General features: G+C 46.4%; 1 protein-coding gene across 2 annotated transcripts; it reads left to right on the top strand.

Annotated features, from left to right (window-relative positions):
• The first annotated feature begins 67,592 nt into the window (after positions 1-67,592).
• PLOD1 (procollagen-lysine,2-oxoglutarate 5-dioxygenase 1) lies at positions 67,593-134,464 on the top strand. Of its 2 annotated transcripts, XR_015295867.1 has the most exons (20): positions 67,593-67,881; positions 70,611-70,702; positions 74,630-74,766; positions 75,212-75,375; positions 78,855-78,967; positions 83,993-84,056; positions 85,963-86,060; positions 86,511-86,612; positions 86,947-87,078; positions 90,850-90,971; positions 91,872-91,976; positions 95,172-95,297; positions 95,996-96,137; positions 97,387-97,500; positions 111,974-112,039; positions 113,417-113,521; positions 124,228-124,374; positions 131,620-131,745; positions 132,973-133,547; positions 133,606-134,464. XR_015295867.1 is itself a non-coding variant. In XM_086921287.1 (19 exons), exons 1-19 carry the CDS (start codon positions 67,809-67,811, stop codon positions 133,126-133,128), a joined length of 2,184 nt encoding a protein of 727 aa, XP_086777413.1. In that variant the 5' UTR covers positions 67,593-67,808; the 3' UTR covers positions 133,129-134,464. The 2 variants fall into 2 exon arrangements, 1 of the variants encoding a protein (XP_086777413.1); XM_086921287.1 differs by having other exon boundaries at positions 132,973-134,464.
• The last annotated feature ends 9,715 nt before the right edge of the window (positions 134,465-144,179 follow it).

Raw genomic sequence — 144,179 nt, 5'->3', positions numbered from 1 at the left:
AAATGACACATATTTTATTTATGTGTTGGTTTTGAAAATAGCAAAAATAATAGCTTTGTCATTTACAATGCCAATAGATATAACTTGTGACACCTATAGCATTTGTAATGCAATATGTGTTGTATTCACGTGACTTAGATGTATTGATATTACAAATAACAATGACTTTTAATTTTTTAATAAGTAATACTTAAATAAAAGTTATTGCAATTTATAATGGCAATAGCTTAAACTTTTGTCAATAACTTTTGTGAAGAATATGTTCAGTGTATTTTATTGTGACGAACATCCAAGAACAGAAGTGAAATACTAACCTCTTTTTGTGACATTTGTAATAAAGCTTGAAACATTGAGCGAACATATTTGACCCAGTTCTTGTTGAATGGTTGCACAGATTGATGCTGTGGTGGCGCTGAGTGATGTTGTGGTGGCGACTAGTGATGCTGTGGCATTCAATGATCCTGTGGTAGCACAGATTGATGCTGTGGTGGCGCTGAGTGATGTTGTGGTGGCGACTAATGATGCTGTGGCATTCAATGATCCTGTGGTAGCACATAGTGATGTTGTTGTGCCCCTTAGTGATGCTTTGGTGGTGCTGAGTGATGCTGTGGTGATGTGATAGATAGAGGGAGTGGGATAGATAGATAGAGTGAGGGCGATAGATAGAGTGAGGGCGATAGATAGAGTGAGGGCGATAGAGAGATTGAGTGAGCGAGATAGATAGATAGATAGAGTGAGGGCGATAGATAGCTAGACAGATAGATAGAGTGATGGCGATAGATAGATAGAGTGAGGGGGAAAGATAGAGTGAGGGCGATAGATAGATTGATAGATAGAGTGAGGCCGATAGATAGATAGATACATTGATAGATAGAGTGAGGGCGATAGATAGAGTGAGGGCGATAGATAGAGTGAGGGCGATAGATAGAGTGAAGGCTAAGCATGGGCAAATTTTGCAAATCTGGCGTTCGCGAACTTGCGTATTTGCAAACTCGCAATCCGAAAAATCCGCGAATTCTCGCGAATTTGCGGATTTTTTTTGTGTGTTCGCAAGTGTTTCTGCCAGTTCGCGAGGGTTTTGTACCAATTCGCAATTGCGAACTTACTTGTCGGCACGCAACGGTTGCGACTATGTTGTTTCTACGTCTGGTTCATCATCACAGGTTCACAGCACCCTCTGTTTCAACACTGCCACCCTCTGTTTCACCCATGCCACCCTCTGGTACATCAATGCCACACTCTGGTTCATCACTGTAGATTATGGGGGGGGGGGGGGGAGGCAAGCAAACCTGCCCTGCTTCAACTGACATGAATTAATTTGGGGTTGATTTATTAATGTGTCACTGTTTTAAAATTCCAGTCTGGCACCTGCTTCCTTATCTGTAATTTGCTTTCTGTTGCAGTGCAATTTTTTTTTCCAGGACCTTTGTGGCCTACTTGTAGCTATTCTAGGAGCCTGCTGTGAGGGTCAGAGCAGGGTCATACAATTGTTGCAACTAGCAACTGTTCTCTGGAGGGGCCCCAGTCAGGAAGCACTACAGGGAATGGTTACTAATGATGAGTTTGAACTTTTGCACCTGCTGAGTGCTTTCAGTTTTGCAAAACTCGTTTTTCTGCAATTTCGCGGGATTTGCGGGGCGAGAACTTGCGCGAGATCGAATTCGTAAGCCGCGAATTTGTGCGAATATGCGATTTGTTTTTTTGCAGCATGTTAGTTCGCAAGGTTTTGTGCGTTTTAGCGAGCCGCTTGTAGCGCAACGGCGCGAAGTTACCCTCACGGTCGTTCACGGGCGCAGCCATCTTGTTTGCATGACCTATTTCCGTTTCCGGGCGCGATGTATAATCTCGCAAAGTGTGCGGCTCGCTAGTACAATTTTGCGTGTGTTCGCGAGGAAAATCTTGCGCGAACTTACCCACGTGGTCGTGAACGGGCGCGGCCATCTTGTTTCTCATTCATTGCTATGGTTCTGGGCATGCTTTTTCTATCCTCTCTGAATCTCTGCCATCCTTTGCTTGTTTGAAGTTTTTTTTAATCTATTTTACTTATTATCTATCACTCTATTTTTCTAGCTCTATATTTTTGTGTTTTCTGCTACTTTTGGTTAATTTTAAACTACTTTTTTAAACTCTTTTCTTTTCTTCTTCCCTATTCTATTTTCTTTATTATTTAGCTTCCTTTCTGCCATGACCATGGTAAAGGGAGCCAGGAAGCCTCCCGAGAAGGGGAAGGGTCCCGCGCCCCGTGCCCGGCTCGCGTGCAGTCGTTTGAGGGGGGAGCAGGTCGCACCCCGGGAGATCTTCAGCCCGGAGGAGGTGGCTGCACTAATTTTTTATGTTCAGCGCCGCCTCCCCAGGACCATCATGGCAGGCGGCAAGATCGCTCACGGGTACGGGATCCAGGAGCGCCGGAAGCGGTGGGAGAAGGTGTGCCGGGCCATGTACCAACACTCTCGGGTCCGGCGCACCTACAACCAGGCCACCCACCGTTGGAGGGATCTCCTGGACCGGGAACGCGATCTGCTCGACCTGCTCGGCCTTGAGATCCCCAGGCTTGGTGAGTAGTAGTAGCTATTTCTTTACTACTCTGTTTTCTCCTGCTCTGTGTGTTATTATATTGCAAATTTTTGTTTTCTACCAAGAGCATTAATGCTGCTGATTACATTGTAGGTAAATTATATTTCAAAATGTTCTATGCATTTCAGGTGCACTGCTCTCCTTCTCAGTAGCGTTGCTACTATGCTTATTTGTTTTCGATTTTGTGTTCATTTCATTGGCCTGTGAAATTATGTATGAGTGTAGTTTAAAGAACTGCGTAATGCTAGACACTAAGGGTCAGATTTTTAATTACCGGCGCATCCCTGCAAAGTAGCAGGGATGCGCCAGTAATTGTGCGCCACGCCACCACCACCCATGGTGCGTCGTATTTACAATGCGGCGCACCATGGGCCCAAAACGTCACCAAAGCGTTACGCATCTGTGCCGTAAAGGCGGCGCATTGCTGGAGTTGCATCGCAATGATGGAGCAGCTCCAGCAATGCTCTGGGGTGCCCTATCTCCCCAATGCTGCGTCAAGCCGTACGTCTGCTTCAAGCAGGCGCAGGGTTTGAGTCACGCATCATTGTCCTCAAAGTGACTGATTGAAATCTTGTAGATTTCCCTCAGCCAGTTTTAGGATGCGTTCCTGCGCAGGAACGCCCTCCCTTGCGCCGGAACGCCCCCTGATGGCGCAGGGCTTTACAACGTGATGCATCTCCCATATGCGTCTCGTTATTAATATACGCCGCACCATGGCGCCTCTTTTGTTCTGCCGCTGCGTCACAAAAGTCACGCAACAATGGAGCAAAAGAGCCGCAAGGGGCTTCTAAATCAGCCCCTACAGACTCAAGTCCAGTCCTTCCTTTGTACACATGGCGATAAGAAGAAATAGTGGTGGTGGATTGATAGTTTGAGTATTTTAATGACTGGTTAATGTAGTAGGAAACTTTTTAGTGTTGTCGCTGATCTGCAATCACGATGGACTTTGTCTGTCACTTCGCGTGCTGCGGACTGCTGCCTGCCAGTCCTAGGCGAACCTTTTTAGTAGGTTGTTTAGTGAGTTACATAAGAACTTTCCAAGTCGACGGTCCGCAAATCAAGCAATACTAATAACGTAGTAGACCACATGAGATCGGTCAATATATCCTGTGGAATAGTTGTCTATTTGCTATTTCGCCAAAATATTTTGTTATTGTTCTTTTGAAATGTTTGATTTGGTTGACAAATATCATCCATGTTTTCTGGTCTTTCTTTCTTTCATGTTGTACATCAGCTCCCCCCAGGGGCAAGAGGACACAGGAGGAGGAGGCTGCTGTTCAACAGGATGCAGGCCAGGATCGGGCAGGCGAGGGCTCCTTTGCTGGCCCCGGTAAGTTTTAATTTTAATATAGAGTACCTATTTTTTCCTAGCGTTCCTCATTCGATTTTTTCTAAATCGTCTTTGATCTTCTTGTAGACTGTATCTAAATTCTTATCCTGCCTCGACTATGACTCCCTGTGGTATTATTAGATTATTCTTATTAGTCTGTCTGTGTAGCTAACTAAGATTGCACATTTGGCAATACTATTGGACTCCCATTCTAGTCAGCAATAGCTCTATGCACTGAGTGCAGTCCTCTGGGATTGTCCATAATGTCTTTTCAAGTCTTCTAAATGTTTATGCTTTGACAATTGCCAACAATAAAAAGGTGAATGACCACCAAGAAAGAATAGGATACTACTTTACTTTTGGTTTGGATAGGAGGACAATCCATTCTACTACTGTTGCAGGGACAAATCTGCACAAACAGAACTATGGACACTAAATAATGCATTGCTTAGCTTATCAATTATAATAGGCGCTGTTAGACTTTCCACATACCTCAGTGATAACAGACTTTGTAGTTGAACCCCCAATCTCCTTACTGACTAGATAGTGTGGCAGAGTCATTTAGCTACCAAAGTCACCGATGATTGATCCCCAATGATGATTATCCAACGCAGGACAAGAGTACGGAGTCAGAGTCAAGAAGTGTCAGAGGCACGGACTCATGCTTGCAAAAATTGCAAAACCTTTAGCTCAGCCACTCTAGTCTGGAGGAACAAAAACCACAGAGTCTATTTAAGTTTAAAAGCTTTATTAAAAGTAAACACATTTATGAAAATCAAGTTTGTCATAAAACTAAACGTTTAACTGAAAATGGAAAAGTGCTTAATACTGACGATTAATTGAACACATTTCTTGTGGTCGAGCCGAGCTCTCACCTGGTTTGAACTTGATCTTGCGCGTGTTCTTAGAAGTCAAGCTTCTGTCTGTTAGGAGAAAAAGTGGTGCGTGTTAAAAATAAAAAGCAAGCATTCATCAGTTGTGCCAAAAAGTGCAGCAAGACAACAGCCTTCCCTGGAAAAAGGGACATTTTTACTTTAGAGTAGACAGTCACAAATTATTACATTGTTTTCTGGTTTTTTCACATTTCTTTATTCCTAGACAAAATATTATATAGTAGTGAGTGGTGTATTCTAACATTCTTAAATGTACTTTGTAGGTGGAACATCTGGTGGCGGGGCCAGCGCGGAGGTGGTGGTGCTGGATGAGGAGAACACTTCTGGGGAGGAGGTGGCGATGCAAGTGCCGGACGACACCAATGTGCCTGTGAGGGTTCACACGGTGGTGGCGGGCAGAGGTAAGCTATATATTCCTTACTTATTGAGATTGAAGACTGCAGAGTGTGCTTTCTGCACGGGTGTATTATAAATCAACCAGGTAGTAGCCTCCTCTAAATGCACTTCGACTTAGCTGTGAAGTTTTTGGCGAGAAGAATCCCAATCAGATCTGGGATGAACGAAAAGCGAAAGAAGGGTGTAAGTAAGTGTGGAAGGACGAGAAATTTAATGATGACTGGCAAAGAAAAAGGATATGTGTTTGCTTGGTCCCCGAGGTGGCTGGTAAGGAAAGAATATGGTATGGTGCATGGCTGGGTGAATGATGAAGCAAGGATGGGTGGAAGGAGAACAGCCTGGGTGGGTGAAACAGAAACTGTATGTGTGCATATACTTTGAATGGATGGATGCCTGGATCATGGTACTATCTGACTCTTAGATATCATATGTGTATCTAGAGAGAGTAGACGGTCACTGGATGAACTAAGTGTTACTTTGAAGAGCATGTAACACCGCACCCGCACGTCCGTTCCAGTGTAGGAAAGGCAAGGAAAAGAAGTTGTAATTTTGTCCAAATACTACCATGAATAGTAGCAGTAGTTCGTATTGCAACTGCAAGCACAGCATATATCCGGTTATTATGGTGGACACTCCCTACCTCTCTTAATAAGTTTAGTTTAGTAGTAGTATGTCATTCATGTGTGGGTGTATCACTGTTCACTCAATAAAAAGCAAAGCACCTAAAGTCATCCCATATGTAATCAAATACATCCCATGTGAAGTGATAGATAATCAGATTATTTAGCTTCTTCATTTTCCTTTTCTAGTACTCATTTGCACTGTAGGGTGAAAGTTAAATTAATTAAGCAGTAGCCCTTTTAACAGAGTATTCTCAGTGCCACCCGTAATAGAAAAGTAAGAGCTTCACCACCTGCATGTACTGGACCAGTACAGTAACGCAAGTCTGTCTCACTCATCATGGTGTGCGTCTGTTTTTCTCGGGTGCAAGTTCACTGCGCTGGCATTATGACGGCTTGCATAAGATAACGTACCAATTTTCCTAAACAAGAGAGAAGAAGAAGAAGAAGACTGGTGTACTGTCATAGTCGACTGTAATGGAAGTCCATAGTGCTCGTAGAATTTGTTCCTTAAACTCCCACTAATGTTAGAGCAAGGATGAAGAAGTGGGAGGTTAGATAGATACTGGCCTCAATAGTTATGTACTGTGCTTTCAAGTTGCTAGTTGTACTGTGACAAAACTTTCTGCTCAATCATTTTGTGTTAATCTTAAGGAGCATTGGTTACAGACTATGTCTTTCTTTCTTCATATAGTTGCTCCTTCCAAATCAACAAAACCAACAAGGAAGGAGCTGGCTCGTATGGCCCGGCAACGGAGGCTGGATGCCACTGTCGCCGAATATCGGCGGCAGGTGGCCCTGGAGGAGGAGGACACGCAGTCTACTGGTACATCCACTGGGACAGCTGCATCTTCCTCTGTGCCCCCACGGGCTGCCAGCCAGCGCAGTGCTCCAGCGGTATGGAGCCGGGCTACCAAAGCCAACCGCCGAGCAGCAAAGACAGCAGCTGCCCCCCACAGGAGTTGCAAGGCACGCCAGCACCGCTTATGCCTCAGAGTGTCCTACCTGGAGCAGGAGGTCCTAACATATAAGACCTTGGTGGAGGGCCTCCGCTCCGACCTTGCCACCCTCCGCAAGGAGTATGATGCCCTGGCCGCTAAAGTGAACAGCATCTTGCCGTAGTGTCCCTTGCCCCTTTTTTAGAGACTTTTGGGGGTGGGAATTGGGAGTTGGGTTGTTTTTGGGACTTTTGAAGGACAATCGTTGGGGTTAGGGAGGGTCTTACGGGAGACTATTTTGTTAGGGCTACACAAATATACTTTTTGAAACTTTATCTGAGCATACCTGTTTTTTACTGCTTTTGAGTCTGGTGGGTGGGGGTTTAACAGAAAGTTTGTTTTCCTGAAACTTAAGTCTGTGTCATTTTCTTCCTTTAAGTGTAAATGGCTAAATGTTTTCAACACTAAGTGCCTCTCACAGAGTAAGTGAATTCAAGAGTCCGAGGACTTTAGTAGTACTACCGTCAATCTCTCGTCTCTCCTAATACTCCATTATACTACCTCCCACCAAATGCTTATCTTACCTGTAATTTGTGTATGAAAATAGGGATAGGCCCAGGGCTGGCTCCACGGGAAATGGCGATTAAGGTTGGCAATCCTGGGCGGATGAAAGGTCCTCATTGCCGTGGTACTAGTGGTGTGACACAGTGGCAGTTGCATGCCTATGGAAAAAAAGAAAATGAAACCTGCTTTGTCCTTACTGGAGCATTACAACACTAGAACAGTGCCACAAAGTAGCCTAACAAATGGTAAAGTATTGAAAGTATAACTAGTACTTGCGTTGAATTTCTTTGACATTGGCTACTACTACAAGAAATAGTACTGAAGCTGAGTAAGTCTAGAATATATCCTCGGCTTCATTCACCAGCCTGTTGCTATGACCTTCTCCTCCCCAGCAAGTGTGTGGAATTATTCCTGTCATTTAGTCACACATCAATCAAAACCACACAGCCCGTGGGAAGAGGGTTAGGGTTTGGAAAATGGATGGGAATGGGGGTTTCTTTTTGGGTAAGTTTTGTTGAGAGAAGAAAAAAAAAGCACAGCATGGACAAACAATAATTGAAGATAAAGAAATCTTTGGGTACAAAGCTAACCATAAATCTTTTAAGTGACATAAAGGAAGTGCATGCACTACTGCATGCATTGTTACTGAAAAGTAAGTAGTACTTTCGACAACCGTGAATGACAGAATGCGACAGTACAGGGCTGCAGCGTTTTTACTTGCCTATCTCTGCACTCAGAGAAACACTTCTTTAATTAAATTAGGTTTAAAAATAGCCGAAGTAAAACCTATAGAATGGCTGTAGGGATCAATTTAGAAGCAGAGAGAGATCCAAAAAATACAGAGTCACACTCATAGAAGTTCACAGCAATAACATTATTTAAAAAAACATTAGAAAAGAATGGATACTGTATCTGTATGTTGTTGTAGTTGTCCTGTTGAATTTGGTAAGTAAGTTGCACACATCAAACCATTCCTCTTATTAGCGGCACTCCTACTTTCCAGCTGACGCTCCGTCCATCAATGTTGGTGACCAGAAGACACCCTGTCCACTGCCTGCCTGGCTGATGCTGAATTGCGGCTCGCTAATGTGAAGCCTGACTTCATCCTTTTTTTCCCATTGCACAGACTGAAACCCGGCCTGTAATTATTGATGGAAAAACAGGAAGTGATATTAGAACACCACTGACAAATAAATATAAGGTATGTACGCTATGTAGTGCAAAAAGTCACACTTTGAGTTTCCTAATAGACAGTACAATATTTTTGAAAGTGCGTACTCTGTCTGAGTCTCCTTTTGAAGGATAAATAAGTATGGGCAAATTAATTTAGCGGATCTTTCCCCTCAAGCTAGGTGTACTGTAAACTGTGTTTTAGAACATAATTAGACCTTCCCAGCAGTGCTCCCATCCAGACCCTTACTAAAGCCAGTCACAAAAATGTAGAAGACCCCCAATCAGATCTCAATAAACGTGGCCTAGTAGAAAACTGGTGACAAAACGTACTTTGAAAGTAAAAGTAGGCCCAAATACCCCCTTACCCACCGTGGATTGTATTCAAACCACTTGCAAGCAAGCAAAAGTATCCATACCCAGCATCGCTCCAAGACTCGCAAACCCCCCCACAAACAGCCCCCCACCCAAACACATGCAATACAAATACTGCTAACCCTAACGAGCCCTAAGTTAAGAATAGTGGCAAACGCTTTCTTTAACTATGCCAAATCCCCCCTTTCCCACCATGGATTTTCTTCAAATCACTTGCAACCAAAATTACACATTCCCACGAGTGCTCTAAGACCCCAGAACTCAGTTGCAAAAATCTAGAACACCCCGAAACACATGCAATCCTGCTGCTAGGGCTAACCCTAACGAACCCTAAGTTACAAAAAGTGCCAAAAGGCTTTTCCGCATGGATTTTCTCCAAACCAGTTCTATCCGGTATTAGACCTTTCCAGCAATGCCCCAAGACCCGCAAAAAAGCACAACACCCCCAAACAGCCGAAAAGGAAAATCTCATACTTACAATATTTATCGGCCGTCGGGCCAAACGTGCTGTGCAGCTAGGTCATAACTCCCGTTTTCCACCACGGATTTCCTGAAAAGGCAATGCAATAAAAATTAGACTGTCTCAGCAGTGCTCCCAGACCCCAAAACCCACCCACAACCACCCAGACCCCCCCAAAGAGCACCTCAAAGGCAAGCAAGTCAGCAAAAACGCAAAAAAAAATTTGCCTCCGATTTGGTCCAAACCACTTTTATCCGGTATTAGAGATTCCCAGCAATGGCCCCAGAGCCGTCAACCCAGGAGAAAACTAGTAGAAGACCCCCAAACAGCCAAAAAGCAAAAGTACAAAAATGGGGACTTAGTCATTTTCATGGCAATTTCCAAAATCACTCCGCGTGCGCTCTGCAGCTAGGCCCTAACTCCCCTCTGCCACCATGGATTTGCTTCAAACCTCTTGCAATCAAAAGTATCAATAGCCAGCAGTGCTCCCAGACCCCGAAACCCACCCACAAACACCAGGAAGCCCCCCAAACAGGCCCCCGAAAACGCTACATTGAGCGAAATGTCAGAAATAGCAAAAGAAAATGTCATCATGGATTTTATCCAAACCAGTTCTATCCGGTATTAGACCTTCCCAGCAATGCCCCAAGACCCGCCAACCCACCCGCAAAAAAGCACAACACCCCCAAACAGCCAAAAAGGAAAATCTCATACTTACAATATTTATCGGCCTTCGGTCCAAACACGCTGTGCAGCTAGGTCATAACTCCCGTTTTCCACCACGGATTTCCTGAAAAGGCAATGCAATCAAACTTAGAGTGTCCCATCAGTGCTCCCAGACCCCAAAACCCACCCACAAACACCCAGAACCCCCCCCAAAGAGCACCTCAAAGGCAAGCAAGTCAGCAAAAACGCAAAAAAGAAATTCGCCTCCGATTTGGTCCAAACCACTTTTATCCGGTATTAGAGCTTCCCAGCAATGCCCCAAGACCCGCCAACTCACCTGCAAAGAAGTAGAACACCCCCACAAGTGCAGAGTCTTTCTTCATTGGGCGTAATCCAGCCCTCTGCTTTGAGGGAAATATGAGTCTGGAGGAAGAGGATAGAGGAGCATGTTCTTGTGAACTTGTGAACCTGAGGAATGCAGACTGCGGCACCTTCAAATCAATAAGCAAACAAGTGAAGACAGTTCTGCTGATGGGCTTTATTTTTGTGATTAGGTGATTAAAGTTTTAATTATATTAACTGTGCAAAACAAAGAAAGACAGACATACAGGAATAAAAGTGAATAAGGTCGAAAAAGAAATTTATTGATTCATTGTCTCATTTTCAGGGCTCGGTGTCAGGGAATAAGAATAAGAGTTCGTCCTCATACTCTGCGAATTCAGGCAGGAGTAGGTCAGTGTCACCTAACAGAGAAGAAATTCCCTCATCTACGTTGCTGTCCTCCTCGTCTTCATCCGGCGTGGGTTCTCGTACTTTGTAATCTGGTGGTATGAGGTGCTGATTCATCTTGATCATTGTTAACCTCTCCACATTTTTGGGCGAGAGGCGGCTCCGTTTGGAAGTTACAATGCCACCAGCAGCACTGAAAACACGTTCAGAAGACACGCTTGCGAGTGGGCAAGACAAGTAGTTTATAGCCAGGTTGCAGAGCTGTGCCCACAATTCTTTTTTCCCATGCCAATATGCCAATGGGTCAGCATTAACATAGACCTCTGTTGAGTCATTCAGATACTCCTGCACCATCGACTCAAGGTTCTCCAAGGTTCCTCCACTTTGCTTACTTTTTGCTGGGACCTTTTGAGAACCAAACCCAAGCCAAGTTAGCCAATCCTCTTCTTCACCCAATGTTACTGTTGTGTCTGGTGCAGATGATCCGGTTGCTGGTGTCTTTAACGGCTGAGAGGTCACTTGTGCCACAGCCACAGGTGCAGAAGTGGATTCTTTTGACTGGGGATGGCCTGCTGATGCTGATGTACTGCCTTTCCCTTCAATTTGCTGCCGTTCTCTTTCAAACCTCATGGCTGACAAGGCTAGCCAACGTTTGTACTTTGTAACATCTTCATCATCAAAAGGAAAGAATGCTCGGCCTGCCAGCGCCTTTTTGTAGCGTGGATCCAGAATAGTAGCACAAATGTAATGCTGTTCTGAGTGAATCATTTTAAGACGTTCATCGCCAAGTAGGCGCTCTAATAATTTCTCCGCCAAAACAAATACGTCTTGCTTTTCTTCATCTTTTTGAAACATAGAAGACACCGCCTTCAGTTGGTGCTCCAGCATGCGCAATAATGGGATAGCTTTTCCCAAATTACAGTCCTCCCTGCTGACTGCACGCGTGAAGACCTCAAAAGGACGAAGCATGTCTGTCAGGCTTTTAACTAGCTTCCATTGCGCCGCATCTAGCCTCAGGTCCTTCTGAGCTGTACCCAGTGTTAAGAAATAATGATCGAGTACCGTATACTGCTCATACAGACGCTCAAGCATGTAGAAGGTTGAGTTCCAACGTGTTGGCACCTCCTGGATGAGTGCTTTCACTGGCATTCGACGTTCATGTAGCAGGCTCCTCAGATGCTTCCGGGCCTTAAAAGAATGGCTGAAATGGTTGCACATTCTTCGGCAGGTGGCCACTAACTCGCACGCTGGACTGTCTTCACTCAAGAGATTTTTAACAACCAGGTTTATACAGTGCGCCAAACACGGCACTCTGAAATAGTGACCCAGATCCATGGCCTTAACTACATTGGCGCCATTATCCGTGGAAACATAACCAATCTGGTGTTTTTTTTGGGACAGCCAGTGAAAGACCTTTGTGTTAAACTCATTCAAAATGTTTTCTGCTGTATGACGTTTCTCCAAGCCAAACATGGCAGTGTTGCATGTTTCCGAGCAGCTTTAAAAACTTGGTCCGGGTCAACACCTGCGTTTAGCTTTGCTTTAACCCCTTAAAAAGAGACCCAGTGTGCAGTGATGCACATGTAATCAGCACCTGCGCCACTGGTCCACATGTCTGTTGTCAGATGTATAGTGTGAACAGCACTCTTCTGCAAAGCTGCCCCAATCACCTCCAGCACATCTTCATGTAGTGCTGGAACCGCAACTCTGGCAAAATAGAACCGGCTAGGAACCTTCCATTTAGGGCAGAGCGCTGCCACTAATTCTAGAAAACCAACCCCTTCTACAAAAGAAAAAGGGAGAAGGTCCAGAGCTAGCATTTTAGCCAGCTTAGTGTTATACAGACGCGTCAGTGGGTGGTTGCGATCATATGGCGCCTCTGAAAACAACATGGTTCTAATGTTGGCCTGGACCATGCTTTTACGGGATGATGATGATGCTGACTTCTTCGACCCAGTTACGCTCGCTGATGAACTTTTTCGCATTGGTGTCTCACTCTCTCCCACACTCTTAGTGTGGCTCACAGGGGGTGTGCTGCTAACAGGGGTACTGGCTGTAAGTGAAGTGTTTGACACTTCTTCCTCCTCGTCATCATCAGATGAAACATCAACGTTTTCTTGACTTGCAATTCGGGCTTCCTTGATCTCCTTTAGGTGCGCAAACCATTGGACAGCGTCCTGTCTCTTAAGGTGACCTCTCTGGCCTCCGGTACCATAGTTGGTACCAAACTTACCACGACTAACTGCATGCTTACAAATGCTACAAATGGCGAAGTTTTCCTTTTTTGGGCAAACACTAAAGAAGTCTCAAACTGCGGACTTGAAATGTCTGTGGGGGCCGGAGGAGGCGGCGATACTGGTGGTGGTGGTCATGCTGCTAATGCCAGATGAAGTGGAGGATGTGGATTGCCGAACTTTACTACGTTGTGCACTTTCACCACCTCTAATTGAGGTCGAAGTGGATGGAGGTCCCTTCTGGCGAGGAAGAAATATGGAAGCGGTACGTGTTGGTGTACTAGTTAACTCCAATGATTGTGGTGTTTCCATTGCCTCCTCGTCGACAACATCATCATCATGCTCAGCAGCTTCTCGGGCTAGGGTCAAAATGTCTGTTTGCCGCATGCCCGCTGGGGCTGCAGTGACCTTTATGATGACTGCGTCGTCGTCGTGAGAGTCTTCATCAGCAGGAGAATCCGCCACTTCTTGTTGAGCCTCATCACACTCCATAACTATGAGACTTTTGACGACCTTCCTTTTACTCTTAACTACCTTTGTCAGATCATGGTGTGCCTCACTCTCAGACGGCAGTGTTGGTTCCCAAGTTTGATCCATATCATCAGAAGGAGGTGGGCTTGAAGAAGATGTAGACACCACCCTTGATCTTTTCCTTGCTGTGGATCTGGAAGACAATGAATCATCAGGAGGAGTGGCTTCCTCAAATGATACCTCGGCTTGATTGTCGATTTCCTGATGTGCCCCTACTTCGGGAGGAACAACAATTGTGGGCACTTGTGACCCTCCATGCACCTCTGCTTGCGCATCTCCTTGCGCTGCCTCTCCTTCCACAAGTACTTGGGCTTGTACTTGCACATGTGGTTGTTGTTGCGGCTGTGGTTGTTCAACACTCGTCAGATGAGTTACAACAACCTGTGTTGATTGAGGGACATTGCTGCTACTTTCTTGCGATGAGCCAACATCACTGGTCGATGGTGATTGAACAACTAGACTAAGTGCCTCTGGAGCACTCAAGGGCTTGGACTTAAGTTGGCGTGGTGGTGGTGGCACTGAGCCCAATGGCGCGGGGGTGCTGCTCCCAGCTTGGTCCCCAGCAGATCCGGCTGCTGCTGCAGGTGTACTTTATTTTTTTACTCCCAAAAAATGTGGCGGGCGGCACACCAGTCTCCTTGGTAACTTGCTTCTTCTGCTCCTTACTGGCAACTTTCTTGCTAGAGGAGCTACGGGGAACTTTTTTTGGAGCCATCTTCTTCAGAGGTCAGAACAGCAGGCCGCAGTTGCACGAGTTGCAGAGTTGTCTGTGGCCAGACGTGACGTCGCGTGACGTTATGCTGCACACACACACCGCTGCAGGACTTCTTCCTGGCACTGGTGGTTCTCTTGAGTCTTGTGCACATAAAAGCAATGGAAGACAGAGGAACATCAGTTCAGTTATACACCCCAAAAACTCAAAAACCACATAACAATCAGCACAATCCCATGCCATCCATGCCCTCCATGATGTTTAAATTCAACACAACCCACAGAAAGACTAGGCCCATGCACCACTCACTACCCCTGGTCAAAAGGCCCCAACAACAGCCCAAAAATCGAAAAACACAGAAAAATCAGCACAATCCCATGCCATCCATGCCCTCCATGATGTTTAAATTCAAGACACCCAGCAGAAAGACTAGGCCCATGCACCACTCACTACCCCTGGTCAAAAGGCCACAACAACAGCCCAAAAAATCGAAAAACACAGAAAAATCAGCACAATCCCATGCCATCCATGCCCTCCATGATGTTTAAATTCAAGACACCCCACAGAAAGACTAGGCCCATGCACCACTCACTACCCCTGGTCAAAAGGCCACAACAACAGCCCAAAAAAATCGAAAAACACAGAAAAATCAGCACAATCCCATGCCATCCATGCCCTCCATGATGTTTAAATTCAAGACACCCCACAGAAAGACTAGGCCCATGCACCACTCACTACCCCTGGGCATAATGGTTGAAAGCTAGGCAAAATGGTTGCAGGCCTAAGAACACTGCCTGCATTCAAAATGGCCCCCTGCCTCCCAGCACATGGCCAGGGCCTGCCTGTACCAGCACTCAAAATGGCCCCCACCCACATGGCCTGTCCCCATGAACACCCCCAAAAAATCGAAAAACACAGAAAAATCAGCACAATCCCATGCCATCCATGCCCTCCATGATGTTTAAATTCAAGACACCCCACAGAAAGACTAGGCCCATGCATCACTCACTACCCCTGGACATAATGGTTGAAAGCTAGGCAAAATGGTTGCAGACCTAAGAACACTGCCTGCATTGAAAATGGCCCCCTGCCTCCCAGCACATGACCAGGGCCTGCCTGTACCAGCACTCAAAATGGCCCCCACCCACATGGCCTATCCCCATGAACACCCCAAAAAATCGAAAAACACAGAAAAATCAGCACAATCCCATGCCATCCATGCCCTCCATGATGTTTAAATTCAAGACACCCCACAAAAAGACTAGGCCCATGCACCACTCACTACCCCTGGTCAAAAGGCCCCAACAACAGCCCAAAAAATCGAAAAACACAGAAAAATCAGCACAATCCCATGCCATCCATGCCCTCCATGATGTTTAAATTCAAGACACCCCACAGAAAGACTAGGCCCATGCACCACTCACTACCCCTGGTCAAAAGGCCCCAACAACAGCCCACAAATCGAAAAACACAGAAAAATCAGCACAATCCCATGCCATCCATGCCCTCCATGATGTTTAAATTCAAGACTCCCCACAGAAAGACTAGGCCCATGCACCACTCACTACCCCTGGTCAAAAGGCCACAACAACAGCCCAAAAAATCGAAAAACACAGAAAAATCAGCACAATCCCATGCCATCCATGCCCTCCATGATGTTTAAATTCAAGACACCCCACAGAAAGACTAGGCCCATGCACCACTCACTACCCCTGGGCATAATGGTTGAAAGCTAGGCAAAATGGTTGCAGACCTAAGAACACTGCCTACATTCAAAATGGCCCCCTGCCTCCCAGCACATGGCCAGGGCCTGCCTGTACCAGCACTCAAAATGGCCCCCACCCACATGGCCTGTCCCCATGAACACCCCCAAAAATCGAAAAACACAGAAAAATCAGCACAATCCCATGCCATCCATGCCCTCCATGATGTTTAAATTCAAGACACCCAGCAGAAAGACTAGGCCCATGCACCACTCACTACCCCTGGTCAAAAGGCCCCAACAACAGCCCAAAAATCGAAAAACACAGAAAAATCAGCACAATCCCATGCCGTCCATGCCCTCCATGATGTTTAAATTCAAGACTCCCCACAGAAAGACTAGGCCCATGCACCACTCACTACCCCTGGTCAAAAGGCCACAACAACAGCCCAAAAAATCGAAAAACACAGAAAAATCAGCACAATCCCATGCCATCCATGCCCTCCATGATGTTTAAATTCAAGACAACCCCACAGAAAGACTAGGCCCATGCACCACTCACTACCCCTGGGGATAATGGTTGAAAGCTAGGCAAAATGGTTGCAAACCTAGGAACACTGCCTACATTCAAAATGGCCCCCTGCCTCCCAGCACATGGCCAGGGCCTGCCTGTACCAGCACTCAAAATGGACCCCACCCACATGGCCTGTCCCCATGAACACCCCCAAAAATCGAAAAACACAGAAAAATCAGCACAATCCCATGCCATCCATGCCCTCCATGATGTTTAAATTCAAGACACCCCACAGAAAGACTAGGCCCATGCACCCCTCACTACCCCTGGTCAAAAGGCCTCAACAACAGCCCAAAAATCGAAAATTCCAAAATTGTAGTTGCAGCAACTGTAATGCCCCAAACAAACTTACTTGTGAAATTTCTAATCCAAAAGTGATCCAAAGAAAGTCAAAAAGGTCTCAAATCCAAATATCCAGCAGCATCCACAAAAAGTAATCCTTCCAGGTCAAGAATCCGAATTAAAGTGACCAGCACATGAAGAAAGCACTGGGAGGAGCCTGCTGGACAGGAACAGGAAGTTGGAGACTGTGGGGCACTTCCTTCCCCCTCCCCCCCCCCCCAAAATGGGCCAAAATCATCATTTTCAGAAGGTTTATGCTGCTTGCTGGTGGATTTCTTGTGCAGAATTTCAAATTTTGTAATTTCGCGCGTGCGGGATTGTTGCTTGCTCTCGCGATGCGTGCTGTGCAAGGTGGCAAGACGCGATTACGTAATCGCGGTCACCAAACTCCCGCGGGATCCCGCAGCAAGATCCAAAATGGCGCAACACTCGCAAAATATCGAGAAAAACAACTCGGCAAACGCTGAATGACAGTAAGTGAACGCCGCACGCTGCAATATTGTATCACCAAGAAAAAAAATCCGCTGTGTGCGAATTTGCGGATTTTCTGTAAATTCACGAGAGTTCGCGGATTGCGAATTTACCAAAAATCCGCAAAATCCGCGAGCGGAACGGATTTTACGCCCATGCTCAGTGAAGGCGATAGATAGATAGATAGATAGATAGATAGATAGATAGAGGATAGATAGATAGATAGATAGATAGATAGATAGATAGATAGATAGATAGATAGATAGATAGATAGCGGGCGATTAGATAGATAGAGTGAGGGCAATAGATAGATAGATAGAGTTAGAGCAATAGATAGAGTGAGGGCGATAGAGTGAAGGCGGTAGATAGATAGATAGATAGATAGATAGATAGATAGATAGATAGATAGATAGATAGATAGATAGATAGATAGATAGATAGATAGATAGATAGAGGGCGATTAGATAGATAGATAGAGTGAGGCCGATAGATAGATAGATAGAGTGAGGGCGATAGATAGACAGATAGAGTGAGGGCGATAGATAGATAGCTTGAGGGCAATAGATAGATAGATAGATAGATAGATAGATAGATAGATAGATAGATAGATAGATAGATAGATAGATAGATAGACCATTTGCGTTAGGATAGCCTCGCTATTCTGCTGCTGGCTGCTGCAGTAAATCATTTTTAAAACGTCCCGTTTTTGTCTTTTATTTTAATCTTGGTTACTCGTTTTTCCCCTGTTTTTAAATTTGAGCCACTCGCATACCTGCATTGCTGCCACCTTACTCTCACCTAAATTTGGTCAAAGCACCGCGTTTTAGCGGGTCCCTGCCCACTGTCTCGTGTTGGTGGCCACCTTGGGAGGGGGGACATTGCAGGAGGCGCAGGTAGCGCTCTAGTGTCTCTAGTGTCCCGCGCTCGGCGAGCATAAAGGCAGGCAAACCTCAGGTGAGCACCCTTAACATCTTGACCATTTGCGTTAGGATAGCCTCGCTATTCTGCTGCTGGCTGCTGCAGTAATTCATTTTTAAAACGTCCCGTTTTTGTCTTTTATTTTAATCTTGGTTACTCGTTTTTCCCCTGTTTTTAAATTTGAGCCACTCGCATACCTGCATTGCTGCCACCTTACTCTCACCTAAATTTGGTCAAAGCACCGCGTTTTAGCGGGTCCCTGCCCACTGTCTCGTGTTGGTGGCCACCTTGGGAGGGGGGACATTGCAGGAGGCGCAGGTAGCGCTCTAGTGTCTCTAGTGTCCCGCGCTCGGCGAGCATAAAGGCAGGCAAACCTCAGGTGAGCACCCTTAACATCTTGACCATTTGCGTTAGGATAGCCTCGCTATTCTGCTGCTGGCTGCTGCAGTAATTCATTTTTAAAACGTCCCGTTTTTGTCTTTTATTTTAATCTTGGTTACTCGTTTTTCCCCTGTTTTTAAATTTGAGCCACTCGCATACCTGCATTGCTGCCACCTTACTCTCACCTAAATTTGGTCAAAGCACCGCGTTTTAGCGGGTCCCTGCCCACTGTCTCGTGTTGGTGGCCACCTTGGGAGGGGGGACATTGCAGGAGGCGCAGGTAGCGCTCTAGTGTCTCTAGTGTCCCGCGCTCGGCGAACATAAAGCCAGCCATGCTGACGCGCAGCGTCATCACGCAGCGTCATCGCCGGACTATCGCCGGAGTTTCGCCAGAGTCAAGCCCGTCTGTGCCCGTCCGGGCCCAGACGGGCCCAGGGCACACCACTCTGTTAAACACCTCTTGCCCTCAGATCCCCTGTTACAGGTACTCACGGGACACACTGCTTGCTTTACGCGCGCCCAGACACCCCAGCTGCTGCTATTATTGGGCTGAGGGCTCCGTTTTTAATCACTGTCTTGACTGTCGCCCGTACAATACTTGCAAGCACCCTAACTCTCTTACTATGGCATTGCTCAACTGTAGATCATTGCCTTGTCATACTACCGAGGTTCATTCCCTCCTTCTGGACCATAGTCTGGATGTTCTATTTCTGATGGAAACGTGGCTGACCACAGGTTCCGACCCCGACATCGTCAACGCTCTCCCCTCGGGGTATCTCATGTTCCATCTTGATAGGCCGGATGGGAGAGGGGGTGGAGTGGCCATTGTTTACAGAGACACATTTGTATGCAAAGCAGTCGACTGTGGCATCAACAACGCTGAAAGTTGTCAGTTTACCCTTTGCATTTCCTCAACTGTCTCTATCTCTGGCCTCCTTGTGTATCGGCCTCCCGCTACTCTAGGGAATTTTGTGGATTCCTTCATGGAGGCTGTCATCCCACTGGCTGCTGCCTCGTCCTACTTTGTCACCCTTGGGGACTTCAATTTTCATTTTGACGACCCCAATGACGTAGTGGCAAGGGAGCTTGTAAGCTCGCTTGGTGCACTGGACCTTCATCTTGTCAATATGGGAGTTACCCATAACAGAGGCCATCAGCTTGATGCAGTTTTTGCTAACTCTGTGAACCTGCAGGCTCTCCAGATGCTGGCTCTCCCCTGGACTGATCACCATCTTGTTCCGTTTAGCTGGCTGCTGGGGAACCGCAGAGACCCCGCTCCTAGACAACATACTGTGGAACGACTTTGGTCGAAGCTCCCGGTGGACAGTTGGGCGGAAGAGCTAGCTAGAACCTGTCCTCACCTCACAGATGACCCCAACACTGCTGACCAGCTCTTGGGCAAATGGCTTACTAACTCTCTGGACTTACTGATCCCAAATAAAAGAAGGCTTGTCAGGGAGAGAAGAATTGGTTCTGCCCCCTGGTATACCCCCGAACTCGGGTGCATCAGAACCTCTTGTAAAAGGCTTGAACGTGCCTGGAGGAGAGGGCGGACGGAAGAAAGCCGGGCCAATTATAAAAGGGAACTAAGGAAATATAAAAGCGCACTGAAGGACGCTAAAAAGACTTTCTTTAGCGACCGGATTGAGAGAGCAAGCAATTCTTCAGGAGAATCGTTCAAAATCTTCAAGGAACTTCTGAAAGCCCCGGTCCCTCCAGTGTTGCACGATAATCCCAAAGAAAAATGTGAGGAATTGGCCAGCTTCTTCCACTCTAAAATAGAGAAAATATTATCCTCCTTACCTACTATCCCTCAAAGCGATGAATCGGTTGCTAGTCCCACAAGTTGCCTGATTGAGCTAGCATCTTTTGGCCCCTTTTCGGAAGAGGAGGTCATAAAAGTCCTGTTAGAGATGAAGAGTGGCTCCCCGAGTGACCCAGTCCCCATAAAACATCTTAAACTCGTGGCTAACATCTTGTCAACTCCTCTGACTGACCTCTTGAACCTGTCACTTACACAGGGCATAGTGCCCCAGAGATGGAAAAAGGCCGTGGTGAAGGCCTTATTGAAAAAGCCAGGAATGGACTCATCCAACTTGACCAACTTTAGGCCAATTTCACTTCTGCCTGGGTTCTCAAAAATTGCAGAGAAGTTGGTTAACCGTCAGCTCTCTCACCATCTTGAGTCTAACCACCTGCTAGGAGACTCCCAGACTGGTTTCCGTCCCGGCCATGGAACAGACACTGCCTTGCTGGCAGTAGTGGAGGAGGCAAGGAGCACTCTAGATACAGGAGGGTCAGTGGCAGTGATCCTCCTGGACTTGAGTGCTGCCTTTGACACTGTGAGTCATCTAGTGCTCCTCCAACGTCTGTCAGAGGTAGGTGTCTCAGGGACGGCCCTGAAATGGTTGGGATCTTTTCTATCTGACCGTTTCTACCAAGTCTGGGAGGGGTCAGAGCAATCTGCCCTAATCCCTCTTCAATGTGGAGTCCCGCAGGGCTCATCGCTGAGCCCTACTCTATTTAATATATATATGACTCCACTTGAAAGAGTGGTCGCCCCCTCGGGGGTGAAGATCATCAGCTATGCTGATGATACTCAGCTGGTGGTCGGCCTCACTCAGCTGGCGGAACAACCTGAGGTTTTACATGACTGCCTCGCCAATGTTTATCGTTGGATGTCTATCTCTGCCCTAAAGCTCAATGGAGGTAAAACCGAGCTGATGCTCCTGGGCAATCCCAGTCCCTCCATTATTGCGACCTGTTGGCCCCGGTCTCTTGGTGACCCACCATCCCCCAAGAAGGAGATCAAGTCCTTGGGAGTATGGTTGGAAGAAGATCTGTCCTTCAGGACTCATGCCAGGAAGACCGCAGGGGTTTGCTTTGGCTTACTGAAATCAGCCCGAAAGGTGCTACCTTTGCTTCCTGATCCAGCAAGGAAGCTGTTGATACGTGGCCTCATTCTATCGAGGCTCGATTATGGGAATGCGCTGTTTCTCGGTGCCCCCGAAGCGACCTTCAAAACTCTCCAACAGGTGCAAAATGCAGCTGCGAGAATCCTTATGGATGTTCCCAGAAGGCAGTCTGCTGCTCCTGCCCTCAGAGCGCTTCACTGGCTCCCCGTGAAGGAGCGGGTGAAATTTAAGGCGCTATGTACTGCCCATAAAATTCTACATGGCAAAGGCCCTCCTATTCTTGCTAATATGGCCCGTCCCTATAAACCCCCACGTCTGCTGCGCTCGGACCAAAAACACCTTCTGCAGTCAGCCAGAGTAAGAAAAGCTCGTTCTGGGGGTAGGCGTTTCTCGGTGCAGGTGGCGTCTCTTTGGAACTCTCTGCCCCTCAGGATTCGCTCAGAGCCCAAGATCCTACCATTTAGGAAACTTCTTAAGACCTACTTGTTTCCACAATAGTGATTAGCTGAGTCTCCCCTTCTGGTCTGTTGCGCCGGGACGCCCCTGGGTAAGCTGAGCGCATTATAAATTTCATATTATTATTATTATTATTATAGATAGATAGATAGAGTGAGGGAGATAGAGTGAGGTGCGACAGATAGATAGATAGAGTGAGGGCGATCGATAGAATGAGGGCGATAGATAGAATGAGGGCGATAGATAGATAGATAGATAGATAGATAGATAGATAGATAGATAGATAGATAGATAGATAGATAGAGTGAGGGAGATAGATAGATAGATAGATAGATTAGATAGATAGATAGATAGATCGATAGAGAGATAGATAGATAGATAGATAGATAGATAGATAGATAGATAGATAGATAGATAGATAGATAGATAGATAGATAGATAGATAGATAGATAGATAGATAGATAGATAGATAGATTAGATAGATGGTGATAGATAGTGAGGGCAATAGATAGATAGATAGAGTGAGGGCGATAGATAGAGTGAAGGCAAAAGATAGATAGATTGATAGATAGAGGGAGGCCGATAGATAGATAGATAGAGTGAGGGCGATAGATAGATAGATAGAGTGAGGGCGATAGATAGAGTGAAGGTGATAGATAGATAGATAGATAGATAGATAGATAGATAGATAGATAGATAGATAGATAGATAGATAGATAGATAGATAGATAGATAGATAGATAGATAGAGCGAGGGACATAGATAGATAGATAGAGTGAGGGCGATAAATAGATAGTGAGGGCAATAGATAGATGGAAAGAGTGAGTGCAATAGCAAGATAGAGTGAGGGCGATAGATAGATAGAGTGAGGGCGATAGATAGAATGAGGGCGATAAATAGATAAATTGATAGATAGAGTGAGGCAGATATATAGATAGATAGATAGATAGATAGATAGATAGATAGATAGATAGATAGATAGATAGATAGATAGATAGATAGATAGATAGATAGATAGATAGATAGATAGAGTAAGGGCGATTAGATAGATAGAGTGAGGCCGATATATAGATAGAGTGAGGGCGAAATATAGACAGATAGAGTGAGGGCGATAGATCGATAGACAGATAAAGTGAGGGAGATAGATAGATAGACAGATAGAGTGAGGGAGATAGATAGATAGATAGATAGATAGATAGATAGATAGATAGATAGATAGATAGATAGATAGATAGATAGATAGATAGATAGATAGATAGATAGATAGATAGATAGATAGATAGATAGAGTGAGGGCGATAGATAGATAGATAGATAGATAGATAGATAGATAGATAGATAGATAGATAGATAGATAGATAGATAGATAGAAAGATAGATAGATAGTTTTGTTTGTGTGTGGTTGTGGTTGTGTGTGCGTGGTTGTGTGTGTGTGGTTGTGTGTGTTATGCTTTGTTTTGCTATGCTATGTTTTGTTATGCTATGCTTTGTTGTGTTTGGTATGCTATGCTATGTTTTGCTAGGCTATGATATGTTTTGTTTTGTTATGCTATGTTTTGTTGTGTTTTGTTAAGCTATGCTATGTTTTGTTGTGTTTTGCTATGTTTTGTTATGCTATGTGATGTGTTTTGTTATGCTATGCTATGTTTTGTTATGTTATGCTATGTTGTGTTATGCTATGCAATGTTTTGTTTTGCTATTCTATGCTTTGTTTTGTTATGCTATGCTATGTTTTTTTGCTATCCTATGCTTTGTTTTGTTATGCTATGCAATGCTTTGTTGTGTTTTGTTAAGCTATGCTATGTTTTGTTGTGTTTTGCTATGTTTTGTTATGTTATGTGTTGTTGTGTTTTGTTTTGCTATGCTATGTTTTGTTATGTTATGCTATGTTTTGTTATGCTATTCAATGTTTTGTTATGCTTTGTTTTATTATGCTATGCTATGTTTTGCTATCATATGCTTTGTTTTGTTATGCTTTGCTATGTTTTGTTGTAATTGGTTATGCTATGCTATGCTTGCTATGCTTTGTTATGCTATGCTGTTTTGTTATGCTATGCTATATGTTGTGTTTTATTATGCTATGCTTTGTTTTGCTATGCTATGTTTTGTTATGCTATGCTATGCTATGTTTTGTTGTGTTTGCTATGCTATGTTTTGCTGTGCTATTGTATGTTTTGTTTTGCTATGCTATGTTTTGTTGTGTTTTGTTAAACTATGCTATGTTTTGTTGTGTTTTGCTATGTTTTGTTATGCTATGTGTTGTTGTGTTTTGTTATGCTATGTTTTGTCATGTTATGCAATGTTTTGTTATGCTATGCTATGTTTTGTTTTGCTATCCTATGCTTTGTTTTGTTATGCTATGCTCTGTTTAGTTTTGCTATGCTATGCTATGTTTTGTTGTGTTTTATTATGCTATGCTTTGTTTTGCTATGCTTTGTTTTGCTATGCTTTGTTTTGCTATGCTATGTTTTGTTATGCTATGCTTTGTTATGCTATGCTATGTTTTGTTGTGTTTTATTATGCTATGCTTTTTTGCTATGCTTTGTTTTGCTATGCTTTGTTTTGCTATGCTATGTTTTGTTATGCTATGCTTTGTTATGCTATGCTTTGTTATGCTATGTTTGTTATGCTATGCCAAGCGTTGTTTTGTTAGGCTATGCTATGTTGTGTTTTGTTATGCTATACTATGTTGTATTTTGTTATGCTATGCTATGTTTTGTTGTGTTTTGTAATGCTATGCTAGGTTTTGCTATGCTTTGCAATACTATGTTTGTTATGTATGCTATGTTTTGTTGTGTGTTGTTATGCTATGCTATGTTTTGTTGTGTTTTGCTGTTTTGTTATGCTATGCTTTGTTTTAAGTTATGTTATGCTATGCTTTGTTATGTTATGCTATGCTTTGTTATGTTATGCTATGTTTTGTTCTGCTATGTGTTGTTGTGTTTTGTTATGCTATGTTTTGTTATGTTATGCTATGTTTTGTTATGCTATGCTATGTTTTGTTTTGCTATCCTATGCTTTGTTTTGTTATGTTATGCTATGCTATGTTTAGTTTTGCTATCCTTTGCTTTGTTTTGTTATGCTATGCTATGTTTTGTTGTGTTTTGCTATGATTTGTTATGCTATGCTATGTTTTGTTGTGTTTTATTATGCTATGCTTTGTTTTGCTATGCTATGTTTCGTTATGCTATGTTTTGTTATGCCATGCTATGCTTTGTTATACTATGTTTTTGTTATGCTAAGCTTTGTATTGTTATGCTATGCTATGTTGTGTTTTGTTATGCTATGCTATGTTTTGTTGTGTTTTCTTATGCTATGCTATGTTTTGCTATGCTTTGCAATGCTGTGTTTTGTTATGTATGCTATGTTTTGTTGTGTTTAGTTATGCTATGCTATATTTTGTTGTGATTTGCTCTGTTTTGGTATGCTATGTTTTGTTATGCTATGCTTTGTTTTATGTTATGTTATGCTATGTTTTGTTATGTTCTGATGTTTTGTGGGGTTATGTTATGCTATGCTATGTTTTATTTTACTATGCTATGTTTTGTTTTGCTATTCTTTGTTATGTTATGCTAAAGTTTGTTTTGTTATGCTATGCTATGTTTTGCTGTGTTTTGCTATGTTTTGTTATGCTATGTTTTGTTATGCTATGCTTTGTTTTATGTTATGCTATGCTATGTTTTGTTCTGCTATGTTTTGTTGTGTTGTTATGCTATGCTATGTTTTGTTTTACTATGATATGTTTTATTTTGCTATGCTTTGTTATGTTATGCTTTGTTTTGTTATGCTATGTTTTGTTATGCTATGCTATGTATTGTTGTGTTTTGTTACGCTATGCTATGCTTTGTTGTGTTTTGCTATGCTATGTTTTGTTTTGTTATGCTATGTTTTGTTTTGCTATCCTATGCTTTGTTTTGTTATGCTGTGCTTTTGCTATCCTATGCTTTTGTTTGTTATGCTATGCTATGCTGTGTTTCGTTATGCTATGCTATGTTTTGTTATGCTATGCTGGTGAGGGTATGTGAGGGTGTGTGAGGGTGAGTGAGGGTGAGTGAGGGTGAGTGGGGGTGAGGGTGTGTTAGGGTTTTTGAGGGTGCTGGTGTGTGAGGGTGAGAGGGTGAGGGGGGGTGAGGGTGAGGGGGTGTGAGGGGGTGTGAAGGTGAGGGTGTGAGAGTGAGTGAGGGTGTGTGAGGGTGAGAGGGGGTGAGGGGTGTGAGGGTGAGGGGGGTGAGGGTGTATGAGAGTGAGGGGGTGTGGGGGTGTGAGGGTGAGTGAGGGTGAGGGGGTGTGAGGGTGAGTGAGGGTGTGTGAGGGTGAGTGAGGGTGTGTGAGGGTATGTGAGGGGTGTGAGGGTGAGAGTGTGTGAGGGTGAGGGGTTGTGAGGGGTGTCAGGGTGAGGGTGTGTGAGGGTGAGGGGGTGTGAGGGTGAGGGTGAGGGGGTGTGAGGGTGGTTGAGGGGTAGTGAGGGTGAGGGTGAGGGGTGTGAGGGTGAGGGTGTGAGGGGGTGTGAGGGTGAGGCGGTGTGAGAGTGAGGGGGTGTGAGGGTGAGGGGGTGTGAAGGTGAGGGGGTGTGAGGGTGAGAGGGTGTGTGAGGGTGAGAGGGTGAGTGAGGGTGAGGGTGTGTGAGGGTGTGTGAGAGTGAGGGGGTGTGAGGGTGAGGAGGTGTGTGAGAGGTCAGGGGGTGTGAGGGGGTGAGGGTGAGTGAGGGGAGTGAGGGCGTGAGGGTGAGTGAGGGTGAGTGTCTCCAATGAATGTCCCTGCTTCGCCTTCTTTGAAAATGTTCAGTGCTGCAAATAGAGCATGCAGCCCTAATTATCACAGCATGAGGCCCCAAAGTGATAATTATCACAGCATGCCAAAAGTGAGGCGCGTTCACAGACCTGAATCGGCTCGTGTCCATACTACAATCGGTTCGGGCACAGGTCTGTCTCCAGGTCTGTCTCCCTTGGAGGCAAACACGGCGACTATAAGTCAAGTTGGCGGCAGCGCTTTGCGCTGCAACCCCAGCGAGACCTAAAAATGTGTTTCATCTATAAAGTCTCATAAAAATCAGCATCTGAGAATCGACCACCAAAGACTCGATCTCTTGAACTAGGATTGAAGTTTTTAAAGATAAGGGTTGTCACGAAGGCATCATCTATTTACATGAAGTGGGCATCAAGCAACGGGTCTTCAGGAGTCAGGGCACAATGGTTAAAATGCGGCAGCTGGAGGGAGAGTATTCAAAGTCGTATACTCGCCAAAAACACCCGATTCAAGAGGGAGACTCTGGGCTCTTTTAGTTCTATGCCAGAATCTCTCCGAAAGTAACACCTGACAGCCATAAAGTACAAAACAGGAAGAATACAACCAATTGGTATTCTTTAAATAAATTCCAACAGCTCCCAGGTGTGCTGCGTTTTCTTGCGTAGCAATCACAACTGTAAATTGTAAATGTATTTTTAGCGAACGCACAGAAGAATCCTGCTAGCCGATTTATTTACAGTGGTTTTATGTGTCACTTGTGCGTGATCTCACAGTCACTTCAAAGCCCTCTGCGCTCAGATGTTGGCTAGAGAGGAGCAAAGAAACCTGGTCGATGTGCCGGTGTCAGCCAGACAAATCCTGCTCTCCAGATGTGGAACCCCCCAGCTGCAGACAACAATCATGACTCATCTAGGGAGATGATGTGATGTAATGGCCAGAGCTGCCGGACTGGGAACTGAGGAACCAACCAGGTTCGAGTCTTGGTGGTGGCCCAACATCGTGTGATTCTGCAAATCACTTGATGTGGCAGATGTACAACCGTTTTTTTGCGGTCGCAAACAGGAATTCGGCACGTTCGCGACCTCAAAATTGGTCTGCCCCATGCACAAACCAAATTTTGCAAGTGGGTAACATATTACCGACTCGCAAAATATGGTTTGCGACTCACTATTAGGAAGGGGCATGCCAAGTGCGTCCCTTCCTAATAGTGAGTCTAACAGCAATGTATGATTGTTTTGCAATCGCACTTGCAAAACACTCGCAGTGTACCACCTACTTCAAGTAGGTGGTAAACTACTCGCAGAAGGGAAGGAGTACCCAAGGGACCCTTCGTCTTTGTGAATGGGTGTGAAAATATTTTTGGGGAGCAGGCAGTTGTCTCAGGGACCACTGCCTGCCCTTAAAAAATTCTACTGAAAAGTTTAATTTTTAGTTTTGTAAATGCAGCCCGTTTTCCTATAAGGAAAACAGGCTGCATTTAAAAAAAAATGCTTTATTAAAAAAGCAGTCACAGACATGGTGGTCTGCTGACCCCAGCAGGCAACCATCCCTGGGCGTGCTAGCAATTCCAAATAGGGTTGCATTTTGCATCTGCCTCGTGAATTTTAATGAGGCATGCAATTTGCGACCCCATTAGGAATCGCAAACTGTCTGAGACACTGTTGTACATTCCATTTTGCGAGTCGCAAATTGTGAGTCGCAATTCAACGCAATTTGCGAATTGCAAAATGGAATGGTCGTACATCTGACCCTCTATCTTCTCGTACCTCAAAGAATAAATAAATGAATGTGATCTTGTGCAATGTAGCTGGTGCTCATTGAAAGCATTCTAATACCTTCAAGTCAAGTTCTCACTATCTGACAAAATAAAAATAAACAAATAACCACGTCAGGGGCCTAGCCTAGTCAGTGATATTGGTAGGTGTAAATCACAAATTTCCCAACTAAAAAACATCTTTCGGAAGGGTGGAGGGATGACCAAGGTTTAGGATACACTGACCGGTCCCATGAGGAACACGTTCAATACTTATGTGCTATAGGTGGGCCTCTGGCTAAGATCCTTTGAAAAAACATAAAAGCAGGTTAAAACCCTAGTCAAAAGAAGACGAGGAGAAATAACAAAGGCATAGAAGAGCTGACTCAGGGCCCCCAGACCCAACTCTCAAGCCAAGAATGCATTTATTTGGGTGGGGGTGGGGGGTCACACCCCAAACAGCCACTCATCCCCGAAGATACGCACCTTAACCATGTACATATATGTCCACTTACCTTCTCCCGACTTCGTTCAACAGACTTTCACGATAACTGAAACTGGTTTATAGATTTACAATGCACCACTGTTCTCTAAATGATATTTTAGAACGTTTTCAATTATTTCTTTGAGCTTTCCAATTTTACCTTTAAAATTGTGTTTTTTCGGATGCCATAGGAGTAAATGGAGACCCTAGTCTTGTACTAGAGCCCGCACTAGGTTACCAAAGGATGGTTAGCAGCTATTTACATAAGCAAAATAAATAAAATGGTGTCACATGCACTGGCTACTGCAATCGGCCTGCTATTGGGAATATAAGAAGTGATGCTGTAATTGGTGGTGTGTGTGTGCCTGTACGTTTCTTCATGCTTGAGAAGGTTTCCTTGTTGGTGACTGTGCAGTACCTGTTGTGTACACTGTATTTTAATAAAGGCTCATTTTATAATGAACTACATATTGGATTTCAACATTTGACTAAACTTTGACACTCTTGCCAAGTAAAATATTTCCTCCATAAAAATGTGCACCAAATCACTCTCCAATATTGAAGAAAAGTGGTCCTCTGGCATAGTACAAGAATTGATAGGAGCGCCTCTTATGCGCCGGTGCAGTACCACAAGCAGCCCCTTAATGTTAAATATTCCACAGGGCCCAGCAGTAATCTCTGTGAGCTTCTTGTGATGAGTTTGGCGCAGTGCTGAATTTGAGATGGTGGTTTCCGGTGCTAGACACAAGCGCTTAATTGTCAACACCAGCGCTTGTGACAGTCTCCCACATGGTGGCGCTGTCTGTCTAATTTGTAGATGAGCACAAAAACGCCTGTTTATAAATTCATCATACATTAAAAACTAACGAAAACATGCCACTTAAGCCATTCTTATAGCTTTAGGGTTGTGGAATAGTCTGATTGTCACACTTGTAGCAGTGTGATGGTAGGTAGTTGTGCTGGTACTGTCAGTGGCAAATGCAAAAACCACAGTTGATGGACATAATGCAGAACAATGTCATATATTCACCCCAGTACAGAGATCTGGCCCTAAATCCATCGTTTTTTTGCACTCCACACCACCCCAGTTCAGACATGGCCATGTGCAAATCAGTCTGACCCTGTGCCTCATGGGAACAGTCCAGCCCGAACTGCCAAGTCATGCCTTCCCTGGACCGGAAACAAGCTTCCGAGGACCGGTTTCTGGCATTCCAGCCGTCTTCAGCCCGGCTTGCTTGAACACAGTGCCCACACCCTCCTCCCTGGGACAGATAGGACCTCCTGTCCTCTGCAATTCCTACAAATTACTCAGAATACGAATTGAGTCACACACAAATTAAGGTTGCAAGAACATTCTCACTTACTGTTCAGGAACCCTGCAAAGCACTGTCCTCACCGTTTGAAAATACTTTTACAGTTCAACCCTGACTGTTCGACATTGGAAGGAAAATATATATATTCCGGCTCGCACATTAGGACCACAGTGTCTGGGAAGGCGCCCCTTGGACCCCCGTTTCTTTAACACTCGCTTAAAAAGCGACGTATCAAAACTTTAAAAGCCCTGAAGAAGTCCCAGCTTGGGACGAAACGCGTCGGCTGTTTGTTTTACTGAAAACTGAAAATAAAGAATATCTGAAGATTAACAACATCTCTTTGAGAAATAATTCATCCTTGTGCTTAATACCATTTGCACTTATTGTCTTGTCCTTTGTGGTGCACCTTTGCAGTTGTTTTGTTTGATTTCTTATGCATGTTTACAATTTGTTCAAAAACAGTAAATGTATATTTGTAATTTTATTAAGAGATGTTGAGATCGCATTAATTCTGAAATTGTTTTTTTATATACTGTTATAGGATAGATTTGAAGTTGTGGGAGACATCAAGTGTTTTCCTGAAGAAGGCGGTTGGATCACTTAAACCCACCGGAACGCGTCGATGCTGGTTTAATAAAGCACCAAATCGACACAATCTTGGCTAAACAAGAGACTGTTCTCAATAGTGGTTTGGCCAATTAATTTTTGTTGTACAGAAATTACAAAAAATGAGTGTCTATGATATTCTCCTATTGTAACAATATGTATTTTTACTGTGATTTTTAAAAATAATTTGCATGATCTTGTGAGTAATCCTGGTGTGGTTTTCTGTATCTGTATAGAGAGCAATTTGCTTTGCACGTATCTATTGTTAGATTCAATGTATTTTATATCTGACATTTTAAACCATTTTTTATAGAATAAATTATATACTGGATTTTGCAACTAATCAGTATTCTTTGGTGATATTGGTTGTGTTTGGGATGAATGGTGTATGACTTGACATCTGGCTTTTTTAACATATTCAAAGGGAATTGTTTATTCTGACTAGCTGTTCATTTGCTTTAGGCCGTCCAACATGTGTTCGTTCTTCCCGTGGAGCATAGCCTGGTCCCCATCACTGCTTGTATTCTTTCACGAGCGCTCGCTTTCTGTTAACAGGCTTTTAAATTGTGTTCTCATCTCGTCACACTTGCTGTAAGGTCAAACACAGAGGGTAAATGTCAGCCTCTGTCTTTCAAGGGAGCTTTGTGTTTACCTTTCTTTCTCTGACTTCAAAGTTAGAGGATTTATGTGATAATCCTGCTGGGTGTTGGAAAAGAAAGCATTTTTTTTGTTTTACACAACAAAATTTAAATGTTTGTAAATGAACTGTGCAAATATTTAAAAATTTATCAGACTTAGGAAAGCACAAAGGAAGCACTTTTTTGTAATTCGGAAGTGTGGTGGAAACAATTACTTTCAAATGATCAAAACAAATCAGTGCACAAGGTGATTCTATTTCCACTTAATATCGTTTGTGAGCTGTATAGTCTTATCAGTAAAACTATATGTTCAAATGTAATGGTCTTTTAAATTGAAAATGTGTTGTCTGTAATAGCATTGCACTAACACACCATGCACGATCCACTCTATGCCAATCCACTGTAAGCCACTCCACTCTAAGCCACTCCACTCTACTATATGCCGCTCCACTCTACTTTATGACACAACACTTCACCACTCTGGACTCCACTCTATGCCAGTTCACTCTATGCCACTCTAGAACACTCCACAACACTCCACTCTACGACACTCAATGGCACTCCATGCCACTCGACTCTACTCTATGATATTGCATGCCACCTTACTCCAGTCTACACCACTCCACACGCTGCCACTTCACTCTATGACACGTTACTCCACTCTATGCTAAGCTACTCAACTCTACACCTGTCCACCTCACTCTACGGCACTCCATGCTATGCTACTCCACTCTGCAACACTTTACTCCACTCTTTGCCCCTCCACTATGCACCCCTCCACTCTACTTTACCCAACTCTACTCCACTCTGTGCCACCCCACTCTATGACACTGTACACCACTCTACTCTATGACAATCTGCTTCACTCCAAAACAATCTACTCCACTCTACTACATTCCACTCTACAACACTGTACTGCAGTCTATGCCACTCTACGAACCTTCACTCTATACCACTTCACTGTAGGCCACTCTACTCCACTATATGCCACTCCATTCTATGCCACTCTACAACTCTACTCTACTCCACTCAACACCACTCCTCTCTCTGACTATACTCCCCTCTACGCAACTCCACAACACTCTACTCCACACCACTCTACAAAACTACACACTCTGCCATGCACTCTATTTTTCTACACTCTATGCCCCTCTACTCCAAGCAGTTCCACTTTATGCCCCTCCACTCTACACTGCTCCACTTTATGCCCATCCACTCTACTCCCCTCCACAACATTCCACTCCACGACACTCCACATTCGCATTTTGCCACCTACTTCAAGTAGATGGTAACCAATTTGTAAATGGGAAGAGGTCCCTGAGAGACCCCTTCTCCTCTGTGAATGTTTGTAAAAACATTTTTAAGAGAAGGCATTGGCCCCACAGACCACTGCCTACTCTTAGAAAATGAAAAGAAAACTTTTCATTTTTCTTTTTGAAACACATTCTGTTTTCCTTTAAGAAAAACGGTCTGCTTCTCAAAAAAACTTTCCTTTATTGGAAAGTAATCACAGACAAGGTGGTCTGCTGACCCCTGCAGGCCCCCATCGCTATGATTTTTGCAATTCCTAATGGGTCGCAAACCGAAACCTACCTCATGAATATCACATTGGTTCATCACCTCCAACCTGCGGCCTTCACCGGATACGTGGTCCAGAAGATTCCTCGCATGAGCCGTTCAATGAAAACACCTCTGGAAACCACGTCGGCTAATTGCTGATTCTTTCGGCGGCTCTCCTCTCAGCGAAATCTCGTCACCAGTGAAAAGAGTGGTCAGAGACTGATCATGTGGGTAAGAGATTTATTTCAGCATGATTGAAGCGGGAGTGAGACTTCCAGCAACCCAACTGTCACTCTCTCGGCAGGCGTCTTTTCCTAGTAACATTCTTGCGCATGAGAGCACCACTCATGGCATTCTAATGCACTAGAATACCACAGGAGCCAATAGTAAACTATGTGAGATGATGTGTAGAACGAGTAGGCATATAGATAATTGATTAATGATTACACCCATGTCATCTGGCTACCCTCAGAATGACATGTTGTATATGAGGCATATGAGGGAGCACCTGCCATTGTTACTACAGGAACTGGAAAAGATTAGTGAAGCATCAGGCTTGGTCAACAGGGCCAGGTTGTGCCTATTCCCACTAAATGAAATGGGTGCTTGTAATATAGATCTGACTGCTACAAGACTGGAAAGACAACTGTTCACGTTCTTGGGGGTGAGAATAGAATTTACATGGATCTGAATGATGTAACACTCGGGAATCTGGCCCATGCACTGCCTGCAGCCAGGTCATCAGTATTGTTTTGGTGTAAGTTACCGGTCTCAGTGAAATGAAGGTGCACTCTTACCAAAATGGCGCAATTGCAGAGTGCTGTATTTTTTGCAAACATCCCGCAAAAACTCAAGAGGCCTCTTTTTAGGAGTTATTCAAGCTGTGGATAGAGCTGATATGGAGAGTGGGAATGAAACAGGTGGTGCAGCAAAAGCTGTACTTATCTGTGGATGAGGGATGATTGGGAGTTTGACCCCTGATTTGGATGATACTGTCTGGCAGTGCTGCTGCAGTGCTTAATTTGAACCACTGGTTTCCAGTGTTCAGCACCAGCACTTAATTGCTAACACCCGGACCTATGACATCCCAACACATGGTGTCGCTGTTCCTCTAATTTTGTGAAGCAGAACAATAGTTGTTTAATAATTCAATACGTATTAAAAATGACAAATACCTGCCACCCAAAGCTAAAAGAATGGTTTGGGCGACAGACATTAGTAATTGTAAATATATATCAAAAGCCTGAATTGTCACACTTGTAACTAGTAGTGTGTTGGCACTGTCATTGGCATCACTGGCAGTGGCAATGGAGGCAATGAGTGGTGCAATCTGCAGTGGTCTCCTGACAAGTGGCCATTTTTAGGTCTCGGCTAGCGTAGGCTGCACACATGCGCAGTCTCGCTGGCGCGATTTAATGACTCTGAGTAGCGAGGGTAAACCCTGCCCCTCTTCTCCATTGGCTGACCTCCTAAACGGCAGCCAGCCACTGGAGAAGAGGTCTCAGTGATGTCATTCTTTCCATCTAAGCCCCCTCCTTTTCGGATCGGGGGCGTGTTTTTTCATTTTGTTCTACTCTCTTCCCCATTGGCTGGAATGTAAAAACAACAGTCAAAAACACACCCCTTGTTTACATTCCAGCCAATGGAGAAGAGGGGACAAAGAAAAACACGCCCTCCAGTCAGCAAAGGACGGGCAAGAGTGGTGCTGTGGTGGTGCTGAGTGATAATGTGGTGGTGGTGAGTGGTGCTGTGGTGGTGCTGAGTGATACTGGGGTGGTGCTGAGTGGTGCTGTGGTGGTGCTGAGTGATTCTGTGGTGGTGCTGAGTGACTTATACTGTTGTAGCTTCAAGGCAAGCATAGAAGCATCTTCTTTAATGGGGGCGGGGCATCAAGTCAGAGGAGTTTGAGTGTTTGAAAAGATCATTAAATAAAAATAGAGGAGACGCCACATCATAGAGTAACCAAAATCCTAAATGCTCAGGACGTTCCTAATCAACTCTACTAATGAATTCGAAATTTGTGGCTTGAAGGGGAGGGGTACATAGACCGAGAACTAGATGGGAGGCATTGTAAGGTGAAGGAAGCTCACCACTGCAAAGCAGAGGCCCATCCGTGTTTACAGAGAGCTAAGCTTAGGAAAAACTTTGAAGCGGGTAATGTACACCTCATGAGAGATCATCAGATTTTACTTAAGGAGTGGTGACTGTTTGAATGGGAGGCCAAAAAAAACTAGGGTTAAATAATTTTAACAAGCGCAAAAGACGCGCAGAATACTTAAAAGCGGCCCCGAAATGAAATGAAAAGCGCCTGAGAAATGAAATTAGAAGCGGCTGGGAAATGCTCTCCGCATTGCGGGGGGGGCGCATTCTTTTGAAGTGTGAAGCAGGGGGCGGGGGAGCGGATCCCTTTGAAGTGAAGCTCTCAGCATTGCTGTGGTAGGTCTGATGCAATCAATGATGCGAGAGCAAATGGAAAGCGCGTGCACAGACACATGCACTCAGCGCAATCCGCCTGGTTTAGCTTTCGTGGATCCAACTCTATAAGTCTCGACATCTGCAATGCGCATTGGCAGAGGTCGAGATCTAAAAAAGCCTGATAGCCGCCTGCACGTTGCTGTTGGGAATGGAAAGCAGACTAAACGTGCAGGTACCACTGAACGTGTCCCGGTGTCTCAAAATTACACGGGACAAGTTAAGCAGCATATTTTTGTTTTCTCAAACTTCTTGGCAGGGGGGACGGTGTCCACCCTGTGAAAATAGTGGGTGGTCGCCATGAACCCGCGTGTACCCCCGACTCGTCCCCTGCCTGGCACTTATCCTTGTGAAGAGGTCTCGGCTGGAGATAGCATCACGCATGCGCTACTCTCTGCATCAGAGAGCTTCTTGGAATCAATACAGATTCCACAGCTCTTGAAGGCGGAGTTAAAGCCCCACCCATTTTTTTAATTGGCTAGCGTCAGCTTCCATGCAAAACGCTAGCTTTTGATTGTAAAGGAGGCTTCTTAGTCCCTCCTTGTTGCCGCCTTGTCTCCTTTTGGCCCCGCCCACTGAGATTGGATATTTTACTGGCGGAATTATACGGGATGCTTTAATTACTGTGTGAGCACTATTTTCTTTACTGGGAGAATGGCGGCGCCTGTGTGCTTGTTCTCTTCAAGGGGTGATTTCGCTTTCCTGCACAGGGCGGGGTGGGGAGGCGGAGAGCGTCCAGGATCCTGGTTGTAGCTGGCATGCTTGACTGGTTGTACACTGACCCTGCCCCAGCCCTGCTGGCCTCCCATGCCAGCTGTAAAATCCCTATAGCCCAGACTGCCAGTGCTCACGCCCCTTTCATGCTCCAGATTGTCCGGGGCCTCGTATGGTGAGATGAACTCCTCTCCCGCCGGAGCGCGAGGCATCGGGGACAGAGCATACATGCCAACATTTCAGAAGAGCAAAGAGGGGATTTTAAAAAGAAATTCGGGAGAATGGGGCCTTGAATCGGGCTACTGGTATGTATGGGCTTTGGAAGTGTGCTGCTTCAGGATTTGACATTTGAAACACAAATGCACATTTTTTCATACCTTTCAGAAGCATGGAGCGCAATGGCAGGCAGAGAGAGGGTGATGCAAGTGTTGTGCACTGGCCTGGCAGGTTGCTGGCAGTGCATGCTCCCGCTCCCCCACCCCCGTGTGACAGCCTCGGCTAAAACAGCTTCCTGTGCACACACACAGCCCGCCTCCCCCCTCAATACTTCACAGGTCTTTAAAAGACCATTCCCTTGTTAATGATGCTTTGTTGGTTTTTCACCCCTTCTAGAGCCCCTGCACGGCCACTCTGACTATTGCTGGAACAATTGGCACTTTACACAATACCAAGCCCTGTCAGCTGAAACCCAGAGGAATCGGGTTTTTGCTTGCAGGAATCGGGAGGCGGGAGACCTGACTTGAAATCGGTAGTCTCACGCCTGAATCGGGAGGGTTGGCATGTCTGCCCGGATGTAGCGACAGAAGTCTCATTAAATGCAGCGTATGCTTGGAAATGGAGAGGGCTTCATCCCACAGATGATGCGGAGGGGGCGGAGGGGTAGGAATAATTGCTCTCTACTGCCGGTTTGTTTGCTGGTAATTTGCTGGACAGTGGTGAGTCAGTGGGGGTCTCACTGCTAGCTCTGGCACAGGGACACCGCCCCTCTCCCTGCCCAGTGCAGGCATGGCTGCTCGTGAGGAAGTGCTGCGCGAGAATCTTCGCCGCCAGCCTGTCCTGTAATCGGTGTGAATGTAATAAAGATGCGATTGGAGCAGTGGCGCGGCCTAACCAAATTTTGCCTGGAGACCGATTTCATGCTTTTCTCACCTCCCTTCCTCCGTCTCAGGCGGAAGAATCCCCAACGTGGTTGCCCTGTAAGTTTTTGTCCCATTGTCCATCGTTGTTCCCTGCTCCACCCCGCTCCCTGCCGCTGCTCCCCCGGGGCCCCACCCCCGCTCCCTCCAGCATCTCCGCATGCTCCCCCCCACTCGCCACCCCGCTCCCGCCTCCCAGCTGCTCCTCCCTTGCCCCACCCCCCCACTCTCCATTCATGGCAGAGGACATGCTTACGCGCAGCGTTGACGCGCAGCGGGCGCGCCGATTGTGCGCCGAAGGCGTGCCAAAGGCAAGCCTGTCTGCGCCCGTCCGCGCCAGGACCGCGCCCAGCACCAGAACCCCTGGCCCCCGCAGATGCCAGCCCACCCGCCGGACCTACGACGCTGCCACCCTCAACGCACTCGACACCGGCCAGACCCCGGGCTACCACCGAGCCACCCCAGGACGCACCCACGGACCCTTCACCTGCCAATCCTGCAAGTTCTCCTGCATCCGGACCTGCACCACACCCGCCAAGCCGAGCACCAGCCGCAACCACCTGAAGTGCATCCTGCTCAACACCCGCTCCGTCCACGGACACGCCGTAGAACTCTGGAACCTCCTCGACTCCACATCCCCAGACGTCGCCTTCCTCACGGAAACCTAGATGAACGCCTCCTCAGCGCCCGACATCGCCATCGCCATCCCGGACGGATACAAGATCACACGGAGGGACCGCATCAACCAGACAGGAGGAGGTATTGCCATCGTCCACAAGAACACCAGCTCCGACGACACCTTCGCCGCCGCCGAACACCTGCACTTCCAGAAACACACCGACCCCAATACCACCCTCAGAGGCACCCTCATCTACAGACCCCCGGGACCATGCACACAATTCAGCAAAGACATCGCCGACTTCATCAGCCCGCACGCCCTCCCCTCCGCTGACTACATCCTCCTAGGGGACCTCAACTTCCACCTGGAGAACAACAACGACCGCAACACCGCCACCTTGCTGGACAACCTCGCCAACCTCGGACTCAAGCAACTGGTGGCCACCCCCACCCACTACGCCGGCCACACGCTTGACCCCGTCTTCTCCTCCAGCAAGGACATCTCCTTCAGCCACACCACCGGACTCCACTGGACACACCACAGCTGCGTCCACTTCAGCTTCAGAAGGATCACGCTCCACCACCACCCACAACAGGTTCCCCGCAGAAGCTGGAACAAGATCGCAGCCGATTAAAAAGCACAAAATTATTTATTTATAAGTGTACATACTCATGATAAAAGCATTTTAATTCAAAAACATAAACACCAATTATTTAAATGGACAATCAATGAAGTACAAATGAAAATATTTATAACACAATTATGTAAAAATTCATAAAACAGTGGCGGACAAATATAGCCATCGACGCGCGTTTCGGCGTTTTAACAAGAACGCCTTCTTCAGGAGCCACGTAAAAATCTGGAAAATATATAAAATAAATTAAAATCATACAAAGGAGTATTCCACTCACCTATTATAAATGTCTTAGTACATATGCATATGACTATGCTTATAACTGTGCTTACATATCAAAACCTCCCTACTTATGTAGCTAAACAATATAGCTACTGTAGTATCGAAGACATCGTTAAGGGACGCGAGCAGATATCCTGAATGCGGTTCCCCGTTACTATAGTATCAACCATCTGTCCATTTATAGTTGGTAAGCCTTGCCGCTCCTATCTGCGAAATTGTATTGGCAACTCATACTACCTTCGCATCCGCAATCAGGCAGCCCCCACGCGCCCCCGCCCCAACTCCCCTCCTCTTGAACTTACCTTGTAACAGTGCATTTACTATCAAATAATCCTGATAAGTGTAAGTAACTGCAGGTTTGTTCAATTCTCGCCTGCTGTATTGAAGACATTGTCAAGGGACGCGAGCGGATATTCTGAATGCGGCTCCCCCGTTTCTGTATTGACAATTATCCTGTTGCATATATTTGGTAAGTGTCGCTGCTTTCAACCGGCGACATTGCATTGACAATTTAAATCACATCCGCATCAACTAATGATTATCGCCTGGCTTTTTATTCTTAGTACCGAAGACTGATGGAGGCTTCTTCGTGTACTCAGTTATACTTTCCTATTTTACTCTACACTAGGTAAGATTCTTATATCTGTAGCCCTTTACAGTTCTGCGACATTGTAGCACTTGCACTTAGAAGGGCCTTGAATGTTCCAATTAAATTTTTCCGTTTAGCATTTCGGCTTGATGGTTGTCTACAATGATAAGCACCTGAGTCATTTTACCATTCCTAAGACTGAGAACGGGTCTTTTTTCGTGGTCCCTTTATCGGTTGGAATCACGTTTGCATCTATTTTCTTGGTAAGAAAACTATGCTCAACATTCATTAAGAGCCTGACATGTATAGATATGAAGTAATCCCAGTTTCTAGGGTAAAAGATAGCCATCTAATTTTTCCAATTCTTGTACCTAGAACGTATAATCTGACACACATACAAACTTTGGATAAAACATATCAAGAATCACATGTATGAAGGAACCCTCTAGATGTGGAGGCATTAGGGTAAATCAAATGTAGATAGAAACTTTTGATAATTTGTAGGACCCCCTTCTTTCCATTGCATACGTGTTGTATATTTCCAATATTAGTTTTATTACAACAATTGATATAAAAAGTAATACCATACCTGCATACCTGCATTGTAAATCTTTAGTACCAATTCATAGATACAATATCTGGAAGTGCTATGTATCTCTAATAGCTATGTTCTTACCACCCTAGATCACAAGTTTCGTCTAGTGAGATGTGACTCCACCTAGACGATAGGAAATTAAAGAGACTATACTTCCATTCGGTCTTGAGATATATATTTAAGGAATACAGAGTGAACGCTCATCCCGTGTTCTCCTTGGTCAGGTACGAATATAACAGAATAAACATGCTCATGGTTTTTCAATCTCTTATTGTGAGCTATATGAGTCCATTGTATCAGGTTCACTCAATGGGGGGGGTAATAATTCATATGTTGAACTATCCTATCTGGACCTTCCCATTAAAGACTATACCACTGCTCAAATATAAAATTAATAGTTTGTACCTTGTGTAGCTATATTGTTTAGCTACATAAGTAGGGAGGTTTTGATATGTAAGCACAGTTATAAGCATAGTCATATGCATATGTACTAAGACATTTATAATAGGTGAGTGGAATACTCCTTTGTATGATTTTAATTTATTTTATATGTTTTCCAGATTTTTACGTGGCTCCTGAAGAAGGCGTTCTTGTTAAAACGCCGAAACGCGCGTCGATGACTATATTTGTCCGCCACTGTTTTATGAATTTTTACATAATTGTGTTATAAATATTTTCATTTGTACTTCATTGATTGTCCATTTAAATAATTGGTGTTTATGTTTTTGAATTAAAATGCTTTTATCATGAGTATGTACACTTATAAATAAATAATTTTGTGCTTTTTAATTGGTTGTTGTGCTTTCCATATGTTTTTCTCTCCCTGGTTATATTACATTTCGTGTTTTTCCTACATTGTCTATTTTCCCTGTATAACAAATTCAGTTGTCTAAACAGGGGGTCCTTGTTATTTACGCCACAAGATCGCAGCCGACCAGCTCGCCACATCCCTGAGCCTGAACCCTCCCGCCAGCTCAGCGAACCCCAACCAAGTCGCCAACAACCTCACAAGGTGGATCAGCAACTGCGCAGACGACCTCGCTCCACTGAAGACCCCCCGTCAGACCCGGCAACAAGAAAGCATCCTGGTTCACCGACGAACTCAAGAGCTCTAAGAAGAACTGCTGAGCCCTCGAGAAGGCCTGGCGCAGAGACCCGACACCAGACAACATGACCACCCTCAAGCTCGCCACTCGAAAACACCACCAGCTGATCCACACCACCAAGAAAACCGCATTCAAGGAACGACTAGACAACAACGCCCACAACAGCAAGGAACTCTTCAACATCGTCAAAGAGCTCTCGAACCCTAGCGCCGTCACCCCATCGCAAGACCTCTGCAACTCGCTTGCCTCGTTCTTCCACAGCAAGATCGCAGATATACACAACAGTTTCAGCACACAGCCGACGCACCACCACTCTCCGCGCCTGGACCCCGATCAACACCGAAGACACCATCCGCACAATGAACTCCATCCACGCCAACTGACCGCTGCCCTCACCACGTCTTCAACAAGGCCGACTCCATCATCGCACCCCATCTCCGGGACATCATCAACGCCTCCTTCGACACCGCCACCTTCCCAGAGAGCTGGAAGCACGCCGAACTCAGTGCCCTACTGAAGAAACCATCAGCGGACCCCACCGACCTCAAAAACTACTGCCCCATCTTGCTCCTTCCTTTTCCTGCCAAAGTCATCGAGAAGACCGTCAACAGACAGCTGGCCGCCTTCCTCGAGACAAATGGATCCCTCGACCACTCGCAGTCCGGTTTCAGAGCCAACCACAGCACCAAGACGGCCCTCATTGCAGCCACAGACGACATCTGAGCCCTGCTCAACAACGGGGAAACAGCGGCACTCATCCTCCTGGACCTCTCTGCGGCGTTCCACACGGTCTGCCACCGCACCCTAGTGCAGCGCCTCAGCAACATCGGAATCCAGGAGAAGGCACTGGAGTGGATCATCTCCTTCCTCGCCAGAAGAACCCAGAGAGTCCGCCTTCCCCCGTTTAGATCAGAGGCCACCGAAGTCATCTGGGGCATACCACAAGGATCATCGCTCAGCCCCACACTGTTCAACATCTACATGAGCCCCCTCACGGCCATCGCACGCCAACACAACCTCAACATCATCTCCTACGCCGACGACACCCAGCCGATCCTCTCCCTCACCAACGACCCAGCAGCCGCCAGAACCAACCTACACGAAGGGATGAAAGACGTAGCCGAGTGGATGATGAACAGCCACCTGAAACTGAACTCAGTTAAGACGGAAGTCCTCATCCTGGGATCATCACCCTCCGCCTGGGACGACTCCTGGTGGCCCCCTGCCCTGGGCGGCGCACCAAAACCAACGGACCACGCACGCAACCTGGGCTTCATCCTGGATCCTCCCTCTCTATGACCAGACACGTCAACACTGTCTCCTCGTCTTGCTTCAACATCCTATGCATGCTACGGAAGATCTTCCGGTGGATCCCCACCGAAACCAGGAAGACGGTCACCCAGGCGCTCGTCACCAGCCGACTGGACTACGGGAACTTCCTCTACGCCGGAACCACAGCCAAACTTCAGAAAAGACTCCAGCGCATTCAGAACGCCTCAGCACGACTCATCCTGGACATCCCCCGACACAGCCACATCTCCGGACACCTGAGAGACCTGCACTGGTTCCCTGTCGGCAAGAGAATCAAGTTCCGACTCCTCACCCATGCACACAAATCTCTCCAGAACCAAGGCCCCAGATACTTCAACGACCGCCTGACCTTCTACACTCCAACCCGCCAGCTACGATCGACCAGCCACGCCCTCGCCGCCGTTCCCCGCATCCGAAGAGCCACAACGGGAGGGAGATCCTTCTCCTACCTGGCGGCCAAGACGTGGAACTCCCTCCCCATCCACCTCCTCCTGACCCAAGACCACCTCTCCTTCAGGAAGCAACTCAAGACCTGGCTGTTCGAGCAGTAGCGGACCCCCCCTCCCAAGCGCCTTGAGACCCTCCGGGTGAGTAGTGCGCTATACAAATGCCTTGATTGATTGATTGATTGAATGCTCTCTCTCCCACCCGTGTTCGCTTCTCCTATTAATATGAACAGGTCTGCTTTCTCCTTAGCCATGCTCTCCCCTTACTCTTCAAGCATTCACACCTTCTGCCTTGGCTTTTCAGGTACTATTTTCGCTATAGCTCTTCCTTCCACTTTCTTCTTTTCCTTCCCCATTTCTGCAGTCTGATCTTTTGTTTCCTATATTTCCCGAGCTGTCACCCACTTTTTCTTCCTCGGTATTCTCATTATTTCTATACTGATGCCCTCTGCTTCTCCTGGTGTTCTACTTCCCTGCCTTGCCCTTTCTGTTATATTCTTCTCTCTCACGCCTCTGGCCTTTTCCCTCTTTCGTTCCTCACTATTCTCTTCCTTCCTATTACTTTCCTATTTTCTTCCTCCTTCATTCTCTTGTGGCATGATTTCATTTCTTCCATTTCCTTCAAGGCCAATCCCACTGTATTGTCCTTTTATTTTGACTATACGCACTCTCTTTTCCTAATCTTGAATGCAACTCTTTTTTCTACTCTCCATCCTTTTTCTGTATACTGATTTCTGTGTTTCCCCTACTGCTCCTCCTTCCAGGTAGTAAGCATGGGCGGAAAATCCGTTCCGCTCGCGGATTTTGCGGATTTTCGGGAAATTCGCAATCCGCGAGATTCGCGAATCTCCCGCAAAATCCGCAAATCCGCGAGCAGCGGATTTTGCTCGCACTGCTCGCACTGTTCGCGTGAGTTCGCGCCCCGCGAATAAGTGCAAAATTGCAGAAATACGCTCTTAGCAAAACTGAAAGTAACTACTTACCAGGTTCAAAAGTTCAGGCTCATCATTAGTAGCCATTTCCTGTAGTGCTTCCTGAGGGGCCCCTCCAGAGTTCAGTTGCCAGTTGAAACTATTATGTGACCCTGCTCTGAACCTCAGAATAGTTACACATATGCCACAAAGGTCCTGAATTACAGCTAAGGGAGACAAGCAGGAGCCAGGCTGGAAGTTAAAATCCATTAATCAGCCCCTAATTCATTATTGTCAGTTGGGGCAGGGCAGGTGTTGTAACTAATTTTGCAACAATGAAAGCACTTAGCAAGTGCAAAAGATCACTAATCAGGGCGCACTAAGGAAGCAGGTGCCAGCTAAAAAAATATTCTGTGACACATTAATCAGCCCCAAATTAATTCAGGTCACTTGAGGCAGGGAAGGTGTGCTTTGCTTTGCCGAAAATAATGTACACTGGACAACCAGAGGGTGTGGTGATGAAACAGAGGGTGGCATGGGTGGGCCAGAGGGTGGCATGAGTAGTCAGAGAGTGGCAGTGGTGACAGAGAGTGGCAGTGATGAAGAAGAGTGTCCCAAACAGGCTGGACACGTAGAAACAACAAGTTCGCAAAACTTGCGACCCGACAGGTAAGTTCGCAAATTGCGAAATTGTAAAAACCCTCGCGAACTGGCAGAAACACAGGCGAACACAAAAAAAAAAATCCGCAAATTCGCGGGAATTCGCGGATTTTGCGGATTGCGAATCCGCAAATCCGCAAAATTCGCGAACGCGAGATCCGCAAAATTCGCCCATGCTTACCAGGTAGGTCTTTTCAGTCTTCTCCACATCTGACCTTGCTCTACAGCAAAAAGATATACCCAGGGAGAAGGCGCCTTGAACCATCCCTGGGTTCAGATGCCTTTGATTGGTGCCAGATGCTGTCTGCTGAGCTTGTCCACCCGGGCATTTATGGAGCCCACCAAATGATTGTCTGTCATGGAGATCTCGTAGAAATCGAGCCACTGTCGGTACCTCAGCACTTCTGGCATAATACCCACAACCCAACAGCATCTTGCTTGCTGCATTGTCACCAATTGATTGTCTATCAGGACCAGGTATTAATTGTCTTTCATAGATGGGCAAAAGGTTTTCATTGCCACAGCCTAGAGACAATGTAACCATCACTACTGTTAACTTTTGATAAGGTAGGGGTTTACAGAGCAGCCTGGGTAAGGAAACACACACACACACACTCACTCACTCACTCTGATGATTAGGTCGTGTTCACAAGAAAGAATGGACATTTTAAGATTTTAATTGATTCATAAAATTGAAAGCACTAAAAAAGCGAGAAACCCGCAAAATGTGTTTGCTTGGCTGTGGGACTCATGTATTTAAATGGAAAACATTTAATAATGTTTGAAATGAAGCACATATAATATATTTATATATATATTATTTTTACAACTACTTGTTCCTGAAAGCTTATCAAAGAAACTCTTTAATTGATGCAATTTTTCAGAGGGAAAAAACACTTACTTTCTTGCACATCACTTTCTTCCGATTGCCTCAACAGCTAATGGACTAGGAGGCCACAGCATGTGCCAAAGTGCTGTCCACAGTTTCTGATCACGTGGGCTTGATACTTATGACATTTCCTCTGAATATTACTGTTGTGTGCACAGATGTCCTGTTCCATTATAGTTTAATATGAACAACAAGTGATCACAGAGGTATTTAGAAAAACACAAAGGAAAATGATTTTTAGAATATGAGGTACTTTTCTGGTCAAATATTCAGCATCTTGTAAATAATGCATAACAAAAACATTCATCAATACGCACCAAGAGCAGAAAACAAAAACACCCACTGTTTTTTAGTAGAAATCTTCGTTTTTTAAATATATTTTCAAAAAATGCACAGGGAAGGTGAAGACATTACCATATGCATTCGAAATGGAAGGTTGCTCAGGGAAAAGGGGTGCAGAGAACGTGCTTGTGTGTGAAGTAAAATGAACAAACATTAAAGATGCAATAGGTCTCGCCTTTCATGAAGTTAAAGCCATTTGCTTTGCTAGACAATACCATTAGCACAGCAAATGGCTATAAATTAATATAATGTGTAAGGAAAACAATGGTCTAGGAGGCCTATCCAGTCCTCTGACAGCCTTGGCTGAGGAGATTTAAGGGAGGAATTAAAGCAATGTCCACATATTACTCTTTAGGGGTCCAGAGAGGACTCAGTCACTTAAAATGCACGGACACAGGGAAAATTTAAGTATACCAGCAAATGTATTATCTCCATAAATTTGCTATGTCATATATTGGCTTTGTGACATATTGTGCTCACAGAAGTGATAAAAAGTGCGTGTGGTGAAGGTGTGTAGGTGACATATTAAAAATAGCATCACATTGTACAACAATATAATTTGTCAAAACTCCACAAATGAATGAACTAGGTGATGGAGTTTTTTGTTGGGACAGTCGACGGCGTTTCGATCTCAGGTTAGCGAGATCATCTTCAGGGCAAGAGCCTGTGAGCACTTACGATACCGTAAGTGGAGGCAGATCTCAATCCTGATGTGATTCGTAGATGAGAGGCGGAGAGCACTCGTCGGGGAAGTAACTTAGCCGCAGGATAAGAGGCTGATTGGGAGAGACCTCTGTTGGTGGCGGCGGGGTCGGGTGTGGCACGCGACGGCGGTGGCCGCAGAGTTATTTGGGGATAGTGGTGTGGAGGCAGCGGGGCAGGACCGGCATGTTCTGTGTCCTGCTGGGAGATTGAGTCCTAACTGCACGGCATAGTCGGCGGCGGGGTTGGTTTGTGTAACACGACGGCGATGGCCGAGGAGTTACTTAGGAGTAGATGGGTTGAGGCGGCAGGGGAGGAACGGCGTTATCCGTGTCCTACTGGGAATGAATCCTCAAACTTAATATAAGGCAAGACCTATTGCATTTTCAATGCTTGTTGATGTATTGGAGACACCCACTGCCGCCAAACCATAGCAGATGGAGACATGACTTGTGCAAATTTGCACACACCTAAATTAGCACCACAATCATAAGACAAGAGTACACACTTTACCAGTTAAGAGAATAGACACCGCTAGATGGCTTGTAATCCTCAAATGGATGTTAGGTCATGCTACGTATTATTAGTAATGACAAACTACATGAGACAATGTGACTGAGTTTGAAAAGCATATGACAAATAACAAAATTTACCAGCATGTATTACTGATGTATGAATACAATATGTTATTTCTGTTTATCATAGAAGTAGAACTAAGATTATATCACTTGAAACTTGATTAGACATTGGAATGTTGAGAGCTCCATTGAAGACAATGGAGTAGCTCCGGGCATATAATGGCTGGTATAAGCCCGGGGCTCCAACATTCCAACATTTGTCTTTATGTTTCAACCTTTTTAATTTAGAAAATCTACACTTAATGGATGGAATGTTCTAATAGTCTTATAATCCTTCTGCATCAGTCGATACCGGTTGTTAAAGGTCCTCTTTCATGTCATAGAACCTCGTCTGTGACTCGGGCCAATAACTTAGGTTCAGGGCCTTTAACAACAGGTGAAGCCCTATGAAGCGGTCTAAAAAGCTATAATAATAATATATCTAAAAATGAATAAACTAGATGGACCCTGCACTTTGAATTTGCTCTAAACTCAGCTGGTACACTCATCCTGAATCTGGCTAATCCCTATATTGTGGTTATAGTCACATGGACGTGAGCCATGCAGCTAGCATAATTGTTATGTGTTCACATCCATCAGGTTAGGACTGATAGGGTCACCTACCTCTAGGCTTGTGCCAGCATCGCACCTAGGTAGACTGTCATTGTGTTTTTATGCTGATTTATTCATACATATCCCATCGAGGGATGGCGTCTCATTGTTGAAGTTGGTCTACTGCTGCTCTCAACACACCTTGTTGACCCCAAGGCAGTGCTGTTGTTGTGGTGAACATCCTTTTCACTTCCTTGATTTACTCCTGCAGTCTGCAGTCTGCAGTCTACCCTGGCAGTCCCAGTTCTTCTCTCTTCTGTTCCCTTGATATGGGATTCTGGGTAAGTTCCTTTGAACCACCTGTTACCCTTCCCCTCAACGTACCTCATTGTATCTCTGACCCATGTGAACATCAAGGAACCACAGTGAAAGTTCCTTGTCACAGCTGCCTTTCCTCACATGAAAGTACTGGTAACGTCCCATCTTATTTTTTCATTGGTTAATATTCACTAAAACACAATTTAGTGCTCTACTCACCCAGTACTAGAAGGTATGCATTGTTTACATGGCATGGTTCTCACAAAACAGCCCAACATTTAACTCAATGTGTTAGACAGGACATCTCTCAATCATCCAACACCGCACAGATGTTCATCAAAGTCCCCTCTCGGAAGGTTCCTAGCAACACCCTCCTGCAGAGGTCAAACTGTGCGGCACACGCCAGAGCAGAGCACATATTAGTGAAAGAGAAGAGACCCCTCCTCTTCCACCCTTTAAATGGAGCCCAGTAAGTGCCCTGGGTGGGTGTCAGGAGTCGAAGACAGCACAGCTGGCCCCCCTATCCTGGAAGCAAGACTCGCCAGGTCAACAGGGGAACCAGAAACACTCTGCCTGGTCACTTCAGAAACTGGTCCAGAGGTCAGAGGTCAGAAGGGAGCGTCAAAAGCTGGCCAAGGGAGAAGTATTCTCCTCTTAAGGTCCAATAATCAGAAACCGGAATACAGAAAAGGTGAAAACGAGTGTATAATGATATGAAGAGAAAAAGCCATACGAAAGACGCCCTGTTGCATTCCGTCTTTGCTATATATGCAGAAATAATATGTGCTGTCAATAATGCCATGTGTTATCTATTGTACTGTATTGTAATTCTATTTATATAGTGCTTAATAACCATGACAAGGAGTTGAAGTGCTTTGTGGTGGGTTATATACTACCCTGTGGTTAGTCCAGTGCTTATTATAATTGTTGTTGTTGATTTGGTGCATATGGGGTTACTCTTGTGCTCTGAGGAAACTAAAGATGTTCCTCCATTTTTTAGAGGTGAGGTATTACATGAATAGGAGTTATATGTAACTATTAGAATGAGGTATTGTAAGTGGAGATTAAATATTGTGAAGTAGCAAAGAGTGGTTATACAGAATGAGACAAGGCCGTTTATGGAAGTGGAAAGTGTAAGGAGGTTAGATGGGTTTTGGTGTTGCAGGAAAGGTTACTCCCAAGGAAAGTGTATGCTTTGCAAGGAGGAGTAGGGTTATTTTACTGAGATTTAGTAGACAGTAGGCGGCAGGCATGTGCAAGGACATGGTAAACTCAAAGGCACTAAGGCATGCAGAGGATGGAGTGCAACAAGAGTATCATTCAAATACAAAGGCAAAAGAGAGAATAATCCCTAGCTAGAAATGATGTAATTTTCAAGCCCTTTGTTGACATTTTGATGTAGGATGCCACCTGAGGAAGTAGAAAGTGTAGAAAGAAAGGATCAATGTTGATCCCCTGTAGGCAAGTGATTTACATTTTTTCATCTTAGGCACTAACGCTGTTTGTGCTCTTCAATATAGATAGTTGACATCACTGAATCTGTCAGAGTTTGTATTTGTTTTTATTTCATATGGTATGTGTTTGGATAGTGGGTTCTTAGGTATGTCTGAGATTTTGAGGAGTGGACAATCAATGGGGTTCGCATTGATCATACTGTTATGTGTTTGTTTGAGAAAGATGTATGGGCGTTGAGTTCCTAGGAGTCTGTGCTTCTCTATGATATTAGTGTTTGTTTGTTAAGGGATTCTGTTGACTAAGCACTTCCTCGATCTTGGAGGGTCCTGGGGGTATCTATCTGTGGTCAGGAAATGAACACATTTAGATTCTTTGTTGGATGACATTGGAAATAAACATGTCTTATTAACTCTCTTTCTGAACTCCAAGTGATTCTCAGTGGCGCTGGATCTTTGCTTGTAGCGAATTACAACATGTGCCTCTTGCACAAAGAAAGTAGTGCCACCAATGGTGTTCTTACTATAAGTAGACATTATTAAGTGTGCTGCTAGTCTGGAAAGTAATTTTGTGGGTTGAGAACATTTTGTGATTTTTGCTTGAATTTATTTTGGTCCTTTGCTATTAATAGCTCTATGAGTGAATACTGCCAGTGGGCGCATTGTAGAACATTCAGGACCAACGAAAAGTGGGGTTGCATGTCTACAGTTATAAGTTGTGCTGCTGCGAAGTTTTGGATTCTTTGTGACCTTCTGGTCATTGAGAGTGGAGTGTTGTGATACAGTCCATTAGCACAGTCACGTCTTGAGAGGATGAGTGAAGTTGTTGCTTATCCCTTTTTTAAAGAAATCCATGATCTGGAAAGATGAGGTTAAGTGATGTCATTGTGCAGAAGGTATAGTGGTGCAGGCTGTCCACCAGTATATTCATGGAAAGTGTGGAGGCAAAGAAAATTCTGAGATTTTTTATATTTGCGTCTATTTTTGGTGAGGGTCCCAATTCATCTGGCCCGAAAGATTTAGAATCATTGTTTTACTAATTACCGCAGGTCAGTTCTTCAGTTTTTGAGGCATTCAGCTTGAGGTGGCTCCACATCATCCAATTTTCTATGGATATGTGGCAAGTGTTAGGTTATGATGTTCCTAAGTCCTTAGGGTTTTCCTGTTTCAGAACATCTATATAATTGTATCAGATGAGTATGCAATTGTATCTATATATTTCATGTTACTAATGACCACTTAGATAGTACACAATGCAATCTAAATTGTTCTTAGGAGATTCATAATATCATTACCCAACTCATTCATTAGTTCAATATCTTAGGAGTTATTGTTTACTTAGCCCTGCAAGGGTTCAGACTTATTCCAATGTAGTTACATGCGTATATTTGCAGAAGGCAAATAATCCAATTTACTGTTTCCCAGGGTCAGAACTTGTGGTCGATAGGTCATTCAAAGACATCTGCAGCACCTATGAGAAGTAGGCCTGTGCAGAGTTTGCAGAGTTCCGCAAAGTGACCAAAAAACTCTGCCTTGCTATGCAAAGTTCCGCAAGTGGCGGAGTGCATTAGGTTGCGCCGTCGTCACTGATTTTTAGTGCTGGATGTTTGTCCTGCGCTAGAAAATCAGTGCGAACTGCACCATATGTAGCGCAAGAGGGCGCTGCATCTTTCTGCTGCTCTATTAGATTTTCTACTCGAGCGGCAGCTTCCTCAACGCAAACAGGTGGTTTCTTAATGAGAGCGGTCATGACCATCCGCGACTCCCTGCGTTGAGAAATCTAGCTGGGAAAAGGTCTAGCGTTGGATTTTCTTCGCCCACCAACTTAATGTTGCTGAGCACAAGCAAGAAAAAAACTCTGCTCCGCAAAACTCTGCCTGCTCCATGGAGTGTGGAAAACTCAGCAAACCCAGCGAACGGAGGGGAGTTCACTGCCCAGGCCTAATAAGAAGCCACCAAGCTATCTTGCTAGGATTTGAAACCATGACCTACAGATTACGTGCCATGCAGCGCAAAAGGCTGCTGAACTGTGAGACTGTTGTAACAACTGGGTCTGAGTGTCAAATTAGGGATGACTTGGGGCCAGTGGAGTATCTGAATGTTGCCTGAGAGTTTTTGGTGATATATTATTGGCCCTTGATGACTGACTACCTGAGAGCTGATGGTGCAACATGATGTTTGAGGGTGGCTAATGTCTAACTTAGCGTTTACTGAGGAATAGCTCACAGGGTGGCCAAAGGTATTTGAGGGATAACTGGATCTCTGAGGGCCAGATAAGAGTGTGTGAGGGCTGGCTGAGGGCTTCCATAGAAATTGTAGAGGGTTTGTGAGTGACTGGTGACCACCTCGGGTTTGACTTTTCCTAGGGTTAGCTGAAGGTTGTTAAGGGCTAAATAGGGGTGTCTATGAGGACCAGTTGAGTTTGTGTGAAGGCAGATTGAGGGAATGTGTGACTCAGCAGTCTGTGTGATGGAAACCTGGTGCTCACCGTTACAGACTGATGGTGTCTGTGCATATAGAGGGACACCCAATGGCTACCTCAGTGATCAATAGACGTCTAAGGGATTGTATGGATTATAGAGGGACTTTAGAGAAGACTGGGGACTTTTGTATGGGGTGGATAGTAGGCACGCAAACGAAGATTTCTGCAAAAAAACTCCAAGCTGACGACTGCCCTAACCTTCTATGGTGCATACACTGTTCGGAACAGGAGGACCTAGGAGTATGCCCCTGCTCCCACCATCTGTCTGGTACACACGGTCTGGGGCAAAAGAGTCCCAGAGCAGCAGGCACCTGTTCTCCTCCTCGGGGTCACAATACATCAGGCCTTACACAACTATTCAGCAGTGCAACAATCTCACTCACAACTGACAAGGCATCTGCAAAAACTGAATCCGACTTCAGTCTGCGATGATAGCGTCTGAGTCATTTAAGAAAAGTCAGGCCCGGGCTTTTGAAACGTAGGGTGTGCATATGGCAGACTGTGCACTATGCAAATCTTAAATATCAGTGACAACCCTCTGTACATACTGAGGGAATCAGGAAGACCCTCACAGATGACTCCTACCCCCCCCCACCCATTGACTTTCTGCTGTCTGTGTCACACCAATTCTACTAGGGACACTTGGTTGCTGCTGCCTGTACCATACCTGTTCTGTGCATGAAGGGAGCTTGGCTGCTGGTGCTGCCATATCTGTTCTGTGTGGGAGGGAAGCTTGAATGCTACTGTATGCGCCATATCTGTTCTGTGTATGTGGGAAGTTTCGTTGCTGCAACTTATGCCATACCTGTTCTGTGTATGTGGGAAGTTTGCCTGACAGCATAGCGAGACACAGGTAAACCCCCCCCCCTTTTTTCATTCTTAACCGTTATCCCTCTAGAGCAACTGGGCAAGCACTGTGCAGAATTCCTACAGCCAGCAAACGTTGTCTTAAGCAACAGATTAGCGCTATAGGATAGAAACTCATGATTTCCTTATTTCCCTTTTTTTATATATAGCGCTATACTTTTCTTGCAAGATTACCAATGGGATACGATAACTCTATTCCTATACTACCACCGATCGCTTTATCAACCAGCCTCGTCTGTTCATGAACACACAGAATACCCATTGGTAAGCAATAGTTTATTTTGCTGCCCGAGACTCGAGTTAAGTCTTACAAGCGTTTCTTCCTTTAGAAGCCTCCTTATGAGTCCCCTTTTCTTTTTCTTTTCCTTACCTTATATAGCTTGAAACTGAGCTTATAAAGACCCAGACTTACTCCAACCACACAGTGGATTGGGAGTGGAAGGTAATACCTATCATCCATAGACTATCAGACTTTGCATGAATTTGTGCTCTCTGGATCTTTACCCTTTATAGGCACCTTGTTACTACCACGTTATGAGGTCACACAAACACCTCCTCACTTATGTATTAGAAGTAAAGATGTATTACATCTCACGTTTTATTCACCATCACTACGGACACCCTCTAAGTTTTAGGACCACTGTGTACGAGTGATTCATGACCACACAAAGGTCTTTAATTCCATCTCACTCACTACGTGCACATTAGCACCATAGACCGATCACTTGCCTGAGTATGCAAGTACCTTCACCAATTTTCACCTATCATGTGCGACACAAACGCACGTCATACTGCATGTCGGTTGCACTATTGTCACCATATGCAGTATCAAGTTTTACATGTCTAGATTACAATTTGCCTACATTTTTGTATTACCAGCCCTGAAGAGTCGTGTTGACTCAACCGCACACGACGAAACACGTGTCGGCGATTGATATCATTCTTAAGTCTGGAGAAAAGTAAACATCTTGCTGTAACAAGAAGTATTACACCAAAGAACCTGCGTCTGCGTTTCCTTTTTACTGTTGGTCATTGTACCTTGTTTGGATGAACACACATGTAGTTGCGAGAGCTTATTTTTTTTTGTTAAATTGTCTTGTCTTTTGACTTGTTTAGACGGTTAAGGGTGTTTTGCCGTCTGCTCTTTACGCACTACACAACGACACTCTTGCTCCTCACACACCTTGTAACGTTTTAACCCAGGCAGTGCGCCCCCTTAGTCCTATTCTCTAAAAAAACCCTTGCTTAGTATATATGTGGGAAGTTTCGTTGCTTTAACTTGTGCCATAACTGTTCTTTGTATGAGGGAAGTGTGGCTACTACTGCCTGTGCCATAACTTGTGTACGTATGGGGGAAGCTTGGCTGCTGCTGCCTGTGCCATACCTGGTGTGTGTATGGGGGAAGCTTGGCTGCTGCTGCCTGTGCCATACCTGATTATTGTATGAGGGAAGCTTGGCTGCTGCAGCCTGTGCCATACCTGTTGTGTGTCTGAGGGAAGCTTGGCTGCTGCTGCCTGTGCCACACCTGTTGTGTGTATGAGGGAAGCTTGGCTGCTGCTGCCTGTGCCATACAGTGGCGTAACGAAACATGAGGGGGCCCCCCTGCAAACTACATGGAGGGGGCCCCCCTCCCATCCTCCATGCCTGTCTAGAGCTCTCAGGCCAGCGACCCGCCATACTGCAGGGGATGCGGGGCTATTGTTACGCCACTGTCACCAATGCAGCCGTTATAAGTATCACTGGATAGTGGAGTTAAAGGTTGGGCTTAGTCAGCCAGCAGGTTATCATAAGTGGTGGTCCATTCATTACAGGGTCCCTGCCATCAGTAGGCCGGGGAAGTTTGCCCAATTTTAGGTGGGTTTCCTGATGCAGACTCCTGTCATGATATACAACATCGGGCCCACTCATCGTTTAGTTTTGACAAAAGTGCATCCACTGCTCCTTCCTGTTTCCGTTTTAAAACATTGGACAAAGCGACAATGCAGTATTTCAAAAGCAGATATAACTACAAAGAGCACATTTTGATAATACATTTTTATTTTTATTAGACAATAGCAATCTTAAGAGGCATTGCATAGCTTCATACACACTTTGACCCCAATTCCATCACAGTCTCTCTCTCTCTCTGTCAGTCAGTATCTCTCTTTCAGTCAGTCAGTCTATCTCTCTCTGTCATTCAGTCTCTCTTAGTCAGTCACTCTCAGTCAGTCAGTCTCTCTCTCTCTCTCTCTCTCTCTCTCTCTCTGTCTCTCTCTGTCAGTCTGTCAGTCAGTCCCTCTCTGTCAGTCAGTCTCTCTCTCTGTCAGTCAATCTATCACTCTCTGTCATTCAGTCTCTCTCAGTCAGTCTTTCGCTCTCCATCTGTCTGTCAGTCAGTCTCTCTCTGTCAGTCTCTCTCTGTCAGTCTCTCTCAGTCAGTCTCTCTCAGTCAGTCTCGCTCAGTCAGTCTCTCTTAGTCAGTCTCTCTCTCTGTCAGTCAGTCTCTCTCTCTCTGTCAGTCTCAGTCTCTCTCTCTGTCAGTCAGTCTCTCTCTCTCAGTCAGTCTCTCTCAATCAGTCTCTCTCAGTCTGTCAGTTTCTCTCTCTTAGTCAGTCTCTCTCTCTGTCAGTCAGTCTCTCTCTCTGTCAGTCAGTCTCTCTCTCTCTCTCTCTGTTAGTCAGTCTCTCTTTCTCTGTCAGTCTCTCAGTCTCTTTCTCTCTGTCAGTCTCCCTCTCTGTCAGTCAATCTCTCTCTCAGTCAGCCAGTCTCTCTCTCTCCCAGTCAGTCTCTCTCTCTCCCAGTCAGTCAGTCTCTCTCACTCAGTCATTCTCTCTTTACCCCAGTCAGTCAGTCTCTCTCTCGCTCTGTCAGTCAGTCTCTGTCAGTCAGACTCTCTCACTCAGTCAGTCTCTCTCTCAGTCAGTCTCTCTCTCAGTCAGTCTCTCTCCAAGTCAGTCTCTCTCTGTCAGTCTCTCTGACAGTCAATCAGTCTATCTCTCTGTCAGTCAGTCTCTGCCTCTCTCTCTCAGTCAGTTTCTCTCTACCTTAGTCAGTCTCTGTCAGTCAGTCAGTCTCACTCTCAATCAGTCTCTCTCTCTCTGTCAGTCAGTCACTCTCTCTCTCAGTCAGTTTCTCAGTCAGTCAGTCTCTACTCTCTCTCCATTCTCTCTCTCAACTCTGTCCACTCTATCTCTACTGTCTCTCTCTCCACGGTCTCTCCTCTGTCTCTCTCTCCACTTTCTCTCTCCACTCTCTCACTATCTCTCTCTCCACTGTCTCCCTCCACTGTCTCCCTCCACTGTCTCCTTCCACTGTCTCCCTCTACTCCCTCTCTCTCCACCCTCTCCCCCTTCTCTCTCTCTACTTTCTCTCCACTCTCTCTCCACTCTCTCTCTCCACTCTCTCTCTCCACTCACTCTCTCCACTCACTCTCTCCACTCACTCTCTCTCCACTCACTCTCTCTCCACCCACTCTCTCTCTGCTGCCTCCCTCCACTGTCTCTCTCTCCACTGTCTCTCTCTCTCCACTGTCTCTCTCTACTCTCCACTCTCTCTCCACTCTCTCTCCACTCTCTGTCTCTCTCTCCACTCTCTCTCTCTCTCTCCACTCTCTCTCTCTCTCCACTCTCTCTCTCTCTCTACTCTCTCTCTCTCTCTCTCTCTCTCTCTCTCTCCACACTCTCTCTCTCTCTCCACACTCTCTCTCTCCACTCTCTCTCTCCTCTCTCTCTCTCTCTCTCTCTCCACTCTCTCTCTCCACTCTCTCTCTCCTCTCTCTCTCTCTCTCTCTCCACTCTCTCTCTCCACTCTATCTCCACTCTCTCTCTCCACTCTCCACTCTATCTCTCTCCACTCTCTCTCTCTCTCTCCACTCTCTCTCTCTCTCCACTCTCTCTCTCTCTACTCTCTCTCTCTCTCTCTCTCTCTCTCTCTCCACACTCTCTCTCTCTCCACACTCTCTCTCTCCACTCTCTCTCTCCTCTCTCTCTCTCTCTCTCTCCACTCTCTCTCTCCACTCTCTCTCTCCTCTCTCTCTCTCTCTCTCTCCACTCTCTCTCTCCACTCTATCTCCACTCTCTCTCTCCACTCTCCACTCTATCTCTCTCCACTCTCTCTCTCCCCTCTCTCTCTCTCTCTCCACTCGCTCTCTCCACTCGCTCTCTCCACTCTCTCTCTCCACTCGCTCTCTCCACTCGCTCTCACCACTCGCTCCCTCCACTCGCTCTCTCCACTCGCTCTCTCCACTGTCTCTCTCCACAGTCTCTCTCTCCACTCTCTCTCTCCACTCTCTCTCTCTCTCCACTCTATCTTTCTCTCCACTCTTTCTTTCTCTCCACTCTTTCTTTCTCTCCACTCTCTCTCTCTCCACTCTCTCTCTCTCTCTCCACTCTATCTCTCTCTCCACTCTCTCTCTCTCTCCACTCTCTCTTTCTCCACTCTCTCCAGTGTCTCTCCATGCTCTCTCCATTCTCTCTCCACTCTCTTTCTCTCCACTGTCTATCTCCACTCTCTCTCCACTGTCTACTCTCTCTCCACTGTCTCTCTCCACTCTCTCTCTCTCTCTCTAGCCACTCTCTCTCTCCACTGTTTCTCTCCATTGTTTCTCTCCTCTCTCTCTCTCTCCACTCTCTCCCACTCTCCCTCACAAAGTAGTGTGCGTTCCATGGGTGTCCGCAGAAATGTTTCCAGGGGTGGCACATTTTTAACTTCAACACCATCCCCCTTGCACCCTTCTCTCCTCTGCCTTGCACCCTTCTTGCCCTCCCTCTTGCACCTTTTCCCCCTCCCCCTTGTATCCTTCTCCCCCTCCCCTTGTACCCTAGTCCACCTCCACCTTGAACCCTTTTCTACCTTGCACCATTCTCCCTCTGCCTTGCACCCTTCTCCCCTCTGCCTTGCACCCTTCTCCCCCTCCACCTTGCACCCTTCTCCCCCTCTGCCTTGCACCCTTCTCTACCTTGCATCCTTTTCCTCTCTGCCTTGCACCCTTCTCCCCCTCCGCCTTGCACCCTTCTCCTCTCTGCCTTGCACCCTTCTCCCCTCTCTCTTGCCCCCTTCTCCCCTTTGCCTTGCACCCTTCTCCCCTTTGCCTTGCACCCTTCTCCCCTTTGCCTTGCACCCTTCTCCCCTTTGCCTTGCACCCTTGTCCCCTACGCCTTGCACCCGTCTCCCCTCTGCCTTGCACCCGTCTCACCCTCCGCCTTGCACCCTTCTCTACCTTGCACCCTTCTCCTCTCTTCCTTGCACCCTTCTCCTCTCTTCCTTGCACCCTTCTCCCCTCTGCCTTGCACCCTTCTCCCCTCTGCCATGCACTCTTCTCCCCCTCCGCCTTGCACCCTTCTCTACCTTGCACCCTTCTCCTCTCTTCCTTGCACCCTTCTCCTCTCTGCCTTGCACCCTTCTCCCCTCTGCCTTGCACCCTTCTCCCCTCTGCCTTGCACACTTCTCCCCCTCCACCTTGCACCCTGCTCCCCCTCCGCCTTGCACCCTTCTCTATCTTGCACCCTTCTCCTCTCTTCCTGGCACCCTTCTCCCCTCTGCCTTGCACCCTTCTCCCCTCTGCCTTGCACCCTTCTCCCCTCCGCCTTGCATCCTTCTCCCCTCCGCCTTGCACCCTTCTCTTCTCTGCCTTGCACCCTTCTCCCCTCTACCCTGCACCCTTCTCCCCCTCCGCCTTGCACCCTTCTCTACCTTGCACCCTTCTCCTCTCTTCCTTGCACCTTCTCCTCTTTGCCTTGCACCCTTCTCTTCTCTGCCTTGCCCACTTCACCCCTCTGCCTTGCACCCTTCTCCCCTCCACCTTGCACCCTTCTCCCCTCTGCCTTGCACCCTTCTCCCCTCTGCCTTACACCCTTCTCCCCTCCACCTTGCACCCTTCTCCCCTCTACCCTGCACCCTTCTCCCCCTCCGCCTTGCACCCTTCTCTACCTTGCACCCTTCTCCTCTCTTCCTTGCACCCTTCTCCTCTTTGCCTTGCACCCTTCTCTTCTCTGCCTTGCACACTTCACCCCTCTGCCTTGCACCCTTCTCCCCTCCACCTTGCACCCTTCTCCCCTCTGCCTTGCACCCTTCTCCCCTCTGCCTTACACCCTTCTCCCCTCCGCCTTGCACCCTTCTCTACCTTGCATCCCTCTCCCCCTCTGCCTTGCACCCTTCTCCCCTCTGCCTAGCACCCTTCTCCCCTCTGCCTAGCACCCTTCTCCCCTCTGCCTTGCACCCATCTCCTTTCCGCCTTGCACCCATCTCCTCTCTGCCTTGCACCCTTCTCCTCTCCGCCTTGCACCCTTCTCCTCTTTACTCTGCACCCTTCTCTTCTCTACCTTGCACCCTTCTCCCCTCTGCCTTACACCCTTCTCCCCTCTGCGTTGCACCCTTCTCTTCTCTACCTTGCACCCTTCTCCCCTCTGCCTTGCACCCTTCTTGGCCCCCCCTTAACTTCCCCTGCAGACGCCCACATGGTGCTTCTAACAACAGTGCTTACCTGAGGGCACCATTTTGCTGCCTCGTCCCTTCTCATGTGAGCTTTGCCCTGGAGAATACTCTGTCTGGGGGCCCCCACTCCCACCCTTGTCAGGGTCCCGAGCACTGCTCTGTGCTGCCTCCTGCTCTTGCTCTCTGAGGCCCCCACCTCAGCCTTGTCCCTGTCTCTTCTCTTCTCTTGTGGGGTGGGCTTTGCTTATGGAGAGGAGAGCGTTGGGGCCGGGCTCCGAGCTGCCTCAGAGGGGAAGTGGAGAGTGCTGTCTCTGGGGCCCCCACCCCACCCCATCCTTGTCCCTGTCTCTTCTCTTCTCTTGTGGGATGGGGCCCCCAGCCCATCCTTGTCCCTATCTCTTCTCTTGTGGGGTGGGGTGGGGCCCCCAGCCCATCCTTGTCCCTGTCTCTTCTCTTGTGGGGTGGGGCCCCCACCCAAACCTTGTCCCTGTCTCTTCTCGGTGGGGGCCTGTCCCTGTCTCTTCTCTTGTGGGATGGGACACCCACCCCATCCTTGTCCCTGTCTCTTCTCTTCTCTTGTGGGGTGGGGCCCCCACCCAATCCTTGTCCCTGTCTCTTCTCGGTGGGGGCCTGTCCCTGTCTCTTCTCTTGTGGGATGTGCCCCCCACCCAATCCTTGTCCTTGTCTCTTCTCTTGTGGGGTGGGGCCCCCACCCCCTCCGTGTCCCTGTCTCTTCTCTTATGGGGTGGGCTTTGCTTGAGAGGAGAGAGTGGGGGGCCAGGCTCTGTGCTGCCTCAGAGGAGCAGTGGACTCCGGCTCTGACTGAAGAGAAACAATGTTGATACTTTGTTTCTCTTTAGTCAGAGGGAGGGGGTGAGGGGAACGGAGCAGGCTGCACCTGCTTCAGACACAGAGGGAGAGAGGCTTGCTTCAGCGCAGGCCTCTCTCACAGCCCTCAGAAGAGCTGAGGGGGCCGGCCCCCTGGGGGCCCCCTTCATTAACTGTAGAGAGTGAGGGCCCCCCCGCACTGCGGGGTCTGCGGGGGCGTTTATTACGCCCCTGGTGCCATATCTGTTTATTGTATGAGGGAAGCTTGGCTATTGCTGCCTGTGACATACCTGGAGTGTGTATGAGGGAAGCTTGGCTGCTGCTGCCTGTGCCATACCTGTTCTGTGTATGAGGGAAGCTTGGCTGCTGCAGCCTGTGCCATACCTGTTGTGTGTCTGAGGGAAGCTTGGCTGCTGCTGCCTGTGCCACACCTGTTGTGTGTATGAGGGAAGCTTGGCTGCTGCTGCCTGTGCCATATCTGTTTATTGTATGAGGGAAGCTTGGGTATTGCTGCCTGTGACATACCTGGAGTGTGTATGAGGGAAGATTTGCTGCTGCTGCCTGTGCCATACCTGTTCTGTGTATGAGGGAAGCTTGGCTGCTGCAGCCTTTGCCATACCTGTTGTGTGTCTGAGGGAAGCTTGGCTGCTGCTGCCTGTGCCACACCTGTTGTGTGTATGAGGGAAGCTTGGCTGTTGCTGCCTGTGCCATATCTGTTTATTGTATGAGGGAAGCTTGGCTATTGCTGCCTGTGACATACCTGGAGTGTGTATGAGGGAAGCTTGGCTGCTGCTGCCTGTGCCATACCTGTTCTGTGTATGAGGGAAGCTTGGCTGCTGCAGCCTGTGCCATACCTGTTGTTTGTCTGAGGGAAGCTTGGCTGCTGCTGCCTGTGCCACACCTGTTGTGTGTATGAGGGAAGCTTGGCTGCTGCTGCCTGTGCCATATCTGTTTATTGTATGAGGGAAGCTTGGCTATTGCTGCCTGTGACATACCTGGAGTGTGTATGAGGGAAGCTTGGCTGCTGCTGCCTGTGCCATAACTGTTCTCTGTATGAGGGAAGCTTGGCTGTTGCTGCCTGTGCCATATCTGTTTATTGTATGAGGGAAGCTTGGCTGCTGCTGCCTGTGCCATACGTGGTGTGTGTATGAGGAAAGCTTGACTGCTGCTGCTGCCTGTGATATACCTGTTGATTGTATGAGGGAAGCTTGGCTGCTGCTGCCTGTGCTGTACCTGTTGTGTGTATAAGGGAAGCTTGGCTTCTACAGCCTGTGCCATACCTGTTGTGTGGATGAGGGAAGCGTGGCTGATGCTCCCTGTTCCACACCTGGAGTGTGTATGAGGTAAGTGTGGCTGATGCTGCCTGGGCCATACCTGTTGATTGTATGAAGGAAGCTTGGCTGCTGCTGCCTGGGCCATACCTGTTGTGTGTATGAGGGAAGCTTGGCTGCTGCCTGTGCCATTGCTGTTTTGTGTACGAGGGAAGATTGGCTGCTACTGCTGTGCTATACCGCTTCTGTGTATGAGGGAAGCTTTGCTACTGATGCCTGTGCCATACCTGTTGATTGTATGAGGGAAGCTTGGCTGCTGCTGCCTGTGCCATGCCTGTTTTGTGTATGAAGGAAGCTTGGCTACTGCTGCCTGTGCCATTGCTGTCCTGTGTATGAAGGAAGCTTGGCTGTTTCTGCCTGTGCCATACCTGTTCTGTGTATGAGGGAAGCTTGGATGCTGCTGCCTGTGCCATACCTGTTCTGTGTATGAGGGAAGCTCGGCTGCTGCTGCCTGTGCCATGCCTGTTTTGTGTATGAAGGAAGCTTGGCTACTGCTGCCTGTGCCATACCTGTTCTGTGTATGAGGGAAGCGTGGATGCTGCTGCCTGTGCCATACCTGTTCTGTGTATGAGGGAAGCTTGGCTGCTGCTGCCTGTGCCATACCTGTTCTATGTATGAGGGAAGCTTGGATGATGCTGCCTGTGCATACATGTTCTGTGTATGAGGAAGCTTGGCTGCTGCCGCCTGTGCCATACCTGTTCTGTGTATGAGGGAAGCTTGGCTGCTGCTGTCTGTGCCATACCTGTTCTGTGTATGAGGGAAGCTTGGCTGCTGCTGCCTGTGCCATGCCTGTTTTGTGTATGAAGGAAGCTTGGCTACTGCTGCCTGTGCCATTGATGTCCTGTGTATAAAGGAAGCTTGGCTGCTTCTGCCTGTGCCATACATGTTCTGTGTATGAGGGAAGCTTGGATGCTGCTGCCTGTGCCATACCTGTTCTGTGTATGAGGGAAGCGTGGCTGCTGCTGCCTGTGCCATGTCTGTTTTGTGTATGAAGGAAGCTTGGCTACTGCTGCCTGTGCCATTGCTGTTTTGTGTATGAGGGAAGCTTTGCTACTGATGCCTATGCCATACCTGTTGATTGTATGAGGGAAGCTTGGCTGCTGCTGCCTGTGCCATGCCTGTTTTGTGTATGAAGGAAGCTTGGCTACTGCTGCCTGTGCCATTGCTGTCCTGTGTATGAAGGAAGCTTGGCTGCTTCTGCCTGTGCCATACCTGTTCTGTGTATGAGGGAAGCTTGGATGCTGCTGCCTGTGCCATACTTGTTCTGTGTATGAGGGAAGCTTGGCTGCTGCTGCCTGTGCCATGCCTGTTTTGTGTATGAAGGAAGCTTGGCTACTGCCGCCTGTGCCATTGCTGTCCTGTATATGAGGGAAGCTTGGATGCTGCTGCCTGTGCCATACCTGTTCTGTCTATGGAGGACGCTTGGATGCTGCTGCCTGTGTAATACCTGTTGTGTGTATGAGGGAAGCTTGGCTGCTGCCTGTGCCATTGCTGTTTTGTGTACGAGGGAAGATTGGCTGCTACTGCTGTGCTATACCGCTTCTGTGTATGAGGGAAGCTTTGCTACTGATGCCTGTGCCATACCTGTTGATTGTATGAGGGAAGCTTGGCTGCTGCTGCCTGTGCCATGCCTGTTTTGTGTATGAAGGAAGCTTGGCTACTGCTGCCTGTGCCGTTGCGGTCCTGTGTATGAAGGAAGCTTGGCTGCTTCAGCCTGTGCCATGACTGTTCTGTGTATGAGGGAAGCTTGGATGCTGCTGCCTGTGCCATGCCTGTTTTGTGCATGAAGGAAGCTTGGCTACTGCTGCCTGTGCCATTACTGTCCTGTGTATGAGGGAAGCTTGGCTGCTGCTGCCTGTGCCATACCTGTTCTGTGTATGAGGGAAGCTTGGATGCTGCTGCCTGTGCATACATGTTCTGTGTATGAGGAAGCTTGGCTGCTGCTGCCTGTGCCATACCTGTTCTGTGTATGAGGGAAGCTTGGCTGCTGCTGCCTGTGCCATGCCTGTTTTGTGTATGAAGGAAGCTTGGCTACTGCTGCCTGTGCCGTTGCGGTCCTGTGTAAGAAGGAAGCTTGGCTGCTTCAGCCTGTGCCATGACTGTTCTGTGTATGAGGGAAGCTTGGATGCTGCTGCCTGTGCCATACCTGTTCTGTGTATAAGGGAAGCTTGGCTGCTGCTGCCTGTGCCATGCCTGTTTTGTGCATGAAGGAAGCTTGGCTACTGCTGCCTGTGCCATTACTGTCCTGTGTATGAGGGAAGCTTGGCTGCTGCTGCCTGTGCCATACCTGTTCTGTGTATGAGGGAAGCTTGGATGCTGCGGCCTGTGCATACATGTTCTGTGTATGAGGAAGCTTGGCTGCTGCTGCCTGTGCCATACCTGTTCTGTGTATGAGGGAAGCTTGGCTGCTGCTGCCTGTGCCATACCTGTTCTGTGTATGAGGGAAGCTTGGCTGCTGCTGCCTGTGCCATACCTGTTCTTTGTATGAGGGAAGCTTGGCTGCTGCTGCCTGTGCCATGTCTGTTTTGTGTATGAAGGAAGCTTGGCTACTGCTGCCTGTGCCATTGCTGTCCTGTGCATGAAGGAAGCTTGGCTGCTTCTGCCTGTGCCATACCTGTTCTGTGTATGAGGGAAGCTTGGATGCTGCTGCCTGTGCCATATCTGTTCTGTGTATGAGGGAAGCTTAGCTGCTACTGCCTGTGCCATGCCTGTTTTGTGTATGAAGGAAGCTTGGCTACTGCTGCCTGTGCCATTGCTGTTTTGTGTATGAGGGAAGCTTTGCTACTGATGCCTGTGCCATACATGTTAATTGTATGAGGGAAGCTTGGCTGCTGCTGCCTGTGCCATGCCTGTTTTGTGTATGAAGGAAGCTTGGCTACTGCTGCCTGTGCCATTGCTGTCCTGTGTATGAAGGAAGCTTGGCTGCTTCTGCCTGTGCCATACCTGTTCTGTGTATGAGGGAAGCTTGGCTGCTGCTGCCTGTGCCATGCCTGTTTTGTGTATGAAGGAAGCTTGGCTACTGCTGCCTGTGCCATTGCTGTCCTGTGTATGAGGGAAGCTTGGCTGCTGCTGCCTGTGCCATACCTGTTCTGTGTATGACAGAAGCTTGGATGCTGCTGCCTGTACCATACCTGTTCTGTCTATGGAGGACGTTTGGATGCTGCTGCCTGTGCATACATGTTCTGTGTATGAGGAAGCTTGGCTGCTGCTGCCTGTGCCATACCTGTTCTGTGTATGAGGGATAGCTTGGCTCCTGCTGCCTGTGACATGCCTGTTTTGTGTATGAAGGAAGCTTGGCTACTGCTGCCTGTGCCATTGCTGTCCTGTGTATGAGGGAAGCTTGGCTGCTGCTGCCTGTGCCATACCTGTTCTGTGTATGAGGGAAGCTTGGATGCTGCTGCCTGTGCCATACCTGTTCTGTGTATGAGGAAGCTTGGCTGCTGCTGCCTGTGCCATACCTGTCCTGTGTATGAGGGAAGCTTGGCTGCTGCTGCCTGTGCCATACCTGTTCTGTGTATGAAGGAAGCTTGGATGCTGCTGCCTGTGCATACATGTTCTGTGTATGAGGAAGCTTGGCTGCTGCTGCCTGTGCCATACCTGTTCTGTGTATGAGGGAAGCTTGGCTGCTGCTGCCTGTGCCATGCCTGTTTTGTGTATGAAGGAAGCTTGGCTGCTGCTGCCTGTGCCATACCTGTTCTGTGTATGAGGGAAGCTTGGCTGCTGCTGCCTGTGCCATACCTGTTCTGTGTATGAGGGAAGCTTCGCTCCTGATGCCTGTGCCATGCCTCTTTTGTGTATGAAGGAAGCTTGGCTGCTGCTGCCTGTGCCATACCTGTTCTGTGTATGAGGGAAGCTTGGCTGCTGCTGCCTGTGCCATACCTGTTCTGTGTATGAGGGAAGCTTGGCTCCTGATGCCTGTGCCATGCCTGTTTTGTGTATGAAGGAAGCTTGGCTGCTGCTGCCTGTGCCATACCTGTTCTGTGTATGAGGGAAGCTTGGCTCCTGATGCCTGTGCCATGCCTGTTTTGTGTATGAAGGAAGCTTGGATGCTGCTGCCTGTGCATACATGTTCTGTGTATGAGGAAGCTTGGCTGCTTCTGCCTGTGCCATACCTGTTCTGTGTATGAGGGAAGCTTGGATGCTGCTGCCTGTGCCATACATGTTCTGTGTATGAGGGAAGCTTGGCTGCTGCTGCCTGTGCCATACGTGTTCTGTGTATGGAGGAAGCTTGGATGCTTCTGCCTGTGCCATGCCTGTTTTGTGTATGAAGGAAGCTTGGCTACTGCTGCCTGTGCCATTGCTGCCCTGTGTATGAGGGAAGCTTGGCTGCTGCTGCCTGTGCCATACCTGTTCTGTCAATGGAGGACGCTTGGATGCTGCTGCCTGTGCATACATGTTCTGTGTATGAGGGAAGCTCGGATGCTGCTGCCTGTGCCATACCTGTTCTGTGTATGAGGGAAGCTTGGCTGCTGCTGCCTGTGCCATACCTGTTCTGTGTATGAGGGGCGCTTGGCTGCTGCTGCCTGTGCCATACCTGTTCTGTCTATGGAGGACGCTTGGATACTGCTGCCTGTGCATACATGTTCTGTGTATGAGGGAAGCTCGGATGCTGCTGCCTGTGCCATACCTGTTCTGTGTATGAGGGAAGCTTGGCTGCTGCTGCCTGTGCCATACCTGTTCTGTGTATGAGGGACGCTTGGCTGCTGCTGCCTGTGCCATACCTGTTCTGTCTATGGAGGACGCTTGGATGCTGCTACCTGTGCATACATGTTCTGTGTATGAGGGACGCTTGGCTGCTGCTGCCTGTGCCATACCTGTTCTGTGTATGAGGGAAGCGTGGCTACTGCTGCCTGTGCCATACCTGTTCTGTCTATAGAGGACGCTTGGATGCTGCTGCCTGTGCATACATGTTCTGTGTATGAGGAAGCTTGGCTGCTGCTGCCTGTGCCATACCTGTTCTGTGTATGAGGGAAGCTTGGATTCTGCTGCCTGTGCATACATGTTCTGTGTATGAGGAAGCTTGGCTGCTGCTGCCTGTGCCATACCTGTTCTGTGTATGAGGGAAGCTTGGATGCTGCTGCCTGTGCCATACCTGTTCTGTGTATGAGGGAAGCTTGACTGCTGCTGCCTGTGCCATACCTGTTCTGTGTATGAGGGAAGCTTGGATGCTGCTGCCTGTGCCATACCTGTTCTGTGTATGAGGGAAGCTTGACTGCTGCTGCCTGTGCCATACCTGTTCTGTGTATGAGGGAAGCTTGGCTGCTGCAGCCTGTTCCATACCTGTTCTGTGTATGAGGGAAGCTTGGCTGCTGCAGCCTGTGCCATACCTGTTCTGTGTATGAGGGAGGCTTGGCTGCTGCTGCCTGTGCCACACCTGTTCTGTGTATGAGGGAGGCTTGGCTGTTGCTGCCTGTGCCATACCTGTTCTGTGTATGAGGGAGGCTTGGCTGTTGCTGCCTGTGCCATACCTGTTCTGTGTATGAGGGAGGCTTGGCTGTTGCTGCCTGTGCCATACCTGTTCTACGAATGAGGGACGTTTCGCTGCTGATGCCTGTGACATGCCTGTTCTGTTAGGTGGGCAGCGTGGCTGATGCTGCTGCCTGTGCCATACCTCTTCTGAGTTTCGGGGAAGCTTCGCTTCTGATGCCTGTGTCACACCTGGAAGGCGAAAGAATGATGTGTTGGGGTATGGGGAGTGGGTTGGTGTCATGTTTTTTTTTACACTTTGGCGGAGTTGTTTGACGGAGTGCTTTTTTCAGGAATTTAACGAGGTTGATAATATAATGTATTTGTATTTTAATGTATGTACCGAACTACAAACCTGTCCTAATAAAGTGCGCGTTTATGCTATGGACGATTTTGGGGTGTAGCGGTTACTGAACGAAGTCATTCGTGTGGTTACATTTTCTCAGTAGCTGGGCTCTGTCTCTGCTGGGGAGGGCGTCTTGCTGAGGAGTTTCTCCCAGATGTGTCCTCTTCTGTAAAGGTCTTGCTTGGGGTTGGCAACGGGGGTGGGGGCGGGGGACATTCTTAGTGTGTACAGAACTTAAGTCGTGTGTACTGCTGACGGTATGCTTATTCCATGGTGTGGGGCAGTGGGGGTCTTCCTCATTAGGGAGAGTTCTTCTTATGGGCAGTAGTGAGGTAGAACGCGGTCCCTGAGGGTGTACTCTGCTGCAGATGCTGCTCTGCACATCAGGCACGCACCGCACGTCCATATCCACATCTGGAGCAGGGGAGAAGTGTGGAGGGAGGGGGGAATCCTGCTGCTCTCGCGAGAGCAGACGGAGGGGGCGGGGCTTGTGCGTGGCACACTGAAGAGGAAGACCCTCCACCGCAGTGGCAAGCACGAAGGCACTAGAGCTCGTACAGGTGGACGGCAGCCCGGCTCGGGACCCCTACTGCCCGCTGTTTCCAGCCCGAGGAGTCCCATCGAGAAGGCCCCCTACAACCAACCTCTGTGTAGAGCCGCAATCCGAAGCCCCCCGTCCCATGGCGCTCCTGTTGCTGCTGGTCCCGGTCCTGGCGTTGCTGCAGCGGGGGGCCTGCGGTACCGACAGTCCGAGTAAGAGGGAGTGGGGTTAGGGTGAGGTGACGCGGGGCCGGGTGGGCATGCTTCGAGGCGGCTCATGACTTGTTTACAATAACTGAAGCACTTCTATAGCGCGGCTCTCTGGAGTGGATAGCTTCAAGGCGCGTCCTTAATGGGAGTTCGAGTGTGTGGAGGCGCAGAAAAGATGAGCTGAAGGTTGTTGCCTGTTAGTGCGCCGCGCGGTTGTTGGCTTTGGCTTGGATGACCAGTGCGGATGAGCTCCTTGCAGATGACTCGTCCTACACAGCGCCTGCGAAGTTGAAATGATGCTTCAACGAGCACGTTCCATTGGACTGGATGGGTACAGTGTCATTCACTTGAAGGCTACTTTACCCCTGTGCACAGGGATGAGAGGCATGCAGGGCTGCAAGAGTTAGTGATGTCAGCGTTCGGGGTATGTCGGGCAGACTGTAGGAATGAAGCGTAGTGGGAAGGTGGGCATGTTTAATATGCATTTCTGACTTTGCTGTGGGTAGGCAGGATTAGGGGCATGGCATATGATGCACTGGGAGGTGACGCAGAACACCTGAGTCTGTGCTGAGGGTGGGAAAAACGGCCATCAGTGGAGAGAGTATGCAGGGCTGCGAGGGAATTCATGGCAGAGGTACACTGCACTGCACAGGGGGCATACTGGGTTGCAGTGATGAACTTTAGAGAGAGTGAAAACTCTGGATGGAGGCTAGGGAGGTTGGAGTGAGGGCTGAGGATAGGACAAATGCTCTTGTAAACAGCAGACAACCGATAGCAGCGATTAAGGCTCTTGGAAGCGAATGTTTTATGCTTTCTGCAGTTAAAAATGTTAGCCGAACACTATAACTTCTTCCACACCTGTTTGAGGTCTTGTGACGTCAGAGGAGAGTGCACGTTTCTCAAACCCGTGAGTCAGGACAGCAGTGGGGGTCTGCAGACAGGTGTCGTGGTGGGATCGCCCGGACCCTGACGGAGTCCGATCATTCCGTTCTAGGCTGTAACTAACTTGCAAATCTGTAGAATTTGGGACTCGACACAAACTTTATTTACAAAAGGAACATTTGAGTTTGTCAATGGAAAGTTTGACACACCATCATCGGTGGAACAAATGCATTTTTTCCTAATTTTTTGCGACTTTGGAAATGCAGTCCATGGCACAGATCATGTATGCAGTAGAAATGGCCACCATTTGTATGTGATAGGATGTTGGGGGCGGTTGCTCAAATATCCTTTGGGGCACTGGGTTAGATCTCATCCGTTATGTGGCAACCCACTTTTAAGAAAGGGGCAAAACACCGTAACATTGAAGCAGGACTAGATTTAAGCCAGTTGCAGTGTTTGTGCTGGTGGCGATGAGTTGCTGTTGGTTACTCCTCAGCCAGCATCCCTGCAAAGTATTGTCTTCTTTGTAGATGCACTGCAGACTAGAGGAAATATTAACCCAGAGTGAGATGCCATGAATCTGATAGCCGTGTGCTACGGAGCCGGCAACCAGCTCCAGTCTGATGTGGGATGAAAGGTAGTTTCTTGTTGACAGGCCTCATCTGGAAACATGATTCTGTGGCTTTCAAAATCTCATGGGATAGGAGCTGTTTGGAGGTGGACCCTGGTGAATGTGTTCATGGTGTGGCACCTTTACGTTGGGTTCACTCACTTTTGGAAACTTAACGTTTAATCTCATGGGTTGTTTTCTGCATATCTTTAGTTTTGGAGTCACTGCTTTACCACCATGTGTAGATTTCTGTTTTGTTAACCTACTCTTACTTAATCTCATTACTTCATCTACTGAGTGCTCTGATATGGTAGAATTTTGTTTTAATAGTTCTATATTAATTGACGCCCCAAACTCCTGTGCAAAGCCCAGTGAGTGGGTGATTTCAGTTCCAATTACAGCAGTTCTGTCCAGACCCCATTCCAGCTTTCTCCCATGCACGCCTAGAGATCTTGGGAGCATTCGTCCGTGAGTAAGGTGGCAACTTCGCTGTATGTCATCACAGGGATTGTTTCAGTCCTAGTCTTTAAACTCACAAATCATTGGTGTTTGGAGTTAGTCTAAAGAACTCAACAGAAGTAAACTCCGACCACAACACATAGAAGGTTTTAGGTTGGCACATTCCAGCTCAGGACTGGAAACAGTGTCCGTGATGACATGGAGTGAAGTGGCTAGCTTCTCGGAGCCTGGCTTTCATTGTTTGTTATTTTCTGGAATGATTGGGTTGTGCCGGGTGGATATGTAGGATTCCCCTGAGATCTGGGTGTTATGATAGTGCTGATATGACGGTACCTGCTGCCATCCTTACAGTGCTTTTAAAGGTGATGGTGAGGAGAAGAGGCGTTGCATTGGCTCTACTCTTTACTGCCTGATGTGTCTGGATGAATTCAGCATTACAGGATGGTCTGAGGACCAGAGCTGGCCTCCACTTTGCACGATACCCAAGGTTGCGGTAGGAGCAGAATGGCGCTATTTACATCTACAATTCTGAGGTCTTCGGCCCAGGGATGGGACTCCTGGCCCTCCCCGGGGACCGGACTCTTGGCTCGCTTCCTGCCAGAGGCAGGACTCTTGGCTCGCCCCTGGACTGGGACTAGTTGTCGTCCCTCTCTGTCACAGCACTAATTCCGCACCAGTCTAACACCCCTGGGGCAGAACTAATTGCAGTCCCTGTAAGAGCGAGTTTTAAGAGGAAGGGGTGAGAGAAAAGTGATGTTTTCTAATTTTCTTTTTGCTGCAGAGAATTTGCTGGTTCTGACAGTTGCCACGAAGGAGACAGAAGGATTCAGACGGTTTCAGAGGTCAGCAAAGGTGTTCAACTATGATGTCCAGGTAATGGGGGTCATCTACCTGGGGTCTGACTCTTCCCAGCCCGTTCTGTGAGTGGAATCTCCTCAGGAGTCTGTCTTTGGTGGATGCATCTGGCGTGCTGTTGGGGGATGCTCAGGCAGCCGGGCCCTCCTGCTTCATTTAAAGGCCTAGTTGTGTTGCGTGGCCCTCTTCTTGTACCTCAGTTGTGCTCACTGTGTAGGAAACGGAGTAGCTGCAGGTACTCTTCACTCATAGGCTCCTTTTCTGTTTCTTTGCATTTGTGTCAGTGCAGGAGGTCCAGTGGCTGAATGTATAAGATGCCCCAAGTGTGCAGTGCCCAAGGTTGTCCTTCCTTCCTTTCCGTTCCTCACAGTCCCACTGTCTCCCATGACAGCGTGAGTCGGTGTTTGTTTATGTGAACGCACCCATGCTTGTCTCCCTCTCCTAGTATGCATGTCTCCATGTCTCTTTCAGGGTGCAGGTCAATGTCCCAGTGCCCGTGGTCAGTGTGACTGTTAAGTTGTACCCGTGCAGCCGTATTCACTTTTTCCCTGCCGGTGTGTACCAGGCTCTTGTGCTTGTGTGTGTCTGTCCATCTTTGTGTCAGTCTTTTTGGTCCCAAGATAATGGTTTCCGGTCTGTTTGTTCCCTGACCTCAATTGTGCTTTCCCCACATTGGCATCTATTCACTATAACTTTAAGGATATCAGAACTGACATTCAACCCCTCTTGACCCCAATAAGGCGCTTTTTGCTATCTGTTCTTTGTGCTGCATGTTTGATCTCCAAGACCAGCAGGTACCCGTGGGTGCTCCTAGTAGATGTTCATTCTGTCGCTGATGTGTTTTCCACTGATCCACTTCTGTTAGGCTACTTGGCACAAAGGCAAGTTTCTGATCTCACTGTCTCCATTGTTCACCGTGCTTGTTGTTATTCCCCAGTCCCATGTGGGTGTACCGTAAGTTAAGCTTGCTTTGATCACGATACTCTTGTCTTGGTCTTATTGTAAGATACTCTCTTCCTGGTCTCGCTGCCAGATGCTCTCTTCCTGGTCATGTAGGATGCTCACTTATTGGTCCTAATGTAAGTGGCTCGCTTCATGGTCTTAGTGTAGGGTACTCTCTTCCTGATCTCGGTGTGCTCTGCTCCTGGCCTCAGTGTAGGGTGTTTGCTTCTTGGTCTCGGTTTGAGATGCTCTCTTCCTGGCCTCAGTGTATGATGCTCTCTTTCTGGCCTCAGTTTATGATGCTCTTTTTCTGGCATCAGTGTATGATGCTCTCTTCCTGGCCTCAGTGTATGATGCTCTCTTACTGGCCTCAGTGTATGATGCTCTCTTTCTGGCCTCAGTGTAGGATGCTCTCTGTCTGGTCTCACTGCTGGATGCATACATCCTGGTCTTGGTGTAAAATGTTCCTGTCGTAGTTACAGTGTGAAATGTCCTAGTCCAGTGTAGGATGCTCCTTTCCTAATTTGTGTAGGGTGCTCTCTTCCCGATCTCAGTGTAGGATGCTCCCTTCCTGGTCTCGGTGTGTGATGCTCTCTTCCTGGTCTCAGTGAACGATGCTCTCTTTCTGTCTTCCTGGTCTCAGTGTAGGATGCTCCCTTCCTGCTCTCAGTGTGCGATATCCCTTCTTGATCTTGGTATGAGATGCTAAGAACTTGGTCTCAGTGTAGGATGCTTTCTTCCTGGGTGCAGTGTGAGATGTTCTCTTCCTGGTCTCAGTGAAGGATGCTCTGTCTCTGATCTCACTGCCGGATGCATGCTTCCTGCTCTTGGTGTAGGGTGCTCCCTCCCTTGTCTCAGTGTGTGATACTCCTTTCATGATCCAGTGTAGGATGCTCTCTTCCTGGTCTCAGTGTTAGATACCCCCTTCCTGGTCCAGTGTAGGACGCTCTCTTCCTGGTCCATTGTAGGATGCTCTCTTTTTGGTCTCAGTGTAGGATGCTCTCTTCATGGTCTCAATGTGTGATGCTCTCTTCCTGGTCTCAGTGTAGGATGCTCTCTTCCTGGTCTCAGTGTAGGATGCTCTGTTCCTGGTCTCATTGTAGGATGCTCTCTTCCTGGTCTCATTGTAGGATGCTCTCTGCCTGGTCTCAGTGTAGGATGCTCCCTTCCTGGTCTCAGTGTGTGATGCTCTCTTCCTGGTCTCAGCATAGGATGCTCTCTTCCTGGTCTCAGTGTGTGATGCTCTCTTCCTGGTCTCACTGTGTGATGCTCCCTTCCTGGTGTAGGATCCTCTCTTTCTGGTCTCAGTGTTGAATGCACTCTATCTGGTCTCACTGCTGGAAACATATTTCCTGCTCTTGGTGTAGGGTGCTCCCTCCCTTGTCTCAGTGTGTGATACTCCTTTCATGATCCATTGTAGGATGCTCTCTTCCTGGTCCAGTGTAGGACACTCTCTTCCTGGTCCATTGTAGGATGCTCTCTTCATGGTCTCATTGTGTGATGCTCTCTTCATGGCCTCATTGTGTGATGCTCTCTTCATGGTCTCAGTGTAGGATGCTCTCTTCCTGGTCTCAGTGTAGGATGCTCTCTTCCTGGTCTCATTGTAGGTTGCTCTCTTCCTGGTCTCAGTGTAGAATACTCCCTTCCATTGTCTCAGTGTGTGATGCTCTCTTCCTGGTCTCAGTATAGGATGCTCTCTTCCTGGTCTCAGTGTGTGATGCTCTCTTCCTGGTCTCACTATGTGATGCTCCCTTCCTGGTGTAGGATACTCTCTTTCTGGTCTCAGTGTAGGATGCACTCTATCTGGTCTCACTGCTGGATACATATTTCCTGGTCTTGGTGTAGGATACTCTCTTCCTTATCTTATTGTGAAATATTCTCTTCCTGGTCTCAGTGTAGGATGCTCTCTATCTGGTATCACTGTTGTATGCTTATTTCCGGCTCTTGGTGTAGGATGGCTCCCTTCCTGTTCTCGGTATGAGAGGCTCAGTTCCTGTTCGCAGTGTTAGATGACTCTTCCTTGTCTCAGTTAATGATGATGCTCTCTTCCTGGTCTCAGTGTAGGATGCTATCAATCTGGTCTCACTGGTGGATGCATATTTCTCAGTATTGGTGTCAGGGTTCTCCCTACCTGGTCTCAGTGTGAGATGTTCTCTTACCGGTCCAGTGTAGTATGCTCTCTATCTGATCTCACTGCTGGATGTATTCTTCCTGTTCTTGGTGTAGGATGCTTCCTTCCTGGTGTCAGTGTGAGATGTTCTTTTCCTGGTCTCAGTGTAAGGTGCCCGCTTCCTGGTCTAAGTTTGAGATGTTCTCTTCCTGGTCTCAGTGTAGGATGCTCTCTATCTTGTCTAAATGCCTGATGTATACTTCCTGCTCTTTGATGTGAGAGGCCCCTTCCTGGTCACAGTGTGTGATGCTCTCTTCTTGGTTTCGGTGTAGGATGCTCGCTTCCCGGTCTCAATGTAGATCACTCTCTTCTTGATGTCCGTGTAGGATGCGCTCTTCATGGTCTCAGTGTAGGATTCGATGTAGGATTCTCTCTATCTGGTATTACAGTCTGATGCATACTTCCTAGTCTAGTCTAGTGTAGGATGCTACATTCTTTGTCTCAGTGTGCGATGTTCTCTTCCTAGTCCAGTGTAGGATGCTCCCTTCCTGGTCTCAGTGTGAGACGTTTTCTTCCTGGTCTCAGTGTGAGACGTTTTCTTCCTGGTCTCAGTGTGAGACGTTTTCTTCCTGGTCTCAGTGTAGGATGCTCCCTTTCTGGTCTCGGTATGAAGTGCTCCGAACCTGGTCCCAGTGTGAGATTCCTCTCTTCCTGGTCTCAGTGTGAGATTCCTCTCTTCCTGGTCTCAGTGTGAGATTCCTCTCTTCCTGGTCTCCATGTGAGATGTCCCTTCCTGGCCTCAATGTAGAACACTCTGTTCTTGATCTCCGTGTAGGATGTTTCTTTCAGGTCTTAGTGTGGCTGCCCCAGTTTTTCTCTTACTTCACCTGCAGGTCCTGGGTCTGGGAGAGGAGTGGCACGGAGATGACGAGTCGACAGCAGCAGGAGGAGGGCAGAAAGTCCGGCTGCTGAAGTCTGCACTGGAGCCCTTGCCAGACAAGGAGAATTTAATAGTTCTTTTCACGGAGAGGTAACTGCCGATTGTACTTTGTGTGACTAGTTTACAGCAGAAAGGGAAGGCTTGTCTATCCTTGTAGCAAAGCATGGCTCTTGGCCATTACACTCTGCTGAAAGTGTTCCTGTTTCCAGCTCCACTGTTCATTTTTCCCCTCCTTGTTTGTATTTCACTATTACGTCTGTCTATATATGGTGTTTCTCTCTTTTCCATGAATGCCTGTTTTCCCTCTTATTCTACCGCCACCTTTCCCTACATCCCTCTGTTTCTCCCTCTCTTCTCTCATTGGTCCTTTTTTCTTGCTCTGTGTTCTTGGGTGCGCCTTCTTTCCTTTATTCAATCTTCCTCTGTCCGGTATCCTTAAAGAGCCTGTCCTTTCCTCAGTGCTTTTTTTCCAGGTGTAGTCTTCTCGCATTCTCCCACAGTCCCATTAAGTCTTTTCCTTCTCATCTTTTTGTAGCTATGATGTCATATTTGCTTCTGGCCCAGCAGAACTCCTCAAGAAGTTCAAGCAGGCCAAGTGTCGGGTGTTGTTCTCAGCAGAGACGCTGCTCTATCCTGACCGCAAACTGGACGCCAAGTACCCGCAAGTTGTGACTGGCAAGCGATACCTGGGGTCAGGAGGTGAGGCCGGAGGCTTTATATAACATTTGAAGTTCACTTTAACCTCTTTCTGCCCTCTTGCCTTTCTCTTGTCTCTCTATACTTCCTAAATATATTTCCTTTTTGACCTAACCAGCCATTCTGCTTTCTCCTGCCTCCCCTCCAACCTGCTTCATTCTCACCTGTTTCCACAGCATCCGCTCTTCCCCATCTCTTCGGTATCCCTCATTCCTTGCTGTACCTCTCTTTGTATTCCTCTGTTCCGTATCCCTCATTCCTTGCTGTACCTCATTGTATTCCTCATTCCTTGCTGTTCCACTTTGTATTCCTCATTCCTTTCTGTTCCTCTTTGTATTCCTCATTCCTTGCTGTTCCACTTTGTATCTCTCTTTCCTTGCTGTTCCTCTCTTCTGTATTCCTCATTCCTTGTACTTCTCTTCTGTATTCCTCATTCCTTGTACTTCTCTTCTGTATTCCTCATTCCTTGCTGTACCTCTCGTTGTATTCCTCATTCCTTGCTGTTCATCTTTTTTTCTTACTCATTACCCCCAGGTCCCTACGTCCTCGACACCTTCAATACTAATGAGATTATTCTATCTCTGACAGAAAAAAGAAAAAGAAGGAATGCTGGACCTACCCTCCCCCTCCCGCCGGGAGTACTTAAGGGTACATGTCCCAGCATTCCCTCTGTTTCTTTTTTCTGTCATTCTGACAGGGATTGCCGTGCCGTGATGGTTTTTTCAGGTGTGTTTCCTGGGCAGGAACATCCTGGTGAGGTCGGACAATATGGTGGCGGTGGCCTATCTCACCCATCAGGGGGGGGTCCGTTCGGCTTCCTTGAACGCAGTGGTGGTTCCCTTGTTTTGTTGGGCGGAGGGTCATCTGCTGTCTCTGGCTGCGATTCATCTCAGAGGAGTGGGCAACTGTGCGGCGGATGTCCTGAGTCGCTGCTTTCCGGCACCTCTCACCCGGGTTGCGTTTCGGCTTGTGTGCGGGAGGTTTGGGCGTCCCTTTCTGGACATCTTTGCCTCCCGGCTGAATGCGCAGCTTCCCCGCTTCTGCTCCAGGTTTCGGCGGGAGGGTTGTTGGGGGGTGGATGCCCTGTCGGTTCCCTGGCCGTCCCGCCTGCTCTATGCCTTTCCCCATAGGTTTCTGTCCCGTCTGTGTCTGGAGGATCGGGAGGTGGTTGTGGTTCTGCCCTTTTGGCCTTGGAGGTCTTGGTTTCCGACGGTTCATCTTCTGGCTGTGCGGGGCCCTTGGTTTCTCCCTCTGTCCGCGTCTCCCTTGAGGTCCTCCCCGCCCCTGTCTCTTCTCCCCTTGCAGCTGTCGGTGTGGAGGTTGAGAGGCGTGGGGTCCCGGAGCATTTAGCTGTTGCCATCCAGGGTTCCCGTAGGCCTTCTACACTCCTGTCCTATGATCGCCACTGGGGTAACTTCAGTCGTTGGTGTTCGACCTTGGACCTTTCCCCTTTGCACTGTTCTTTGCAGGCGGTGCTTCAGTTTTTGTGGGAGGGTTTTGAGAAGTGTTGGGCTGTGTCCACCTTGCGTGCCCAGTGGGCGGCTGTCCGGGCTTTTCGTTCCCCGTGGGGTAATCTTTCTGATGATGAGGACTTGGTCTCCAGGCTGCTCCGCGGTTTTTCTCTTTCTCGTCCGGTTTCCCGCCCTTCTTTTCCCCTGTGGAATTTGCCCTTGGTCCTTCGGGCCTTGATTGGTCCTCCTTTTGAACCTTTATCGGGGGTGGATTTGAAGTGTGTGACCTTGAAGGTTGTGTTCATGGTGGCCATCACGTCTGCCCGGCGCCTCAGCGAGTTGGGGGCCTTGATGTCTCGGGAAACTTTCCTGTCCTTTTCGGAGGACGGGGTGGTGCTCAGCCTTGATTCCTCCTTCGTGCCTAAGGTCGCTTCTCAGTTTCACCGGTCCCAGGAGTTGGTCTTGCCTGCGTTGGGTTCTGTTCTGGATTCCCCGGGTGGTCCCTGTGGGTCCTTGTTGGATGTGTGCCGGGCTTTGCAGGTTTATCTTGAGCGCACAGTGGCTATTCGGATGACTGACTCCCTGCTTGTCTCCTTTGGGGCTGCTTCCCGTGGGCGTAAGGCTTCATCTGTGTCCATTGGTCGCTGGCTGAAGCAGGTCATTTCCTTGGCCTATTCTCTTTCTGGGTCCCCTCCTCCTGTGGGTGTTCAGGGTCATTCTACGAGGGGGGTGGTGGCCTCCTGGGCTGAGGTCCGGGGTGTCCCTCTTTCTGAGATTTGTAGGGCGGCCACTTGGGCTTCTTCCAATACTTTCATCAGGCATTACCGTCTTCTCAATTTGCTGGGTGATGAGGGCGGTTTTGCTTTGGAGGTGTTGGGTTGTGTTCGCCCATGATTTCTGTTCTCTGCACAATAAATGCCTGGTTCTTTGCTGTACTGGTTGTTTGTTGTGTTTTTTGGGATGAATGCCGGGTTTTGCTTTGGTATGTCTCATTAGTATTGAAGGTGTCGAGGACGTAGGGACCTGGGGGTAATGTCCTATTACTTCTGGTAATCTTCATTACTCCGGGTCCTGTAGTCCTCGACACCTTCATGACTTCCCTCCCTCCCGCCCTGTTTGCCGGCCTTCATCCTTTGGCTTGGTATTTCAGAGGGAATGCTGGGACATGTACCCTTATGTACTCCCGGCGGGAGGGGGAGGGTAGGTCCAGCATTCCTTCTTTTTCTTTTTTCTGTCAGAGATAGAATAATCTCATATAGTAAGGAAGGTGTCGAGGACTACGGGACCCGGAGTAATGAAGATTACCAGAAGTAATAGGACATTCCTTGCTGTTCCACTTTGTATTCCTCTTTCCTTGCTGTTCCTCTCTCTGTATCCCTCGTTCATTGCTGCACCTCTCTTCTGTATTCCTCATTCCTTGCTGTTCCTCTTTGAATCCTTCATTCCTTGCTGTTCATCTCTTTGTATTCCTCATTCCTTGCCGTTCCTCTCTTTGTATTCCTCATTTCTTGCTGTTCCACTTTGTATTCCTCGTTCCTTGCTGTACCTCTCTTCTGTATTCCTCGTTCCTTGCTGTTCCCCTCTTTGTACTCCTCATTCCTTGTTGTTCCTCTCTTTGTATTCCTCATTTCTTGCTGTTGCTTTTTTGTTTAACTCCTTCTGCCCTCACTCTCTTCTCACTGACTTGTGCTGCCCATGTCTGATCCTCACCCCTCCTCTCTTCCAGCACATGCATGTCTCTCTCCTGGCTTTTCTCATTTTTGTCTGTTCTTTCCATCCCAACCTCTTCGCTTAATTACCCCCGCTGTATATGTTTCCTGTTCCATCTCCACTCTCTTCGTTTCTCCTCACCCTTTTCTCCTCTAGTCCGCCAGGTGCCTGTCTTCTTGTCCTGCAGTGATCCGACTGCTCCACTGGGTCTCTTCTTCCTGCCCCCTCGTTTCTGATCACTCTCAAGCCCTGCTTCCTTGTGGTTGTCGGTGATGGCGCCTTTTACTGCCCTTCATGAGTAAACCTTGTTTGTGTCCCCAGGATTTATGGGCTATGCAGACCACCTTTGGAAGCTCGTGGCTGACTGGGATGGACGTGACCACGACAGCGACCAGCTGTTTTACTCCAAAGCCTTCCTGGATCCGGAAAAGCGGGTATGACAGAGGGCTATTCACACAGTATAGTGTATAGGGACGTTGGTCTCTAGGAAGTTAAACACGGGCAGTGCTCAGTGCAGGATGGGAGGGCTGTGCCTGGCCAGAAAGTGGCTTCCGGGTATTAAAAAGATACATTTGGATACAATGGACAGCGGTGAGTGAAGTGTGTTTGTTAGAAATGAGGGCCTCTAGTTGACAGAGGTTGGTACCTTTGTCCAAATAGGGACCCTTGCTTCTAGTCAGGGTAAGGGGGATACACACTTTAGATAACCCCTGCTCATCCCCTTGGCACCTGGGGTGGCAGAGTGGGCTAAAGAACGGTGATGGATTAAACCCAGATCTTTTGACTGGGTGCGAGTGTTTGATTGATACAGATGCTCCGTCCATCACCACCCCCTTTTGTACCGCATCCCCTTGGTAGCTTGGCATGAGCTGACAGGCTTATCCCAAAGGCAATGTGTAAAGTATTTGTACCAACACCCACAGTAACACAGTGATAACACTACAAATGGACACCACACCGGTTTAGAAAAGTAAAATATCTCTATCTAAACGTAACAAGACCAATACAACAAAAATCCAACATACAAGTATTAAGAACAAGCATTGGCAAAGCCAATAGGTCTCGCCTTTTGGCTTTGCCAGTGCTAACTTACTATGCCAGTGCTTTCTGACAACACTGTTCAGCACTGGCAAAAATAAAAAATGCAGTTATGTATGCCTGTGTCATGAAGCTGCAGGGGCCCCAGCATGGCGACATATAAGTGTGCGTTTGTTGCCATGTGGTGACCATTTTGTTTTAGCAAATTATTCTAGGATATCAGAGCCCTTGGTGCTAAAGAAAAAAAAGAATGATTAAAAGTTACTTAAAAGCGTGTTTTCAGAAAGGAGTGGCCTGTTAGGAAGTTGTAGCTATCGGCCCTCCTAAAAACTTTTTTTTACAAATGTGACAGACTGTAGAGAGGCATAGAGAAGCTGGAAGTTGGAGCGGAGCTAGTAAATGCCATTGATGTGTGCAGTGTTGAGTTGAGAACCAATAGCGTTTTTATTATTAAAAAAACACAAAGGGGTGGGAGAGTAACCTCGAAAGCACATGGGGATGGGGGCATTAAGTGGGAAGCAGCATCTGAAAGGTCAATAGGTGACATCATCTAATAATATATGCACCAGGCTAGGTAAAACGTTTGGCCTGTGTTTAATCAACAGGGTTGTATGCCAGCTGCTCTGGGTTTGTTTAAATGTGCTGTCAGGCACAGCCAGGGATTGCAACCCCCACCGGGTTCTGCAACTGTCTGCAGCAGATATGGAAACATGCATAACTGAATGTGGGGAGATGGCGCCCCTACCCAAGAGGTATCCTGCAACTGCCTCACTGCTCAGTAGTGTCCACGTCTGCAGTCAGACACTCATCGCTGGTGCACCCACCCGATCCGGAAGAATGGGGGTTGGCGAGGGAAAGAAAGACAATAGGAATACAGCCCCGGTAAGAGGTACAGCCAGGAGCGAGGGGGGCAGGGCATGAATCTGAAACTGACAAGAAAAGAAGGGTCTAACTTTATTAAACTACTGGCAGAATTGTTAAGAGAGGACGGTCTGAGATTACAAGCCATCCATCCAAGGGATAATTGTTTGCTGGGGTGGAGGGAATGAAGGAAGTTTTGCGAGCCGGCCTGAAAAAAAGAAAGGCGGGCCGTTATTGTTGCTGACTAAGAGCGAGCTGCGTGCCGTGGTGCTTAATAAAAAAAGTAACACAGTCAGAGCCGCAATCGGAAATGAATGTTTACTCCATGTGATTTCTTCATTAAATGCGTGCGTTTACAAAATAAAAAACAAGCGCGGCCGCGAAAGTGAAAGCGACGCGCTGTCTTTTATTAGTAACATGATCCGAGGGAGGATTGCAGCTGCCACAATGCACGCCGCTGCTCGCTTCCGACACCAAACCGCTATGGGAGGGAACATTTAGACAAAAGGTGGGACAAACATCCGCCTTTGCTTGCTTTAATTTTTGAAAGCCACGCACAATGGCCAATGAAATGTGTGGGACTTAACAAAATCGCACAGAGAAGTTTAGGGGAAGTTTGGAGTGCTCACATGAAGCCTCCCATAGAGCAGCGCATGCGCGCTGCACTAAGCTCGACCTAAAATGACTTTCAAAAGGTTTTAACAACTGAGTCATTAGAAAACTATGGATGCGTGATTTCTTGAAAAGTACCTGTCGCTGCGACAAATGTCACCAAGCTAAACAGCCACAGCAATGGGAAGCATTGAAAAACAAAGAGTTGCATCGATTCCTGATACCTTTGTGGATTCGATGCACCAGTTCTGCTGGACACAGGGGAGAAGTGCGTCGGGTCCTGGGGTGTAGGGGGAAGCGATGTGTTGATTCTGAGATGACTCCGATCTGCGGGTGATGCGTCGGGGCAAACTTGCCGCACAGGGACAAGGCGTGGAAATCCAGGATGCATCGGCAAACGATGCAGCGGCGTCGAGCGGAATTGCATCGATTTCTTCAGCCACGATCCCTCGAGGCGCCAGTTCTTGCAGCGGCGAAAGTTGCTGCATCGGTTTAAGCAGAGGGGCGGCAGTGCAGGGAGATTCTTCTCGCACTAGGGCGCTGCGTCAGAAAAACTGTCGCAAGGAGAGCGATGCGTCGATTTTCTTGTTGCGTTGCTTTCCAGCTCTCAGTAGCAGAAACAACATTCAGAGGCCACACTCAGCCACAGGCAAACCTGGCAGGTCAGAACTCCCAGCAAGGAAGTTCAGGCGAGCTGGGGGTGAAGTCTTTGTGTTCCTGAGACTACAAAACAGGAGGCAAGCTCTACTCAAGCCCTTGGAGACTTTCCTTAAGCAGGGGACACAGCACACAACAAAAGTCATTCTCCTTTCCATGGCAGAAACAGCAACCTCAAACCAACCCATGACACACAGCAAGGGCAGTACTTCTCCTCAGTTTCTCCACTCTTCTCCTTGGTAAATGTTCCTCTTGATTCCAGAAGTAGTCTAAAGTTCAGGGGTCTAATACTAATACCCCAAAATGTCTTTGTTCTCTTTGTGCCGAGAAGCCCCGTGCCCAGTCAAAACCAGTTCTGGGGGGCACTTTGCAAGTGCAAACCAACCTCCATTGTCAGTGTGAGCCTTGGCTCCAGACACACCACAGGGGGGCAGAGCCAGCATTGTGGAAGGCAGGCACAGCCCTATTCAGGTACAGGTGCTATTCCTCCCACCAGTCCAGATGCAGATCAGGCCTATTCAGCCTAGTGCTAACTCATCCAGACTCCTAGAGCCACTGCACCTCCCCAGCCCCTGTCACACCAAAGCCAGACAGTTAATCCACAACCAAGCAGAGGCACACAGGAACGATGAGCAAAAAAATAGCCACTTTCTAAAAAGTGGTATTTTCAAACACACAATTTAAAAACCATCTTTACTAAACATGTGTTTTTAAATCCTGAGTTCAGGGATACTGAACTCCATTTTTCTATCTTACCCCTATGGGAAGATATGCTTGTAAAATGTTACAAAGCATTTCCCATTCTTTCCTATGGGGCAAGTTAGCCTTTCAATAGTGAAAAACGAAATTGGCAGTGTTTCACTATCAGGACATGTAACACACACCAGTACATGTCCTACCTTTCACATACACCTCACCCTGCCCAGGGGGGTACCTTGGGCCTACCATGGGGGTGCCCTATATTTACGTAAAGGTGAGGTTGGGGCCTGGCAAGTGGGTACACTTGCCAAGTCGACATGGCAGTTAGCAAACTGCGTGCAGGCACCGCTGTGGCAGGCCTGAGATATCTTTTCAGGGCTACTCATGTGGGTGGCACACTCAGTGCTGCAAGCCTACTAGTAGCATTTGATTTACCAGTCCTGGCACACTTCAGTGCACTTTAAAAAGGATCTACTGGTAAAACAAATATGCCAATCAGTGAGAACCAATCACAATATCAATTTACACAGGGAGCATATGCACTTTAACGCTGATCAACAGTGGTTAAGTGCCCAGAGTCCTATAGCCAACAACAACAGGTCAGGAAAAAAATAGGAGGAAGAAGCAAAAGATTTGGGGATAACCTTGCAAAAAGGGCAATTTTCGACAGTGTTTATGTCAGGGGGTGGGAAAGGGTTGTCAGGGTGCCAGTTGTTGTCACCTGAATCAGAGAAGCGTTAATCTTGAGCAGACATGTTAAAGGAAAACATCCAATGTAATCAGCTGGGCTATAAAAGAGGTCTAAAGCTGTCCTGGCATGGATCAAAGCCGCCCTGGACTGGAGAAGAGTTGCTGGCAGGAGCAGTTCCACTAGATGAGCCGTTGGTAGAAGGACCTACTTTAAGAGCTCACTAATTGAAATATCTGAAAGAGTTAAGAAATTTCCTCCCGGATCAGAAAACCCAAAACTAGCCAAAAAGCTCCTCAAATCAGGGGGCTGAACTGCAAGGCTCAATTCAACCACGTCCCTTAGAAGTATGGAGCAAGAGAGGTGCACAGTGGGTGGGTACGGGTCAGGGAGATGGTTTCCGAGCTGTAATTGGCCATTTTGAATACGTCTTGGCTCTGGTAGCTACGTAGAGGAGCGAACTACGATGGTAATTGAATATCTCCTTAACTGAGTAAGGATCTAAGTGCAACAGATGAAGAACCATACAGAGGGAAGCAAGGCAGAAACTCAGGAACACCAGACTCTGCAAAATCAGGATGGCTCAAGCATATCAGAGAAAAAAATGCCTCACAACTGCGCATACATAAACAATAAACATAGGATCAGTGTTTGTAGTACATCTTTCCTCTAGTAATTCCACTGCTGCGATGGCCGGGGTCACCGCTTTACATCCTGTATCGACAGGCTTTGTCAAAGTCCAGTATGAGAAGAAATGGGTAAGGGGGTCTTTTTTAGAGGATTGTAATTGTTGATGTGCTTTGGGGTAGAGTAGTTATCACTGCATGTGAGTGTGCGATAGTTGTTGTAACTGAATATACTTTATAACTGTGTGAAAATATCTTTGTGTTTTGTTTTATCAAAGGAGAAACTCAACATGACCTTAGACCACAGAAGTCGTGTGTTCCAGAATCTACACGGTGGTGTAGGTGAGTTGTGGCACGCTGGGAGTGTTTGTTATTGTCTTAGTCTGTGCTAAATGAACAACAATAAAGTGAAATCTTGCTAAATTATGTTTTTGTGTTGAGCACACATTATGATGATGCGTGTTCAAACCCCTAATTGTCTTCCTGTTTTATTCCAAGAATGTGTATCTTTTTTAGGGACAATGGGCCTGGTCACTAATTAAGCGAAAACATTTATCACAGTATGCAAGCCCAGAACCATAAGATACGATCAACCTGCTGCCCAGACCACGGAGTTCTCCTATTTAGGGATAGTCATGAATGCTAGGAATAACTGGGGGCCTTGTGTAGTCGATTCGAGGCAAGCATTTTTAAGTTCAGTGAGCTACATCCTCAGTTTGGCCTAATGTGTTGGGGTAAAACTTGTAGCCTCTTTATCGGAAGTCTACAGGAGAAAGTTCCTTCTGATCCTTACCTATTGCGTTGGAATCTGGGGATACTCGAACACCAGCCCCTTTCAAGTGGACCATAACAGAGAAGCTTAGGTGACTCTTGGGTGTTCCACCAGCATGTTCCACCTTGTATAGTTCATCAGAAGCTTGGGACGGAGTATGCCCAGGATAGCATCAAGTTGGCTCCCTTGCTTCTGTGGTGTTCTATATTGACTAACTTACATGCCTCGTCAGATAGAGAGATTATTAATGACTGCCTCACTTGTGAGAGAGGAATTAAAAAACGCTTGGTTTGATGATATAAGCTGATTAAGCCGTCCCTTTTCACCCACTCCACCATTATGCGAAAAACAGATGTAATGTGCCTTTAGAGCTAGGTCGAGAGCCCTGACAGAGGACCTTGAATTCAGTAAATGGTCCTTCAGATAGTATGTGGAGATTCCCCTTCCCCCTTGCATTGAGCCTTACCTTGAGTGGATCGATGCCTCTTGGAGTAGGTTACTGTTTACCAGGTTTAGGTTAGGATTTGTAAGGTAGCACCTCGGCTTTCCTCTTGGCCAATTTGAGTCCTCAAAAGTCTTGTTATGTCCATGTAACGAATCCTCAATGCAAAGTCTTTTGCATTTAATTTTTTTCTGCAAATTTATTATTGGCCTCACAAAAGAGTTCTTAATTCCGATTATATGAAAGCGTGGGATTAGAACCTCAAGATTAGCTCTTGTGTAAGTAAAACAACTAGATTACCCATCTAATTGCATGAATATTTGCTCTTTTTTAAAATGTGCAGACAGTAGAAAGAAAACCATTAATATTTTAGCTCGATGGTCTGATTTCTGGACGAAAGCCATATACACTTTAAAGAATTCACTTTGTGATCCTGGCACTATGCAATGCACTTTATTTGTATTCATCGGATTTGCACGATAACATCCTGTGTGTAATTTACTGCCCGTAATGAGATTCATTTTTGTATTTGTGGAGTATTCTCTGCCGCTGGTTTTTATCTGAATAGTTTTTTTTTACTCTCTTTTTTGTACATATGTATTTTCAAAAGTGATGGATTGTGATGTTTTTCTTGTGTACTTTTATCTTTCACATGTGTTCCTGAAATAAAGTGCACTTGGTTTGATTTGAAATAAGTACCATTTTCCAAGGTGCTTACTACGAATTGCCATAGGACAGTTCCGCCTGTTGAACGCAACACTCTAATGTCTAACATAAAATAAGAAGTCTCTGGTAGTGTCACCAAAAATGTTTCTGTCAAGAAAAGAAATAATGTATTTGCTTTGCTGGTGTCAAAGACTTCTGTGGTACTTTGGTCACTAGTGCAAAGGATATAGTGCAAGTAGGGAAGTTCTATTATAATCTTATTTTGATGCTGTGACAGACTTGACTCTCCAGCGGTGCAGTGCATTATTGATTCATACCGGAACTCATACTTGGGCAGGCATCTAACTAGGCTCTACTGATCTTTCTAGATGACATAGTTCTGAAGTTTGAAAATGGAAAAGTGCGAGCCAGGAACGTCATTCATGACACGCTTCCCGTGGTAATTCATGGAAATGGCCCAACAAAGGTAAGCGTGTCCCCTTTGTCAAGTTCCTGTTCAAATGTTATGATGCACAGACCCACCAGTACTAACAGATTGCTGGCAGATTATTTCATGATGGTTCTGAGATTCGAGAACTGCCCCCTTGATTGCATGTCTTTCCCTTGATTGAGACAGCATGATGTTAGTAAAGGAGACCACAGCAATTGATCCAAGATGGTCCGGGATAGGCTGACCTTAGACTGCAGGGCATCCTTCGCTGTGGTTCTTCTATTGAAATCCTTGCCGGTCTGTGTAGATCGCAAATTGTTTTCCTAAGCCGAAGTGTCCCCTTTGTCTCCTGTGACCCCCCTCCTCCCCACCACCCTTTAGTTGAAGGATTTGTACATGTATCCTTAGAACATAATGTATATGATAGAACAATTGCCAAAAACGATAAGTTTCTCTCAAACTGACGATTTAGACATTTTATTACAGTTGCAACTGAACTACCTTGGAAACTATGTCCCACGAGTATGGACATTTGAAACGGGCTGCACTGTATGTGACGAGGGGCTGCGAAAACTCTCCGGACTGAAGGTAGGAAGGAGTGAGTTTAATAACCCTTCATGATGCTGTGTCTGCCATTGAGGGTCTGGCCTTGAGGTAGGCAATGTAGAATCCCCATTGGTAGGCTTTTGCAGTTTTGTGAGCTAAGAGTGTCTTGGCTGTTATTATTCCTCTCTCTAGTTTGTCCTTTGCTTTAGCATGGATACAGATGTTCTTCTTGGTTGTATGTACTATACTTGCGTCTCACGCTGTTCCATGTTCTGTGATGAATATTTATTGTTCTTCCTTTGAATAGCACCTCTACCACTTGTCTTCTCTCTTCGGTCCTTAACAGTGTCATTTTTCTCACTTCTGTGAATTTCAGGATGATGCCTTTCCTCTGGTTTTGATTGGCATTTTCATTGAACAGCCAACTCCCTTCATCTCTCAATTCTTTAACCGGTTGCTGAACCTGCAATATCCAAAGGAAAGAATCCAGTTGTTTATCCACAACCATGTAAGTCAACATCTGTGATGAGTTTTCGACACTCGCGGGTCGCTTTTGAGGATAAGCATGTACCTAAGCGTTGGGCACAGATTTTCAGGAAGGTATTCGGAGTTGGGTGAAGCCAGATGGAACTTTAGTAAAGTTCTTCCCCCTTTGTTGCCTCCTGATGTTTGGTTAGACCTTTAAACTCAAACTCCTCTTTGCTTTGCAGTATCGTCGGTCAACCAGTTGGCCAATCATTGTAGAGCCAGTACGTGGTTCAATTCAGGAAGAAAGCGGAAGAAACCTAAATCTAATCAGTTAATTTCATATAAGCAAACTGCTGTAGATACTATCTTAGAATAAACTTTCTGTAACAAAAGTGCAAGTGTCGTGCTCTTAAAGCAGTGTGTCTATATCAGGTTTGCTACTCAAAGACCAACATCATGCAAATATATTTAACATTCACAGAAGTTAGCCCTGTTTCCTCTTACGTGTTATTGTTAAAAGACAAACCCCTAACCTTGTGTGTGAGACGTCTGCGTTTCTCAAAATGCAGCTGCAAATCGGAATTGAGGACCGGTGTAAGTTATTTTTACCATTGTTCTGGATGCTGTGTACATTAACTAGTAACACTTCTCTTACAGTAAAGGATTTCAGAATGTGCCATTTTTTTTTATATTAACAAGCAATGCCTCACATAAAGACAGTGGTTAGTTCAAGACAAAAGCAAGCTGAATGTTTATACTTATTGCGGATTGCATGTGTTCATAGGTAATTAAATATTCAGTAAGCATTTCACGTGAAGAATGATTATGGCATATTTAAAAATGATTGTTACTTTAATAGGTGTATTGAATTATATTTTCTAGCATTTGTATAGCCATTGGAGAAGTGTGGCTCACTGGTTAGAGCAGGCAGACCCTGAAGCAGAGGTCAGACCCGGGACCAGGGTTCAATTCCCGATGCGGCAGGGTCTTGAGCTCAAATGTCCATGGACTCGATAATTCTCGCTTCGGTGCCTGACCTAATCATGGGTTCACACTCTGCAACTCTGGGCATTAAGCTTGCTTAATCTCCACAACGGCCCCCCGCGGCGGGATGCCTGGCTTTTACCTTGGGGATGCCCTGTAGGGGCTATCTCACAGGGAAAAGCCAGGACGGGTTCCCAAGGCAAGCCCGGAGATACCCCTTCGGGGGTCGAATCTGGTGCTATATAAGAATATAATAATAATAATAATAATAATAATAATAATAATAATAATAATTTTCTACCCCCAGAAGGGCCTAAAAGCACTTTCTAGGTAATAATTTACAACACAGCTATGTCAGCCCTACAGTTTGTGTTGATGCTTTCCCCAGAACAATATCCAGCTGTTAAATAGATTACTGCCACGTGTGCAGAAGTTACAAATATTCCACGTTGGGTGAGGTGGTCACTCATGTATGTGTGAATTCCAAGCTCAGTGGTCTTTATGTCTTCCACAACTCTTCTTTATTGATCATGAATCTTCAAAAACTTGTTTCATTCTCAAAAAACGTCTTCGAGGCTGTAAATAATATGAATCTATAATTATCCTAATTCATAAAATAATTGTGATGAACTCAAAGATAACACACCTACGTACAATAAAATATTAGGGTCAGTTCACCCAATATTTGGTGCAACAGCAGGTTGCAACCTAAATATGTAGGAAGCACAATTGTGATAAATATAATAATCCATGTTAATTTAAGGGAAAAAAAGTCAGCATCTAGAACAGAGGTCTCCAACTTTTTTTGCAGTGAGAGCTAGTTCGGATCAGTGACAATCATTGTGAGCTACTGAAGGCAAAGCAACTCTTGCATTGTTACCAGGCACTCCTGTGCCCGGTTTCACTGACTTTAAGCCTGATGCCCATAAAGCCAGATACTATGGATTGAACAAAATTCTAGGGATAGGGGCACTATGTCAGGGCTGCCATGTGTGCCAGGCAGACCTTGATCTTTGGGGATGTGTGAAAATGTGTGTGTATGAATGGGATACATGTGTATGGGTGACTAAGAGCCTGTGTCTTATATACTTGTGGCACAGGACATACATTTCGCCATAAGTGGCACTATTACATGTATAACACAAACATGCAATCTTATTGTTAAATGGGAGAAATTTAAAGTGCAAAATAATGTTCTGCAAACATGTTCATAAAATGGAACATTCTTCTGCACTTAAACTTTTTCTCACTTAAACTAATGTCTGTATTTTTTATATATAAATATGGCACTGCGTCTACCAGCCACTGGGAGGAAAATGCCTGCTGTTTGTAAAGGCGACAATTTGAAATGGGAGAAAATTAAACTGAAGATTTAACTTTGTTTATTTGTCTTCCATCAAACTCATCATTTAAATGTTCTCCCATTTCAAAGTGTCACATTTAGAAACACCAGAAATCTTGCTCCCAGTGGCCTGTAGACACAGTGCCATATTTATAACAGAAAAATACAGCCAATTGTTTAAATGGGAGGAATTTTAAGTGAAGAAACATGCTTCATAAACCGTTAATGTGTAATTGGTTTAATTAAAAGTGGAGAAAGACATTAGGACTTAATGTTTAATAGAAAGATTTTTCTTCACTTTGAATTTCTCCCAATTAAAAATGACTGTATTTTTCAGTTATAAATATATCAGTGTCTACCGGCCCCTGGGAACAAAAGGCCTGCTTGTGGTAAATGTGTAAATGCAACATTAAAAAATGGGAGAAAATAAAAATGAAGAGATTCTCTTTAAAGTAACTTTTCATTTTCTCTCATTTTAAAAGTATTCAGAAACATCATTATGTTCTCACACTCCAATATTGAGTTGACAAGGACTTTTAGTTAAGAGTTAAATATCTCAGTTTCAGTTCTTCACCTATGTGCCCAGCCTGGGTCATAAATCTGACTGAGCGCTGCTCATTTTCAGGCCATGCTATCTGCAGCCTGATGATAATATTGTAAAGTAAACAGCCCCTTCCTTAACTTTAAAAGAAAATGTGACCCTGTGTTTATTTAAAAAATACCTTAATGCTGCAAGCTACTTTGAAGGTGTCTGGGAGCTGCCAGTATATCACGATGGACTGATTGAAGACAGCTGATCTAGAATGACTAAAAGTCTGTGTGTAGGAATTTGATGCAATAACAGAAACTGGAAGATAATGAACATTGATTCCACTGATGTAGTTTGGAACAACAATTTTGATCTAAAACCCAACGCTCAGCACACGCCAATGGTCTACTTTCAAACTGTTCTCTGTGGCCAGGTGCGTAACACAGGCACGCATCCCCCGCAGTGCAGGGGGTTGCGCAGGCTGCAGGGGGCCCCTTCAGCACAGTACTTATGTCTGAGGGCTTCGGATTAAATCCAGAGCAGGGGCCCCTCCATATACCTTGCATGGGGGCCCCCTCAACTTTCGTCACGCCACTGTCTGGAGCAATGCATTAAGCATTTGTAGAATTTCAGGATAAGGTTCAGTAAATAAGGTGCATAAGTTTTGAACGCAAATTGTTTGTAATTTAGCATAAAACGGTAAATAGTTCCTAAAAAAGTAAATGGTCCAAACATAAACGATATTTTGTTAAATTTTATTGTCTGAACTATATACACAATGACTCTGCTCTGTACATAGGATTGGGGTTCCAACTTCCATTGACACGTTTCAGCTGAATGTTTTGAGGCTGTGTTTAATTTAGACCATTGGGGTTCCTCTCGGTTCAGGGACGCCTTCCTGCCATGACTATATTTCATCTCCATGTGTTCATGACGCCCATCTTGGTTTGTTTCAGGAGTCCCTTCACCAGCCAAAGGTAGACGCATTTGTGACTGTGCATGGCAGCAAGTACAACGCGGTCAAGGTGCTGGGACCAGAAGATAATGCAGAGAATGCTGAAGCTCGCAACATGGCGGTGTAAGTGTGGAAGTGACACTGCTCGCTGGAGTCTAAGGGAGGGTCTTCAAGCACTAGGATCTGAAGGATGAAGTGGTGGGGTATAATGCTTCAAGAGTGGGTGAAATGAAACTGGCGGAACAAGTACCAACGGCAGGGACTGTGTATGCCCATGGCAAAGGTATGGTACATTTAGTGATCTAAGAAGGAAAGGAGTATGCACCTTGGTATAAAGGTAGGACATGAGCACACAAGGGTCAAGGAATGATTTGGAAGTTTTGAAGTCAAGCGGAGGGCAGGGACAAAGGTACATCATTGTAGTAGGGGTGTAGAGATAATCTGTGCTTGCAGGCAGAGAAGGAATGAACTTGGCATATTGAAGTTCAGGGTAGGATCTGCACATACAAAAGTCTATGGCAGGGTCTTTCTATGCTGGGGTACAAGTGAGGGCCCAGGAGTCTATGGCAGGGTCAAACAGGGCTCAAGAGTCCGGTTTATGCAGGTTGGGGTTTAAATGAAAATGAAGGCCCCTCTGCTCTGGATATGACCCAGGCACGTCAGCGGCAATGGCAGAATCTGGACACACTGGTGTCCAGTGCAGTGTTTGGGTACGCTTTGTTCATTTTGTGCAGGTAGTAATTTAGTAATTGCATTTTGTGCGTGAAAGAAGACTGATGTCCATTCTCCTCTGTTCTTGTCTCTTCCCATGGTCTGTTTTTCCCCAACTGCTCCCTTCTGCCCTAGATTAGTTTTCCCAGTCTCCATAGTCTTCTCCCTTACACCCATTTCTGTCTCCTCTGTCTCACCCCCAGAGCTTTCCCTGTTTCTGCTCATTCTTGACATTGTTTCTAATCTCACTCCTTTCCATTGTTTATTCTCCTCACTTACTCTCACCTTCTCTAACATATTCCTTTCCCGCAGGGACATGTGCCGGCAGTCCCCAGACTGTGAGTACTACTTCAGTCTTGACGCAGCTGTGGCGCTGAAGAACCCGAACACTCTCAAGAGCCTTGTGGAACAAAATAAGTGAGTTCTTTAAACCCCCCTCCCTCCCCCCTCCAACTCATAAGGTGCTCCCCATTCTAAGTTGACAGACCACTTAACTCATGGAAGTACCACTGAATGAAGACAGTGGGAAACAAAGTGATCATGTTTGAAGGACAGGTGAGTTTGACCACAATATTAGCATCCAGGTGCAGTTGGACTGCTTTGTGCCCCTCCCATAAACAGACAGGACTGTATATATTCTGGAAACATGCCGATATACTGAGCTGAGGTTCGGGAGACCATAAACCAGGTGATTGTCCCTTCTACTGGCACATTCCTCTCCTCTCTGTGAATCCCCTTCCATCAGCCTGTTGGGAAAATCTCAAGCCATTGACTTTTGCCTCGGGCAAGCGGGCTGCGCGTTAGCAAGCTATTGTTTAACCAAACATGCTGAGCGCAAACAGGCGCCTTAAAAGAGCCTTGCCTCTCTGTTTTTTCTTCGAAGTATGACACATTAAAGGGATGCAGTGCCTTTGCCTGAAATGACGAGGACAAAACTTCTCATATTCAAACCGGCCAAAGCCTTCGTTGAGAGCATAGTGCATCTCTTGCGCAAGACTATTCGAAACCAGTTACTCAGCTCAGTGGGTTAAAGAGCCAACGCCAGAGATCTACAATGCAGGTCACATGTTCGAATCTCAAAAATTCAGTCTTCCGCACTTAAGAGATTCGTAAAAACGAGTACCACTAAGATAGATGATATTAAGACATATTATTCAAAGCATTAGTAAACAATGTGTTTGTGGCGTCACTGTTAGTTGTATAAAACAATATCGGTAAGTAACCTGTGTCACTTTTATCAAGTTACCGATCAAGATGGGTGCCAACGACATTCTGCTTTTTGGGACCTGAGCGTCTAGGATCATGATGGGAATGCGGAACTACAAGTTCTAGAATGCAAAGTATTAAGAGTTTTTTAAAAAAACCTGTGCTAGCCGAAGGTGTCCAACTTGATTTGGGGACACTACAGATGTACATTGGGTAAATATTGTGTGTGAGTGAATCATGCCAGTGCAGTTTGGTTTATGTGGCAGTATTACCTGCCCAGGTGTTATGCAGACACCCGATCTGCATAATAAGTACCCCGGAGGCTTGTCGAGTCACTTGCATGGCTTATGGCGGGGCTTCTTGGATCTTTGAAAGCAGCTTTGAAAGTGAAAGCACGCATGGCACCCTGAATGTAAGGATAGCACGTCGGGCCTGCAGTAGGGCAAAACCCAATGAAGAAAACAGTGCTTACAGACCAATTCAAACACAACTCTGTTGCAACAGAAGTAACAGGGCAAGTCGCCATGGGAGGTTTCAAATGAAGACATGGCCTTACTAAGGAGGGACTAACTAGGAGATACAGGAATCCCAAGCCAGCATTTACAAAGAACAACGATAGAAGCCAATGGAAAATACGGGCGGAGAGTGGGCGGGGCTTCACATCCCTAACTCTATATAGGATGGCTCGCAGAGCAGTGCATGGACAGCCCAGGCTCGACCTAAAAATGGGTTCATATTGACTCATAACATGACAATAAATCTCTGCATAACTCGCACAACAGGATAGCTAAGCATATAGAGCATGTCACAAACTGTGAGTGAGAGATTTTTTTACAACCATCTGCTGTGACTTGAACATTCCCTACTAACAAGCTTCACCTTGGAGATCTATAAGCGTAGCTATACTGTTGTGTTTGTTTTGATATTGTAAGAGGAAGTATTAACACGCTTGATACTCCTCTCCCTCCATATGTGTATGTAATAAATCTCTGCAGTCTGTTAGCAGTGTGCGAAGAGACCGGGGAAAGGAAGACTCTATGGTCCTATCTTGTTGTGTAACTGAACAGGCATCTATTATGCTTCAATTTACAAACCGGTTTGGACCTTGGTTTCTGCAATAGATATATGTATCCTGCAACCAGTTGTTAGAATGAACTGAGAGCAGGAGTATACTTTTGGTAGTTAATATAGAGCCGAATGAGATCAATTTGACCTTCAAGTCCCACTCTTATTTGCATCATTCATTCAACTGTTGGCTTCCACACTCGAGCAGATTTAAAGGAATGACGCAATGCAAGCTCCCATGCAGAGTATCTATTACTGCCTATACAAAACATATAGTTGTGCTGCTGGACATGCTCAAGACTGCACAAAATGTTTACTACTGAGTTATGCATCAGCAGTATGATTCTGAGTTGTGCATCAGCTGCGTGATTTGTTTCTGATGGGTGTGTGTTGGACGTAGCCAGGGGAGTGTCTGGTGCTGCAATGCTCATTTATCTCTTTCAAAAAATTGTCGATAAATGTATTTTGTGATTGGGCTGAGATACTCTAACACAAGGTACTGGATAAGTTCAAGGGAACTAAGAGCATGAAACGCATTTGTTGTATGTTTCCAAATTTCCCTCATGGAGCGAATCGCAATATTAGACATTGTGCTACCTCCCCATCTCCTGTCCTGTTTTTCCCTGGATCCGTAGGCCATTTATCAAAAGGCTATGGCTGCTGGGTAACCTTCCCTGACCAGGTTACCTATGCCCTCCGTGCTGCTCTTGTGCACAGGTCTATCTTTTCTACTTGTAGTGCTCTGAAGTGGGAGCAATTTAAGGAGGTTGCAAAATACAAGGTGATTGTGGTTTCATGTGCTGCTGAGTGTTTTTGTTTTCAGTTGGTACATTATATGTGGTTTCTTTTGGCTCTTAGGTCCTTGTTTTTAAAAAAAATATCTGTATTGGCATTTTCAATGTTTGTAATACAGTTCGTATAGGAAAGCAAAACAATCTTAAAATGGCAGCAATAGTAGAGTACTGAAATACATCTTTCAGAGTCCTAGTAAAGGATCAAACAGATGAATCTGATTAACAATATACATGACGTTGGACCCAGGGGGGTGGCTGCATAGCCAGTATTCTAACGGAGAGCTGTCACCTCCAGATTTAGACCAGAGTCCTCAGGACATGCTTCACAATAGTTTGTTCGCAATAATACACATGTGAGAGTACCCACCATCGAATCAAAATACTAGTATAACATCTGCAATTTACATAATGCTACTTTATTTGTCTGAAAACAATTATAACACAATGAAAAATAAAACAACAATTAACCCAACTTAAATAAATAAAGGAACAGAAGGTTCTTAGGTCCTTGTTGTTTCAGCATCTTCTTCTTCTTCTTCCTCCATAGGTCCATCATCGCCCCTCTGGTGGGTCTTCTTGGGAAGCTGTGGTCAAATTTCTGGGGAGCCCTGAGCTCAGATGGCTTCTACGCCCGATCGGAGGATTATGTGGACATAGTTCAGGGGCAGAGAGTGTAAGTGTCGGTGATTCAAAATGACCATTTTCAAAAATTCGGGGCATTGCACAGCTGCAACTGTGTGATCAGTTGAAAAATAAATAATATAGCTTTGTGCATTTTATTGTATGCTGCTTCTCTGCAATCCTTTAAGCAGAGTGGGCGTCTGAGCTGTCCAGTTACGTAAAATAATGTGTGTGAATAAGTTCTGAAGTACACTGTGTTCTATCAGCAACGTAATACTCTCTCTGGTGCTAAGCCTCTTCACCTCTTCTGCCCTTCCTGATACTCTCCCTCTCTGATCTTCCAGGCACTGTGCATTCTTTGGCCCCAGTACTCTAGCTAAGTGCTCCCCATGCACATGAAGCATCCATGGGGAATAGAGTACACTCGGTACTGCATGGCAGTACTAACATGATTTCCAGGGCAGATATGTTGGTGACCAGAGCGACTAGCTTCAATACATTTCTTTTCAAAGTATTTGAAGGATAATTTATTATATTAGAAATATGTAGTCTTTTGGGGGAAGTTGGCTTTTTGGGGGCATTTTTTAAAGGAGTTTTGGGAGACCAACGTAGTGGAAATGTTAAAGGTTATTTTAGTCTCTGTGCATGGACTATTTTCCTCTGCCCTAATTTCATCTTACCACTGGATACCTTACTTTTCTCCTTATGTACGATCATTCCCAATTTTAATTTCCTCTGTTCCCATTGCAGTGGAGTTTGGAATGTTCCATATATATCAAGTGTTTACCTGATGAAAGGTAGCACACTGCGGTCAGAGCTCAAGGAACAAGATTTGTACCGCAGTGACAGGCTGGACCCTGACATGGCCTTCTGTCACAACGTGCGGGAACGGGTGAGTAGAGCGGGGTGTCTACAGAGATGCAGAGGGTAGACCAGCCGTGGGGTCTGCACGGGCAAGGACTCCCCATGTGGTCTGCAAAGCAAATGCAGCCCTTGGGGACTACAGACCAGAGGCAGGTTTGAGGTCTGTTGAAACTAGGCAGAGGTTAGGTCTGCAGAGATGAGGCTGATTCTGGCCTGTGTGGAGGAGACCCAGGATTATGGTCAGCAGATGGTGATCGGCATTAAGTTATGAAGACGTGTGTTGAATATTGGTGCCAGCAGAGCAGCCATGGTCCTTAGGGTCTGCAATGGGGAGACGGACTTTGGAATCTGCACAGAAGAGACATAACTTGAGAACCGTGATCCGCTGAGGAAGGAAGTGTCTTGTGGTGGACTGAAGGGGTTGTGCCCTGGGGTGCACTTATGAGGAATGTGACTTGGACTGAGTGATGGACGTCCCTTGGTATGCACTGAAGAGGGACATATCTTGTTGTCTGCTAAGGAGGAACATGCCTTGACATGCATTCCCTGAGGAGGGATGTGCTTTCTCGTGCCCTCCGGGCAGACGTGCCTTGGCATAGTGTTGAGTAGGTGCCTGCCTTTGTGTCTACTGAGGAGGGATTTGTCTTAGTTTCCACTGTGTGGGGGATGGTTTTTAGTGTCCGCTTGAAGATGCAGACCTTTGTGTCATTTGGGAATCATGAGAACAAGATTGGCAGGAAAAAGAGAGAGATGTGGCTTCAGTCGCTGTAGGATGTAGTTGACAAATGACACATTTGAGCAGGTAAAATGTCTAATTGCACTTTCTATCTGGAGAGTGACCTTCATCACCTACTTTGCTTTAAGGGCAAAATGCCCTAAATTAAAGCTGTAAATTATAAAAACATTCAAGAGTGAAAGGGGAAAATGCCATGCAGAAAAAGTAAGTCTTGCAGCTAAACTGAAATATTGAGTGGTCGGTGTTCTTGTCACCTGGTGTGAAGGATATGCATGCTTCTGGAGATGTGTGTAAACTTGTGTTTGCTCCGTGTCTGGCGATGAGCCCTCATTCTGGTTCGCTGCACCCCTCTCTGTACCTAAGCCTGTAATTACCAGTCCTGTACTTATTTTGGGGGTCTTTTTTGCATAGATCCTGAAATGTCTTTGATTGAAAAAACCATGAAGTTCCCCCTCGTGGAGGTGCATGGCCTGGTATTTTGCTTCCACTCTTGGGTTCCTCTTAGGATATTAATGCAACTACTCTTCCTTTCTTTTTACAGGGTGTCTTCATGTTTGTGACGAACAGAGAAAACTTTGGTCACATTCTCTCTTTGGAAAATTATCAGACAAATCACTTGCACAACGACCTATGGCAGATCTTCAGCAATCCGGAGGTAAGGTACACAGAACTTGCGTAGCAAACCCTGAATTTGCGCCAAAGCATTTCTTTGCACGTTTCACACTGGCTGGTAATATTAAAGGAAAGTAATTGTTTGTCTAAAGTTTTTGGACTTTGTCCAGGACAGTCCACACTATTGTTTCAGTAATAGTTGAATTCCCACCTACCTGCAAACAATGACATTCTGTGGAGTGTTTTGTCCAAAACAGAATTGAGAGCCAAGATTGCACTAAAGTTACCTGATCTCAAGAGGCTATGATATTTCGCTAATGCCGTTTTCTGTTCCAACTTATTGCATTATATGTTTGAGCTTTGTGAAAATAGTTAACTATGTTTCACTAAAAATTTCCATTGAATGCATAAATGTAGAGACTGCAGGTTTATTTTTCAATACACTGGTGGCCTTCGTGTTATGTGTAGGTCTTGATGTATATTTTTATATTAGGGTGTGTTTATACAGCAGAGCATGCACTGTTTTTGCTCTATGGAGTTCATAACCCAGCCAGTGGAGAGTTGGGCTCGAGGCTGTGTGTGCCCATACTACTGTTTCCACTGTGCTTTCTGAGTTGGTTAGCGATTGTCACTATATGTTCAGTACTTAATGTCACTCCTTTCGATTAAGGCTTTTTTTAGAGGCTGTAGGATCTCGCTGTCCTTTCCGTTTTGCCTCTTTCTGTGACTCCTAAATTCTTGTTGTGATCTAGTTCATCAACATCTCTGGGCCTGCGTTTTGGGGTGGGGGTTCTTGTAACTTAACGCTGCTAGCCTATGCATGTGTGCCGAGACGGGGATTACTTAGATTGTCCTTTGGATGTGGTGTACTTAACAATGTCTTCAAATTCCATGATGGTTGTCTCAACAGTCTTGTAAAGTGTTGCTTTTGAGTGTGTGTGCCCTCTCCTGTTCTCCTGTTGACTGGCAGGGTAGTACTTGTGGTTCCAAAGGCTGGCCTAGTGATGTATTTGCAGTGGGACATGTCCGTTATGCTTATTATCTTTTCACCTACACTGTGGCCTTACCCTCCCCGGATCTCATTGACTAAATGATCAATTAATGCGATCTTGCAGCACACCTGTTTATGTGTACCTGCGCGTTACCTGCTGTCTGGAATTGCGCAGTCTATCTAGGGGTAAATGGTACTTGGTAATCAGTTGTGCTCTCAAATGATCAATGCCCAAAACAGCTAATGTGTACGTTTTCTGCAGAGGAATTAAATGACATCTCATTGGTATTGTGGCAGGATGCAGTGCACTGCAGCATGGTTGAAGGCAGACTGTGATGTGCTACCGTGTTTTATATGATGACTAGTATGATTTGTGATGGGTTCGTTTTAGATGATGTTGCTGATTAGAATGGGGTGGGATGGAGATCTGAGGGGATGTGGAGTGGCCGGATATGATATTCTATGGGATCCTTTGATGTGGATCAGATTTGTGTAAGGTTTTTACTTAAATTGTCTACAAAAAAAAGGGCATGTACCCAAATGTTATCCTGGGAGGCTGCTGCAGACACCCTCCCTCTCCGGTTGCCGCCTGGATAGACAGTGTCAGAAACTGAATTGCAGCAAGCAACTCAGCGAGCTCACCTTTCTTGAAGATTGGTGCCGAGGGAGTCATCCCGTTCATTGCATAGTCCAGTTTCCACTTAAACTTGTTTACTTGCAGATTACACAGATCTGCAAGAGAATTGAAAGGAAACTCTGAAGACTGATCTAGGACCATACCACCAGTAATCAGAGGCTATAGCTTGATGCAGAGACATGTATTTACGGTAGAGAAACCCTGGAGAGCCGTAGAGAATGGGGTTGAGATTATTAAACAGGAGACTGCTCTAGGCGATATCCTAACCCATTGCTTAAATGTTTCCAAACAAGTGATATGGCAATGTAAAGAGTCAGCAAAATGTGGCATAAGGGCTTGTTTACCCAGCAGAAAAAATGGCAGTTGTGCTAGCCCTTTATGAAATGCTGACGCGTCTTCTTATAGTGTACTGTGGAGGCCTTGTCTCCAAAAGAGTAGGTTTTGAGTCTTGAGGGAGTGTCCTCAAGAATGTAACATGAACATGTCAGGTAGAGGATGATATCTTCTTTATTTACATGTTACACCCTTGGGTACAGCATCAGGTACATGGCTATAATCAGGATTTCATCCTCTCAGCACCTGTAACTATCTACAGGTTTCCACTCAAACCACACCTCCATTCCATCATCATTCACGCTCAGCATCCCAGACACCCCCAAACATACAGAGAATGGGGACACAACACTATACTGCAGCAAGATAGATATGAGTAAATAGGGGAGTGCTACCAAGGTAGTGCAAGGTCTGATTCATAAATCTAATGATCAAGTGCAAAAAAAACTCAGTCTGCACCTATAAAAATAGTGGTGAGATATAATGGAAACATGTTGCATGTACAGTAGAGAAGCTCAGACACTTATGGTCTTCAAGGGCCAAATCCAGTTGTGTATTCAAGATTTCCATAATTAATATTCATGAGTAGGTACTACTCTGTCCTTGCCCTATCCCAGTGTTCTCTTGAGGGTATTTCTACCAGAGAGTGACAGGACCAAAAACTACTTTTGTATGCTTTTAAAAATCAGCTTCTTCCTTCCAGAATCACGTTCAGGAGCAGCATTGGAAACTCAAAATGACCATAGTTCATTCTAATGCGTCAGCACAATTTCTAACACTCCTCGTTTTTAATAAATACTCCTTAATGGCATTTGCCTACTGACTGTCCCAGTTCTCAATGACATTGCATATTCTCCCAGTTCATTACTCATCCCTGATTGGAGTTTGCAAATGTTTACTTTTGTTTTTATTTTTTAATTTTTTATTTTTTTGATCACAGAATGCAATACATACAGAGCTGAACGCCTACAACCCATCCCGGGCCGGCATCACTGTAATCTGAACAACACATGCCCAGCAAAATTAATAATAAGCAATAAGAAAGGAAAAAGCATACAAGGCATCTCTTTCACTGGTTTCGCTTCTGGCGTACGTAGCTCTGCTCTGTGCACAGTCTTATAAAACAATACATTTTTAACTTTTTCTCCCCCCCGCCCCCTTCCGAACACCCACTCCACCCCCCCAACTTCCCCGTTAGTACTCCTTGTGTCTGATGGTATGTGCTAGTGCGTGTATCGCACCCTACGCTCCTCCTGCCCAAAGCCTCAGGACGGGGGGGCGCGTCAGTGCTGTCACCACCCGAGGCCTGGCACATGGAGTGTCGTGTCCTCTCCGCAGCAATGCTATTCTAGATGTAGGTCCCCTTCGAGTGTATCCGGTTGTCCCTCCCTCTCATGTACTGCGGGTTCCTGATCAGTGTCTTGGGCATTCAAGTACGTTTGGTACAGGGCCCAGAAGTTCTTGGGCCTGCTCCTAGGAGGGAGTAGTTCGCCACCTCCGATCAGCCAACCACGCCCTCGCCGCCGTCCCCCGCATCCGAAGAGCGACTACAGGAGGAAGGTCCTTCTCCTACCTGGCCGCCAAGACCTGGAACTCCCTCCCGACCGACCTGCGCCTGACCCAAGACCACCTCTCCTTCAGGAAGAAGCTGAAGACCTGGCTGTTCGAGCAGTAGCGGCACCCCCCCCCCCCCCCCCCCCCCCAGCGCCTTGAGACCCTACGGGTATGTAGCGCGCTCTACAAGTGTCACTGATTGATTGATTGATTATAGTTCAGATTGTGTGTTGCAATACATCATGTCGTTGGACCATCTTTTCAGTGTAGGGAGCGGGCCCCTCATCCAACACATTGCCACCACTCTCTTTGCTAGGAGCATGCCCATGCCCAACAGTTTCCTCACCGCCACCGGTACTGCCCTCGTGTATCCCAGAAGGGCTAGGGCAGGGTCCAAGGTCAGCTCCAGCTCCACTATTGTACTCATTTCGGCGAACACTCTATGCCAGAAGCGCTGCACTCCCGGGCACGCCCAGGCCACGTGCAAAAAGTCAGCCACAGGAGCGTGGCATCTCTCGCATTCTGGGGTGTCGCGAAGCCCATACCTGTGCAGCCTCTCTGGCGTATAGTACACACGCTGCAGGTATTTAAAGTGGACCAGGCGATGTCGTCCGTTTAAAGAAATTTTTCTGGTGGCCGCACAGCAGTAAGCCCACATTTTGTCATAGATCTGTGTACTGAGGTCGGCCTGCCAGGCCAAACGCGCTTTGGAGTAGTGTGCAGCAGTGTGTTCATGTCCTATTTTGTAGAGTTTGGTAATGAGCTTTTGGGGTGCCTCCGCAGCGATAACATATGCCAGCTCCGGGACTTCTGGTGGCTCCTGCAAGTCAGGCCCCAGTAGTTCCTGGAAGGCGCTCCGCACTCTATGGAATTGGAAGCGCTGGAGCAGCGAGGGTTGTGCTCCTCCCCTTGTGAGCTGCTCCCACGTCTTAACTGTCCCGTGCTCAAATAGGTCTCCCATTTTGTGTGCACCAAGGTCACGGAGAGCCTTGCAGACCCCCGCTTCCGCCAATGTTGGTAGCCATAGCGCCCATTGGATAGGCATGTTCTGCGCATACAACAGCACTTTGTCCTGTCTATGCAGCAGTGAGTGCCATGCATGATTGGTAGTAAGCAAGGAGTCTAACGTCCCCACTCTGCGATCCATGGGGCCACAGACAGTCGCAGGAAGGGGGACCGGGTCCGCGAATAGTCTTTCCAGTATCATGTGTGGAATGTCCGGACTGCCGTGTATCCACGTGTGGAGATGGGCTGCCTGCGCGACTCTATAGTATCATTCCAAATCTGGCGCTGCTAGTCCCCCCTGTTCATACGGCAACTTGAGAGTATCCCATTTTACTCTGGGTTGCTTGCCACCCCAGGCTAGGCGAATGAGGAGTTTAGTTAAGGTGGCAAAGAAGGACTTAGATAACACGACTAGGATATTATTGAAGAGGAACAGGACCATGGGGAGAACCACCATTTTCATTATGGCGATTCGCCCCATCAGAGACAATGGTAGCTTGCACCAGACCTCAACATCATCGGACAGCTTACTATAAGCCACGCCATAATTCTCTCTAATCATGACGTCCGGGTCGGTGTGAAGCATGATTCCTAAGTAGCGTATCGGGTCCGTCGACCATTGGAGCGGGTAGTCCATGTCAAAGGTAGCAGTAACAGGAGTGAGGGGGAACGCCACTGATTTGGGCCAGTTCACTCGCAGCCCAGACAAGGCTCCGAAGCGCACCACTTCCCTCAAGACTGAGGAGAGGTTGGTAGCCGGGTCCCGTACGTATAGTAAGGTGTCGTCTGCGTATGTGGATATCCCTATCTTGTAGGTAGGGTATTTAATAGCCTCAAAGGAGTGGTACTCTCTGATTGCACAGGCCAAGGGTTCCGCCACCAGGGCGTAGAGTAGTGGGGAGAGTGGACAGCCCTGCCTTGTGCCCCTGCTGATCTCAAACGGTTCCGAGACAGTGTCGCCCAAGCGGATTCGGGCCGTAGGCCTGTAATAAAGCGCCCCCAGAAGTTGTAGAAAGAGATCGCCCAGGCCTAGTTTCTTAAGGACCCTGCTTAGAAACGGCCACTCCACAGAATGAAACGCTTTCTCCATATCGAGAAATACCGCAATGGCCTTGGAGTCCTGCCGGGTGTGCTGGATGGCCCCCATCACCGTTCGTATGTTGTATGTGAGGTTACGTGACGGAATAAAGCCGGCCTGTTCTGGAGCTACCAGTTCAGGGGCGACCATCGCCAGACGGGCTGCCAACACCTTTGCGTACAGCTTGGCATCCACATTCAGGAGGGACAGTGGGCGGTAAGAACTTGCTTGAGTGTGTGGCTTATCCGGTTTTAGTATCGTTACGATGATGGCCTCTCTCATGGAGGGCGGCATGGTACCTTCCTCGCAAATATCATCGAATAGTGATGATAGGTGCGGTATAAGCTTATCTTTAAATGCTTTATAAAAACTGGCGGTCAAGCCGTCCGCCCCAGGTGCACTGTCAGATCTCATGCTATCCAGAGCGTCCGAGATCTCATCCTGTTGTATTGGGGATCTAAGGAAATCTCTCTGCCAGTCCTCGAGGAACGGCATTTTGATGTAGCTTAAGTAATGATCGATTTGGCTTCTACCCCAGAGATTTTGGTGGTATACAAGTCCATATAAAAGTTCCTGAACTCAGAGAGTATCTCCCCCTCCTCCGTGAGCATGTCACCTGTGCCCGATTGCAACTCTGTCACCACTTGTCGTCTCCTGGCCCCTTTCATGAGTTTGGCTAGGAGTGAGCCAGGTCGCTCCCCCTCCCCGTACACACGTGCTGTTGCATACTTGCCCAGGTGACGGACCTCTCTGTCTACCTCCTCATGAAATTCCTTCGGGAGCTCCTGCAGGTTCCCGGCTCCCTCTGTTATTATGCCCGCCACTTGTTGCCTCTCTATTTCAGCAATTTGCCCCTCTAAGTGTGTGAGTCGCTGTCTAATGGTTTTTAGGACGCCGGAGTGTTTGGTCATGGCCACCCCCCGAATGAAAACTTTGAACGCCTCCCACACCGTGCGAAAGCTGTCGACTGATCCAATATTCGTGTCAAAGTAATTGTCAATTTCCTCACCTAGGTCACCCCTGAATGTCTCGTCCAGCAATGAATACGGGGGGAAACGCCACGTGAATGGCAGGATCCTTAGTTTTGGGGAACTAAGTGTCAATAGTAGCGGGGAGTGGTCGGACAGCGTGCGGGGTAACACCTCACAGCCGCGGACCATTTCTAGAAGGGCGTGTGTAGCCATCCAGTAGTCTATCCTGGTGTGGATATTGTGGTAAGCGGAGTAGTGGGTATAACCCCCCTTGTCTCTGTGCCTCTCCCTCCAGACGTCCACCAACCCCAGGCGTATCATCTCTGCCTGCATTTGCAACGCCGCTGCCGCCGGACGTCTAGGCGGACCCGCAGATCTGTCCAGATCAGTATCAAAGATCAAGTTGAAGTCTCCCCCCCATAACATCTTGGTGGAATTCAACTCCACACAGCGTCCAGCCACAGCAGCATAGAAATCAGGCGAGTCATAGTTAGGGCCGTACACATTCATGACCACGAAATCGTGCCCCTTACCTACACATCTGCTCAACACAAACCTTCCCTCCGGGTCAGCGCACAGTGACGTGAGGTGCAATTCTGCTCTCGGGTTTACCGATGTGAGGACCCCCCGTGCATGTGTGGTGAAGCCCGCGTGTGTAATGTTGCCTTGGAGCCCCTTGTAGGAGAGCATCCTACTATTGTTAGGGAGATGTGTCTCCTGCAGCAGGGCCAAGTCTATTTGGTGTCTTTGAAGGTAGTGTAGGACCCTGCGCAATTTACGATAATCGTTAAGGCCCCTGACGTTCCATGTCAGCACTTTGAGGGACTCAGTAGTTGCAGTCGAGTTCCTCGGTCGTGTATTAGCCATAGTCAATGCATTGCTTCCTATTGAGGCTACCCAGAACATGTGGCAACAGCAAAGCACCCACCAGCAAAACAATTGTTCGGAGTACAACTGTGTCCCCCTCTACCCAAGCCCCCCATTTCTGAACTCCCATGTCCCCCCCCTCCCACAGCCAACCAACCCCAACCTGGTCTGACCGAGTTCCCTGCTTCCTCCCCCTCCCCCCCCCCTCTGTACTGAAACCCAATGAAATCCCCAACCTAGACCCACTGTGGGTCGTATCTGCTGACAGCGCTAGGGCAGAGGTAGCCTAAGAAGTCCCGCTGCTGGTCGCCTTCTGCGGGCACCAATAGTCAGTGTCATGGAATTGCCCCGTCGCCATCACCCCCCGTGCAAGTGATGACAGTGGCCATTAATCGCCTAATCGGCAAAGTGACAGGGGTCCCCCCCACCCCCCGCCCCGTAAGAGTATTCCCCAGCTGGTTTCCGCTGCATAAGGGCGGCTCTCTCCTGGTTGTCGCATGCACAAATGTCAAACTAGGGCACCCTCTAACGTGTTCAGCCCATCATGTATAAATCTCACCCCAGGATAGCGTGCCGGGTCCATCCGACTGGGTTCAAACGAAGCACCAGGAGTGTCACCCGCTCCTCCAAGGGATCGCCATGTTGATAGTCTCGCTAGTGGACCTTCCCAGCCTGGAGGCTCCTTCTCCGGTTCAGTCCTGCTCCTCCAGGTCGTTGTTGCCTCCTGCCTCCGCCGACTGGGACCCCGGGCTCCCACGTCGCTCCCTAGCCCACACCTTCAGGGACTTTTGTAGCTCCTTAGGGTCGGTAAAAAAGTGAGAGTGTCCTTGCCTGTTGATGCGGAGCCTTGCCGGGTACAGCATGGCGTAGTCCAAGCCAAGTTCTCGTAGCTGCTGTTTGTGCGGGGCAAAGCGCCGTCTCTCCTCCTGGACTTTGGCGGTGAAATCTGGGTATAGCGAAATGTCCATTCCCTCGTACTGTAGTTTCCCTTTTTCCCGGGCTGATTTTAGGGCCGCATCCCTGTCTCTGTAATTAAGTAATTTCGCTATGATTGGTCTGGGATTGGCGCCCGGGGGGGGGGGACGCGGACCAAGAGTGCGGTGGGTGCATTCAACGATGAACATTGGCGAGAAGGTGCTCTCCCCTAATAGTGTCACCAGGAGTTTTTCGACAAACAGCTCCATTTTACCCATTTGGGTCGTCTCCGCCACTCCTGTAAAGCGTATGTTGGAGCGCCGAGAGCGCGCCTCCAAGTCCTCGGATTTGTCCTGGATGACCTGCAGTAATCTGCTGAATTGCTTTCGGTCACCGTCCCACTCCGTTTGCGCCTCCTCGGCCTCAGTTAGGCGGCGCTCCGCCATGTCTAGTCTGTCTGCATGCTTGTCCATCCTCTCGGTCATGCGGTCCATCCGATAGGACAGCGCGTCGATTTTAGTGCCAATGGCCGACATACCCTCGTGGAGACCCTTTTCCATCGTGGTTAGCATCTCCTTGATCTCTGCGCAGAGAGAGGCACCCGGCTCTCCTCTGGTAGGCTTCGAGAGTGGTGCGTTTGGCTCCGGCTCTTTCTGCCGCCGCTGGTCGAAGGACAGCTTCGGCTGTGTTCTGTCCCCCTTTCCCATGACTGCCGATGTGGGGGCCTTGGTCGCCCCTGTCTGGCGTGCCTCTGTTGTCTTCCTCTGGACGCGCAGTCCGCCGATCTACTCGCTATGGCCACGAGTGGTCCGCTAATTGGGGCGGCTCTCCCCAAGCGTCCGAGCCGCCAATAGTGCAGGCCTTGGCGGGCCAAGGAGTCGTCCGCGTCTCGTGGCGTTATAGATTCGTACGAGTGCAAGGCTGTGCCCCGAAGCAGGGACTCCCCGCAGCCAGTCTCTTGTTTGTGTCACAGTATACGGTCTCGCTTGAAAATCACCCAGGGATGCACCAGGCCCAAAACGCGACTGGCGCGGAATGGCCGCTCCGCCACGTGTCCTCCCCGGCGTCCCAGAGAGGCTGTCGCCACCTCAAACCTTCCTCGCAGTCCAGTCCTTCGCCGACCCTCCTTCGGCCTCTCCTGTGTCCGGGGTCGAGAGCGGGGTGATCGAGTCTTGGATTCCGGGGAGCTCCGAGAGCCGGACCCCTCCCCAGCCGCACGTCGGGTGACGCAGTGCGGATCCCCAGGTAGGAAAGTCCGATGACTCTGGGCCCAGTCACGCGCCCGCGGCAGGAGTCCACAAAGCTCGGATACCAGGCGCGTTCCTCGCTGAAAGTCTCACCAGGGCAGTGTCGAGGTGTGGGGTGAAGATCCCCACAATTTCTCTCGAAGGCCACGTCCTAAGTAGGATTATTTAAGGATTTTGTTGGGTGATTGCGAGGAGCTCCGCTCTTACGCGTCCGCCATCGACGCCGGCTAGCTCCGCCCCCCGTTTGCAAATGTTTACTAGCAAGCAAACCGCTTTTAATCTAATACTAATGGGAAACTGCTGCTCACATTTAGACATTTTATTAGTTTTTCTGTTCAGTTTATCACTTCTGTGATCTGGGAACAGTTCCCTGTCCCTTAACCAACATAATTTTGTGCCACCGTTCTCAAGTGACCCTGACCTGAAAGAATGACTACACATAGCAAGAACACATTAATCAGGAGCTCTCAGGATTTTGGCAATTATCCTTTCTGTCCTAGGTCATGAAAGAGTCCAACAGGTAAAAGCACTTTCCCAGGATGCACAAGGAATGCTTGTGCAAACAAGAAATCTCAATTCAGGCCAAATTCTGTTCCTGCAAAGGCTTCTGAGGCTGCCACAATACCGTAATGAGAAAAACAAGACAGGTTTCGTTCCACATGGTGTCTTTTCAGTGAGGCAAAAATGTTAAACCTGTTCCGATAAAGATACTCTCCATTCTTAACTGTTCATTTCATCTCCACAAGTTCTGTGCAGTTCTGTTTTTACTGCAATATTGCTATCCTGTGTTTGTTTTGTTACTCCCAGTTGAGCTTACATCCTTGTTGGTAACTGGTTCCATTTCATGAGGGTGACATTTTGCTGGTCCTGTGGTTTTTAGCTGACAGCACCAGGCATGCTGGGGCCTGTAGATTGTCTTTTGCCATTATAAATATAGCCGAGCAAGTCCCAGCATGATTAGATGTTAGCCGCAAACGTGAGAGACAAGATAACCCTCATGGCATGGGGCCAGTTGCAATGCTAACTAGGGCAAACAAGAAGGTGCAGTGACACCAGGCCCAGAAAACAGAAGTAATAAACTGCACCCACATGCCCACAGACACATCATCAGGTGGATACAGCCTTGCACAGTGTCACGCAAGAGAGCGGTAACTTGCAGGTGCTGCCGGGGTAATGGTGCACAAACAATATGCACATAGAAAGAATAGACCGTCTGGTTTCAGAATAACCACAAGTCAGTCCAGCTTCAATGCATTTGTGGCTTGGCTGATAATAAGCTGAGCCAACTTGCCCGAGACGGCACATAATCCTGACCAACATCTCCAGGCATCTGCTGAGTGTGTCGCATCTCTTATACTTCACTTCCCTGGGCCTTAAACTCCCAGAAGAGCTGAGAGTATAGTCAAGCCATCTTCTCAGTGTAAGACTGCTTGTGAGAGCTGGTTCAGGGGAGGTTAAGGCAAAGGGGAATTCATGTGTGGAGAAGGGGCTAGTTCCTTTGCTTGCGTTAATGGCATGTGTAGTCACTGATGTTAATAAGGATATTGACATCCATCTAAATATGTATAGATAAAAACTACTTTTGATCGCCACTGGCAGATCTGTTTGCGACCATGCTCTTTACAGAAAGATCGTGTCGCCTGCCTACTTGATGCTCGTTTATCCAAACCCATCATCAGAGTGCAGTGCCTCTCCCAATTCTGAGTGTTAGATGTTTCATAATATAAGCTCCTGAGGGAGGTGAACATGGTTGCAAAGATCTCAATGTCATAGAGGTGATCATGGGGAATGAATATTACTTTACTCTAGTTGTAAGGCTATGTTTAGACTTGTGTGTCTAGAGTTTGGCCAGTGGGACTGGGTGAGGCAGATCCAGTGCTCTCAGTCTCAAACTTCTAAGGTTCATCAGTGATGGTCCGAGTCAGAAAGGGGCAGCCGGGCGCTGAGTTTGGGTGGTGGAAGGCATTTGGGTGACTGAGAAATGCTAGTGGTAGGCTGTCAGCCACTGAAAGGGCTCCAGGGCATGTGTTGTACTGAATCTGTAGTTTGCATGGTCCTCAACCTGACCCAGATGAGCCATCCCAGCAGCAGCTGAACTAACCAGTGTGATGTTGGCTGAGATGAGGGATGGATGGATGGATATTGTGGTCCACACTAGTATTTGCCTGACTGAAAGAAATGGGAAGGCATCATTGGACCAATTAGTTGTCACTGCTGTGATGACATGAGGTCACCACTATGTCACCAGCAGTCCCTGGCGCAAGGACTTTGCGTCTAACTGTGAATGCCTGGGATGTTGGCTGGGACATTCGGCCACGAGGGGTTCTGGAAAGTTTTCTGCTGTGTACACGGGTGAGACTAAAAGAGTTCTGGGTCTCTAAAATAAATGCCATGCCCAGAACAACTGGCCTGCTCTGTAGGGCTATTTCCTAAAGTGTCCACCTCTTGCCGTACATGAGGACTGCTCCTCGAGGCAAATCTTTATAGAATGTGCTGGTAGAGTCTCCTCATGATCACCCTGGAGGCATTGTCAGCCTCAGAAGAAATAGATTCTTTGTTACTTGACAGTCACATTCTCTAGTCATTATTGAGTTACTGCAGGCAGCTCATTCATCAGCAAATGAGTATACACCTCTTTCTCTGGCTCTAATTACAATGTAATTGACTAAAATGCACCGAGGAATCACATTTAGAACCACTTGAGGGATTATATCTAATCATTGCAAGCTCGCTCTTTCTCGTCTAGGAACCCATTTCTGCCCAAGCGTCCATCTTATATAAGCTGACACACATGTGAAGCATGGTGAGGCCTAGTCACTTCTCTGCCTAAACGCGGGTGGCTCACAAGGTGCGAGGATGTAGCCTAACGGCTAGAGCGGGCGACTTCACAGCTGTGGAACTGAGTTTGAGTCTCGGCGGGGATGCTCAACATCCAGTGATTCTGGGCAAATCACTTAACCTCCCTGTGCCCAACAAAATTAATGTGTTCGTTTGTAATGCCATTGGTGCTGATGTAAAGTGCTCCGATACCTTCTGGCCAAGTTTACGCTATATAAAACTCTGACCCAAAAAAAATAGTGGTGTCCAAAAAGCCAACAAAACAGGCATGTCTTCCTACAAACCAAAGGGCCTGATTTAGAGTTTGGCATTTGGATGGGCACTCCACAAACTTGATGGATACCCCACCCTTATGACAAGTGCCCTACGATACAATGCACATGTGGTATGGCGAATGGGTATGCGTCACGTTTGTGACTGACTAACCAGTCCACCAAACTCTAACTCAGGCACATACAGCCTGATTCATCAAGCCCAAATCGGCTCGCAAAGGGCTAGATTCTGAGAATCTGGCCCTTTGCGAGCGCTATTTTTGCATTTGGGATTCATCATCCCAAATGCAAAAATCGGTAATAGCGATTTCGCTATTTAGCGAGGAATTACATTTAAGGAATCTCTATTTGAGATTCCTTAAATGCAATTCATCATCCATTTTAAAATTGCGAATTTGCAATTTCGGCCCGCTATTTACCGCGAGGTCAAACCTCGTGGTAAATAGCGAAAACTTAAATAAATGCTATTAAAAGCATTTTTCTAAGTTGCATGTTGCACACACACATGTCCCTTGGACATGTGTGTGCGCAACACCTGTTCAAATTTGCATTTAAGGGGTGCTACAGGGTGTCCTTTGGACACCCCTGGCACCCTTTAAATCGCTATCTTATTTGCGATTAGCAAATTGCTAATCGCAAATAAGGAATACTCCCCATTCATTCCTATGGGCCTTTTGGCCCATTGGAATGAATGGGGAGTTATTCCTTATTTGCGATTAGCAATTTGCTAATCGCAAATAAGGAATATGTAGGAATCACATTTTATTTTGCGATTCCTACATGAATCCCGTTTTGCGAGCCTGTTATAGCGATTCCTTATGAATCGCTATTACGGACTCGCAAAACGGGTCTTTCATGAATCAGGCTGAAAGTCTGTTCCCATAGCACACTGACTCTTTACCATGCATTGATCGCCTAAATATAGTAACCCATACAATGGCCAGGCTTAGCCATATTATATTGTGATGAGGAGGGGGTTCACTATGATGAAATTAAGCAAAAACGAATATACTTTACCCCTTTTTGTGTATATATATATATATATATATATATATATATATATATATGAAGTTCTCTTGCTCACCGAGATATCACATTTGTTATTTTACTAGCACAAAACCTCTTGTCCTTTTATTAGTTGTGATTTTTGCATGATTTTAAAAGTCTGCAGTCATCCGTCTCTATTTACTAAAATGATGAAGGCCCCCGGATGCTGGGGAGGAGGTCTGGGTGCAGCATTCATTAGGGGTGAGCGTGTCCTCTGAAGAACTACATGCATGTTGCAGTAAGACCAGAATGTGTGTATAGGTGTGTGGTGAGCACGACAAGAGAGGAGCAAGTAGGGTTATATAAAGATAGATGCTTCTGAAGGTCCATGGGACTTCAGGTATATGGCGGGTCACTGAGTTTCCCTCAACCCCAGTGTATTTCTGCCTAACAAGTGTGCTGGGAAATCTGATAGCTCTGTATTTCTGTGTATGTGTTTGTAGGAAAATTCTTGGAAGGAGTTGTAAATAATATAGTAATACATATAGCATTTATACAGGGCTATCTTTCCCCTGATGTTCCCCGAACACGCTGAATTGATCGTAGCAGTGCTATTATACAAATCGAAAAGATTAAAATGATGACAGTTGTTGTCTATAACTAAATAATCTGAGGGACTGGAGCCATCTGAGGTGACATCTTAGGAAGAGGGTGTGGATCCTGTTATTATTATTAGAAAAATTATAAGTTGAGGTACGTTTAACAGACCCCGTTATAGGTACTGACTGTATTTGTTATCTGTTCCCTTTCTCTAAATGTAGGACTGGAAAGAGAAATATATCCATGAAAACTATACCGCAGCCTTGAATGGGAAGCTTCTGCAAATGGTAAGTTTACAGCATAACATACATTTACTCTTTTTTGTACTTGTACTTTGTAAAAATAAAAAATGCAATGATCGGATTCAACATGGCATCAAATGTCTCCCCTGCCAGATGTGGTCCATTTCGAAGCATCCTCTAGTTAAACCTATCTGTTAACTAGGCTATCCTCATGGGGGCCTGGCTCTTCTTGTGTGTTTGCTTGCATTTAACTGCCGCTGCCATCAAATCGGGGACCTCTGTGGCCCTGGTAAGACATCGATCCACACATGGGGAACAGTCAGGAGAGTAAAACTGAAGAACATGGTTACAGCCTCACAATGAGATTGGGTCTTATTTTCCTGTCATGTGGTACCTAATTGTCTGGAGCCACTGCTTCCTGGGGCTTTGACCTGTGAACATCTGTCCACCATGAGTCAAAACATAAACATTGCTGATAAAGAATTGCAAGTTTAATTGAGCTTAAAATAATTCTGTAAAAAAAAATGGGGACATCATAGGGAGGCTCCATTTCCCCTACTTCAGTTGATGCCCAAAAGAATAAAAAAGGCACCATAGTGACAATTTCCATCCCTAACCTCTATTTGGCAGAATAAGGCACATCATTTGAATCCAGAAGAGATTCATGCTGCAAAACAGTGAAATGTCAGTGAAATATATGTTCTACAGATGGCTGTCCTGAACTCCTTTCCACTCCTTGACAACTTTCCTCCCATGTGATTAAACATCTATTCCCTGACTGTATACCTTATCTGAATTATTAATTTTTTGTACGCTGTCGGCTGAAATCATGAGACTCCATGACAAGATTAAGTATGGGCAAGTATTCCTAAAAGGTGTAACCATGTAAGGCACAGTGGAACCAGAGATAGAAAAAGCACCAGCATACAGGGAACTCTCATATAGAAATGTTGAATTGATCCCACCAAAGGCCACAGTTTTGGACATGTTTACGCGGGCATCTCCTTGCTCGATAGACCGCCTCCTCCAATAATGTGCATCTATCCATTCAACTCAACCATTCCTGCAGAGGTGGGCCAGTAGCAGACCATCATTACCTAGTAATATCTCTCCTGGCATGTATATACCTCAGACTAGTTAGGGAGCAAACACATCCAGTGTAATCCCGTCAATGGCCAAAAGAGTGAGCTTGGTGGACAGTTCAACCTGCATACCTTTTCTTGTGCCCTTTCCCAGCTCGTTTGTGCGTTGATCACTTATCTTCCTCCCTTCCTGATAGACGCTGTCTTCCTTTTCATTTTCACTCCATATATGTTCCTCCCTTCCCTGATATTGTTATACTTTGCCTACTCCCCCATGCCCTCCTTGAAGGACTCCTTTTTATCGTTCTCTCATCCTTGATGGACTGTCTTCCTTTTCTAGCCTTGTCCAGATGTGTACTGGTTTCCTATCTTCAATGAGGTTGCCTGTGATGAGATAGTGGAAGAAATGGAACATTTTGGCCAATGGTCCAGTGGCACCAACACGGTAAGGAGACTTATGCTTAGTATTTGATCTATAACACCCTCTTGCCATTGTATCTTCACTTTCCCCAGTGTTTCTTGTCATTCCCCACCTAATAGCCTCTGAATGACTGAAACAAGGATTGGAAATGTAGTTGATGTAAATAATGGATGAAAGATATTGCCATTGAATATATGTAAAACACATGTACTCTATAAAGTCTGTGGTGACCCAATGAAGCAGAACAGTGTTGGCTACAGTGTTGTTTTGCATTGCCATATGCTGTGACCTTTTCTTTACTTGCTCTCCCCTCGACCACTCCACTGCAGGCAAAGAACAGGAAGGGTTTGCACTCTTAAAGTTAAACCAATCATTGTCTTCTGAGGATATGACCTTTCTATTTAAACAAGCACCGAAAAATGTATATTTTGCCTAACTTCTCTAACATACCGCGTGGATATGGCAGTGGCAAAACTGTTAGCTTCAATAACACACACCCCATGCATTGACTAAACCAGTGACTGTACATGTGGTGGCAATGAATAATCCCTTGAAAAAACAACAAGCCAAGTATGTGCAGCAGCAGTGTAAGCTTCCCTCATGTACACAAAACAATCAGGGCACAGGCAGCAGTATTGCAGTCTTCACATGCACTTGAACATCTGTGAATTCTCATATTCCATGATTTAAGAGTGGTTAACAAATGACATAGTCGTGGGAGAGTTCCAGAAATATTATGGTGCAGAGGGAGAGTTATATTGCCAGTAGTAAATGAGTTTTTACAAGGGAAATGGTGTCTAGTTCTCAACAGAACACCTGGAGTATTGCTTCATATGACCTTACTCCACTTCTGGATGGCCCATCTTGTGTATTGCATCATGGTCCTGAAGCGACATCCTCAGTACAGTGTCTGGTTCGCAAAGCCACACCTGGAGCATTGGTACTACCTTTATATTACACTTCTGGTTGGATGTGTCTCATCCTGAAGACCGCCTCTGATGCAATGTGCTTTGAAGGTCATATTTGGAGTCATGTGTTCACTCATGTACACCAGCTCTGGGGAATTGTTTTTGCTCTGGAGATTTTATGTGAAGTGTTCTGTTGAGTACTTTGGACCACTGAGGCCTTTTCTTCGAGTCTCTAATTACTGGGCAGTATCCTGTGTGAGTACTGTTATTTACCTTTGCTGTCCCAGTGTCAATAACACTACTGTGCTCAAACTAAATCACCCTTTGAGCTTGACTCCTCTTGTGTACCAAATTCAAGCAGCCAAGGCTGGCTCTAAAAAGGTGCAGGGGTTAGAAAAGAATGAAATACAATTGGCACTAAACTAAATGTCCAGACAATGCTGCATCTTCCAAGTAGATAACTTTTACTAACCAGTGAAAAGCAGCAACAGTTAAAACCTACAGGTGGTAGCACCTTCCAGAGCGGAGATACAACAGCAAATATTTTTATATTGTTTAGGTTTTAGTTGATACTTCCCCTACGACCAATGTTATCCTGATAGACCACGTTCGAGTGAACTCCGAAGACTTTGTAGCTTATTGTATTTGTAGCTTATTGGGCTTATTGCTTTGTTTATCAACAAAATCTTAGTGATTGTGAAAGGGGTAACAGAGTAAAGACATACAAAGTAACAGCTTTCCAGTGATACATCTGGCCCTTTGTATCACTGATGTTTGGGAGAAACGATTGTCAACTAGGAGGGTTGATTTCCTGCTAAGGGTCTACCCAAAAAAGGTAACAGTCAGTCAAAAACCCACCCGGCAAACAATTGTTCTCCCCAAACTAATTTAATGACAAAGTCTTAGGGTGCCAGGAGCCTAATTTGAATGGGGCAGTGAGTGGGGTGGCAGAATTTATCCAATTGTGGTGTCAATGATGGGCACCCTGAACCAACCAAAGTTCTAATTTATTCAGAAATAAAGTCCAATCAGGGAACAGTTCAGCTGTGTTTTTTAATTACAGTTTTCTCAGGATTCTGGTGGAAGGCAATCACATTTTGACAAATTTGAAATGACCATTGTAGTGATATGTATTGGGATCCAGAGAAATTCCCACAGAAGCCAACCACTTCTAAGCGGCAGCCAGCAACACAGTAAAAGTTAGGCAATTTAAGTTTCACTATCGGAGTTAAAGCCTACTGTGAACAAAGTAAAGGGGCAACAGCCTCAGGGGTGTCATTATCCCCCCACTTAAGAGGCTTGAGCGGGGTGCCACTTGGCAGTGTGTGGGGCATAACAACTTTAAAATGACCGAACAAAAGGCTGGATGGAGGGTTGTAGCGCTACAGGGATGAATAGATTAATCTATGGACGGATGATGGAGAGAAGTAGAGAATGGATGGATGTAGAGAAGGAAGAACGAAGAAAGGATGGATGGAGAAAGGGGGTTCAGTGGATTGATGGATGGAAAAAGAATTATGTATGGGTGAAGGGATGGATGGGTAGATGAAGAAAGGAGAGCCAGAGAGAAGGAAGGATGGATGATGATCAATTGTGAAGGTGTAAAAGGCACAATTTGGACACATTGTTTTCAGGATTTCCTAAGGCAAGCAGCAAATAAGTGCAGGGCTTGCTTGTCTCACTCATGCAAAGTCATTGGGGATGTGATTCAAAGAGGGGGTCATTTATTTTCCTGGTTACTCCCATGTACATGCCAAACACAAACCTTGGAGGGACTAGACAGTTAGCCTCTCCCAAGCAGAATATAGAACTCCCCAAACGAGGAGGACAAATAAAGGGGTGGGGAAACAGTTGACATCATAGAGAACTTGGAATATATGAAATAAAGACAGTAAGGGAGTAAAAACCTACTGGAAAACCCATAGAGGTATTAAAATTGCCTCACCCAGTTAGTAGTGGCATGTTTCATCATAGCAAAACACACAAAATGATGGACGGAATTTTGCACAATGGCAAAACATTCACCCCCAGTCACGGATCTGTGTTTAATCCATCGTTATTTTGCTCAGCAAGCCACCCCAGTTCAGACATGGCCTTATGCAAATCAGTCTTGACCCTGTGCCTCATGGGAACAGTCCAGACCGAACTGCCAAGCCATGCCTTTTCTGTACCGGAATCAAGCATCCTAGGACCGGTTTCTGGCTATCAGCCGTCTTCAGCCAGGATAGCTTGACTCCAGTGGCTTAGTGAGCAAGGGACCCACGTCTGGGCATACCCTTCCCACATAGAGTGAACAGCATATGCATATGGCCATGTCTGAACTGGGGTGGCTTGGTGAGCAAAATAACGATGGATTAAACCCAGATCTGTGCCTGGGGCGAATATTTTGCCATTGTGCAACATTCCGTCCATCATCTTGTGTGTTTTGCCGTTCACCCTATGTGGGAAGTGTATGCCGTGCTCACTACGTAACTGGAGTCAAGCTATCCTCCCTGAAGACAGCTGATAGCCAGAAACCGGTCCTAGGATGCTTGATTCCGGTCCAGGGAAGACATGCCTTGGCAGTTCGGCCTGGACTGTTCCCATGAGGCACAGGGTCAAGGCTGATTTGCATATGGCCATGTCTGAACTGGGGTGGCTTTGTGAGCAAAATAACGATGGAGTAAACCCAGATCTGTGACTGGGGATGAATATTTTGCCATTGTGCAACATTCCGTCACATCTTGTGTGTGTTGCTGTTCACCCTATGTGGAAGGGTATGCCCAGACGTGGGTCACGTGCTCACTACGCCACTGGAGTCAAGCTATCCTGGCTGAAGACGGCTGATAGCCAGAAACTGGTCCTAGGATGCTTGATTCCGGTCCAGGGAAGACATGCCTTGGCAGTTCGGCCTGGACTGTTCCTATGAGGCACAGGGTCAAGACTGATTTGCACATGGCCGTGTCTGAACTGGGGTGGCTTGGTGAGCAAAATAATGATGGATTAAACCCAGATCTGTGACTGGGGGTGAATGTTTTGCAATTGTGCAACATTCCGTCCATCATCTTGTGAGTTATGCTTCATCATAGGGCCGCTTCCAAACGCCCTTATGGGTCACTGGCCTTCTTCAGGATACAGATCCCGACATAGGAGGGTGCACAGTGGCATGGACAGAGACGCCGTACCTTGATGAAAATGTGAATATAGGGCGACATTCCGACTCTGGCCCTGAGTTTGGAGCAGTAATAATGATACTCAAGTACGCATCCTGAGTGTGTCTACTAAAGGTAAGTATTGCCATATACTTATCCTTACCATTTAGTCAAGTAAAATAGGATGGATCAGGACTTAAATAAGGGATCTGTATCCTGTTGGAGGCCAGTGACTCCGCAGGGCATTTGGAATAGGCTGAAACATGTTGATACATGCAGACTGGGTAATGGAGATGTAGCTTCTCCGATATACCCGCTCATTACATTTTGTACCCACCGCCAAGGGGACCCCATAATAAATAAAAATAGGTGCACCCACTTAGACAGTTTTAAATATTTTTTCTCTCTGCAATCGGGAACCCTCATGAAAAATTATTTTCTATTAAAACTATGTGCTCCACCCTGAGCTTTGGCCTATGCCCAGGTGTGCTAGCAGCCCTATTATGAAGCACATTCCCATGTTCAACCTTCAGCTACAAAACTGATAAGGCAGGTTTCATGGTGGGGTTGCGGAGTACAGGAATATGCATTCTGTAATGTCCACCCAGCACAAAGGACAACTTACTGGGAGACCATAGTCTTATATAACCCCCATGTCACTACAGATGTTTGCGTGCTGGGTTCAGGTTGTGAAGGTAATTTGCCCTGCTGCTGCTGCCATTGATGTGCCTGATCTGTATGTGTTACTCAAGCTTGGTAAACATCTTTACACTGAACAAAAGCCAGAACAACTTGCTGTGTCAATGATGGTTTTCTATATGATCCGTATGGTGTACTATATTAGGTATTGTTTTAGTGATCTTATACAAATTTATGACTGCAGTATTTTCAGTTAGTTTCTCTGTTGGTCTTTCCAATGGCAACTTGATTTGCTGCTGCAGTTAGTTTTTTGTGCACTGTAAATGTAGTATAAAATTAAATAAATACTGAACAAATATTATTCTTTAATCCTTTGCTTACCTACCTGGTTGATCAAATGTTGGGCTTTTATTGAGAGAGGATGTAGTCTTTGGACTACAAATGTGTTTTTTCAATTTCTCACATTTGTTTTGATAGTCAGCAGGAACAATGGAAGTGAAGGGATGTCTCCTTTAAAACTCCCCCTCAGAGAATGGCGTTGAGTACGGATCCTTTGCTGGGGGCCCACCAACACCTCAAATTGGTGTGAGGTGTCTCCTGCTCCCCTGGGCATTAGCTGTGGCCCGAGGACAGCTGATTCAGTAGATGGTTACGGCCCGCGGAGTGTCGACGGAGGTCTCGGTGCCCGGCTGATGCATCTCCCTGCCCTAGAGACACTTGTGATCCAATACCAGCTGACTGTCCCAGGGGATGGCTCAGGCCAATCTTTGCAAACCTGCACAGTGCCGAGCGGCGGCATGAGTTAAGGGCAGCTGCTGTGTTGGAGAAGGGCTCCACACCGTTGATCTTGCCTACGCTGATGGGTTAGCCTGCCTGCAGTGCCGTACCCCCTTCCTTTAGGGGCTTACTTCTCCCTGTTTAACTTCCTTGAGAGGGCTTAGTGGTGGTTTCTGTGCTTGATGCGGGCCCCCACTGCTCCAACACAATGAAAGGTGCCTGGAGGGTGAAGACTGTGCTATTTCCAAACCTTTGCTTTGAAACTTCATCTGTTTGACAAAGACCTGTGATGTGAGGGTGCACACTACTGGGCCGATACACTGCAGCGTAACTGTTCTCTGGAAGAAACGCTGGCCCCCAACTGTGTCCCATGGTTGCAAGGGTGGTACCAGTGAGGAAGCTCAAGGCAAATCGCCAAGAAGGTTACGGGTCTTGGCGGCTGACCCCTGATACTGTTGTATTGGAGGAGTGCGCCTATTAGGTACTGCATTAAAGTATTAGGGATACGCGCCCCATCCAGGGAAATTCCTGGGATACAGGGTCCGCTGCACCTATTGGTGGAAATTCCTGGTCCTTCTTGCCCATTCCTTTATGACTGGTGCACCACGAGACAGTAAGTTGCTCCAGACGGGGCATGGTCCGGCCAAAGACCACCAAACCCCCACCCTCTAAATCTATCATGGAAATACTGGTGCTTTCCCCCACTCCGGCAGACCCGATCCGCCAGCTGAAAACTACTCTGGAGAAACACACAGGGATGTTCAACAAGGTGTCACAAGCTATCTGTGACTCTAAAGTTGTGATAGAGCCTCAGTTGGGAGAAATACAAATAGAAATTGGGCTGTTGCAGGCAGACCATGCTAAACTCAGACATAGTGGATGAGGTGGATTCCTCATTGACCACATGGTGTTCATGCAGGACAAACTGAAAACGCTTCAAGCGGAAGTACGGGAACTGAAGGTTTGAGCGGAGGACACTAAGGGGCACTCCAGACACAACAATGTACGCTTCTTGGGGTTCCCCGAATGAACAGAGAGCCCCAATATTTAACTCTTCTTGGAGGAGGGACTGATGTCCATGGTCTTAGCGGCTCGCATCTGAAAATTTGTATCCACTATATGAGTGCATAGGAATCCGGGGTGGCCCCTGCTGTGCTCAGTAATAGCTCGCCTTTTAAATTACAGACACAGGGACCTCCTGCTGTAGATGTTCCGAGCAAAGGGCCCCTGGACCTAAAATGGAAATCCTGTAACGGCTACATTGTGGAAGTACAAAAGAGGTGCAGTACATTCAGAGCTGTCAAGGCGCAGCTGCACAACGTGGGAATATCCTATGCATTGCTCTTCCCTGCGTGGCTGCGTGTGGTGAAGGGGGGAAAAGACCAAATTCTTTTTTTTTTTTGCCAGAGGAGGCCTGGGTGTGGTTGTGTTCCAAGGGAGCAGATTATCTGCCTGGGGCCGAGAGAGATGATCTGCTGAGCTGGTTCAGGGGAAAGTCTGACATTGCAGGCCCGTCACCCACGATCATGCCCTATGGAAGAACAGGCAGCTAGTGAACATGCTCAGGTGGTGGTGGAGGTCTCCCTGCCTGGTGCAATCAGATACGAGGTCTGAAATCAAGGCTTGGGGCTCCATACTCGGCCATCACGGAAGTCAACATCACTAGCACACTGGACAGTTCACCTCGGAAGGAGAAGCCAGACCAGTGACGATGGTGTGGTAGTGAGTGCTGTGGGTTGATACCATCTGAACTTCTTCTGACCAGACGGGGTTTAGTAGGCCCAGGTAGCTCACCAGGAGCATACCTCACTGAAACTCTGACTCTGACTTTGTGCACTTTGGGGCTCTTATACAAACTTTGGATACATAGGTGCTTTTCTGGGCCCCCTTCCTGTAGTCTTACGTAAGGACACTGTTATCACTGGTTCAAGATTTTGTAGATTGACACTGTGTATGGGGTGTTATGGCATGATGCCTGTTAGCGTTTAAGCCTGTGCTGTGGGAGTTGTGGTTCTGTTACAGTTACAGGTTTCTGTACCACTGGGATGGGGTGCCAATGGGGAAGGGGGAGTGGCCTGGGGGGGACCCAAGGAGACAGATGCGGTGTTTGACTATATTATGGCTACAACCTATAACTCACTAACCTGGAACTTCAGGGGAATGGTGACACCCTTGCGGGAACACCGGGTTCATGCGTACTGAGACATAGGCACATACAAATCGTGTGCATTCAAGAGATGGGTCTCATGCCCGGGGAACTGGAGAAGGTGGCCTGGCCATGGAATGGTCAGGTCTTTGGGACAGGGTACTCGGCTTGTATGAGGGAAGCCCTCATCTGGATAGTTCCAGGGGTACCCTTTGTACACAGTAGTGCTCTCATAGTCCCAAGGGGCCTCTTTGTATTATTAGAGGGGATGCTTGATAGACCTTGTCGGTGGTATCCCTCTATGCTCCCAATACTGTCCAGGGAGATTTTTTCAACTCCCTGTCCCCAGCCATGCTTAGGGCCTCCCAAGCTCCTGGGATCGGTGGGGAGACCTTACCTATGTTCATTATACAGGGGAGAATCTCTCTGTATTCCCCCGCCCTCCTCCCTCCAGGGTACGCAAGGGCTCCTCCCGGCAATACATTTTCGATGCTGGACAGAGACAATACAGTTACATGAATGGAGAACTGGGGGTACTATGATATGGAAGTAATGACTCTATTCTGACCTTTTCTCCACAGTTTACGTACCCCTCTGATTAGAAGAGGGATGTTGAACACCGGGCCACACAGCTCCAGTGGTAGCTTGTATATTTCTCTTTTTCAGCTTTTCACAATTGCAGAGTGACTGAAAAACATAGGTCCTCACGAATACCTGTTGGCAGAAACATGTTGACCTTATGAACTAGGGTATATCTGTTGAATCCCTAATCCTCTTGCTTTTTAACTATGTCACTGTAACCACCAAATAAACTATCAGTGAACTCGGTAGACATTGTTAAACCACACACTATCACTCTATTTGCACTCTGCCCCTCATTCATCTGTACACTAACGCTCATCTTCTGAGAAAACACCTCTGCTCCTCCCCTTGGGAGTCGTAGCCCAAACTACAGTGTGAGGAGGGAACCCATATGATGGAGCATGTCACCTAACAGTGAATGAGGGTTCTTGTCCTGAGGGAACTCTCCCCCCTTCTCCTACATAGTACTCACTCTTCATTCATTCATTCTCTCTTCTCTTCACCCTATACACAGCAATACGTACTTCTATGTGATTAGTATTCTTGCGGGATCAGTACCTTCTGGCTTCCTTAGAGCCCCAAAATAGATCCCAAGTGTGTATATGATCTCTTTATTGAGTTATGTGTGTCATTTATTGATCATTGATCACAGCCCCCCATATGTAACATGCTGGCTCCAGGTGGCACCAATGTAGGTAGTGGTGTAAGCATACGACATTGCTTACGACACTGGACGACGGGAAGGATCTGGAGTTGCAACGCTTTGAGACATATATGTGCTCAAATTGACTGCCGAAATAGATGGCCCCAAGGACCACTGAACGCTACTAGAGACTAAGACGCGCCGCTCCTGAGGGCGTTCATACCCAGCCAAGGGGCGAGTCGGGGCTGCCACTCTGCCCATGTGTGGTCGCCCCCACACTTGTCTATCTGCCTCGGAGTTCTTTCCCTCTTTTCACATCGATACACTGCTCCACCCCCAGTATATAGTAATCCTCAAAGGCATTTTATCCTCACACCCACTTGCCACCCCTACAGCGTAATTAGTTCTTGTTTTTGTTCTTGCTTTATCGTTGCTTTGATGGTGTTATGCCTTTGTCGATACACAAGCGTAACAAGTTGATGACAGAGGACTGTGCTACCCCACCACCGGAAATCCAGCCCGATGTGTTCGTCTGCTCCTCAGACACACCGTCATGTATGTGCACCACGAGATCCATGATTGTTGTAAGAACTACAGCGTTGTTATTTATCTATATGAATGTATGGTTCATTCAATGCAATACTTTAAATGCTAATAAAGACATATTAAACAAAACAAATAAATCCCCCTCAGACAAAGACTGCGGTGTGAGGCCCACCTGTTTCTAAGTACCATTTCATTTTCATGGAATCATTTGCATGAAAGGAACTGGTCCGCTATCTTTTCACCAAAGTGCTGTGCTTTGGTGTACGAAGCACTATCATATTCTACCAGCCCTCACTTCCACAGCTACAATTCGATTCCACTTTAGTGGCACCACACCTCAATTTATGGCAAACAAAAAAAGACATAAACTTCCTCAAGGTTTCGTGAGGAAACGTTCTGCTTGAGTTTGTGTGCCCTAGAGACTGGAAGATTGAGAACTACCAATAATGAATCCTGGCTTTAAGTGGGCTTGGTCCTGCCGGTGCTCTGCAACAAACAGGTGCTGAGACGGATCCCTATCTAGCTCTCCATTTTTTTCTCACACCGAGGATGAAAATAAAATCTTAACTCTGCAGCAGTACCACCCTTTACCCGCATCTGGTATAATTTATCTCCTTATAGTTCTTTCACAGTCTCATCATTTCAGTAGTGAAGCATTTTCTATATTCTATACAACAAAGCCATAGCTGTTGCTTTATTCTCTTATGCAACTAACAACCACTGCAAAAGTCAATAGTCCTGGCTTGTTGTAGGTGTAATATCATTTATGGTGTTATATATCTGGATGCAATGACAGAAGCAGCAAAAAACTCTATGCTCATTACAGATTTTTAGCTTAGGTTTTCTTAAGCCACGTGCTTAATTACGTCGGCCACACCCTCTTGAGAGACCTAACCCAGTCCCCCCACCCACCCCCGGTTTTTTCATCCCTCTTAAAGCCCTAAATAGATCATATATTTTGTCTATTGCGATCTACTGGCTAGATTGGGAGCAGGTCTGGATTTACTAGCATATGTCCCCTGTCACTCATCTAATTTAAAATACAGGAACCTGACAGTAGTGTGTGCCCTCATTCTAAACATTGATTGGCTGAGCCACTCTCTGCATTCCACACAAGATGCTAATCCTGTTATCAGTACATATGCCTGGCCTACTCCTGTCCTGTAGTGGCTGGGGTAGAGCCTAAGTGGATTTGTGGGTTTAGGACTCTGATATTGTACTGCATTCATCATTCATCATTCATCATTGTATAAATGTTTGTGCTTTGCTTAGTCCTGCCATCAGGAGACTGAAGAAGGCAGTCTTATTTTATGAGTTTTTTTTAGCTCTTCTATTCACAGTGTTTGTTTTTATTTCAGGACCAAAGGCTTCAGGGTGGGTATGAGAATGTTCCGACCATCGACATCCACATGAACCAGGTTGGCTTTGAGCGTGAGTGGCAGAAGTTCCTTTTGGATTATATTGGGCCAATGACAGAAGCAAGATACCCGGGATATTACACCAAGGTGAGATTTGTCTTGAGGTAGTGAAGATGGCTTGGACACAAGGCCACCAAAGCATGAAATAATGAGGCGCGTGTACGAGTCTAGTGACAGAACCCTAAAATGTATTAGGGACAAAGTCTTCAGAGCCATCACCTGTGACTTAGAGCTACACAAGGTAATATGTTGTCTTCTTGTTCCCAGCTGGCCATAAAAGGTTTTGCAGCGCCATCTAGTGATTGGGTCCGGAATTGTAGTCTCTTTTCTCTTTTTTTTTTTTGTGGCCCAGGTGGGCGTCGACATACCACCATTTGGTGTCCTTCGTGATGTCAACGTGCTTCCTCTGGAAGCTCCCACCTTCTGTCGCCATCTTCAGATTCTTTTTTCTGCAGTTGGGTCTGGATTGTTGCCTGAGAGTTCCAGAGTTTTGGAAGAGGAATCAACGAAAATCAAGTTTACAACTACATCGGACTACAGGTCAGGTAACCGGGACGACGAGGGAGAAGGTTTTCAACCGAATTCTCGACGTTCTACGGAGAATTCACTCGCAGGGGGCTCCATGAGCGCGGGATGGACAAAACACCGTTCAAGTGTCACCACAAATACGCCCATAAGGACCAGCATCCAGTCTGCAACCTCTGCCTGCTGCTCGGCCACAGCAGGGAAGACAGCAACTCATGCTCGGCCTTCACTCCCAAGACCCTCAGAGTAAGGGAGAGGCAGCGAAAGGCGAACCACAGCATGCAGGGGCAGGGGCCACCTCTATCGCTCCAAGACATGGGCCCGTCCTATGGAGAGGAGGACAATATTGCCGAAGGACCGTAGGAATGCGCGGTCGTCTAGGTCCTAAAGAAGACATCGAAGGAGGAAAGGGAGTCATCGACATCTAGACACTTGAGCGATATCTAAAAGGGTGAAGCTAAAGCCCTGAGCGACACTCGTTGGAGTGAAGCTAAGTCCTCGAAGGGAGCATTGCCGCCGAAATACTCGATGAAGGCAACAGCAACCAAGGATTGTCAGCCGAGCGGATCCTTCGAAAAGGACTCCCAATCGGCAAAAGCCTTCGAAAAACCAAGATCGTTGAAGGTTGCCCTCGAAAAGAACACCTCGGTGCAGAGAAAGGATGGGCCTACATCGCCGTCGATGGCCTTGAAGTGAGGTGCTCCAACCCTCAACTCCGAATATGCTGCCAAGATGGAGAGGAAGAAGAGGAGGCTTGAGGCCAAAATGGCGAGCATCCTGCAGCAGAAAAGGGACTTCGACGAGAAGATGAGCCAGTACACCATCCTGCCAAAACCCGCGCTCAAAGTCGAAAGAGAAGACGAGGACACAGAACCGCCGAAAACGCCTGAACCGGTCGAGGAACAGGAGGATGAAGTCTACTGTTTCGAGGGCGATGGTGAGGAGGATCAGCAATCCTACCAGGACTCGATGTTCTCTGAGGCACAAGACTTAAAATGGCAAGATTGACGCCGAATCTCCAGAAGTAGGGGTAGGCACTTACCCTTCGAGGCCCTCGCTGCCAGACGACATAGGAATCTACAATATGGTCGTCCAAAAGGCTGCACAGATGTATGGAGGGAAAATGGAAGAGGAGAAGCCCAAGCCATGTTTCCTTCTGGAGACTCTACTGCCTCAACAAACCAGGAGCCAATTCCTGCCCATGCTCTCTAGTGTGCTGGATCAGGGAAGAGAGGCCTTAAAGGAACCAGCAGTATGCAAGGCTGTGAGTCAAGAATCGAGAAGTATAAACATTCATCAAAGGACCCAGCATACATCCAAGGGTCTGTACCAGCCGACTCCATAATTGCAGCAACAGCTAGGAAGAGGGCTGATGTACCCACTAATATGCTGGACCACCTTCAGGCAAGTAGAGAAGGAGGATGGATCTCTCAGGGTGAAAGGTGGAGGGAAATACGGCAATCCATTGGCTCATCGCAAACTCCAACGCACTCATCAACAGGCATGCATGCCAACACTGGTAGGAAGTGGGGCAACTCCTAAAGCATCTACCAGACCAGTACCAACAAAGAGCAGCTCACCTGGTAGAAGAGGACAAAAGCATGGCAAACACATGCTTAAAATCAGCATTGGATGCTGCAGAAACATCCAGCAGACTAATGATGATCGGAGTGACCGAGAGAAGACATGCATGGCTCAGAATTTCTGGGTTCAAGCCAGAGGTGCAAAACAACATCCTGAATACACCTTTTAACAGAGAGCAACTGTTTGGCACACCAGTTGACGACATGTTAACGCAGCTCAAGAAGGACAACGAGACAGCAAGGTCCATGGGAGCGGTGCAGCTCAGAGGAATGAGAAGGGGTACACCCACAAGAAGGCCAGGTGGTAGGGGAGGCAACGTGCCTACCACATCGCTCTAGATGTTCCAGCAAGGCTACCTAGGGAACAACCAAGGCCAGCAGCAGCAGAACTGGCAGTACCAGCCCCGGGGACAGTCCTTTCGAGGGCGTGCAAACGGCTGAGCACAAACACGAAGAGGAGGCCAACAGCCTTCATCCAAGTGACTTCACCAGGAAACCAACACCCACCCTAGCAACTCCTCGGGGTGGGCAGAGAGATATAAGGAAGAACTGCAACCGAACGTTCAAAGACAAGCAGTACCTCGAACACACAACACCTGTAGGGGGCAGAATAAGAGACTTCAAAGTCAAAGTCAAATTTATTCAAATGTTCGGTCTTTTAAAACCATTACACTATATAATATCATTACATTACTTAAAGCATCCAATATATATAAAAAAATTGAATCTTCGTTCATTAATCTACACTTAATAAAAACAAAGACCTATCCAAAAAAATGCTGCACCACAACATCATCCTCATCTTAAAAACCATCATCATAAAACTGTATATTAAATTGTTTGGTTTTCTTCCACAATTCTTTCTAATTCCTTTAGACTTAATCCAGGAATGGAGGAAGGTCACATCAGACAAATGGATACTAAACATCATACAATACGGATACTGTGTAGAGCTAGAAAAGCAACCTCCAAACAGAAAACCAAGAAGCAAGACACACTCCACAAAGGGTTTACTCAAGTTACTTCCTGGTGCCAAAGATGGACGAAACACTAAGACCTATCCTAGATCTAAGGTTCCTGAACAAATTCATAAAGACTCAAAGGTTCAAGATGACTTCCCTACAAGAGGTAATACCACAACTTCAACAAGGGGATTTCATGGCAACTATAGATTTAAAGGACGCATACTTACACATCCCCATCAACCACAAACACAAACGCCTACTAAGGTTTGTGATCAACCAAAACCACTACCAGTTCACAGTACTGGCATTCGGGCTGAAATCCGCACCAAGGGTATTTACAAAATGCCTAGCAGCTGTCACAGCACACCTACGAAGACAATGAATACACTTATACCCCTCTCTCGATGACTGGCTCGTAAAGACAAGTTCGTACAGCCAATGTAAGCAGCACATCCAAGATGTCATACTAACACTGACACAACAGGTTTTCTCAATTCATGGGGAATAATCGTCAACAGAACCGGAGCAAATCAAGATATTCTTAGGGGCAGAGATCGACACCATATAGGCCAAAGTGTTCCTAGACAGGAAGAGAACATTGGTAATACCGAAGGAAACACGTCATTACCGCTAGGGGCAAGTTCTGACAGTGAGGACGGCGAGCAAGCTGATGGGAATGATGGCGTCATGTATTCACCTAGTCCAAAATATTTGACTCCGCATGAGACCATTGCAGGAATGGATACAGCAGCAATGGTCACAGGCAACTGGGAGTTGGAAAGATCTAGTGGTTGTCACACACACAGTGCACCAGGAAATAGCGTGGTGGAACAAGGAAAACATATCACTGGGGAAACCATTCACACAACAGTGACCATCACAAAGGACGCCTCCCAGCTGGGGTGGGGCGCACACATGAATAAGCTCAAGGTGAGGGGGCTATGGTCGCAACAAGATGCGGTCAAGCACATCAACTAGCCTGAACTAAAAACTGTGTTCCTAGCCTTAAAGGCCTTTCAGAAGGAGCTGTACGGAAACAGGTGTTGATCCAGACAGACAACACCACAACCATGTTCTACATCAACAAACAAGGAGGAACACAATCAGTAGCACTATCAGGGCTAGCACAGGAAATATGGACATGGGCCATTCCTCTAAAAACAGACCTACTAGCAATACATCTCCCAGGGAAGGACAATGTGGAAGCAGACAGACTCAGCAGGCAGACGTCCGCATCCCACGAATGGGAGATCCACCAACAGGAATTACAGAAAGTATTCCGGAAGTGGGGTACACCGCAAATAGACCTATTTGCAACACACCAAAATGCAAATTAACAACACTTCGCATCCAGACAACCAGACCATCGGTCACAAGGGAATGCGCTATGGATAATTTGGTCAAAGACATTTGCATACGCTTTTCCCCCGATACCACTGATACACAGGTTACTCAACAAATGCAGGATCAGCAACATGTCCCTGATATTAACAGCACCTCAGTAGCCAGACAGTCATGGTTCTCACAAATAGTAGAGATGGTGCAGGCACCAGCACACAGGTTACCCACAAGAAAGGACCTGTTAACAATGCAGAACGTAAGGGTACTACACCCAGAGCCAGAGAGCCTCAGCCTGGTGGCATGGCTCCTGAAGAGCTAGAGTTTGCACACCTCAAACTACCGGAAAGCACAATGGCAGTGCTCAAGGAGGCAAGAAGACCTACAACAAGTAAATGCTATGTAGCAAAGTGGAAACGATTCTCAGAATGGTGCATTAGGGAGAAACTGCAAAGAAAAATCACAAGGGAGTCAACAGTACTAAAATACTTAACACATCCACTGCAACGTAAACTAAGCTACACATCCCTAAGGGTACACTTAGCGGCGATAGTGGCTTACACAAGAGGAGAAACAGGGAAAAGATTCTTCACTTCTCAAGTGGTAAAAATATTTCTAGAAGGAGCGAAGAGAATTGCACCTCCAAACAGAATGCCAGCACCAGCATGGAACCTCAACGTAGTGCTAACTCAATTGATGAAGGCACCATTTCAGCCAAATCACAAGGCTACACTGCACATGCTCACGCTAAAGACGACCTTCTTAGTGGCTATCTCATCACTATGAGGAGTAAGTGAGTTGCAGGCGCTAACGCTTTAAGAGCCCTACCTGCAGATACAAAGTGATAGAATTGTAATGAGAACAGACCCACACTTCATGCCAAAGGTGGTGTCTCAGTTAAACATCACCAAACAATCCAAATACCTATTTTTTTCCAAAAATCAACCACAAGTACAGAAAGAGAGCTGCACACACTGGACTCCAGGAGGACTGTGATGCACTATATAGAAAGGACAAAGGAGTGCAGAAAGACAAAGCAACTCTTTGTTTCCTTCACCAGTAGTTTTTTGGGACAACTAGTTACCAGAAATACCATTGCATGATCGATTGCACAAGCATACAACTATGCCACAAACAAGCAGGGCAGCTGTTACAAGGAGCAGCTCATGCTGACTCAACAAGGAAGAAAGGAGCAACAATTGCGTTTCTAGCCAATACACCAATTCAAGACATTTGCCAAGCTGCAAAATGGTCTTCAGTGCACACATTCACTAAGCACTATTGTGTAGATGTCCAAATGAACAAGGAAGCGCGAGTGGGACAGAAGGTATTACAACACATATTCAGTAACCAGTGCTCATCTTCCATCCAGCCACCACAATAAGGACAAACCGCTACGAATTCTATGCACAGCATAGTGAATCCAGAAAGATTCACGCTGCAAAACATATTTTTTTTTTACTTGTCGGTGTAGTTTTGCAGCTTGAATGCTTTCTGGATTCACTAGCTAACCCACTCTCCTCCGCCAGAAAGATGAGACACAAGGAAAGGGTTTTAAAAATGGAAAAGACTTTAAAAAATAAGAGAAACCAGAATAACACAAAGACAAGAAAAAAAATCAGAAGATGGCGACCAAAGGTGGGAGCTTCCGGAGGAAATCGGCCATTACCGACCGGTAATAGGCTTTCCAGATGTAGGAGGCTAAAAAAGAAGGATTCGGTAATTTACCGAATCGGTAATTTAAGGAATTGGTAAATTACCGAATTCTTAAATACCGATTTAGTAAATTACCGAATCCTGATATGTAGGGAGCACTCAAATGAGTGATTTTCCCATTTTAGGATTCATTATTTACCACCAAGTTGGTGGTAAATAATGAAAACCTTTGAAAAAGCATTATTTTTTTTGCTTTTCCAACAGTGCCATGTGGCAGACATACATGCCCTTAGGGCATGTATGTCTGCAACATGTGCACCCATACACAATTGAGGGGTGCAACAGGGTGTCAAAGTGACACCCTGCCACCCTTCAATGTTTCCCCCAATTACCGAATCGGTATTTACCGATTCGGTAATTGACATTCATTCCTATGGGCCTCCAGGGCCATAGGAATAAATGGCAATTACCGAATCGGTAAATACTGATTCGGTAATTACCGAAACTTACCGATTCGGTAATTTTCTAAGAAAAATGACCTACATCCCATTTGCCTGTTCTTAAATACCGAATCGGTATGATTCGCTATTTAAGAATCGGTAATCTGGGATTACCTACATCTGGCCCTTAGCGTTTAAAACAGCACCATCCTGTATGTAAGTAAGTAGAGGGAAGCAAGATTGCAAATTCAATGACAGCATGACTGATAAGAGAGGCTCAGAACTGGAAAATTGGCATTGTTGGGTTAAATATATGAAAGTGGCAGACAGGATATAAACCTTCCCTATTCCTCCCACGTGCTTACCTTGGAACACCTAGCAGACTCCATAAGTTCATGCTTAAGACCAGGAATAATAGAAGGAAGAGATCCGCGTTCACACCCACTTGGGCAGTCCTGTCCTCCTTAAGTATGTACACATGACATTGAAAACCACATCTCAGAGTATGTCAGGCCAGGGTACCTTTACACTTGGGACCATGACAGACCACCACCGCTTAGCGGTACTAAATTAGCAGAGAGGCGTAGCATATCTCATACTAGCATGTATGGTATTTGCATACCTTAAACCTAGCTGGGAAGCAAGGGAGCACTAGGGACTATAGACGTATAGTGTAAGGTAATGCTTCGATTACTCAAGGACACTGTAGCTCATATGTGTACTGTAGTCATCTTGTATAGTTTTGTTTTTATGTAGCATTGCAAGCAGGAGGTTCTTCACCTACTGTGCACACTTTGAGTTCTTATTCTGCTTGATTTTCCACAGTGTATGTTTGATTTGGCCTTTGTTGTCCGGTACAAACCAGATGAGCAGCCATCGCTCATGCCTCATCACGACGCCTCCACCTTTACCATTAATATTGCTCTGAACAGTGTTGGCATTGACTACGAGGTAAGTGTCTGTTCTTGCCCTGCTGTTTCCTGGGGGTCCAGTTTCAGATCTACACTCATTTACTCAATACTTCATGGATCTATTTACACTCATCTTCCAACGCCTAAGCATCAAAAGTTATGGAGGGAGTTGCCCATGTCAGATGTGATGGTGCTTATAAATGATGAGACACACTGGTTCCAGCTTTGCTCTTTCAAGTGGAGACATGAGAAATTGGGCATATTGGTTCTACTGTCTGTTGAGACAGTGCCTGTGACTGATGGAACACATTGGTGGGAGCTCTGTCCCATGGAGGGCGATATGTGAGATCTGGCACACCACTCTCAGCAATAAAGTGGGGTGGGAGGTGGGGGGCGGATTGCAAAATGAATCACATAGCTTTCATCGCTGCCTTTTCATGTAGAAAGGGGGAAATGAGTGCCCGGCCGCACTAGTCACTACTGTGCTTTCTGGTATGGAAGAGCATGACCCATATCTCCCATTTTTTATTCCTAAGGATATTGAGCCATGAAAGTCCCTCCACCACGCTGGTCCTGAGTCTCCACACTAGTGGGGATCTGCACATGAGTGGCAGTACACACATGTCCCAGATCACGGATTGGAAACACTGGTCCTAGCTCTGGTACAAGCTCCGACTAGTACAGTGAAAGGGGAACATGATTTATGGGCTGTGCTCATCTTAAGCCTGCTGCACACTGTGAAAGGGCACATGTGAGACTGGGCCCACCGGTACCTGAGCTTTTCTGTTTTCTGGGAGATGGGCATACTGGTCTCTTGAAGTCTTATCTCCTGGCTGACTGAGCATATGGGACCGCATACACTCATTCCTAGAGTTTCTCTTTCTTGGGTGGAGGACCATAGGCGAGGATGGGCACACTGATGCTGAAATATCTGGCAGTTGGGGTGGAGGGCACCAAAGTCCATATTACTGGAATTCTTCTCTTCCTGGGTGGACTGCCACATGAGAGGATGCACACACTGGTACCATGATGTTTATCCTCTGGGCTGCAGGGACAGAAAACCAAAAGCACTCATTCCCAGAGTTCCTTTGTCATGGGCGGGGTGGCTTATGAATGGCTGGGTACTGTGGCACTTTGATGTCTGCCCTATGGGGTTTGAGGGCACAAGATCAAATGCACTGCTTCCCAGAGCACCTCTGTCCCGAGGATAGGGGCACATGAGATGCTGGGCATATTTGGTTAAGTATTCTCTGTTTTGTTTTTGCAGGGAGGAGGCTGTAGATTCCTGCGATATAACTGTTCCATCAGAGCCCCCCGGAAGGGGTGGGCACTCCTGCATCCAGGACGCCTGACCCACTATCACGAAGGCCTCCCCACCACCAAAGGCACCCGTTACATCCATGTCTCGTTTGTTGACCCATAAAAGGAATTGCAAGGCCACCTCGGTCCCTAAACACTGTTGAACAGAGTCTTGCGTGTTTCATTGGGCTTTCGGTACGACTCCAGTCAATGAACTTATCTTGACTATGCTTCATCATCCAACCACAAGTTTTTAGGTTTAGAATTTTTTGGGGAAATGGTTCTGTTTCCAGAAAGATTTTACCTGCTGTTCCATGGAAGATACTTGCTATGAAATGGGCCTTGGGGGACTGGGCCGGTTGTGTACTTGTACGCAGGAGTCAGACAAGATAAAGAACCAGCTGGAAGAATTCTGCCTACAGACTTCAGAGATCAGTGAGACAGTTACGTCTATGTTTCTAAACATCCTTGTTTACAGTGGACAATATTGTGTGCATCTTTTAAGCATTGTCATGGAAACAAACTCCATAAGAGAAGACAATAGTGTTGGGACTGCGAGGGTGTAGAGAGACCATGCTATGAATATCATGCCAAATTCCAGATCTAATCAAAGCTCACTGTCGTAGTGCCCCTTTTATCCATTGGCAGCATATTACCATTGTGTCTGGACCATGTATTTTGCTCATTTTTTGTAGTAGCATTTTAGCTGATCACAATGCTGATGGAGTGTCAGCTTGCCAGAAGCAGGCATTACCGGCGCATTGGCAGCACAGTAGCCCTCACTGCTTGCTTCCCCACATGAGCAGGAAAATGTTGAGTCAAAGGTCAGGTTCCATCTCTTCTAAACTGAAAGAACTGGCTACTGTACTTGAGCCTAAGGAAAGCCAATGAGATAGAACCAGCATATAACCGTGCAGTGTTATTCCAGTGTGCTGTGCATGCACCCGTGCCTTGGGTATTGCAGTGTATTTGACCTACCGCATCCCATACACATCCATCTAACCGAATGTTGCTCGCATGTCAGGCAATCATCTGAAAGACGAAAAATACCACCCTTGGTAAAAGTCAGAGTTCATAAGTAACTACATTTAGCTTACATTTGCAATGTTTCTAGAACCAAAACCACAAGTGCCTTAAGCATCCCAGGTGTGGCTAGAGTATTTCCTTTTGGCTAGGCTAGGTAGATAGACTGGCTATTATCAGTGCATGAGAAGAGTTGTGTGTTAGTAGGTGAGACTGTTGTGAATTCCGTACATTCAGTGTGAAAGTACTCCCTGACAATTATTGTGAGCCTTCTCCTTCCAGACAGACATTGGAATCACCAATAAGCCTGGATGGTGGAGACCGGTCCTGTGAGCCTTCTATGGCAGATGCAGAATATGTGACTGGACGTTTTACATTAAAAACTTCAGGGAAACCGTGTATTGATAGTGATAAACAATAAAACTTGTTTCAATGTACTCCTGGTCCTTCGTGTTTTCTTTCTGTGAGTGGTGGAGCTAATTTGTGGGAATTATGCCCGAGTTGCACTTAAGGCATTGTGGAGTGTGATTGTCTAGTATCATGTATTCTCTGTAAAATGTATGGGAGTTGGCAGTCTAGCTTTAAGAATGCAGTGCTGTCTAGTTATCTTTTAGTGGGTATGAGCTGTTCAAACATTGCTGACGTTTTAGCTTATACCACTGTGCATTCTGATGCTTGTATCCTGAATTTCTACTTGGAAGCACACAACTAAATGTACCCGAAGACTCAAAAGAACGTCTCAGACTTTGCATTGAACCATTAGAGAGCTCAGAGAAAGTGACCCAGCAGGTGTTCATGCTTGCTACCTGAACAATTGAAATGACCAAATGTGTGTTGTATGTATCTCTCTCTCTCTCTCTCTCTCACTATATATATATATATATATATATATATATATATATATATATAATATATTACCTACTGGCGGTCGCCAGTAGGTATATATAGTTAGGATTTTTTTCCTATGGGATTTCTGAAAATTCTATGTCAAATAACTTTGGCGTTTGTGGACGGAATTGGCTGAAATTTTCAGGAAAATGGCACATTTTGTTTCTGAGCAGCCCCTGAAAATTTGGGGGGGGTTTTGTCAAGGGTGGGGCCGAGAAAAAAGGGGGTCCCAAACGCGTTTTCCCATTCATTTTTCCATAGGGCGGTTAGAATCACTTTTAGCTCGAACGGCTGAATGGATTTACACGAAACTTGGCAAAATTGTAGATATGGTTTGCCCGACGTGCCTTTGCTATGTCTCAATATATGTGCTCCAGTGGATTTTGAGAAATTAACGTTTTAAAAAATAGATATATCTGTGACAGCGTCCCGATTAGCGCCCCGGTTCGCGTACCTGACGCGTAACGGACACTTTGCGAGGAGAAGCGGATTGGCTCCCCGGTGACTGTGAACATTCTAAACAGTCCGGAGCGGCCGCCATCTGTGTCTCGGTAGGATCGAGACACAAGAGGTGGCAAAAACAAAGGGGGAAATGAGCATAAGGGGGCAGAGTACATAGGGGCCCCGCGGGGCAAATAAAAATAATTTTTATTATCGTTTTTTTTGAGGGGGGAGCGCTCTGTACGCGCACCGGGAAGCGGTCCGGGGAGCGTAATATAGGGAAAATAGAATGAAAGAATGTTCAAATAATGTATGTTTATTGATTGTTCTTTTTTTTTTTTTTATTTTTTATTTAAGTACCAACATGTAGGTACCAATGCAAAGTCTAATAATAAATATACACCGTTTCCTTTGTAGATATCTTGCATGTTGTTTCAGAAGTTATTGTGGTATATGGAATTCATTGCATAGTCTGTGAGGAAAGCAGAAAGAATATGGAGGCAGGAGATGATAAAGAGATGTTAAATACACATTGGAGATAAAATAGTGGGAGAAAGGAAGTAACTATGAGCAAACTTACTATGTAACACAAAAAAGTTGCACAGTATATTTAAAGTCTGACTTTACATTATAATCAATTTGGTACTAGTTTAAAAAATACATATAAAAATGAATAATGTCTCAAACATTTTTTGAATTATTAAATATAAATTTATTTCTCAGATTCTTTTTCAAAATTTAATAGAACTTCTAATATTTGATTGTCAGAAATGTCCTCATTTTCAATCAGGAAATCTACTGATTGTACACATTGAAGTAGTTCATTGTCCCGCGATTCATCCATGAATTCTGAGTCATTGGGTTCAATAACTTTATCATTGTTGCTTTCCAGAACAATTTCGATGGAATTTTTTTGCTCTCCTACCATTTTTGTGCTGTAATTTGAATTTTGAAAAAATATATCAGTAGAGATAGGGCACTGTTGGGTTTAAGTTCAGACAGGTACTTTGGATTTTTTAACAGTGATTTTATCTTTGGACAGTGTATGGTATCAGAGTGGAAGTAAAAATATAAAAAAGTGTATGTGATAAAGCCTAAGTAAATTCATAATTATACAAGACAAGCCTAACTCCATCCATAACTATAACAGAGAAGTCTATCTTATTCTATAACTATTACAGAGGGATAGTATATAACTATCAGAAAATGTTTTCCAAATTAACTTAAAGTGCACAACATACTTCAGTTTTTAGAATAACATCTTACTTTTCAAAAAGAAGTTTAAGTTGTCAGTGGAAATGCACTTGAAATGTACTTCAGGAAGTAGTAGTCAAAATGGCTGTGTTTCTCTCTCTTTCTTTATATATATATTCAGGTACATAACCAATCAAATGTCATGAAATAATAGAAGATAATGAAAGTAGCATTTTAATTGGTTGTCAATTCTAACACTTCATAAGTGTTTTTGTTATGTAATTTACCTCAGGATATTTAGTCAGGCCTACAGCATAATTTTCTCAATGGAATTCCATCAAATTTGGGTAAATGGTAGGGACTGCTATGTAGTAGGGCCTATTCTATATTTGATGAAAGTGTCTCTAGTGGTTTTTCTGTAAATTACTTTCCCACCTTTTTTTTAGCGAGCGCTCACCGGTGCGCTCCCCGGTACGCGAACCGGCAGCGTTACGGGAGTCCTCCATTTTGTGTATCGGTAGAATTGAGACACAAGATGGAGGACAAATAATGTTCGGAATGGGTAGAAGGGGGCACGGTAGACACTTTGTGGCCCTCTAGGTTTTCTGAGGGGGGCTTAGGACGCTCATATAGGCAAAAAATAAAAAATAAAAAAATCCGTGGGAAGCGCCCGGTACGCGCACCGGTAAGCGCACCGGTAAGCGAACCGGGGAGCGTACTTTGGTGAAAAAAAGAAAAAAAAGTTAGAAAAAGATAAACGTTTTGAATGATCAGAGGTAGGGTAGCTATGAAAAGAGCTATTGGGTTCTGTGGCTAATTTAGGTACCTACAAGTAGGTTCCAATGCACAGTTTTAAATTCAGGAGGAATATTCTATTCCCCTCATCGGAGAAGTGCACACCATCTCCTCTGTAGATGTCTTGCATGTTGTAACGCAAGTTATTGTTGTATATTAAACCCATTGTAAATTATCTCATGTAAGCAGAAACAGATTTATTCACATGTTTCCTTGCTTTCTCAAATTGTGGTAAAAATTGGTTGGACCACTTCCATTTCTGTCATTGGCATATATTGGAATATACCAAGGCAGTTTGGGGAAAAAGTGTCATAAATTGATGAAAGGTGTCCTTTAAAAGCATTTCCAGACCAACCCCAGTCATAGTCCCAAAATCAATTCCACCACAGTGCACTATTAAGAAGTTAGGGTTTGGCAGATGCATAAAAAAATTATATTAAAAACATATAAAATATATTTTTCATTTAAAAGAATAATACATTTAACAGTTTTTGATATTTGCTATAAAAAAAACATTGAAATTCACTGAAAAAACCATAGGTTATAGACCATATATAGTTAGGAATTAGCATTTACAAAACCTTGAAAATTCACTGAAAAAACCATAGGTTATAGACCATATATAGTTATGTCATCAGTGATGTCATCAGTGATGTCATTTGAGATGTCATCAGTGATGTCATCAGTGATGTCACTGACCATGTCATGAATGATGTAATATGTGACATCATCAGCAGTGGATTGCGGGTGCGCGATATATAGTTAGTGCAACTAACTATATATGCGAATTTCAATGGTTTTGTGTGAGTAAAATAAGGTTTTGTAAATGCTAATCCCTAACTATATATGGTCTATAACCTATGGTTTTTTCAGTGAATATATATATATATATATATATGTGTGTGTGTGTGTGTGTGTGTAGATATATATATATATATATATGTCCAGAAAATTGCTTTCAAAAGCAAAAACACGCACTCGGAAAGGTGCAGCAAACAAGGGTTTATTCACGAGGTAACGCTACGCGTTTCAGCACAAGGGTGCCTTGATCACACGCTTGAGAAAACGTGTGATCAAGGCACCCTTGTGCTGAAACGCGTAGCGTTACCTCGTGAATAAACCCTTGTTTGCTGCACCTTTCCGAGTGCGTGTTTTTGCTTTTGAAAGCAATTTTCTGGACATGGTTAATACTCGGCGATGGGATTAGCCGAGCGCGACACGCCACCTGACTAAGGGATATGGATCCCGGTAAATAATCCTTTGCTCCTTGTTGAATATATATATATATATATATATATATATATTTATATTTTATATATAACCCTGAATACTCCCAAGAATGAATTGCATTTAACACTGTAAGACTCATCAAAAAAGCGCAATTGTCTTTCTGTTTGTGTGTAAAGTTTTGAAAAAAACGTAATTGTAAAACTACATATCCCACAATGCCACTTAAGGGCAGAAGTGGGTATATAAGTAGAAATGGAAGAAGGACTTACTGACCGTGAGCAAAGCCTTGTTGGCTGAAACGCGTTGGTGGGGGAGAGCTTGTTAATAAAAATAAGCAAATACCATTCGGTGTGCTGCATCCTTTGTCCTGAAGAATATATATATATATATATATAGATATCTATATCTATATATATATATATATATGCTGTAGAGCACATGCTTTGCATAGGTCTGCCATCTAGTGTTGGGTCCGGATGTTTGCAATTTGTTTTTCTTCGAAGAAGTCTTTTCTGCCGCCTGGCCAAGCGTCTCAGGTGGTGTACCATCCCATCTAGGCTGGTCAAAAGGCGTCATTAGCGCATGTGGGGAACTTTCATCAAACTCTTGTACTCTTCTCACAGTATCTTGATTCAAAGATTGTGCTAGATTGTCATCATCATCCAGTATTTCACCTTCATCCCCCCAGTCACCGACAGTGCTGGCGTTGTCTTTTTCAGATATTATTGATAGATCAGACATGGAATAGAATTTGCCCTCTGAACCGGCGGATTCAACATCATTTCCTTTATCGTTTCCTTTATCCACAGCAGAGCCCATCCCATCTATGTTTAAGGTAGCAGATGTAGACTGGGTTTGTAGGTGTAGGTTTATATTTCTTGCCTACCTTTGGTGTTAGAATGCCTGCAAACAGTTGTTCTCAAGACGAGTAACGGACCATAAGCGATATATCTTCCTCCCGAGACTCGGCACTAACCTAAAGAAAGGCATTGTCAAATTCCCTGATGAAGGGCATGACCTTAAATGCCCGAAATGCATTGGATAGGATTAATGACAATGACATTGCCTGGGATATAAACGCTTAAAAAATGTGTAATGATACAAACTACGATGGAAACTAAACAAACATGCTAATGAAATAAATCTTTTGCAAACTATCGAACTAAATCGAATGGAAGTCTTTTCTTGACAGAAAGATAATGGAATGTGTGCCCAACAAGGGATGACTCTAGAGATCCTCTAGTCTCACTTTTCTTCTCAGAATGCCTGCAAACACAGGGTCCTTAAAAATGTCGTCTGCATCTTGAAGCCTACCGTTAAGCATGAGTTGTTCTTTGAGATGAAGTTAAAGTCTCAAAAAGAAAATCCTCAAGAGCCTCTTTGTGAGGCTGAAATCCATGGTATTGAGCAGCCCTATTTATTAACTCTATATACCCTACACTATCGTCAGGTGGAGAGGGTTTTGAAGGGTATAGAACAGATTCATTCTCTGTGTTACGATCCATGTTGTATTCAGTCCATGGATCAGTATTATTGTCATCTTGTGCATCCTCATCCCCGTCCTCCTGGTGGTCAGGTGACTGTGTTGGTGAATTTGTACAAGTAAACATTAAATCAGGGTTGGGTGGGTAAGGAGGTGTAATAGGATTAGGAGAAGGATTAGTACCCACATTTTTCCTTTTAAGGAGAATGCGGTAAGTTTCCTCCATATCTGGCTTCCGTTTAACTGCCAGTTTTACATGAATATGTCCAGTTGTAGGGTTAATAACAAGTTCTTTCTGTTTCGGATCCGTGTTGGAGAGGTGCAGCGGCCAGGGCAGCTGACTTCGGAGCACAGGGTTCACGGTTCGATCGCCGGCTCCAGCGGCAGCTCAGCCCAGCACCATGTGACTCTGGGCAATACCTCACTTAATTTCCATGACGGCCCCCATCTCCCTGAGACCCGTAAGGGTGAGTAGTTTGGATTTACAAATACGGAATTTACAAGGCGGTACATCGAAATACGGCTCTTTGGATGGGGGAGGAGCTGTTTTGTCTTTCGGTGCCCGAATTTTCAGAACAGAAGGTTTTGACATCAAGCTTTTTGGATTAGAAGATTTAGGTTTCGGTGCCGAAGGAATAGTCATGATGACGTGTTTGGATCTCGGTGCCGAAGAATTTGGTTCGGTGCCCGAATGGGGCCGTCTTGGTCCCGAGCCGGAAGGCTTTGGTGTGTGTTTCGGTGACGAGCCCGAAGGTGGGGTGTTCGAAACATGTTCTCGGTGCCGACCTTGCCCCGAAGGCAGAGGACGGACCGGAGCCTTTTTCTTGTGCATAGTTTGGGGCAGGTGAGTATTATTACTCGCAGTACGCTGACCCTGCGGAACGTCTTTTTCCATGTCAGAGTCGCCTTCGGACACAGGAATGTGTTTCTCTTCTTCCTCTGCTCCTTGTGCGTTGAAGACTTCATGGTCGGAATCTTCTCCAAAGAGATCCGGTGCGGAGCCGCTATGTTGCTGATGCATTTCGTGACATCGGGCCCGATGATCACGGGCGTCTTCTTGGAACGAAAAGATCGGCACACGTCGCAGCCCTGTTCATAGTGTTTCGGGGAGAGACACAAGTTGCACACTACATGTAAGTCGGTGCGCGGATACTTATTGCAACACCCAGGACAGAATTTAAATGGAGTCCGTTCCATCGACTGCGAGCTGACTCTACGCAGCTAGGCCCAACGGCCCCCATGAATTTTCCGATCGAAATTTCTGAACCAATACAATGCGCAGAGAATGGGTAACGCGATCGAGAAACAATACCGTTGAGGGTAGTGGATTGTACACTGAGGGGAACCCGAGAACAGTGTCGAATCGGAGTGCAGCAATTCACGTCCGAACCTGATGGCAGAAAAAACAATCCAACAATGGAGTCGATGCCCATGCGCATTATCATCGAAAGGAGGAGTCACCTACCTCGTGACCACAGTTCCCAAGAAGCCGCGCGGGCGGGCGCGCGCGCGCACCTAAGTCACCTGAAGCGCGCAGTGTGCTGAATTTAGCGCGCACACAACATCTAATCCTGCAAGACCGTATTCATGTTAATTGCGGCGCCCGAGTGCGCTGCAATTAACATGAAAACTACTATCCTCAAAGTGTCAAAATCAGCCCCGCAGCTTGCACTAATGAAAGGAAAAATAGTGTCTCCAATACGACGTGTGCTTTAGCACACGCTGTGTTGGCGCTGCAATTAACATGAAAACTACCGTCCTCAAAGGGTCACAATCAACCCCGCAGTTTGCACTAATGAAAGGAAAAACAGTGTCTCCAACACGACGTGTGTATTAGCACACGCTGTGTTGGAGACTCTGCTTTTCTTAATTGTGCACAGCTACGGGGCCGATGGTGACCCTTTGTGTTAGTATTCATGTTAATTTTGGCGCCCCTGTGCACTGGAATTAACTTGAATACTACCTCAAAGGGTCACAATCAGCCTCGCAGCTTGCACTAAAGAAAAGACAAACCGGAGTGGAGTGATAAAATAACGATAGCCATCAATACTTCCCGATGCCATCCCGTGACTAATGAAGTGAAGGGTGACGAATCGGTCTTTGTCACCCTTAGGAGAAGCTACATACATTTACATTGAAAATGTTCTTTTATGCATCTGGATAATATATTACTTTCTCCTCCTTTGCATCCACTACTGTTCCAAATGTGTACTTGCTATCCTATTAATTGTGCGTACATTTTGCAATTTTGTACTGTTCCTGTGAGTGTTTGTAATATTAAACTGGAGATATTGCATTAACATTCCTTACCTGCCCACCCCACCCACATTACCCACCCACCCACAGCCCTGCCTCTCCCCTCTTTTTCACCATTATTTAACAAGTCTCATTGTGGTGTGTTACATATCTATACTCAAACTTTGCTAATCTGCTACGCAACCGTACCCTCAACCACGGCCTATGATGATTGGCACGGGTATTATGTGATTCTGCTAACATGAAAAATTCCACATACTTATGGTATTCGCGATTTTGATGCATAGTCTACCATCTGCTACACATCATTAGCAGATTTAAACAGAAATGTTGGCTCCAACAGAGCTGGGTCTGGTGGCATAGTGGACTAATGCGTGTCTGTAGGGCCGTGTTTGACCTCAAGGTCACAAGTTCAAACCCGGCCGGTCCACTCACGTTCATCCTTCTGAGGTCGATAGAGTGAGTACCATTAAGTTGGGTAACAATACATTTCTGTTGTTCAGCGCCATGATACCCACGGCCACGGGTGATTGTCCTCTTTACAAATAGATGGTTTAGAAATACCCGTTAGACCAAAAGCTATTTAAAAAGTGTATGTGAGTGTTCAAGTACATGCTCGTATGTCTGGTCTTTGCATGAAGGGTTTGTAGGGGAAAAGATCTGTGTTTGTGCATGAGTATATGCAAACGTCAAGGTCCACTTTCAATATAACACTACATTGGTCTGCTAATCCTAGTTTTAAATGCTCCCCATTTAGGGAGAGACATTATTTGAAGTGCGTAAGAGTAAAATGATTAATCCAGGATCACACAATTTGTGCGCCTGGGAAAGCCAAAATTAACATACTGGTCTCCGGGTCCCAAACATGTAAAACAAGCCACTAGATCACATCAGTGAGTTTAGTGCTCACATAGGTTTGCCACACAAAGGTGATAAAGAAGCTATACTCAACAATTCCACTCTATACTGCAGGGGCAGATGCTACACAACAGTGGCACCAGCAGTGTAATCGAAGGTCTTCAGTGCCAGCACTTCTCTTTTACAGAGGTTTCAAATTCCTAGGGCATAGCATGAATAGCTCGCCCAGTTCAGATTTTTGCTGTTTAATCTGGGGGTCTGTAGGCCTGTTTATCCCATTATGAATACAGAACTGCAAGTCCCAGAATGCAATGAATAAACCTGGAATGGATGATCTAATCTTGCATGGGCCTGAGGAACTTGAAAGCTCTGCCCTGAGTAGCCGCAAACAAAGGGCTTGGATACGTCTTTATACCACACACTCCATGAGGATGACAATACTTTGGCAGAACGAAACATTCTACTGAGTGACCATCAGTTTTAGTGGCTCCAGATAAAAATGTGGACTAGCTCTGCTACGGCCCTCAGAGAAGGAGAGTTAAAGGATGGATGGATGGATGGAAAGAGAGAGGTTGCAAGAGGAGACAAAAAGAGTGGGGCTGGTTTGAGCATTTTCCCAGGGCTGCTTTTGGTTCCCCTGTGGGCCAATCCGACAATGGTCACGTGCTATACACCCTTCTTGTCTTACTGCTCTGTTTTTAATGTATCTGCAGGCTTACCTGGGCAGGATTTTATGTCACTGCCTAGATTTAACTCTCTTTGCTTAGGTTTTACTATTATTGACCAGTGGCGGAGGCGGGCGTGTGGAGAGAGGAAGCTTTGGAGTCCCTTGGCAAGCGTGCGCCCGTTTTGAAGGGCAGCTGGCACATGCTGCATCGCTCTGTTCCTATTTGTGGGCCTCGTGTTGCCTGTACGTGTGGCTTCCTGATTGCAGACGTGTCAGCCGCAGCGCCCCGCACGCTCTCTCGGGCTGCGGCCGGCCCTCGGAACAGCGCAACTCTCTCACA

This window comes from Lissotriton vulgaris, chromosome 5 (genome assembly GCF_964263255.1).
Source record: "Lissotriton vulgaris chromosome 5, aLisVul1.2, whole genome shotgun sequence".
NCBI classification, from domain to species: Eukaryota; Metazoa; Chordata; class Amphibia; order Caudata; family Salamandridae; genus Lissotriton; species Lissotriton vulgaris.
This window is presented reverse-complemented; position numbering and strand designations above follow the sequence as displayed.

What these genes read in the sequence shown, in the direction of transcription:
- PLOD1 (XM_086921287.1), top strand. Translation starts at nt 67,809, where the DNA reads ATGGCGCTCCTGTTGCTGCTGGTCCCGGTCCTGGCGTTGCTGCAGCGG. An exon ending in GAAGCTCGCAACATGGCGGT is followed by an intron (nt 90,972 to 91,871) that starts GTAAGTGTGGAA and finishes CCTTTCCCGCAG; the next exon opens with GGACATGTGCCGGCAGTCCC. An exon ending in GTGTTGGCATTGACTACGAG is followed by an intron (nt 131,746 to 132,972) that starts GTAAGTGTCTGT and finishes TTGTTTTTGCAG; the next exon opens with GGAGGAGGCTGTAGATTCCT.